Source organism: Heloderma suspectum, chromosome 1 (assembly GCF_057233095.1).
Source record: "Heloderma suspectum isolate Gila_16-S chromosome 1, 16-S_ref, whole genome shotgun sequence".
Taxonomy (NCBI): Eukaryota; Metazoa; Chordata; class Lepidosauria; order Squamata; family Helodermatidae; genus Heloderma; species Heloderma suspectum.
The window spans coordinates 276,542,707-276,686,885 of record NC_139458.1 but is presented as its reverse complement, the minus strand read 5'-3'; the positions used below and the strand labels follow the sequence as shown (position 1 = coordinate 276,686,885).

Genomic DNA, 144,179 nt, shown 5'->3' with positions numbered 1-144,179 from the left:
AGAGGTACATGGCAATTTATGTGATAATGTTGGGATCCAAAGAAGATATGAAGAGGGAAAGCATTTGAAAAGTAACCATGTAGTTGGTGGTGGCAAATTTCAGATGAAATAAGGAAAAAGAATTTGTTAGTGTGGCTGATTTAACATGTAGACAGTGATCCTAGGCACATGACAGGGAAGTGAAATTGCATTAACAGCACCGTCCTCTACATGTCTACTTGGTAAGTCCCATTGACCCCATTAATTTCAATGGGACTTACTCCCAGGTAAGTGAGTACAGAATTGCATCTTTAAATGAGCTGGTCTTACATCAGTGTCTTTATGAGTGGAATGCCAGCTGCAAATATGTGTCTGGTGGTGCTTCCAGACAGAAGTCTCCTACTGCTACCAGTCAGAAGACATCATGCATTTATTCTGCCTTTTTCTCCTTAACATGGGGGAGTTAAACCTCAGGTACGGGGGCAAAATCTGTCCTGCCTTGGATCCCAACCCAGATCACCAGGTGTTTCCCACTGCCACCATAACCACCTATCATTTGCTGGTTTCCCAGCTTTTGTGCAATTTCTTACCCATTCTAAAATGTGGAATGCCTCTCTTAAGGCTTAGTTACTGGCAGTAAAAGCAATAGAGAGCAATCCTGTGGTCCCAGGAGAGTGTCCCGATGACCACAGGATCCTTCAGAGTACCCCCTCCAAAGTTGTAGACACTGCTACGACCTCGGAAGGGGGACTCCAGAATCCAGTCTCTTTCGTCACCCTAGGGATGTCCATCGCCAGGAAATCTGGCCCTTTTTGGATTTGCTGGACTTCCATGGCACACCCAACTTGGCTTGGTTTTGCAAGCTGAGCTGTGCTGTTTCTTTGAGTTCCGGGGACTTTTAACGCTTCTTCTTCTTCTTTTTGTCTTGGCCAAAATTTGTGCAAATGATTTTTTTACGCAAAAACAAAACGTTACAGAAATTCCACTAGTTGGGCCAGCTGGTGGAAGACAAAACAGAGTCTGGGGGGCCGAGCCAACAAAAGCTCATCAAGCTCCACCCCCCAACTGGATTCCTCTGACATCCCCACCCCACCCCCTCACAGCTGCCACAGAAAGAACGACACCAGCTGCTTTCCGAGATTGCAAAAGCGACCATGGAGGACCTCAAACGGGTCTGAAAAGGGGCGTTTCAGTGGGTGGGAAGGGGAGAGGAGAGGCCAGGTCACGAGATGATGTTTCCTATGGCCTCTGCAGCCGTACTAGACTACTATAGATGGGCTCAGAGGTCCATCTAGAGGGAAAACAAAACAAGAGGAGGACAAAGAGGCATGAATCAGCAGCCCAGCAGGGCACTGAGTACTCGGAAACCTCCAAGATTGGAGACTTTCATCTACTGAGGGAGTAACACACAGGACTGTGCCTTAAAGCGACAATATGCTGATATTTGGCCACACCCCCTTTGCCTTCAGCTCTGCTCACTACTGGAATGCCACCTCCAAGAGCTTCTGCAAAATGGAATTCGCCCCTCGGGCTGAAAAGAGGTCCCGCACTGCTGCCTTCACACATTTTTTTCTGGTAAGAAAAAGTTGGAAGAAGTGGTGGGAAAACACAGGAGGGCTACAAACCAAAGATAACGTCATCTGGTCCCACCATAACATTCTGTGAATGAGGCAGTGTGGTTGCACAGTAAAAGCCTCATCTGGAAGCACTCTCAATCAGGGTTCAATTTAAAAATGAGAACTGCTCACTTTAAGGGCACTTGTTCTGACCCTTAGGGCATCTTCACAGGCCATTCTCTGGGTGCCCCTGCTGAAGAAAGTTAGGCACGTGGCTACAAGAGGGAGGGTCTTCTCAGTTGTGGCACCCTGTTTATGGAATGGCCTCCCCAGGGAGGCTCATCTGGCACCCACACTGTCATCTTTTCTTTTCTCCCAGACATTTTAGATTGTCTGGCTGTTTTTATATATAAATTATATAGGTTTTTTATTATTTACTCAGTATGTTTATTTCCTACATTTCGACTAGAGTCCCCAAAGTAGTGTACAATATTTGTAAAATACAAGAGATACAACAAGAACCACATGCTGAAAACACAAACTGAACAACACAACCAGCTCTGCTGGGGCAGGAGCCAGCATCTCCTGTTTCTTCCCACAGGGCAGCTGGTGCCAAAATGCTCTCCCCACCCGCTCCCATCTCCCCCATTCCCCCTTCCCTTTCTCAGGGCAGTTAATACTTTTTCTGTGTTGTTGTTGTTGTTTGTGTTGCATTGCATTCATTTAGCTTTATGCAATCTGCCCAGAGAGCTTTTGTTATAGGGGTGGCTTTAAAATGTAATAAATAAATGGAGAGCCAGGGGAGCCGGGAGATCTGGGTTCTAGCCCCCACTTGGCCATGGAAGCTCACTGGGTAACTTTGGGCCAGTCACAGACTCTCAGCCCAACCTACCTCACAGGCTTGTTGTTGTGAGGATAAAATGGAGAGGAGGTGAGCCGCCTTGGGTTCCTTGCAAGAGGAAAAAAGGTGGGATATAAATGCAATAAACAAATAAATGAATAATACTAAATTGTCCTGGAAGCGGCATCCTTGGATCCCTACCCTAATGTGAAGAATGAGTTATCTTGCAGAATCAGAACAAAGATACATCTAGGCCAGAACTTCACCTCATGTTCACCTCAGTATGATCCCATCATGGTGGCGCTGTATCTTTCTTGAGCATTTATACCTCATAGTGCACACAATGACATCTGTTGTGGGATTTTGGATAATACGGAATAAAAAGCAAGAAATAACACTAGAAAAGTGGTATATGGAATGCATAATGTGCCCCACCAGTTATCAGTGGACTTCAATACCAATTGAAAGCATTCGTGTAGATCTAGCAGTAGTTCAATCATTTCTCTTCAAAAGTAGCCACCCAGATGCTTCTGGAAGATTACAAGCAGGGTGTGAAGGTGTTTTTCCTCAGTATCTCTGTTAAGCGGAGGTCCAATGTACAGTGTCTCTGAACATGGAAATATTATTTTAGCTACCATTGCTAAAAAATAAACAAATAAATCAGTAGACCTCTCCTTTCTGCATTTATCTATGTCAGGGAGCTCAATGTGGTAATGTTATGCAGGGAGTGAGGAGAAGACACCCTGCTCATGCACAGCAGTATTTTCTTATTATTACTTCACATGTTCCAGGGCTGAGGCCTGGCACTGAAAATGGATTCTGAGACTTCCTGCAGGAGTTCTGGATTTTTTTAAAAAAAAATGATAAACAGAAGTTAACATTAGGGGTCCCAAACTGGGACTCCCAACATTAGTCTTACGCAGTTGTAAATACAAATAAAGTGCTGTGCCCGCTGCTCTGTATGGGCCCATATTTATTATCAGGCTCAGACTACAAACATAGTACAATTAAGTCTAGGAAAGCTACCAGCTCATAATTAAATCCAGTTTTTAATTAGAAGTCGCTTTTGGCAAAAGGGGAGGGTTTTATGGGGTCTTTGGAACGTTGTAATTGGACACAGTTTAATGTCTGTGTAACTCACAGAAGGCTGCAACAACTTGTTTCTGCATTTTGTCAGTCTAAGCAGTATAAGAAGATGCTGACAATAAAAGCTTATTTTTGACAGTTATGTGGCGGCCTCCGGAGCGGAGATAAATGGACAGAAGAGGCTGAACTACTTATGTACACACACATGCACACACAGCACACGCATGCACGCACGCACGCACAGAGCACCCCACCTCGTGCACTGGAGCCAAAAATATGTCTAGCTGCAGAAGCGTCCTTTCTTTTCTTTTTGTTATGATAATGTCCTCCAGAACTGGATTACCATCAGCTAATCCTTTCGACCAGAGGCACATATGCTCAAAATGAAAATCTTCTTTGGAATTTTGTGCTTGGTGTTCGCATCTGACTGCTGACGGAGAAGCCTATCTATTAAGATATAGAGCAAGGGTGGGCAACCGCTTCGGTCCTGAGGGCTGCATGCAGTAATGGGTGGTGGATTGGGGGCCACACACGTTTGAGCATATACATATACATGTGATCACAGATGCGCACATGCAGATGCACGTATACATACAGAGACAAACACATACCCCCCCACACACACACAACTCATTGTGGAGGAATGAGGGGATCAGGGGATAGGATTGCTGGGGGAGAGTCTAAGAGCATTTGTACACGAGGCCGTTAAACCACTGTATCTACTTTTGATTTCATTGCAGAATTGAGATCTAAGCTCTACCCAAGGAATGTTTTCTTTCCTGCTTTTCTGCTACATAACCTGTAGGTGGCACTGTGGTATACCAGAATGGCACAAAACAAGAGGGAATCACACTTTCTTTCGCTTTCACAATTAAATGTTGTATTTTCCCTGCTTTAAGAAAACTCACTGAAAGTGCTGGTTAGACACAGAAGCGAAACTGGAGGGTGATGACATTATCTAAAGCACTCATAAACAACTGTGACTAGGGGCCAATGAGTGCATGCTAAATGCCGTGTGTAAAAAACACCTGCCCAGAGATCCTGATCATTGTTTCCTTACAGCTAACAGGGAGAAGTATTATAAAGGGTGGGGTGGAACAGGAGAAGGATTGCTGCTGTACTTCCCATGTAAGGCCCTGTTTCTTCCAATAAGACTTTGTGTCTTTTCTTTCCCAGCCATCTTAAAATTGAGCTTTATGCTGAGTATGAGAATTGTGTCCCCTTCCTCAATTTACTAATTCCCACTTTGTCTCTGGACCCACCCTGGATCTATGGCACACTTGTTTATAGATGTTTATAGACCCTTAAAAGAAGGGTTGCTCTACTTTTGTTTTCAAAAATCTGGGCACCTTGACCTAAGTGCTTCTGAGCACAGGCAGTGTCTGTTTTCTTTGGCATAGGAACCATTTTCTTTGTTAAGAAATGTACCCAATGGAATTGTCTCTTCAACATATTCAGAATGATTCCACTTTCTGAAAGGGAAGTGGCTTTTAAGGAGAAGTAAGGGAGAGTGTTTCTGGGCATGTGCAAAGCGACACCAAAGACACTAAAGTCTTTCTGTGTTGCAAAAATTGCACATCATCATTATTTCATTTTATGAGATGCCCTATTGCTGAAGCTCTCAGGGCGAGATACAGAATAGAAAAACAAATACAATGACACAAAAAATATACAGGTGCAACAGAAAAGTAGGAAATATCCATTAAAAAAACAAACCCTACTGCATTCCACATTATCATAGGAGGAGCTTATAATTCTACTGTGTTTGTATTCATTATTCATTTTACAACAGCAGCCATTTGCTTCCTGGTTTACTATCTTTCAATCCGCCACTGGAGTCCTTTACTTCACCATTTATATACAGTGTTTTCCATTACAGAAGGAATGTACTACACTACCCTTTAAATGCTGGATTTCTTTTTTGCAGTGCAGGCTTTTGAGGGCAGACACAAACGCCAATTATTGTTGTACCTTATGCAGTGTTTGATCTGATCATGGCTGTAAAGCATTTCTTTCAGAGAGCATCATTCTGCCTCCAGGCCTGGGAACTCTTGGATTTCTAAAGCCCAATCTCAATGAGAGACCACGAAATCCTACAAGCAGAATTATTTCAGGAGACGTCTTGTTGGGATTAACTCAGTTTGACTTACTTCTGGGGCTCTTGGCGTTGGGGACTCATCTCTACAATTCCTCATCTAATGATCCCTGCCTGGTAAAACCTTGCTGTGGGAACCTAATCCACCCTTTGTATTTTCTACCTTTCCTGTTTTCCACCTATTAAAAAAAATCACCCTGGTGCTAAGGATCTTCACTCCTGCTCCTTTCTACATGATTTTGGACAGACCATAAGAAAGGAATGGTACAACTTTGCTCTCTCCCTATTTCTTTCATTCTCTCCCCCCACCCCCGGCCCACCCCGGGCATCTCTACATGACGCTTTCATCATGCATTTGTGATTGGCTTCTCACGGAGGTTTGCGAGTCCTTTACACAACGTTGTCAACCTCCAGGGCCTCTCCTGTACTTTACAACCTTTATCTTTTTTTTCTTTCTTTTTTTTAAGATTGGGGAAAGTCTAGCACTTTTTCTAGAAGCGCGATGAAGTACTGCAACGGCAGCATGTACTTCTGCAATTCCGCTATACCACACTGCTATCTAGTGGCTGTATAATGGCACATACGAAACTTGAAGAGAAAGACAATCACCGAAAAAAGCCTGGGTAAGCCTGGGTAAAGGAGCCAATCTTAATCCTGCAAAGAATCTGGAAGCCGAAGCCCCAGTTAAGGTGCAGGATAAAACCCTGGTGTAGAGAAGCCCCCTGCCCCCCACCAGCATTCCAACTTTCGTCACTTCAAATCTGCATACACACACCCCTCAGCTCCTTTGCCCCTGAATGCTGAAGCATCACCGCATTGCCCCCTTTCACTCACCATTCTCCCCCTTCTTTCTCTGGGACAGCCTTCAACAATTAACCCACAAATGGCCTTTTGTTTTACGTTGTCAATAAAAATTAGGGATGTGCGCATCTTCAATGCGGACCCTGATTCAGCACTTCAGAAAACATCCTGCTTCTGCTCAGACCAATTCACAAATGATATTATATGGAGACATAGGCTGGATCTACACTTACTGCCTTTTTTCACTTCCAATGAGGTTTCACTGCCTGCCTTTCAAACTATGCAGTACCCGCCTCGAATTGGAACCAGAATTTCCCACTTCCGTGCTCCCACTTTCAATACCCTAATATCCCGGTACTTCCCCTTAAAGTACTCTGATTTTCTGCCTTCGCTACCATATCCGGTCGTAGTCCCCTTCCCCGCCTGTCCATATGCGGCGGTGTTTGTATTTCCCTCCTGTCCAATCACAGCTCTCGACGGCCCCATGTCTTCTTCCGGCCACTGATCACATAGCTTCCTCAGCAGCCCCCATTTCCTCAGCAACAAGCAAAGGGCTGGATGTGCGTGCACTTGTCTGATCTCGTAAGCTAAGCGGAGTCGGCCCCAGTCAGTAGTTGGATGGGCGACCGCCTGGGAATCAGGCTTCCTGAACTGAGCAGGGGGTTGTTCTATCCCTTCAAATGAGACTAAGTTTTACCCCCTCCTATCCCCCGCTCCGGATGTTTCTTTTTTTAATTAAGGCATTATCCTCGCAGGATCAGGGCTTCTCCACAATGTTTTTTTTTCCTAATTCAGACATGATCTTTGGAGCTTCGAAGATCATGCCTGAATTAGGAGAAAAAAACATCGCAGAGAAGCCCCGATTCTGCGAGGATAACGCCTTAATTTAAAAAAAAAATTAAAATCCCACAGCCAGAGCAGGGGATAGGAGGGGGTAAAACTTAGTCTCATTTGAAGGGATAGAACAACCCCCTGCTCAGTGCAGGAAGCCTGATTCCCAGGCGGTCGCCCATCCAACTACTGACCAGGGCTGACCCCGCTTAGCATCCTAGATCAGACAAATGCGCGCAGGAAAACAGCACAGCTCTCGAGTGTGAACCGAGCTTGCGCATTTGATGAAGCACTGCAATGGGGAAAATGGGTGAGTGTGAATAATCCGTTTTAATGCGGGCGCAATGTAGATCAGCCCATAAAATCATGTCTCCAAAACATGAGGTACTGATGAAGGCATTCTGGGGCAGCTTCTGAGGGAAGCCCACGTCACTTCAGGAACCAACAGAACTGGAATGAAGCAGCTCACTTCTGCTCGGGCTTTGGACTTGGTCCAGTACACATCTCTAAAAAAAGCAAAAACCCTTTTCTGGAAAAGCTGTGATGTTGTCTCTGTTGTGCCCTCCCAAGTATCTTAGGAGGGCACTCCACTACCTAGAGTAAAGCCATGCTCCTGTGGATGTTGGCAAATGTGCTAGTTCTTGGACCAGTTCTACTGAGCTACAGCAGCCTGTCACCCTGCCATTTGAATTAAATCCTCTGCCCTGCCATCATTTGCCTTCTGGAAGAGCTTATTCCCTGGGCACAGAAAAGCACATTTCAGACATGAAACATAGGAAGCATACTCTTGGTCCATCAAGCCCAGTATAGTCAACACTGACCAGCAGCAGCTCTCCAGGGTTTTAGACAGGAGTTTTTTCCAACCCTACGTGGAGATGTCAGGGATCGAACCTGGGATCTTCTATATGCAAAGCATGTATTCTAGCACTGAGCCACAGCTCTCCTCCGCATGTGCAAAGACATGCATCCTGAGCAACTGTGGAAACACGTTTGTCACATTATCCATGTGCTAAAGAGAAATGAAGGTGGCAATCCTAGGCCCACTTACCTGGGGGTAAAATAATTGCCTGAAGTGGTACAGAACTTCCAAATAAAGATGCATAGGATCAGGCTTCATGAGATCTCAAATGGAACATTTCTGAGAAGCTTTGTGGTCCTCAGTGACGGTGTTCTCTTCAGTTAGAATGCGTACTCGCTTCTTTTTCTCCAAAGCTGGGGCTGATCATTGGCTTAGCAAAGCAAATGTAGGATTCCACTGTACACATAAATCATAGAATGCTGAATCAGCAAGAGGTGGTTTAAATTATCTCTGAAGTCTGCCTATCACCAAGAATTGTTCTGCACTGGGCAGGGCTTGGACTGTCCTTCTAGTTAGAATAATCCTGTACAATGATAATACACAGCACTTTCCCTTGACTGCTTAAAGCACGTCTCAGTGTGCCTTACAACAATGCGGCTAGGCAGGTAAAACTATTATCACCGTTTTCCAGATGGCAAAGCCTGACGCCGAGAGACCACGGCTTGACTACAACCATCCGATGAGTTGGTAGCTGAGCTGAGTTTTGAACTTGGGACATCTAGCTCATCATTCATGCTCTTAACTGCATCTTGTCAGCTTACTGATGAGCCAGTTTTTGGCAGGGACACAGAGTGATTATTTATTATTTATTTGTTACATTTATATCCTGCCATTCCTCCAAGGAAGCCAAGGCAGCTTACATGGTCCTCCTCTTTCTCTCCATTTTATCCTCACAATAACCCTGTGAGGTAGGTTAGGCTGAGACTCGGGGACTGGCCCAACATCAACCAGTGAGCTTCATTGCTGAGTGGGGACTAAAACGTGGGTCCCCCCACTCATAGACTATATTACAGAAATTTAATAAATAAATAAGGCAAGAATCCCTTAGAAGAAATGGAGTAGCACTCATAGTCAACAAAAGGGTGGGAAAAGCAGTACTGGGGTACAATCTCAAAAACAACAGAATGATCTCAGTATGAATCGAAGGCAAACCATTCAACATCACAGTAATTCAGGTCTATGCCCCAACCACTGAGGCCAAAGAAACTGAGGTCGATCGGTTCTATGAAGACCTACAACACCTTCTAGAACTAACACCAAAAAAAGATGTCCTCTTCATCATAGGGGATTGGAATGCTAAAGTAGGAAGTCAAGAAATCACCGGGATAACAGGCAAGCATGTCCTTGGTGTACAAAATGAAGCAGGACAAAAGCTAATAGAGTTTTGCCAAGAGAACACGCTGATCATAGCAAACACTCTTTTCCAACAGCACAAGAGGCGACTGTACACATGGACATCACCAGATGGTCAATATCGAAATCAGATTGATTCTGTCCTTTGCAACCAAAGATGGAGAAGCTCTATACAGTCAGTAAAAACAAGACCTGGAGCTGACTGTGGCTCAGATCATGAGCTTCTTGTTGCAAAATTTCGGCTTAAATTGAAGAACGTCGGGAAAACCACTAAACCATTCAGGTATGACCTAACTCATAACCCTCATGAATATACAGTAGATGAGGAATAGATTTAAGGGATTAGACCTGATAGACAGAGTGCCTGAGGAACTATGGATGGAGGTCCGTAACATTGTTCAGAAGGCAGCAACTCAATCCATCCCAAAGAAAAAGAAATGCAAGAAAGCCAAGTGGCTGTCCGATGAGGCTTTACAAGTAGCTGAAGAAAGAAGGGAAGCGAAAAGCAAGGGAGAAAGCAGAAGATATATCCAACTGAATGCAGAGTTCCAGAGAAGTACAAGGAGAGACAAGAAAGCCTTCTTAAATGAACAATGCAAAGAAATGGAGGAAAACAATAGAATGGGAAAGACTAGAGATCTCTTCAAGAAAATTGGAGATCTCAAGGGAACATTTTGTGCAAAGACCAGCATGATAAAGGACAAAAGAAGGCAGGGACCTAACAGAAGCAGATGAGATTAAGAAGAGGTGGCAAGAATACACAGAAGAACTATACAGGAAAGATCTGAATGTCCCTGATAGCCATGATAGTGCAGTCACTGAACTTGAGCCGGACATCCTCGAGAGTGAAGTCAAGTGGGCCTTAGGAAGCATTACTAACAGCAAAGCTAGTGGAGATGTCAGTATTCCAGCTAAGCTATTTAAAATCCTAAAAGATGATGCTGTTAAAGTGCTGCACTCAATATGCCAACAAATCTGGAACACTCAACAGTGGCCACAAGACTGGAAAAGGTCAGTTTACATTCCAGTTCCAAAGAAGGGCAACGCCAAAGAGTGTTCAAACTACCGCACAATTGCGCTCATTTCACATGCCAGCAAGGTGATGCTCAAAATCCTACAAGCTAGGCTTCAGCAGTATGCGAACCGAGAACTACTGGAAGTACAAGCTGGGTTTCTAACAGGCAGAGGAACTAGAGATCAAATCGCCAACGTTTGCTGGATCATGGAGAAAGCAAGAGAATTCCAGAAAAACGTCTATTTCTGCTTCATTGACTACGCTATAGCCTTTGATTGTGTGGATCACAACAAACTGTGGCAAATTCTTAAAGTGATGGGAGTACCAGACCACCTTACCTGTCTCCTGAGAAACCTGTACGAGGGTCAAGAAGCAACAGTAAGAACCAGACATGGAACAACCGAGTGGTTCAAAATTGGGAAAGGAGTACGACAAGGCTGCATATTGTCACCCTGCTTATTTAACTTATATGCAGAGTACATCATGAGAAACGCCGGGTTGGATGAATCACAGGTCGGAATTAAGATTGCCGGGAGAATTATCAACAACCTCCGATATGCAGACGATACCACCCTAATGGCAGAAAGCGAAGAGGATCTAAAGAGCCTCTTGTTGAGGGTGAAAGAGGAGAGTGCAAAAGCTGGTTTGAAACTCAACATTCAAAAAACGAAGATCATGGCATCTGGCCCCATCACTTCCTGGCATATAGAAGGGGAAGAAATGGAAGGAGTGACAGATTTTACTTTCTTGGGCTCCAAGATCACTGCAGACGGTGACTGTAGCCATGAAATTAAAAGACGCTTGCTCCTTGGGAGGAAAACTATGGCAAACCTAGACAGCATAGTAAGAAGCAGAGACATCACCTTGCCGACAAAGGTCCGTCTAATCAAAGCTATGGTTTTTCCAGTAGTAATGTATGGCTGTGAGAGCTTGACTATAAGGAAGGCTGAGCGCCGAAGAATTGATGCTTTCGAACTGTGGTGCTGGAGAAGACTCTTACGAGTCCCCTGGACTGCAAGGAGGTCAAATCAGTCCATCCTAAAGGAAATCAACCCTGAGTGCTCATTGGAAGGACAGATACTGAAGCTGAAGCTCAAATATTTTGGCCACCTAATGCGAAGAGAAAACTCTCTGGAAAAGACCCTGATGCTGGGAAAGACTGAAGGCAAAAGGAGAAAGGGACGGCAGAGGATGAGATGGCTAGCTAGCATCACCGATGCAATAAATATGAACTTGAGCACACTCCGGGAGAGAGCGCAGGACAGGAAGGCCTGGCGTGCTATGGTTCATGGGGTCACGAAGAGTCGGACACGACTGAACGACTGAACAACAACAAAAATAAATAAATACATAAATAAATAAATAAATAAATAGACGGAGCAACACTCTACGCCACACTGGTTCTCTGTGTCCAATATATGCATCTGTCCATTAATATGGCAATTGTGATTCATTGTGTGTGCTTATGCTGCATTGATTTAAATGGGATGTCACTCTTGACATACTAGCGAAGCTTGCATATATGAGTAGGGGCTCATAGTGCTCTGGTTCATATTAAAATCTGAGCTGAAGAATAATTCCCACCTTGCCCACCCAACTACATTTCCCATGGGCCACCAGGGCCTTTTATCCTGGCACACTCCCAGCATACCAGAGAGAAGACGAATGGGAGATCAGATCCTTCCCTCTTCCCGTGGCTTGAACATCACAGCTGTTTCTGCCCTGGCTAGGTATGTCTTGTTTAGGATTGGGGGAATTCAATGGGTGGATGGTCGGTGGGCAACTTCCAAATTTGAATTGGCTTGGAAAATTAGTTTAACTATTTACATTTCTTTCTTTTTAAGTAGCTTGGCTTATTTTCCAAGCCTGATGTGGACCAGAGGGAGGTCACCCACTGCTGTGCATAACTAAGATCAGCCTCAGGACCGATTTACACGCTCACTTAGCGTGGGGGTAAAAACCTCTGCACTTTCCACAGTCTCTGGCTGTTTCCAAATGAATGTGTCATCGCCAGTGCAGGGGTGTTGAACCTCGTTCAGTCTGAGGGCCTCACATTCCAGTGGTGGGCAGGGCCAAAGGCAAAGGGGCGGGCCAGAAAAACAGCATATTTTAGCTTAAAGCTGTTGCTGCCGGTAACTCAGCCTCAGAGGAGGGGCATTTCAGCCTCTTAGTATATGGGGTGGGGGAGGAGGGAAAAACTGCAAAAAACTTGGAGACTACCCAATGAGGAAAGGGGGTGCAGTCAGGGGACAGTTGCGGTGAGGTCATTTGGCAGCATATGATGCAGCATTTCAATCAGGTTCTGGATTCTTCTTATTGTCAATTGTTTAAAATTGTTTAGATATATGTGTGTCTGTCTGTGTGCTGTCTGTTCATATGTTTATATGTAAAAAAAAATTTATACTATGTGTAATGTATTTTTAATGTTTTTTAAGCTTTGAAAACTGCCCAAAGAGCTTCGGCTATTGGGCAGTATAGAAAAGTAATAAATGAAATGTCGTGAAATGAGTGAAGGGGGTGTGGTCATCTAGGGAACCTTGAAGGACTGGACTGGGATCGCAGGTGGGCCCATGGGCCCAAGGTTCCACACCCCTGCCCTAGTGAGTGGAGTTCACAGCTCAGTAGAGTGGCCTGCAAATGGACAAAGCCCATCAGCAAGGGGATGGCTGAAAGGCTCTGAAATGCCTTGTCCCTGTACATAGGATGGCAAACCTGCCAGAACAATTGCTGGATTTTGATCTCATAAACCTGTCCTTCCATGGCCTCTCTTTGTCCTGGCTGTTGGAAGGTCAGTGGGAAAGACAATGCATCCCAAAGACCGCTGCCTCCAGCTGACCCATAGGTTACCCATCCACAGGACAGTCATTTTTCAGGTTGGCTCCCCTGATGCCCTGTCAGGCTACAGTGAACCTTAGCTCAAGGGTGATGCTTGCTGTGCATGTGTGAGACTACCCTGATTTCTGTTCTGCGTAAGGTCCATGACAATTCAGAGACTAGAACAGGTCCATAGCCAGCCTAAACGTTCGGGGGTGGGGAGGTGTTAAAAAAGTGGGGAGGGGGCAGTTCATCTGATTTGCAGTCTGTTAAAAGACAAAACTGTAAACTTTTAAAACAGTATTTGTAAAAAAATGTTTAGGGGGCAGAGAAAATGTAGGGGGCCCAGCCCCCCCCCAGCTCCCTTCCCCCAGCCTCTCCCAGCTATGGGCCCAGACCAGAGCTCTGACAGTGCCTGATGCAGTTTTGCTGCTGAAATTAAACAAGTCTGGGGATCTCAGCTGCCTGGATGGGAAACACACACACACAGAACACTGTGTAAGTTAATTACTCTGAGCTCTTTGAAGGAAGAGTGGGGCATAAATATGATTGATAGATACATAAGTAAAAAGAGAGCCGGTATACCTTCTCCTCCAGTGGAATACGGCAACGTATTGCCACGTATGTTAGAAATCGCTGTTGAAGTTCTGAAACAAGAGACTCTGCCAAATGCAGGAGGGCTTGATTTGCCAAAGCACCATCTGCTCAGTGCTTCTGTCACCACGCGCTGATGCTGTAGGAGAGAGATAATGGATCACAGCGATGCACCAACCTGTCCCCATCCATGGAACATCTCCTTTGTCATATCTGCGTGTTTTAACTGCAGAGGCAAAATAGGGTGCTCTTTCTTTAGCTAGGCTGAGACAGCTGGACTCACGGGCAGCTTCAGAGAGTGGCACAACTGGGCATTTGCCTGGGCCTCAAGACTGACAGAGGGTCTACCGACCTCACCCAAGCACTCTCCTTATTTCACATCAGGCACCGAAGAAGGTTGGTGAGTATTTGCACACTGCATGTCCAAACTCTTTTGGGTTAAGGGGTCCACTTATCTCCTCTTCCCTGCCCCTAAATTCTGGAGCTGGCACTGGCTATACAGAACCTTAAATATACACATGCAGCCTGATCTACATCAAGAGGCAGCTTTTAAAGCATACCTCATTAGCCCATGCAGGGCAGAGTGGCTGATTGTGCAGAATTATGCAGAATTCCAAAGCTAAGATTTTGGAAGCCATTCAGATTTTGAAGCCATATCTAATCTATAGCAGGTGTGATTTTCCCTGCTGCCCCAAGCCTGCCAAAGAAACAGCCGGTGTGGTGACCCCCCCTAGAGATAGTGGTACATGAGTTAATTCCTTTCCAATGCAGAGCCTGCCAGCCAGGATGCTCAGAAGATGTTATTAATTATGATGATGCATGCATGCACACGCACGCACACACAAGATGTTGAGAGGTCCCCTCAAAGTGGAAGATTATTCACAGGGCAGTATAATCAGGGATGCCACATTTTTTCAGGCTTACAGGAAAAAGCACAGGATGTTATATTGGATGCAGAATTCAGCTTCCCAATTAGCTCTGCTTTTATTTTTAAAAGAGCAAGTTTCTAGCCCTTGTGGTGGATAGATATGCTTAAAAGTCACAAAGGCTGATGAAATCTCAGAAACCAGAGGAGTTCCTCATAAAATTTCCAGTGGTTTGGAGGGGTCATTGCCCCTCCCGTATGACTGGCAAAAACTAATAAATTATGTAAAATAATACAACAAAATATCTGAATAAATTATGCAAAATAAAAATATATGCAAAGTTTGATTGCTTGGATGGAGAATTTTAAATTCTGTAGTGCTGTGTATACACAGCCTTGACAACAATGACAAATCTCTGTTTGAAGCAAGCAGATGGTGTCTAGCTGGGGCATCTACCAAAAAAAGCATTCCCTTTTTATTAAGCATGAGAAGAAAAATTGGCCCAGTCCAAATACTCTCAGGGAATGTCTTAGAGAATTTAGTGGCAATGGAACCAACAAGATTCAATAAGCTCTTATCATGAATAGGTCCTAGAACATTAAACAAAATAAACAGGTCCACTGATCTTAAAGGACTTTGGTAGAATAAATACATTGCGTGATTCTAAATCACAGAAATGAAACACAGTGACTTAAATAATTAACCCCTGTGGTGAATTCTGTATCGCTAAGATGAATATTTTCAAACCAAATCCACATGATATAGCAGTGGTTTTAATTAAAGCAAAGGTGAGCAACTTGTGGCCCTCTGGATGTTTTGGACTACAACTTCCATCAACCCACATCATTGGCTATGCTGACTAGGGCTGATGGGAGTTGTAGGTCAACACATCTGGAGGGCCACAAGTTGCTCATCTCCGTTTTAAACCCTCCTGCCCATGCTACTATTTCCACACCAGTTTTCCCCTGAGGAACAACTGTGTATATATCTTTCCACGAAACCTGTGTTCACTGCAGAAGGCAGGATGGCCATGTGTCCTATTTACAGGGGACAGTCCCCTATTTGAAGGGCTGTCAGAGGACTGTCTTCTGTTTGAAGGCGTCCTCTGTTTGGAGGGCTGTCAAGTCCAAGTCCGGTTTAAAAATAAAGAACCACAGGAAGGGAGAACAGAGGACCTGAAGTGGTAGGGTGGCCACTTCTGAACAAAAAACAGCAAAGAGGAAATGCATCACCAAAGAAGAGGATAAAAGAGGACAGTGATATGCATAAGATTTGCAGATGCGAATGTATGTACAGATGCAGATTTAGAAATAATTGTTATAATTTAAATAGAAATACAGTACATCTCACCAGACAGTCGAAGACTGACCAGATGACCTACGTGCCTGCCTAGTCAGTCTGCTGTTCAAGTGCTAACTGGTGATGGGCAATTGTTGTTATGGCTCATTATCTTTAAACTGGAGTTGGACAGACCAGCCCTTCAAATACAGGATGGTCCTCTGCAAAAGAGGACACCTGGCCACCTATGAACCGTCAACAGTTAGCACCTGGACAGCACATTTGCTTTTGTTTTAGACTATGGGTAGACAATATGCTCCACTATTCAGCAAGCATGTTCTTTTTCTCACTGCAAACACACAGGCCTGTACACGTACACACATACAACCTATAAAGGAATTATTGTAACTGGAAGATAGAATTTTATTTAAGTCTTTATGACATTTTTAATTTAAAAGGCTTTAGTGGTTTCTCCCCACCCTCATCCCCTCCCTAGCATGGGATTTGACTGCACTTTAGATAACAGGAAAGGGTCAGCAAGCTAAATATAAGAAATATTCCTCCCAAAGAGCATTTGTCAGTTTTGCCTTGAATGAAAGACACTATTTTAGAGCAAATTTCCTCTATAGAATAAAAATACAGCCTCTGCCAAAAGTAAGACAGCTGAGGAATAACATACCACCCCACACCACTGCATACACATAACTGGCTACATTTTCACACCCTGCTCTACATTTGGTCTTATGCTCCTGTGGTATAGAACGACTGAACTTTCTGTGAACCATTTAAAAGCACTGATTGAAATTAAATGTGCTGTAAATTATGCATTTCCTGTTTGAATAACACTGGGGCTGACTTTTTCTCTTATTTAAAGTAAATTTAAGCTCAGATTTAATTTGTCACTTCATTATTGTAGCTCCTAATTTACACCAAGAACAGTTGTCCCACCCCCACCCCTTTGGGAGAAAATACATGGTTCACTACTCTTCTATTTTCTTATTTAAACCTCTCTGCTGCTTCTCTGGATGGAAACAGAGAACTGGGGAGCCACTCAGGATAACACTTAAACATTTCCCACAGGCAGCTGCAGTCAGGAGGAGGTTAGGAGCAACCTTCTGCCATATGGCATGCCCAACATTTTTATCCCCCTAAACCCATACACAGAATTTGGCATTCTGGTAAAGCAGGTGGCCTGGCAGTCCTGGCCGAAGAGGTGATGAAAGGCACCATACTGCTCTCTCCCCAGTCTCCATGTGGCTGCAAGTCATAGCGTAGAATGCTTCTAACTGGGTAACTCAGTGGTGCTGAACCTCTTTCAACCCAAGGGCCAAATTCCATTTCAGAATAGCACTCGGGGGCCATGTCCCAGTGGTGAGCAGTGCCAAAGGTGAAAGGGGCGTGGCCAAAATACAAAAAAAACCCCACCACCCTGCTGTACATTAACACCTTTTCTGCCAGTAACTGAGCCTTAGGAGAGGCATCTCCACCTTTTATAGTGAGGAAAAACTGCACAAAAGCTGGGAAACTGACAAATGATGGGTGGTTGGGGGAAAGGGGACATAGTTATCTTGGGACCCCAGACGGGCCAGATTTGGCCCCCAGGCCTGACGTTCTCCCCCCTTGGGCTAAGTGGTCTTCCACTAAAGCTAAAGATGACCCTTTGAGCACTCCGTAGGGCTAAACATGATGATTCCCCCTGCCATAAAATGGGGGGGGCTGCACTGGGGGGAGAGCTGCATGTGGTCCATGAGCCGCATGCTACCCATCCGGTTCTAAAGTTTATTCCTACTGCCCCCTTTTGTCATGTCTGCAGGTGACAGACCCTCCCTCTATGCTGGTGACAGCCTATGGGTTTTATTTTTGCTCTGTACTCCCCCATGGACAGTACGATATAACAGTATTCACGCGTTCCCCTAGGGGAGGTGGCCATTTGCAGCCTCCAGCAAAACCGCACGCCCCATGTCACTGTCTTCCCCCCACAAAGGGCTGCTCAGCCATCTGCAAAGACAGAGATTCTCCTGGTGGTCCTGCCTATGTGGCCAGAGCAGGGCTGGGCAGACTTCAGGCTTAGGGGACCTACTTTATTTTTCAGTAGAACCCCAAGGACCATTGACTGGAGTGAGGAGCAAACAGTGGCTGGAGGGGCGCTGCAGGCAGATGCAAAATGGTGGCTCATGGGGCCAATTACTTGCGTACCATGAGCCATACAGTGGGATGACCCGAATACATGGGTACGAGCTACGATGGGTCAGGGATCCCAACACAAAATTTAAGACTGGCTGGCCAGCAAAACTACACCAAGAGCTGGTCAAAGCCAACAAACACCCATTGTACAGGGGAGGGACACGGAGGCAATAAACAAGTAGCAGAAACCAGCTTTGGCATAATTTCTCTCTCTTGCTGTTTGGCCTGCTGTTGTTAAACTATTGGGAACTGGAAAAGCTTGCTGATCTACTGCAAATCACCCAGTGATCTACCAGAAGATCCTGATCTACCTTCTGTCCAGTCCACCCCTGTGCTGGACGCCCCAGCCGCCATCTCCAGTTCTCATGGGACAAAATTGTCATGACTGTTGCCATTGCATGGAGGCCGAGAGTGAGTGACTGGGATGGGAGGGGTCGTTCCGAAGGCTGAATATAATGGTATGTGAGATTTCCACTCTTCTTCTTTTTTTTCAGACACAAGCAACAGGGCTCTGTCTAAATCAGGGGTGGGCAACTTTGGGGGGCCCAGGGGCTATCTGAACTCCATCATGGGGTGCACTCTGCAGCTGAAAATCAGTGGCAAACCACTAAGGCAGCCTAAAGTGTCCAAATCTCACTTGGCTTCAAGCAAGATTTGGCCATTTAGGCTCCCATAGCGGTAGTGAATTGTTGATGGCAAACCAGAGATATTTTTGCCTCCACAAATTTTGGCAACTTGGGGTGGGGGCACACCAGTCGGTGGTGAAGGACACATATGGCCTGTGGCCTGCATATGCCCCCCCAGTCTAAAGTCTTGTAATATGATCTACCATGGATTTATAATTGAAACCAAAATTATATATGATAGGTGCCATTCAACCAAATGTAAGCACTTTTAAGTCCCATTGATTTCAACGGAAGAGGTAAGGAAGAGTCCAGCACCACCACCACCACCACCACCACCACCACATCAATAATAATAACAACAACCTCCAGTATCAGAGGCAATGTGCCTGTGTACATCAGGTGCTGGGGAACCCGGGCTGGAGTGTGCTGCTGCACTCATGTCCTGCTTGTGAGTTTCCCGTGGGCAGCTGGATGGCCACTGTGTGATCAGAATGCTGGACAAGATGGACCCTGGTCTAATCCAGCAGGGCTCTTCTTATGTTCTAACTCCATTCCACTGAAATCAACAAGCCTTAAATATAGTTAATTTGGGTGGGCTGGTGCTCAATGGGAGGCTATCATATGTGAAAGTTACTAATCTGAATAGCAAAGTGACCGATAACTATGCTGGAAATCCATGATTAGGACCTCCCACTGTTTTTTGGTGTTGAAAGCCTGTTATCAGAGTAATTTTTTTTTTTTTTTAGCAACCTCCCTTGACAGCTGCGAAGTGGTGCTCTGTGAGGGCAAAAAGGACAGGTAAGTTGCTTTTAAAGGGGTGTGTGATTTAGACTGTGGAAAGAACAAGGGAGAAAGGGGTACCCCATGCTCAGCTAGAATGCCACTTCCCTGATCTCCAAAACAGCCATGTGTGTGTGTGTGTGTGTGTGTGCACGCGCGCATGCGTGCATGGGTGTTAATTAAAACATTATAAAAGGACAGGGGAGATCCCAGTCATGGATCCCCATGTCACCTCTAATTTTGCCCTGAGAAGGCTTGAATTGAAACAGTCCTATAAAACAGTCCTATAAAATCTGACCATATTAATCAACTAAGCATACTAACTAAACCATTGTGCTTGCACAACATAAAACCAGGTTGGAGAACCTGTGCCCCTCCAGAAGTGGCTGGACTACAACTCCATTATTCTTGACCATTGGCCACACTGGCCGCAGCAGATGTGAGTTGAAGTCCAACAACATCTGGAGGGGCACAAGTTGCCTGCCCCTGACTTAGACCAGGGATTCTGCCTTGCTTAGCTTGTGGATTGGAACCAGTTCATGTCCAGGGTGGGACTGATCAGCTGAGACATAAAATATACATGAAACCTCACCTCCGCTTTAACCCACATTCCCATCACTGTCAACTGCAAAATGGGCTTTTTGTCCTTCAATGCACCCTTTCATAATAAGTTGTTGCGATTCCTTTTAAAGAACCAGTTCACATGGCTCTTGTACTTCTTTGCACCAGAACGAAATTGAAGGCAGAGTGAGTGGGGTGGGAGGGTTGGAAGGAATTCCTTGCCTAGTTGGGGGGAAAAGAAGAAACTTTCAGGGCTAACGTATTATTGAGCGCATTCCCCCTTCTTTCCCTTAATGAGCCAATTTGGTTAAAAGAATGCTTTAAGGCATCCAGAAATGCTTTAAAAGCAGCAGGCCCTCTGGTATATATCCCAAGATGCAGCCAAGAGTGAAATTTTATAGCCCATTGAAAAAAATAAGAACCTATTATGGAAAGTCTGACACACCCTTAATTATACCAGCATGAGCGAATCCATTAAAATAAAATACATCAGAGACACAGAAGGGCTCTCTGTAATGTGGTGTCAGATCAATGCAACCGGTACAGTTTCAGAGTTCCAGGAATCTTCATTTTTCCAGGCTGAATGAAGAAACGATAATGGGAATAGCAACAGCACTGGCAGAGAATGCAAACCTAGCAGAGCAGGTCAGCTCAGGGAGGCTTTAAAAATTCAAGAGTAATGCAGATAAGTGTGGAGAATCCGTGCGTGCAAACTGACAAGCCAGCTGGGCAAGGCAACCCTGTGAGATACAGCTGTGATAGCCATACAGGCCTTAAGTCATGTGCTTAGGCTGCAATCCTATTTCCTCTGTGTGTGTGTGTGTCCCCCGCCCCAGGAACCACTTCCCCAAACATGCTGACGGTGAGGGAGGCACCCGCCTTTTTTCATTGCAGGAGCAAGAGCGGGCCTAGATGATTTCCTGGGCCTTGACTAAATGTGCCATGTGGGACAGACATCTCCTCGCATTCCCTCGCTCAAGGAATCCAAGGAGAGCCCGCAGCAGCAGCAAGAATGGGACCCAGGCTTTGGAGCGAAACACACACATGCACACACACCGCTGCTGCCACCCTCTTCCAGTGTGCGGCTACTCTGGACAAGCCCAACTCATGGCACTCCAGGGCGAGCCTTTTTTTGTGTTGCCGGTGACACGGCTGGGTGAGGCAGAGCGACAGTTGCACATCCATCCATCCATCCATCCATCCAGGGCTGGCCCTACTGTTAGGCAGATTGAGGCAGTTGCCTCAGCCAGCAGGTGGTGGGAGGAGGCAGCAAGGTGTTGGAGGAGAGAGCTGTGGGCCATGCCGCCTTCCCTGTGCCACCTAAGCTAGCCTGCTGCTTTCATTTGTGGTGAATGATGCTGTCTCCTTGCCAATGTCAAAGAAAGATTCAGCTGCCTGTCCAGTCAGCTTTTGTACGTGGACCAGGAGGGGGTGCCATCTTGGCCTCTGCCTCAGGCAGCAAAATGTCTTAGGCCAGCACAGCAACTGCCCCTCCCCCACCTGTTTTCTCCTCACACACAAGTTCAGTGCAGCCTCTGCAGTCCCCACTCCTCCTGCCATTATGCCTCCTCCCTTCCACTCAGAAGGGCGCCATAGGGGGGCAGTTTTACTCAGAGGCAGTTGGTGTTCATACCCAGCATTCACGTCCAGCAGTGGAGTGGAGCAACGCCCTGGGCAACAGTGGGGGTGGGGGTAATGATGGGGTCAGGGGGGTAGGTTTTCCCCAAAACAAAAGTTGGAGCACTGCTGATCCAGGAGCAAACCTGGAGGGTTACGGGTAGAGCAGCCCTGCTCCACTCGGGGACGAAATCACACCCAAGGCAGTGGGGATACGCAAAGATGGCAGAGGCCTCGTCTCCATTAATTGGGGTGGGGACTCTATGCACCCACCAGGAAGGAGAAGACTATTATGTGGGGCCTCCTTGCACTAGGCCTTGCACACTTAAACCAGTTCTTTCAACCAATGGAGGGTGGGCAGACATGGCTCCTTTGCATTTCTGTCATAGATGTCTGCTGCCCTCTCCTCTTCCTCCTCCTGGCCAGGGCCAGGGCCAGGAGCTCCATTCCCTACCACCCCACCTCTGAAAAACACAAATCAGAGAAAAAAGAGAGCAAAATGTTCACAGCCATGCAGACTCAATCCACACACATGGGAACAATGGGAGAAAGGTAGCTGAAACCGCCTTGTAAGTTTAATGTTCTGTGCAGGCACAGCCCAGGCCTGGAGATCTGGGGCACTTAAGAAATATATTTGGGGCACATGCCCTGGTGTTTCCTCTTCCTATGCCCAAACATACAAGCCTAGTGAAGTCGGTAGTAGGAAGACATTTTTTTCAGCTACAAAAGGGGAATGAAAACACTTTGGTCATCCAATGAAGCTGAACAATGGGAGATTCATACAGACAAAAAGAAGTTATATTTTCACACAGAGCATAATTAAACTATGGAATTTGCTGCCACAGGATGTCATGATGACTACCAACTTTGATCACTTTCAAAAGGAGATTAGACAAATTTATGGAAGATAAGGCAATCAGTGGCTACTAGTTATGATGGCTAAATATTAACTCCAGTATCAGAGGAGGTATGTCTCTGAATACCAGTTGCTGGGGAACATGAGCAGGAGAGAGCTATTTCACTCATATCTTGCTTGTGGGCTTCCCATAGGCAACTGGTTGATCACTGTGGGAATAGAATGCTGGACTAGAAAGGCCTTTGGTCTGATCTAGCATGGCTCTTCTTATGATCAGTTCTGAGTATCAGATTTCTGTTTGCATAGGCATCAAAGGGACTGAATCTTCCTAAATTCACATACTCTGGACTGGATGGTGGACCAAAATACATTTTCTGAGCATTCTCTCTAGAGCTAAATATGGGCAAAGAACCTCTTCAAACGGCCTATTGTAGCTAATCACAACTTTTCACTGCAGGGGTTACACAAGTCTTTGGACTTTGCCATTCTAAACTTTATACTTCACCAGTCATGGAGGATGTCAAGGGTTCAACTGGACCAAGGCTGTTTTCAGTGTCATAGTTCAGTATTGGAATATATGATTTCTAAAGAAGATTTGGCCTTTGAGCATACGCAAAATGCATTTATTTCACAGGTAGGAAAGCACAGCAAAACTGGGATAAGAAGTGAAGGTGACCAGGTCAGGGGTCATCACTTGTCGTAGGCACATCTCAGTTTAGAAAGTAAGCGCTGAGTATGTCTAACCATTTCAGGTGGGCAGAGGCATGTTGCCTTCAAGCAGCCTTCCCCAACATGGTGGTCTCCAGATGCGTTGGACTGCAACACCCATAATTCCCAGCCAGCAAGGCTAGATGTCTTAAAGCATTTTGTCAAAGGAAGGCCTCCCACCATGTGCACAAAATCCTGCCTGACCCAGCATCACCAGCTCCACCACAGAGCTGCAGCATGGCCTGGAGCTCTAGACCAAGTGTAATACATTTTGCTGTTTCAGCATTCTTTATCTCTGTTCCCCATCCTTCCAAAGCTGGAAATGATTGCCTTGACAGAAGGTATTTGTTGTTGCCTAGATTTTTCAGATCCTGTCATGCTTAGCTCTCTTCTGCCCTCTGGTGGCTTTATCTGCTCATTTCTTTAGAAACAACCAAAGAAATGTCCTAAGGAACCATGAAAAAGACAAAGATACAACTTGAGAGACAGACTAAATTTGTTCATTGTGGAGGTCTCTTTTGTAGACAAGAACCAACACCATCAGATGCAAAGAACCATTGCAATATAACTTGGGGAGTTTAGGTAACACATAACTATATCAGTTGGCTTTAGGGTCAAGGAAAAAAATGAGATCGAGATAAACAGTGCAATCCTATACATGTCTACCCAGAAGTCAGTTCCATTGAGTTCAGTGGGGCTTTCTCCCAGATAAGTGGGTATAGGATTGCAGCCTTAGTCATACTTTTGTCCCCTTGAAATCAGTGGGAAAAGTTAGTCATGACTATTAAGTCCCAGATGGGACTAAAGTGTAAGGATGTCTGTAGCCAGGAAATCTGGCCTTTGGGAGGCTTGCTGGATTTCTATGGTGCCCTCAACTCTGCTTGCATTGAGCTGCGGGATTCTTCCTGAAAACTGGAAACCTTTTTGGGATTTTAAAAATTTGCATAATAGCAATTTGCACAAATTACAGCTGCAATTTGTGTAAGTTGAGCACATTTCAGCCTCAATTCGTGTAATTTGCTCAAATTGTGACCGCAATTCGCACAAATCATGCAAATCACAGCTGAAATTTACGCAAAGTACTCAAACTGCAGTCACAATTTCCACAAATTGCTATTTATGCAAATTAAGAAGAAAAAAAGTCCGCGAACTGGCCCAACTCGATGCAGATTGAGTTGGGCCAGCTCACAGGAAAACAAGCAAAAGTCCATGAGCCTGAGCTGATGAAAACACAGCTAGCTCCACCTCCTAGACAGATTCCTCCAACATCCCTATTAAAGTGTGGCTAACTCATCCAATCCACTGAACTATTTGGGATCTCTTTTTTGGGAAGGGTACACGTGTATCAGGCACACTCTCAGCTGAAAACTCTAAAGCGACATACAGTATCCTTGGCTATAGTCTTCTTGCTTCTTTCTGTGTGGTGTATATATTTTAAGTATTGCAATTCATACAACCAATTTTACTGGTTATCTTGTAGGCCCAATGGCATCACTGGAGTAGATAAGAACAAGCTTCTTGGAATCAGCAGAGATCAAATCATATTCCTCCTTGCAGCAGTTAAACCGTAAGGTGGCAGCTAAATAAAGAAGCATGAGAATAACAGCTATTAAAATCTGGTTTGAGAAAATCTGGGCTTTGTTTATCCCAGACAAAATGAAAGCCTTATGTGATCAGACTTGCTCTAATGACTTCCTAGTCATTTGTTTACCTTTCATTACATTTGCCAAAAGTGATGCTGTTCAGGCTGCACAAATGTAAATTGTTAAATATAAATAAACTTACAATGAGATGCTATATTCTTGGTAGGCTACCATTCTTCATTTTTCTTTCTTCAGTTATGCTCTGATCTCTCTTAACCTTCTGAAAATATGGACCTTCTTTTTGGTCTTAGACATTTGTAAATCGAGGTATATTTGCATTTAATGTAATGGTTTGTAACAACTGAACGTTTTAAAAAAGTATTTCTAAAATATCAGAATAAATTGAGCATCTTATAGAAAGGTATGATTCTGCTTGTAAAAAAATGGTTGTGTATACTTTTGAGGGAGTGGGGCACTTCTAGCACCAAGCAAGTACATCATCACTGTTGTCCATATATGATGTATTATTTATTTAATTAATTGATTGGATGTATAGTCTACTTCCTCCCAGAGGCTCAGGGCTGGTAGCAATATGCTAATCAATCTACTTTATCTTTCCCTGTTGCTGGTCACCAGAAGACAGTTTGAATAAAACATGTCTTCAGCTGCTTCCAGAAGATGCACAGACTTTGGTGTTTGCAGTATATGTGGTACTTTACAGAGAATCATAAGCAAAAAAGTCAGGTCTCTGCCCCTAGAAACTTACAATCTAAATTTAAAATTAATTTGTAATCTAAAGTTACATAGCTGTTTGAAACTTAATTTTTGATTATACAAGCTATTATTATCATCATTATTATGTTCTCCTTTTTCCTCACACCATTTAGATATAATGTGCCTTTAGGAAGTAAGGGTGTGGAGATGTGAATGGCCTATCCCTTGTCCTCCTCTTGAACATATGCTCCCATTGTTTTGTACCTCTTATTAAAACACACACATAAAGCTGATTTACATACCCTTAACTGAGGTTTGTTTATGGTGTGGGGCCTCATTACTGCATCACCCTTAAAACCCCTGATGTTTAAACTTGTTCTTGGCAGTTCTCCAGATTATACCCCAGTGCCAGCAGCCAGAGCTAGCTAGAGCACCATCCCACCCCACTCCCACAATCCCAGAGCAGGAAAGGAGAACAGGGCCACACCAGCTCCCTCAGTAAGTGTGTTTAGGATTGGTGCCTTTTTGTGCTTTACAATGGGGCGGCGGGTGGTGGTGGTGGGGAAATGTTATGGAAAAGTTTCTTTCACATCTTGATGAGGAGGTGCAGGGAATGCTTATCAAATTTGCAGTTGACACAAAATTGAGTGGGATAGCTAACACCTTGGAAGACAGAAACAAAATTCAAAGTGATCTTGATAGGAGTGCTGGGCAGAAAACAACAGAATGATATTTAATAGGGTTAAATGCCAAGTTCTGCACCTAGGAAAAAGAAACCAAATGCACAGTTACAAGATGGGCGATACTTGGCTCAAAAATACTACAAGCGAGAAGGATCTTGGAATTGTTGTAGATCACAAGCTGAATATGAGCCAACAATGTGATGTGGCTGCAAAAAAGGCGAATGCTACTTTGGACTGCATTAATAGAAGCATAGCTTCCAAATCCCCTCTACTCAGCACTGGTTAGGCCTCAACTGGAGTACTGTGTCCAGTTCTGGGCACCACATTTTAAGAAGGATGCAGACAAGTTGGAGAGGGTTCAGAGCCAGAGGAGGGCAACAAAGATGATCAGGGGACTGGAAACAAAGCCCTATGAGGGGAGACTGAAAGAACTGGGCATGTTTAGCCTTGAGTAGAGAAGACTGAGGGGAGATATGATAGTGCCCTTCAAGTACCTGAAAGGTTGTCACAGAGAGGAAGGCCAGGATCTCTTCTTGATCTCTTTTTGATCCCAGAGTGCAGGACACAGAATGTGCTCAAGTTACAGGACGCCAGATTCCGGCTGAACATCAGGAAAAACATCCTGACTGTTAGAGCAATACAGCAATGGAACCAATTACCTAGGGAGGTGGTGGGCTCTCCCACACTGGAGGCATTCAAGATGAAGGTGGACAGCCATCTGTCAGCCATCTGTCAGGGATGCTGTGACTTGGATTCCTCCATTGAGCAGCAGGTTGGACTCGATGGTCTTGTAGGCTCCTTCCAACCCTACTATTCTATGATTCTAACATGGAAAACAGTGAGGCAGATGGGTGGTGCAAATGAGAAGCAAGATGATGTCTTGTTCAGCTACTGAATTATTAATATTCATTGTAAGAGTTGATTTGTGCCAGTCTTTAGGATTTATCACACAGTCCTATGTGTGTTTACTCAGAAGTCAGTTCCACTATGTTCAGTTGCCAACTGGGCTTTCTCCCAAGTAAGTGCACCTAGGACTGCAGCCTTAGCTGCCTTCCCAGATCTCTGTAAATTTAATTTGAAATGAACACACATTGGATTGCACTGTTAATTCTTGAATATTAATTTCTACACTAAGCGGAATTGCCAAATGTGACCTGCTCTGTCAGCTACCATTTTTGGTACAAGGTTGGCATGTACCTGGGCAAACAAACCCCAGTGGAGGGAAGGGAAACAGGAAAACATCAGTTGCTGGGTGGGGAGAAAGAAGGGGTGTGTGTTTCAATCCAGCTGGGTGTGTGGACGTTTCTGTTGTGGGATGGGAGAGAGATAACAAAGGAGCTTAGGAAAGGCTAATGGGTAACAATGGGGCGCTAAGGGGGTATGCAAGGGGGCTGTTTAAATGACAAGGGATCTGTCCATGAGGGCTGAGTTGAGAGGGTGAAGCTTCCATAGAGTATCATATTTTGAAAACCTAAAATGCTTGTTTCTGAGTGGGTGAGTGGATGGGTGGGTGGGTGGGAGAAAAAGATTAACACCGTGGCATTTTTTCTCAGACATCCAACTGAAACACCACCGCCTTACTCTCAGCTGCACTGTTTTGGATCCCAGTTGAAGGCGGCATATCTTACAAGGTTGCGCCATCTTAGAGGGGGCGTGGCTGTGAGGGGCGTGGCTGTGACTGTCATGAAGGGGCCCTGTGCTTCTGAACTTGCACTACTGGGCCTCCCAATCTACCTGCTCGTCACGGCCATTCTCTCCCACGACATTCTCTTCACATCCAGTTCTTCTCTGTCCACAGTCCTCTCCAAAACCTGTTCCTTCCCAGTCCTACTAGCCAACTCAGCTCCCTCCTCACCCAATCTGCCTTAACTCTCCTCCCTCCTTCCAACTGCCTCTTGTCCCCCCCTGTCCATCCTCCTCCTTCCCAACATCCCATTATTGTAGTACTTGCCATGGTAGTAATCGGGACCTATGGTTCAGGGCTAAAGCCAAAAGGGGGCTTCTCTCTCTCCTTCCCCAGCATTTCTTTCTCTCTCTTTCTGCCATACCCCTTTTCCCCCTTTCTCTTTCTACCACCACTCTCTCTTTCTCATCTTCCTCCCTGATTAAAAGGACCCTTCACCCCAGATATTGGAGACATCAGGCAGAGAATGAGCAGGTTTAATCCACTGCAAACACCAGGGACCCATAGAACACACGAGCTCTGCCTATACACACCCACAATCCCACCCATCATAAACTATGTATGGTCAGAGGTATGGAAAACCATTCCTATGAGGAAAGGTGGAAGGAACTGGGTATGTTCAGCCTGGAGAGGAGAACACTAAGGGCTTTTCTACATGAGGCATTTATCATGGACAGAAACTGCACCAGTTGCTGGGGAACATGGATGGGAGAGTGCTGTTATACTCATGTCCTGCTTGTGGGTTTCCCATTGGCAACTGGTTGCCACTGGGTGAACAGAATGTTGGACTAGATGGACCCTTGGTCTGATCCAGCATGGCTCTTATGTTCTTAAAGGAGATCTCCAGTTGTTTTGGACTTCAATGCCCAGCATTTCTGCCCATTGGCCCTGCTGGTAGAGGCTTCTGTGAAATAAAGAACAAAACACCTGGAGATCTACTTTTTGCCCACTAAGATGGCCTACAAAGCCCCACTCTCTGATTCTAAGTAGTCATTTTGCTAGTTGCAAATAAGAACTTGATCTGTATATATGTTCAAATAGTTTTGTCATGGTCAGTTACTTATAATGCTCGTACAGTGTTCTTTTAAAAAGAAATATGGGAGGAACTATTGTGGCGAAAAGTATAAAGATTGACTGAGGGCTTCTTCACACAGAGCTTTTACCCTGCGATTGAGATTGGTTACTCACAGTTTGCGGGTCCTTTAGATGACGTCATCAACCTCCAGGGCATCTCCTGCACTAAATGACCTTTATTCCATTTTTTAAAAGATCAGAAATGAGCTATCAAACTACCCCAGTTGTGTTCCGCTTGAGTTTCCTCTCTGAAAAAGGAAAAGCCGCAAGAAGAAGAGCTAGATCAATGAAACATATGGAAGACTCAGATAAGGGGGAGAAGGAGGGGGAAAGGGGAGCGGGGAAGGGGAGGGGGGAAGGAAAGCACATGTAAAGGGTGTCCTTTGTGATCCTGCAGTTAAAATGGAAGCAGAAAGCCCCATTTTAAACGCAGGATTTTAGGCTGGTGTAGAGATTCTCTGAAAGAGAAGTTGCAAACGTAGGCTGTCCTATGTAAAAAGCAGCCTTGCTCATCAAAACCGTAATAAGTATTTTATTTATTTTATTTATCTTAGTTTAAGTAATTGAGAGAATAGTAATCCTCACAAGAAAATTAGCAGCCCACAAAGTTTTTGTTTAGCACAAGGTGGGTTGAGAACAGGATTTGGCACATTACTTGCCCTAAAGAAATTGTGGATGCAGAAAACTGACATGATCAGTGGTTTGGGGCAACTTTCCCCTGCAGGTTTTAGTTTAGAAAAAAAGGTGACTTACTTAGGAGAGATCTGATAGAAGTTTATAAAATAATCCATGGTGTAGAACAGGAGTAGGCAGACTTCAGTAGGCTTCTCAAATCTACTTTGGGTTTTTTTTCTAGAAACCCAAGATCCACTGACCAGAGCAAGGTGCAAAAGATGTACACTTACAGTGAAATCCTATACATTCCTATTCAGAGGCACGTCCCACTGATTTCAATGCTATTTACTCCAGGAATGTGGGTATAAGGTTCTGGCATTAGAATTTAAGAACATTTACAGTACAATCCTATGTGTGCCTACTCAGAAGTAAGCCCCATTGAGTTCAAAGGGACTTACTCCCAGGTAAGTGTGTTTGAGATTGCATCTTTAATGTGCTCTGAACACATTCTGAGTCTAGCTTTCAGTGCCAGAATTTTACTGACCTCACAGACGTTTTCATGTAGAAATCCATTGTTAACCCTGCTCCCAGCTTTTTTCAATTCAGCAGCATAATTCGGGGGGGGGGGGGTAGTGTTGCTACAGTTGCTGCAAATCACCCAGAGATCTATCAGTAGATCTGCCCACTTCTGGTGTAGAGAAGGTGGATAGACAACATCTCTTTCTCTCTCTCTCATATAATACTATTTATTTATTTATTACAATATTTATATACCACTCCATATCTAGAACAGATCTCAGAGCGGTGAACACAACAGATAAAACACTTAACGGATAATACTAGAACTTGGAGTCATCCCAAAAAATACGTCGGGGGCAGCTTATATACTTCTCCACAAAGTGCATATTCAGTTCATAGAATTAATGCATGGAATTTGGGTAATAGCCACTAACCTAGATACTGTTTGCAAGGGGATTAGACTAGGGATGTCGGAGAAATCTGCCACAGACTCCAATGAGGCCGGATTCTTTAGAATCTGGCCCCCCAGAGTCCATGGCAGAATGGACTACCCCCCCCCACAACATTTTCCTGGGATGGACCCTACCTGCCGCTGGCCGGTCCGGGTCCATCTGCTGCTGTCCGTTGCCCTGGTCTGCAGATGCAAATGGTGTCCAACATAGCGGACACCATTTGCGTCCTTGCTTTAGCTGTGATAGGCTACGTAAATCTTTACGTAGCCTATCACAGTAAAGAGCAGGGACGCAAATGGCATCCGCTACGCCGGACGCCATTTGCGGCCGCAGACCGGCAGTGGATGGAAGTCCGGCTGCGGATGGGCCCAGCTGGCGGCTCCACAGACTTGCCATGGAGCAGAGCTGGCCGGGGAGGATTCTGGGGGGAGGGATGAATTGCCTTCCTCCCCCCCAGCAGGCACCCCAACTGGATGGGTGAGTGTGTTTCATACACCCCTAGATTAGACAAATTCATGGAGCATAGATCTATATTGATGGCTTCTAGTCATGATGGGGCCTACTATATTCCAGATCTGGATATGTCACTGGACCTCAGCTGCCAGGGAGCAACAGCAGCCAAGGGCCATTGTCTTATGGGCTTCCCAGAATCATCTGAATTGCCACCGTGGAAAACAGGATGCTGAATTAGATGGACCTTCAGTTTGCTCCAGCAGGACTCTCTTTATCTTACTTGCCCTAAATCAGGGGTGTCGAAACTCTGAGGGCCAAATTCCATTTCAGAGTAGGTCTTGGGGTCCTCATTCCAGTGCTGGGTGGGGCCAAAGGCAAAAGAGAGGAACCAGAATTATAACAAAACTCAGCATATTTTAGCTTAATGCTCTTACTGCCAGTAACTGAGAGCTTCTCTGCACAGGGCTTATATTGTGTGATTAAGATTGGGCTGCTCATTGACGTTTGTGGGTCCTTTATGTCATCGTCAACCTCCACGGGTGATCCCACGGTTTATGACCTTTATCCCGCTTTTAAAAAGATTGAAGATAATGTGATAAGGGACGTTAATCCAATCTATCAGCTGTGGGAAATGACAGCATTGTGCTATAATCACAGCACCATCTAGTGGCTGCAAAATGAAACATATAGAACTTCCCAAGAAAGGAAGCCCTCGATTCAAAGCACGTGTCCGCCTGAGTAAAGGAGCCAAGCAAAGAATCCGGAAAGAATCCGGAAGCAGAAAGCCCCAGTAAGGATGCGGGATTTCAGCCTTATGTGATTTATTATTTACAATATTTACCCCTCCACATCAGAAGATTTCGGAGCGGTGAGCATCAACACTAAAAGAACAAAACACCAGGTTCAAACAGTTAAAACATTTTTTTTTAAGACAAATTCCAATAAGGTTGAACTTAATAAACCGCAGCTGGTTACGCAAGGAAGGCTTCTCTAAATAACAATGTCTTCAGGAGGTGCTGGAAGGAAGACGACGTTGGTGCCTGCCTGACCTCCAAAGGCAGGGAATTCTGCAGGAAGGGGGCCATCACACTGAAGGTGGAGTCCAACCATGCCATGGGTCCATGTGGAACCACCAGGAACACGCCCTCTGATGACATCAGTGACCAGGCAGGCTGGCAAAGATGGAGACGCCCCCTCAGGTATCCTGGTCTCAAGTTGTTTAGGGCTAATGAGTCTTACATGAGGCATTTTAACCTTTTGGAATGGAGGAAACAATGTACAAAAGCTAGGAAGCCACTGAACAAGCAATGGTAGGTGGAAAGGGGGTGAAGTCAGAGGAGGAGTGTGTGGCTATCTGGGAATTTAGGAGGACTGGGATCCCTATGGGGGCTGGATTTGGGCCACGGGTTTGAGGGTCAACACCCCTGCCTTAAATGCATGGCTAAGTGTCAGCCTGGTTTGTTTTATATGGATTTGCATGATAACATGCAGAACAAATGAGTCAGAGGAAAGCTAACACATTGCAAGGGAAATGACAATGACCATTTTAATTCATGCAAGGCAATTTTATTCCCAATGACTGAAATGCAAGATAGTTACAAAGTCAGGATGCAAAAACAAGAAGCAGGAGAAGAAAGTACAATATTAAGCCAATAGGCCTGCTTTAGTGAAATCTATAGATCTCAGTTCTACCCACTAAACCTATGTACAGTTTCTGCTGAAAATGTGATGAGTCTGGTACAAAAATCAAAACACTGGATTTCTTTCCTCCATATAGTTGTTTGAAGAGACCCAAACCTTTGTTGTCTGAAATGGTTTACATATCAGAAAATGTTAAATGGCAGTGGGCCAAATCTAAAATCTTGAATCTAAACCGTCTTCCACAGTAATCTAGAGCTCAAGCTGAATTCCAGTCCAGAGAGCTATGCTATTTGCTTATGCTCCTTTTTAAAGCAATGACCAGAAACTCCCCCTGCTGCCATTTCAGTGTGCTAAAATGGGAGCGGAGCAATATGAGTTACATCAGTAAGCTGTAGAAAGGTAATGGTTTGGCACAGAAAGACTCACACAGGTACCATTCTGTTTGGCCACAAGTTTACATCTCTAATTATTGGAGGCATTGGTGCTCAGGCCATTATTTATTTCACATTTTTGTGACCTATCATTAAGTAGTCACAAAGCCAAATCAGAGTGAGGACAGAAAGCAGTGCCCTCACTCCAAATGAGCAAATATTTTCACTCCATTTTACTCCTGAAAAACTGGTGAAATGGCAGAAGGCAGAATGAGGTTTTTCTTTAAAACAAGTACTCCAATTTGCCTCCATCCTACTGAGATTTCTCCAATGCAAACCTTTAGTCCTCTTTACTAAACTATAACTCATGACAAATGGAAAAAATGGAGAAATCCATGACAAAGTAGTATCAATCCAACATAAGTTTGTAGTGTAAATATATCCATGCATGGTCTGCTTTTTTGTCATAACAGACACTAGATGCAGTCAAAATAGACAGGGTTTCTTTTGTATTTTTGTTCAAACTGTCTGATCTTGATGGAAATGCAGTTCGTAACCTTACTTCAATATTTTAAAAACCAGTTGGTCCAATAAAAGCTTATTGCCTCTTTTGCTCTAGGCTTCTCACTCTGAAAAATGCTGCTACTAACACCCACATCCAACACTAATATGTTGGGGAATTTTGGATTGACTTCTTCATGCTGAAGAGCGCAGGCACTAGTGCATTCCCAACCAACTATAACAAATGACAATGCTTCTTAATCAGATGTAGAGCGGCTCTGAGAACCTCTTCTCTAGAGGAACTGGCATCAATGGGGTGACATGTAGGATTTGCCATCCTTCTGTAAGACTCTTCAACTCTATCAGATACAAAAAAGAGCAGGTAAAATTCCAAAAATTCCAAATACATAATAGCTATCAACAGCAAAACTTGCATTCTTAGTCAGAAGTAAGTCCAATTGAGATCGTAGGAAGTTCCTCCCTACTAAGTGTGTTATGCACCAGACCTGAGGACATAGTCCTGCCCTGCCCTCAACCTCAGATGACATAGCCCTCAGATGACTTGGTCACAGCTTCTCCTGTCCCTCAGCCACACAGGAGCATGAAGCTACCAAAACAACAGTGGGGCCCTCTAAAAGCTACAGCTGCATCAGGGGCCGATCTTCTGAAAGTTCTGGGCCTGCCAGCCTTCTTAAGGCCTCCGTTGCCTGTAGTCCCTTGCTAGGACGACACACGGCACTGCAATCAGCATCCCCTGCAGTATGCTGTCCAGGGCACTGACAGTTCCCGACCTTGCTGTGACCTTCGGCATCCAGTACCATCAGCCATGGTATTCTTCTGGTGCAACTGTCTGAGTTGGGAGCAGGGGATACTGCATTACAGTGGTTTCATTCTTACGTGGATGGATGGCTCCGGAAGGAGGTCCTTGGGGGATACCGCTCGCCCCCATGGATTCTCCAGTATGGGGTTTGGTCCCCTGTGCTATTTAACAAGTAAATGAGACTGTTTACCTGGAGTGTTCGAGTGCATTGTCTTCAAGATGCCAGTGGCACGCAGCTCTATTTCTCCTTTTCGTCTTCATCAGGTGATGCTATGGATGTGCTAGATTGGTGCCTTACTGCAACAATGGACTGGGCGAGGGCTAATAAACCGAAACTCACTCCAGACAAGACTGAGATACTATTAGTGGGTGATTTTTCTGACTGGATGGAGGGTGTTTATCCTGTTCTGGGTGGGGTTGCGCTCCTCCTGAAGGAGCAGGTTTGTAGCTTGGGGGTTCTAACGGAGTCATCGTAGTCACTTGAAGCTCAGGTGGCCTCAGTGGCATAGAGTTCCTTCTACCAGCTTCAGTTGGTGGCCCAGCTATGCCACTATCTGGACAGAGATAATGTGGCTTCAATAGTCTATGCTCTGGTAACCTCCAAGTTAGATTACTGCAATGTGCTCTACATGGGGCTGTCCTTGAAGACAGTTCTGAGGCTACAGCTTGTGCAAAATGCAGTAGCCAAATTGATAGCAGGGACTAGAAGGTCTGCATGTATAATACCGATTCTGGCCCACCTGCACTAGCTGCCTGTACATTTCCTACTGCAATTCAAGGTGATGGTCTTCTTGACTTATAAAACTTTACAGGGCTCAAGACTGCAATACCTGATGGCCATGAACCTACCCATACACTATGATCAGCATCTGAGTCCCTCCTCCAACGGAGGTTCAGAGGATCACAATAAGGGAGAGGGTCTTTTTGGTGGTGGCCCCCCCCAATTGTGGAATGCTGTTCCCAGGGAGGTCCACTTGGTGCCAATTTTGTCAGCTTTTCACTGCCAAGTTAAGACTTTCCTCTACTCAGGCATTTGATGGCATGTGATGGGGCTTTTTAATGTGAGTTGTTTTTACCTTCGACTATTGGGTGGTATAGAAATGAAATTAAATAAATAAATTGTCAGGTGCTAGCACTTTATTGCTACTGTTTTAGCTGTTGCATTTTTTTTTTTAATTCTGTATGTTAGAGATTTTATATTATGTTTTATTATGCTGCATTTTAGATTCTATTTTTTGTAAACCACCCAAAGAGCTTTGGCTATTGGGCAGTGTAGAAATGTAATAAATGAATGAAATGTAAATGAATGAATGACCCTGCTCTCCTGGTTTTGACTGTGCTTTACTGGATCTGACCCTGCTTTATCAAACACAATACCTCTATACCTGGCACTTCACCATCTTTGGATGCATGTGCCATAGACTCCTTCCCCTGGGCATTAAGCCAAGCCAGGACAGTCATAAGAGCCAGACTGGGATGTCCACAGTTCAGTATGGGATGTCCACAGTTCAGTGACTACCAGGCATGATTTATTTACTTTATTTAAAATTGTTTTTAGGCCACCTTTAAGGGTAGAACCCTCTCATAATTACACTTGACCATATTATAGTTTTAGTACGTACTTTTGTCGGAAAAAACTGTTTGCTTCCAGCTTGGCCTCCTCCCTTGTTTTCTCCAACCCTCGTTCCTGCAGTCTCCGTATCCTTTCCTCGGAGCTAATGGTTAGCAGCAAGACCACATCTGGCCTTAGAAGGTCTTCAGGCCAGTGGTACACTTGGTGCTGAAGTGGAGGCAGATTTTGCACTTTCCCACTTACTTCGGTGGCAATAGCATACGCAGCTGTGCTATGCCAATACCTATCAAGGTATAGGTAGCAGCGTGAGATTCATACGCAAGGCATCTCTAATTCTGTGCTTCAAGAATATCCAAAACCAGATTTCAGCACATGAAATAAGCTGTGCAGTTAGTTAACTCTACATCTATCAAAATTAGTACATAGTCTTTATGCGGATTTTGAAAGGCATTCATCATATCTGTACCCTTTCTCAAAGGACCTTAAGGCAATATACATGGGGTTACTCATTCTATCTTCACAAGATAAGCCCCATCATCCCCAGCCAGCATGGTCCATGTTCAGAGATTATGGTAGCTGGAGATCAATCTGAAGGGCACTGAGTTACCTACCCCTGATCTATCCTGTGCTGCACAAAGGCTTCACTTTAAAGTTCTGTCAGGGAGTAATGGAGACAGTGGTTGTCAGGGTTGGATCGGAGCCCATAGAGCCCCAAAGCTGTTCTGATTCTGAGGAAGAGATAGAGACTGTGGGAGAGGAACCTGCGCGCTGTTCAGAGGCGCCACCGGAAGGACAGCCCCTCCCTGATCACATTCCTGAGAGTGATAGCGACCCTGGCAGGCAGGGGGAGGGACAACTGGAGCTTCGGGGCACTAGGCACCAGCGTAGGGACAAGCAGGAGATGGAGGGTGCCGAGAGGAGGCGCTCAGCCCGCTTGGTGCGACATCAACAGCTGCGCCCCGATGCCCCATGGGAAAGGGGTGGACTTTCGCCTCCTAGCCCTTAAGTTCAGAGGCTTCCCGCCTTTACCTCCAAATGGAGATCAACTGATTCACTAAGGCTAGAAACCCCAAGTACGCAGCTCTCTTAAGTTTCCCTCATTAGGCTCCTGCAGTTAGCATCCATAAGCGTCATTAGGTTGAACGGAAATAAAGCCTTGGAAAAGAGCTCTGTCGTCTGTGTGTTGATTCTGGCTCCTTGAGGTGAGGATTTCAGAAGGCAGCATGGGTGCTCCTGGCAGTGGTGAAGGTGATCGATAATAGCCAGGTAGCGTTTTGCTTTGTTTCTACTTCAACAAGTGGCTGGAGAGAAATTCTGTATTGGACAATAGTTATGTCCAATAACTGGGGCAATGGGCCAAAGAATTTTCTTTGGTGTATGTATCTATATCTTTATATAGGCACATACATCTTGCCCTGACTGCTGGAAAAAACATCATCTTCTTTCAAAAATAATCTGGCATTCTCAGGATACTAAGGATGCCAATATAGGCGATGAGCTTAAGCACTGTTACACAAAAGCTCTTTCACCAGAAGCAATGACATTGTTTCTAAAACAATATATAAAAATTGTGAGGATTCAAAGAGCTCAACATGCCAATTAGTACTTTTCGGGGGGGCCCCCTTGAAAAACAGAGGCCCATGCCATCTCTCTCTCTACGGATATAGCTATAGAGCTATAGATAGACTTGCTTTTGGAACTCCTCAGAATTTCTTTCAATACAGGTTTTGTCATGTGGAAACTGGAGAAAAAGTTCAAAGCCCCCTTGAATTTGTGTTTCTACTCACACAGTTCTTTGGATCTAGGCCAATTATTTTGGAGTAATATTCAGTAAACGAAAACCAGCGATCAACCACACATCCATACTTTAGTTTTATAAAAGCCTCTAAATCCAAACAGTGGTAAGTAGGACAAAGGAATCTTAATGTTAACCTCATGCAGAAAATGGATAATGTAATTATAAAACAATTCATGATATCTTCCTATCTTCACTCTTTCCGGGAAATAGCAGAAACATAGAACTTTAGCTAGCATGAATGGCTATCAAGGGACTGGGACAAGGGTTCTGTGCAACAAAGAAGATAATTCATTTTTACAAACCTGTCTACAATCACTGGTGACTTCCTGGATTCTTTTGCTATTTCAGCAGCAACTATGTAGTTGGTCAGTGCATAAAACGCTCTCCGTATGAGCGTTGGTTCATCATCAAAAATCTTTCTCCACTGGCTGACACAAGGTGGAGGAGACCTCAAGAGAACGCCGTTCAAAGAGTCCTTCAAAGCATGAGTTACTGTTGTTTTGCCTACATTTGATACAGGAGTCCTTTATTCATCACAGAGCACAAGAGTTGATCAGGTTTAGAAGAAATTAGATCCGATAATAAATATCACATACATAAAAGCCCAATCTGTGCGGCTCACACTCCAGCCTGACTAAGGGCTATGATGAATAAGAAGCATGTATCTGCAGACTGGTTGGAACACAGTGGCTACTAACTTTGGAAAGCAAGGATCAGTGAGGATCCCACAGCTGTTGAGGCACTACATGGCTACAGGTGTGCTTGAGAAGAGGAAGCAGGAACTCAAGCCTACCCCTGGAATGGAGTTGAGCCTCTCCACCACCACCTTCCCCAGGGGCACTGCCTCACAGCTGCCACTAATCCTGGAGCGAGGAAGTGCAGAGAGACAGGGAAGCAGGAAGGGATGTCAAAAGTCCTCCCTCATCATTACCTTCCCCAATCGCTGCTTCATGAAGCAAGGACTGGGCCCCTCCTCCCCTGAGAGAGGCCATTCCAGCCAACTGCCCTGTGCCCAGGAGAGGAAGAGGAAGTAAACTGTCACCATCACTGTCTCTTCAAATCGGCTTCCCCCTCCTCCCACATTTTGATTATATACGTCCTCTGTCCTTCTCCTTTATTCCTTGTGTGTCACATCTTAAATTTAGACTGTAAGCCTGAGGGCAAGGACTGCCATGATTTCTCCGGGAGCCTTTTTGGCTAAAGGGTGGGGTATAAATGCTGTAAATAAATAAAGGGAAAGGCCAAGCCACGGGATGGCACAGCATAGCTCAGCCTTCCTCAACCTGGTGCCCTCCAGAAGTTTTAGACTACAATTCACATCATCCCTGTCCACTGCCATGTTGGCTGAGGCTGATGGGAGGAGGAGTCCAAAACCTCTGGAGGACACCAAGTTGGGGAAGGCTGGTGTCTTGAGCTACAAATTAGGAAGCCCTTAGTTCGAATGTTATCTTTGCCATGAACTCACTGCATGCTCTTCGGCAAGCCACGCCACCTACTCATGTGCCCCCACTCCCAATACATACCAGAAATCACTACAATAAAGTAATACTCATCTACCCCACAGTGTCATTGCATAGTTTTATGGTAAGCAATAATGTTCACCTACCTGGCAGACTTGTATGGATCACGAGATAAAGTACATGGAGCACTTTGAATGCTCTTAAGTGCTTGTTAAAAGTCAGGCATCATTATGGATGCCTAGGTTACTTGCCATAGCATAGCCTGGCCTCCCCCTGACTAGACCTTTAACTTTCTGCCATAGAAATGACTGGAGGCATTTCAGAAGCATCCCCTGAAAGCCCCTTGAATTTGGCAGCACCTGCCATATGCACATTAAAAGCCACATACTATTATGCAGCCAGAAATTCAGAGCTTAACTTCATGTCCTACAATGAATGTTGGCATTCTGAGAGAATGAGCGCTGTCACGGGTGCTCTCACAAAATGGCTGCCATTGAAACATTCATTTCAAAAGAATGCAAGCCGGTGAGACTAAAAGAAGAGTACCTAAGAACCAAGAACAAGGCAGAGGTGGACTCTGAGCTCCAAAACACAAAACTGCTCTTTTAGACCCTAAGAAAGATGGCATTGGAGGGCAGCACCTGGCTTTGCAGCATGCCAGCTTCCCAGTTAAAGAACGAAACAAAAAAACCTTAACAAAATTAAAATCAGGAGGGCCAGGGGGCATGAAGAGCACCAAGAGCGGTGTCTGCAAGCGCATGGTGCCCATGGACCCCACGTTGGAGACCCCAGGTGTAAAGGATTGCAGCCTTAGCATCAGCAGAAGAAAGAGAGTCCCAAAGCAGTCCAGATGAATTGTAGGGATGAGCTGCGTTGCTATTTAACAAGTACACTAATACTTTAGTAAGTATTTATTTAGGACTTCTTGTTTTGTCTTAAGTTCTTACCTGTTGCATCCAGTCCCTCAATAACTATCACAGGGAAATCTCCTTTCCTTGGATGCTCAGGGCACTTCTCCACAAGATCAAGGATCGCTTTGGCTTCAGGAATTAGAGAAGTGCACTGGAATGAAAACATGCATTAATTCAGAAACACCTAATGTTGAGGTTTTGCTTTTGCTTTTTCCTGCAAGCAAGTGCCTTACTAACTTCAGCAACGTCTGTTATGTACATTTAGGTGCTCAGATGAGAAAGAGGACAGGGTTCCTGTACCTTTAGTAGTGTTGATAGAGGGAAATTCAGATGGTGTAGCTTGCCAGGGAAGATTCACCTGCTGAAATCCCTCTTCTACATGCCTAAAGAGCCCTGTCTTCTTTTTTACATGGCCACCCTATGAACATTTAGGCAAATAGGAACTCAGTCACAAAAGTCTGGTTGGCCAGAAGGGAGCTCTAAGCTAGGTGAGGAGGAGGAGGAGGAGAAAACAGCACAAAGTGTGCTGGTTTTCCAGGATCCTTTGGGATGTCTGAATCAGTGTTTACCTATCCCCTCCAGCCCCTTCCCAGGGGGCCAAGATAGATGCATATTACCTTATACAGGGGCACTGTGAGATGTAGAGAGGTTCACAAGTCCAAGTTTGGACAGTAAAAGAAACAGGGAGAAAGGAAAGCAAAATACTTCTCATTCTCCACCACTGTTACCCATTTCCTACGCCCTCAAATCCATAAACTGTCTCCATAAGCTCAACTCCATAAACTCTTGCTAATGTCAAGAAACAACTCATTGAAAGAAGCACCACCAACTAGGGTCGTAATACTAGAATCCCGGGTCATCCAATGAAGCTCAACAGTGGGAAACTCAGGACAGCCAAAAGGAAGGTGTCCTTCAGACAGTACATAGTTAAACTATGGAATTCGCTGCCACAGGATGTAGCAATGGCCACCAATGTGGACGGCTTTGAAATTCATGGAGGATAAGGCTATCAATGGCTACTAGCCATGATAGCTATATATTGTCTCCAGTATCAGAGGCAGTATGCCTTGGAATAACAACTGTTGAGGGATAGGAGCAAGAAGGTATTAAATTGTGCTCACGCCCTGCCTAGGGGCTCCCCAGAGGCATATGGCTAGCCACTATGGGAAACGGGATACCGGACAAGGTAGGCCTTTGGTCTGATCCCATGGTCAACCCACACGTCTGCCAAGGGTTGGCAACAGTGGCTCATTTCTACACAGAAGAATGCCAAGGCTCAGCCTTTCCTGTAAGTCACGTTCTATGGTCTAGGTACAACTTGTTGAGACCTGCACAGCACCTAGCTGAGGCTAATCCAGTCCAGTCTGCTCTCACCTCTTCAGAGTGTGACCAAAGGCTGAGTTTGAGTGACTACAACATCAAACCAGCCGTTTTTCTCCTCCTCCTCCTCCCTCCCCGCTCCCAGTCCTGTTGAAGTGTTACAGAGAACTAAAACCTTGCTCACTGTTTTGTGACATTTTTGCTGGGTCCTACATTTTGGAAGTCTGTCACCTAGAAACCCTGGAGACGCCTCCCATCACCCCAGAAGGCTACCTCTTACTCCTGTGCTTCACACATGCTCAGAGATGCGCTTTTTCATCAGCACTTCATATATTATTATTCCGAATCCAGGGCTACGTCATGAGAGCGCTGAAAAACAGCAGCGGGACTAAGCTCTACCTCCGGGGATGCCCTGCTCGTGTGAACTGCCCGCTCGGAGAGCACTAACCTCCTCCAGGACCCCGCGGGCGGCTTCTAGAGAGCTGAACACAGCGGCGTCGAAAAGGTGAGGAGCGGCAGGATGGAGCCCCGGCCCCTCGGCGGCCACCACGCGCGCTCTGCCAAGCAGCTTTTTGCCCTCTGCTTTCCCCTTCAGGCACCACAGCGCCCGCCACACCTCGCCGTCTTCAGCCTCCTCGTACACGGACAGATGGGCCGGCGCGGGCAGCAGGAGACGCAGCAGCTCCTCCAACGAGCGCTCCGTGTCCGGCAATCCCTGCTCGTCTTGAACTAGGAAGCCTCTCTCCAGCGCAGCCGCTTGGGGGCTGTAGGAGAGCAGCGCCAGGACTGTGCTCCGACGAGCCGCGAAAGGCTCCCGGCTCAGTCTGTGCTGCAGATTTCTGTGCAGCCTGGCAGCTCGGACGCGCTCTCGGGCGCTTGGCGCGGCTGGCAGGCAGAAGGAATAGCATCTCCCCGGACGAGGCAAAAAGCACCGGGGCCGGGCATCGTGGACGAGCGGGCGCTCGCCGTAGCTGCGCAAGGTGAAATGGACCAGATCCGAGCTGGCCGATTCCACCACGAAGCAGCGCTCCGGAGAGGCGTGTTTAGGAGGCACCGCCATGGCAGGCCTCGATCTGAGCAGCAGCGAGGGCACGAGGCTGCTGCGTTGTAGCATGGCGCAGCCAAGCGAATCGAAACTCGCAGCGCTGGGAGAAGCCGCCTTCGGGAAACGAAAGCGACCGGGGCCGTGCATTGTTTGAAGCAGCGCGGCTGCTGGCGCGATCTCGTTCTTATCTCCCGGGACGGCGGGCGCTGCTGCGAGAGAGAAACGAAAGTGACTCGTTTTCAAATGACACGCCACTCATTCTTGCGAGGAAACGACACTCTGTGTTCGACTCCGAGGAGGATGCAACTCGTGCTTGAAAGGCAAGAGGTCGGGAAAGAAGCGTGTGTGTGTCCCACCCGGGGACGTTGCCAAAGTAAAGCAACAAGCAGAAAATGCAATGGAAACTGACACGGATGGAAAACGAAACTGACACACGGATGAGAATGAAAAATTCCTGGGGGACAGCCGTGTGCGCACGCACGCGCGACTCTTAATAGATCGGGACTGCAATCGCAGGCACATTTACTTGAGTAAGCCCCATTGAACTCACCGGAGCTTACTTCGGAGTACAAGGTATAGGATTGCAGTTATTGTGGCATAAACTTTCGTAGAAAGTCATTCCTTATACATGGGCACAATATAAACACTGGGGCCCAAAGGCCACAAAATGCAAAAAGTACACCGTCTGTGATGTTTTCATAAAAATATACAACAGGGGTATGTAAAAAATAATAAACAAAATTGGGCAATGAGAAACTGTCCTGAGCACCACCGCAAAACGGCTACCATGAGGGGCACAGCTAATCACAAAAGACAAGTAACCTGCCCCAGAGCTTAAGTAGTAGACAGACAGTGGTGGGAGCTCCAACACACTAAACAACTCCTTTGAACCCAGTTTTCAACACCAACAGAAACCTATTTCACAGAAGGCAAACTCCTTTCTCTCTCCACCCAGCCCCTGCCAGCCAATTCATTCCCCCCTCTTCTCTCTCTCTCTCTCTCTCTCACACACACACACACACCATCCATCCATCCATCCTCCATACACACACACACACACACAAACCCAATGTATCCATCATGCATTCCTATGCAAACATCCCTTCTCTTCCTCATTCCAGCACACACACACTTTTTCAGGACCCTTTCAAAATCCCCCCAAACCCCTTTCCTGTCCTCTCTCACACACATGCAGCCCCCATCACTTCAGACAGATATGCACACAACCCTCACTGCCAGGTTGCTTCTAGCTGGCTCCCTCAGCCTCTGCTGGCTTCCTGCTGCTTTCCCTCCTGGCTGGCTTCCCTGAACCCCCAGCAGGCTTACTGCTGCCCTTCCTAGCCCACCTCTCTGCTTGTGTAGCTGCTCTCTTTAACTCTCTCAGCTTACCCAACAAAAGTGACAGGAGCTGCTGTTCCTTCTTCTTTTTACTTGGTAGCTGAGCACACTACAGAGGAAAGCATCCGCCTGCAGCCCCTCACCATCTTCATTTCACCATCTGAGGCCCATGTATGGTCCAGAGGCATTCATGGGAAATGAAGATGGTGGCAGCTGCAGGCTCTTACTTGTTTTGACATGATCTCAGTTGCAGGTAAGAAAAATTATTTATTTATTTTTTTAAATGAGAGGGGTAGGGTACCTTGGTGGGGCACCAAGAAAGGTAAGATAAGACAAGATCATCAGTATTACCATTCACAGCATCCATAACTGATGCTGATAACATCAACAATCTTCCTAGCTCTGCTTTACCAATTTAACACTGGGATTGAGAGAGAATACTTTGGTCTTAACGGACATCCCAGCAGGCAAAGCATAACCAGGGACAAAACCCACAGATACAAGATTATAATTGGAACAAGTTAAGTGGTTTATTGACATGTAAGGCTCAATACAGGCATAGAAGAAAAAATGATCGTGTTACTCCAAATAACCACGTGGAATGAAACAAAAAGGAAAACCCATGAAAATAAGGTTGTTGGTTTATAAGAACCATGCAACTCACCACAGCAATGAGGAAATAATATCACAGAATGATACTGATGAGTAAATAAAGAAGTGGCGTAAGAACGGCATTGACAAAACCGCTGCTGAAAGCACATTTGAATAAGAATCCCAAACCTGCATCTTTCTGCTAAAACATCCCTCCAGCTCATTTAATTTAAAAGAATCCAAAGTTTGAGAACCAATTTTAGACTGTCTATAATTGTGGAGAAAGGTCATAGCTACCTATTTGCATCATTTTGCTTCAATGTCATCATCTACATCAATTTGGTGTTGGAATCCATACATGGACATATGGATGATTCCACCTTGCATGGGTGCCCATAACCTATTTGGAACCCCTGCTACCCGTTATCATCCTCACATATGTCACTTTGACACATTTCTCTTCAGAACAACCAGCATATGTTATGACTTCTCCATCAGCTGTGATGACTCTTGCTGCTCCTTTGGTATCTTATTAGGCCTGGGGTTTTCTTTATCCTTATCGCTGACTTAAACTTTGCTTCAGCAAAAATTCCAAGCTGAGGCTGCACTTCTCCATTCCGGACATCCATTTCAGTTCATTATAGCTGCTTGAATACCTGGATTTGGTGGTTTCTTGGGCCAGATTGACAACACACACACACAGCAGCAGCAGCAGCAGGATGGATGCTGCTTTCCAAGAGGCTGCAAGGTAATACATGTAAATATTCTAGCCATATGACCAGGCTGATATCATGGGTTTGCCCCATCAATAAGCAGCCCCCGCTCTGTCTGGGAAGGAAGCCTCTGTGCAAGGCTAAATGGAACAGCGTCTTAACACAGGGTGCTTCCTGGCAGAGGGCTCCTAGTGCTACCAAACAAAAGACAATTGTGGTAGGATCTACACTGGAGCCCCTATTGTTTGTGATGGTGTTTGTTTGTTTTTTTAGTGCAGTTGCTCCTCTGGAGGCACATCTTAATGTTAATGAATGCAGCACAGTATCTGCTGGGTTTATTACATGATCAAGTGCCACACACCAATGCACAGCGATGTAATTGTGGGAAAAGTTGGGGGAGCACAAAAGGTTATGTGCTTTTTATCATTTGTGTTTATAGCTTGCACACATACCACAAGCAGAAGTGGGAAGGCGACAAGCCCTCCGTCTGGAAGCACCCACTAAGTAGCATAGCTATTCCTTAACTGATTTGGGGAAGGGGGTGCTTCCAGACAAGGCTTTAAAGGTGCGATTGCTTTGTGAACTGAGCATTTGAAACATTGTGGGTGCTTCCAGACCAGGGTTTTATCATGCCATCGCCCTGTTTCATTCACAGAACTTTACAGTGGGGAGAGGGGACAGACGGCATTGTCTTCCACTCACAACTCTCCTGTACTTCCCACATCTTCTTCCAACTTCTTTCTTGCTGTGGAAAATCCACTCGGGAAAAAAAAGATGGAATAGCTACACAATGCCTTCTACTTGCTAGAGCTAGGAGCTCTCCCTCTGGAAGCACCAGGGTGGAAGGAAAAACAATTCTGGAAGAAATTCTGGGAAAACACAGGAGGGTTACAAATGGAAGACCTTGCAGGCTGGTCTGGACCCTCAAATTCCCGGCATGAGTCAAGGCCATGGCGCCGTAACAGCCTCATCTGGAAGCTCCCACGGAAAGAGAATGCCGAGGGCTGCCTATTTGAGGTAAAAGAGGAGGACAATAAAGGACGTTCACTGCCATGCCTAAATAAGTGAAGCTGGAGAAGCTTTAGGAAGGGGGACGACCCCGAGATGTTACCATTTCTTTCCCCCTTTAACACAGACCAATGGAGGTTTCCCATTACTGCATCACTATCCTGGGAAAGACCTGCACCAGTTGGATTTATGCCTGTCAAACAGCTCTTAAAACAAAGGAATCCGCCCCCGCCCCTCTTGGGGAGTGAAGTGAAAAATACAGCAACTCGGCCGTTCCCTCTCAAAGCTCGTCCAGAGTCATCTGGGCAGAACCATCACCAACCCGCATTCCTGTCGCATCTTTCAGCGTATTGTCTGTGCATCTCCCCCCCCCCCCCCCGGGTATATGGGACAGCGCCGACTGACAAAGCCGGCGAACTTTGACCGCCGGGGGAACCCAGCTGAGGCCAGCCAAGTTCTGCTGCGTGGCCCCGAAAGCGAAACTGGGCTCGCCTGGTCACACGCGCCCCGTTATCTGCTCGCTTAAAAAGCCGCGCGGCTCCCGAGCGCCGCACAGACGCGGAGAGCGAGAGCGCCGCAGCCATGCGCTCGCCACCCTGCCCGCCGCTGATCCGCCTCTTGCTCCGCGCCCTGAGCGCCCTCTGGCGCGCCCTGGCGCCCACCTGCCTCTGGCTCTGTGGGGCGCCGCCGCCGCCGCCGCCGCCGCCGCCGGTGCCGCTCAGCGTCAACTACCACTTCACCCGCCAGTGCAACTACAAGGGCGGGTTCTGCTTCCACACCGCCAAGAACTCCTTCGTGTTGCCCCTGGAGGAAGCCGAGAGGGGGCTGCGCTTGCTCAAGCAGGAGGGTGAGTGCGAGTCGGGGGCCCGTCGCCCACTCCGGGCCCAGGGCCGGTGCTGGACTGGCAGGCGTGTGGCTTGGTCTGCAGTGGCTGGGAGCGGCATTCAGCCGCTGGGGAGCGTCTCCTGGCATGGCGGTGTCTTATGAGGGCCTGGTGCGGGGTTGCCTGGCGCTCAAGGGCAGGATGAACCCCCGACGGGGCAGGGCGGGGGCAACCCTTACTCTCCAGGAATTGGTTTGTTAATGTATGGGATTTTTATACTGACCTAGATGGGTTGATTCTGGGACCGTTAAGAATAATTAAAGCTGCAATCCTATGTGCATGTTTAGACAGAAAACGGAGACAGAAATAAGATTGTGCCCTAGAACTATAAAATACGGTATGTAACAATCCCAGCAGCCGCAAGAAAAATGGCAAAAGTAAAAAGTGCTGGGTCGGGTTGATGGGAGTTGTAGTCCAACCCATCTTATTTATTTGTTTGTTACAGTTATATACTGCCCAACAGCTGAGGCCTGCTGGGCACTTCACAGCAATCGAAACCATAAAATACAACATGATAAAACATAACCTAAGACTTTAACGGTCGGTCAGTCACCTGTAAAACCAAAGTAAAACCCAACAGCAGTGGGTGCTGGGTGAGGAAGGCTGAGCTAAGGACTTAAACCAGAGTGCAGAGACCATTTGAAATACCCAGAATACACCCATTGCCCCTACATGTGTGCACATTCGCTCACGCACACCACCTCCAAGATTGTCTGCTGAAGCCTCACTGTTTTCTCACTCCTCATTTTCTGTAGAATCCAGAGGCTGGCATGGGAAAATCATACCACCTGATTTAGGGAGAATAGACCGATCCCATGAAGACAGTAGGATATGTATGTAAGAAAGGGAAGCACTGTAACTCAGTGATGGAGCAGCACAAACCTTGCATGAAAAAAGCTCTGAGGTTCAGTTCCCACCATCTGGAGGTAGGGCTGGAAAAGACTCCTGTTGGAGAGCTGCTACCAATGGTGTGATTTGGTATAAGGCAGTTTCGTATATTCATACATGAAAGAGAACAGAATATAGTGCGAGATTGTTACATGCGTCCTATCTGTCTAGCCATCCATCTTGCTGTATCTACTGATTTTCTCTTTGTGTCACATCTCAGGTATGGAGAAAATAAACTTTTCAGGAGGGGAGCCATTTCTGCAAGAGAGAGGTGAATTTGTCGGAAAGCTGGTCCAGTTTTGCAAACAGGAGCTGAAACTGCCAAGCGTTAGCATCGTGAGCAATGGCAGTATGATTAAAGAAAGATGGTTCAAACGTTATGGTAAGAGAAAGAATAGTCACATGCTTTATTCTGATAATTATATAATTTATTTATTGTGCTGGCAGACTGTTGGGGAGGGGGGAAGAAAACCTGGGGAGGTGGGAATGGAATAGGGTATACTGGAAGAGGGCATGGCTGGTTAGCTGGAACCCTGGACAGAAGTACTCCACATTACATTTTTGTTGCAGTTCTCACTTCTAGCAATGAAATGGTTAGGGTTAGGCCTGGCAGCAGAGCAGAAGTCTTGGGATAAGGGAGAAAATGGTGTCCTTTAATCCCTTGCTCACTCCTGAAACTCACCCTCCACCCCTGAGAGCCCTAAGCTGCACAATAAGGCTGCTGTTCCTGGCTGTCTGGAGCCTTGAACATGAGCACTCCACTTGGGCGAGTGAGATATGCTACAACATTTGGTACAAGTCCCACTTGTTTTTCATCTATTTTCATCCTCGGATGGGAGCTAGATATGTCACTCTTATCAGTAACGTATTTGAGACATTTCTAAGATGTCTGAATCTCTGCCCTCTTTGTTTATCAATAACCACTTGCTGTTATTTAAAATGTGTCATTTGTTCTTCATCCTGCTTGAACACTGAATCTGCCAAATGAGAGAGTTTTAGGGTCAAATGGAAGATTAAATTCCATGATTTCTCTTCTTCACATGAGTTTTCCATGTGTGGGCTTATTTGCTCCTTGTGCAGGCATACAAATCTGTAACATGCAAGAACGTGTAATGTGCAATTACACATTTCTCTTCAAGGTTAAAATAAAAGTAATTGAAAAAGTTAGTTGTAGAAGCAAAATATTACTAGTTGGATGAAGGAAGAAAATGACACTGAGACAATCGTGAGAACTCTTTTTTATTACATGGGGTAATACATGCATTGTAAACACTAATTAAAAGAATTCCAATTCCTAGTTTTTAGAGGAGCAAGTACTTATGTTCCAAACTAGGCAGTCAAGTTCAAAAGTAATGTAAGACTTATGACCCAGTGCCACACATCCTTGCGCTATGGTGATCTAGAGTTAAAACAAGCCTGAATAAGCAGGTACATCAACTTCCTTAACTTTCCACAAAAGGTAAGGAAGGAAACTTCCCACAGTTGCCCCAGTTCAGCAAGGGAGATCTGCTCATGGAAGCAGCCTTTTGTGTATGGAACTGATGCAGATACAAACACACATCCTCATCCATCTGTAATATTTCTCTGGGCACCCACTGAATTGGCTCTCTGCAACTTTCCATACAGGTGGGAATGCACATTCACTAGGTGTTTTGTGCGACTAGTTGCACGTGTGTAGCCTGGGATGAGGGCCATTATTTGTAAGTATAATATATTTAGGGTGCAATCCTATGCATGCATATACACACAAGAGTCTTACAACTGCTTGGAATTTTAGGACTTTCTTTTGTCCAAACATGCATGGGATTGTTCCGTTAGATGTGACTGCAAGAATATTCCTATATTAGTGAAGAATGAAACTGTCATTCATAACTAGCTGTCTTGTTGGTAAAAGAAAGAAACGGTATACAGAAAAAAGAGATACACTTGAGAATTATGATATGGTTTGGTCCTTTACTGAATATTTTAGAATTGATTTAAGTTAGATATTGGCCACTTGGTCTAGCCATAGAGAACATAGCTTTCACCTGCCTTTTCACTTTCATCTTTACTTTTTCTTCCTGTTGTTATTTTGTGAAAGGTCTGCTTACTTATCTACGTTCCTCATTTTTTCTCCTTCTTTCATTTGGTTTTCATAATCTCAAATATTCTTGGTTGGATTATTATAATAACTAGCTAAAATGGCATTGCCGTTGCCACATTAAGCCTTTTTTAAACTATTTTTTATTCTGCCACCTCCCCCTTGTACAAAAATCTGGTAGTCTGATATCACTTCAATGATTAGATTTTTCCCCTGCACACATTTTAAGATTGTATTACTTCCCTTCAAGTGTATTTTTGATACTAGCTTCTTTGTCTTATGTTCCAACTCTGATGTCTTTATATTCTCTTATTTAATCTCTGTGTTGTTATAGTTCTTTGTTTGTTTGTTTTAAACCACATGTCCCCTGTTTCACAGTTTTCTTCTTATTAATTGTTTTCTATGAACCATTTACTAGCCAGGATTTATTCAATTGTTTCTTTTCAATTATTTAAATACCTTAGGACTAGTTTATGACTGCATTTGCCTTATCCTTGAGTTTTAAGTTTGTTTGTTTTTTTGGCTTTATAAACTTTTTTGGGGGGGATATGGTCTGTTTTTGGTTTGTTTTTACAGCATCTAAGTTTATTAGTATTTCCATAAAGCTCACACAGCTTTGCTCATGCAGCAGCTGGCAGGAGTCATAAGGAATATGTTAGATTTGCTGAATGTTAGTACAATGGGTAGTATCCACTATTAGTTCAACTTAAGTCCCATTCATTTTCAATAGGTCTGCTCTAAGTAGGACTAACATTAGATACAACCCATTGAATTTATTCAGTGTCATTTTGAAGATTTAAAATGAGTTTATTGATAAACAGTTAATAAAAATAATAAGAATGTAAAACACTTGCTAGGCCTGTTATTCTCTAATCAAGCTTACAATTAATGGTCTGTAAATGTGAACCTGGACTTAGGACTGGATAGAACTGGATGACTTGACTGATGGTGTTGACCACCAGTGAATATTTTTCTGTTTCAGGGGAATACCTAGACATTCTGGCTGTGTCTTGTGATAGCTTCTGTGAGGAAGTCAATGTTTTAATCGGCCGTGGGCAAGGGAAAAAAAACCATGTCGATAACCTCCAAAAATTGAAGCAGTGGTGCAACAATTATGGTGTGGCTTTCAAAATAAACTCGGTGATTAACAGATTTAATGTGGAAGAGGACATGAATGAGCAAATTGAAGCTCTAAATCCTGTCCGCTGGAAGGTAAGAACCACTTCTTCTTGGCAAACTCTTATCAGATGTTTAGTGAGGTATTCCCCATAAACATTTTTCTATATGGTGTTCTAAAACATGGATGTTAGTGACTCTCTGGTGCCCTCCGCATGTTTTGGACAACAACTGCAAATATTCCTGACCATTGGCCTTGCTGGCTGGGGCTGATAGGAGTTGAATTCCAAAACATCTGGAGGGCACCAGGTTGGGGAAGGCTTGTCTGAACTATTCTGCAAAGTGGTTGTGCTTCAGTTCTGTGCCAATGTGTGGCCAAACCACAGGCTTCAGTAACTGTACTAGGACATCATTGATGCAGTCACTCTAAAAACATCTACACGAAGTTTAGAATGATATTGGTGCTCGGTCATCCTGTTCATCCTGTTCTTGCTTTGTGAAGGGTGTCTGGGTCAGATGTTGTAAGAGACACAAGGCTGCTGCTGCATCTCCATGACTCTTTCAGCTCTTTCTTCCTTGCAACATGCAATGCCCAATGTGACATCATAACATCATGTATCTCTCTACCCTCTGTCTCACATTGTTGTCTGCACAGCCTGGTGGCATCATGGCATGTATTATGTTATAGAACATTTTTACGAGGAGAAAAGTGAAGGGAAGGCCAAGAGGTTCAGAGCCCTGGCTGCTCTGCAACTCTAAAAGTCTCTGGTTCTACCCTGAGGTTCCTCCTTTATGGAGTGCTTCCTATCAATTCCTCTGGCTTCCTGCTCTCCCGGAGTAGGCACAGCATAAGACAAAGAACTTGGAATTGTTGGAAGTGTTTCCCAATGGGCTGGCCAGGGGAGTTTCAACAGTGGGATTGTTGTCAGCTGTGAATCTTGGGCCAATGCAGTGCAAGGTTCTGGGAGAAGGAGTGATGGTCACTTCTGGATGGTCACTTCTGGAAAAGATAGCCGGTCCTGAATTAAGAATAGGGATGTGTGAACGCACCCCTGTATGGGTCCTCTGGACACCCACCCAGCCCCTGCCCCCACTCCTGTTCGCCAGTCCCCGGACCACCCTCGAGCCCCTCCCATGCTCGCTGAGCAGCCTGCACTCACCCCAGTGGCCTCATTGAGCTCTACAATCACCTTTTTTTTTTAGAAATGAAATGGTGATTGCAAAAATGTGCATATTTTTGTATGCATGAAAATGTGCATTTTTATGAATGTACATATTTGCATGTGAAAATGTGCACTTTCGCAAATATGCAAATTTGTGCATTCACAAAACGCGCATTCGCAAAAACGTGCATTTACGTGCATGCAGAAATGTGTGCATTTTTGTGATCGCCATTTTATTTCTCAAAAAATGGCGACCGCAAAGCTAGATGAAGCCACCAGGGTGATTGCAACCATTCACCGAGTGTGGGCAGGGGGCAATCGTGGGCTCAGGGGTGCGGGCAGTTCCGCTGAATTCCTGGACTGAATTGGGCACCCGTGCCATCCCTATGTAAGAAAAAGGGTCCAGTGAGTAAAGTGTTTAAGAGCCAATGCTCTTAGAAACTCGTTATCATGGCTTATGCAAACCACTCTCAATATTTGGGGCAGAAATGATCCTCCACTGGAGGACCTAGATCAGGGCTGTAGAATCTCAGGCCTGTTTGGTGGTTTCTTGGGTTTTTTTGTGTGTATTTTTCTAAGAGGTTGAAATGCTTCCTAAAGCTTAGCTGCAGTCAGTAAGAGCTTTAAGCTAGAACAGGCTGGTATTTTTGTTAGCGTTGCTTGTGCCGATTTTGGCTTGTGCCGATTTTGCTTTCTGCCCTGCCCAGTGGAATACAGCCCTCTAGATAAACAGTGGCAGGGCGTTCTGAAAGCCAGTTTTCCTTGCATGCACTTCCTCATGATGCTGAATAGATAGATGCAAAGAACTAATCTTTACTTTTGGAGAAGGTTGTGGGAGGAGGGAAATGGGAACGTATTAAACCTAACAATACAGTCCTCTTGCGTGTCCATAATATATGTATCCTAGAACTTGATATTTCAGCATATCACAGTTTGGTTGACATATCCCAGAAATCTACAGTGTCCTGGAGTACAAAATCTCCAACTCCACTTTGTGTTTAAAGGAACTTGACCTCTTACTCATGGCATATTGGCAGGGGACCCTTAAAGTTTTCTTTACCTTTCATGGCTTAACAGTATCCTCTCAGCTCTCATTTGGTGGCAGTAGGTCAGTGAACATATGGTTTTGTAACTTCTGGGGGGGGGGGGGAAGAAGCTTTTTCTCCCATGCAATGAAGCATACACAACATTCATCCCAAACACAAGGCTTATAAATGGATCTGTTTCTTTTCTGATCCTTATTGTCAAAACTGTGGGGTCCTTGCATTTTTAAGTATGTTGAGTGTCTGCACTTCCATGTCTTCTTGGGTTCCATGATGGTCGCTTCAGAGCAATGCTCCGGAGCTGCTGAAAGAGCACAAGGTCACCCAAATTGGCTCCCAAAGTCTCCGAAATAATTAGGGCTGTAGCGTTTGATTAATTAGGTGAAAATGGCTAGGGAGAGGGAGAATTTTGATGACATTTCTAATGAGGAGGCAGGGTTCCCTTTACTTTGTAAGTGCAGGAAGTGTCCAAGGGGTCTTTTTTCTGTTTTTTTACTCTCAAACTTCCACATGATGTCGCGTAGTCTCCTGAACATTCAGGACCTGCTGCTGGGCTGAAAGCCTCTGTTCTAAGAGTCCTGCCCCGCTGGAAGCAAGAATGGGGCTTTTAGAGCTTTGAGGTGCAGTCTTGTGCAAGTTATCATGAACAAGAACTGCCAACCTAGCAGTACAAAAGCAAGAAATTGCAAGTAGATAAATAGGTACCGCTTCGGCGGGAAAGGTAACAGCGTTCCGTGCACCTCGGTGTTCAGTCATGCCGGCCACATGACCACGGAAGCGTCTTTGGACAGCGCTGGCTCTTCAGCTTAGAAATGGAGATGAGCACCACACCCTAGATTTGGACACGACTGGTTGGGGACACCTTTACTTGTGCAAGTTTAGATAGAAAAAAAGGCCTATGGTTCCCAGCATGCCTCAGCCAGCCATGCTTACCTGGGGCATGCTGAGAGTTGTAGGCCTGTCTAAACCTGCATAGGATTGTGCCCTTAGGAAAGCTCTTTTTCACTTTTTCTTTAGCTTTCCATGCTAAAAGTCCCATTCTTGCTTTAGAAGGGAAAGCTAAGGGGGGAAAAAAGAGAGGCTCTAAAAGCTTGCAGCAGGGTGGGGCTCTTAGAACAGAGGCTTAGCATTACTTCCTGAATGCTCAGGAGACCATGCGATGTTACGTGGTCTCTTGGGCATTCCAGGAACTGTTGCCAGGATGAAAGGCTCTGTGTGAGGAGCTTGTGAACCTCTGACAGCACATGGGGCATTTTGAGAGTAAAAAAAACAGGGAAAAGACCCCTTGACCACCTCCTACACCTACAAGGTAAAGAGAACCCTTGCCTCCCTATTCCCCATTAGAAATTCCATTGAAATGATCCCCCTCCCAAAGAAAGAGGCAGAAAAAACAGTGCCTTTTGCAGGGAGGGAAGAATTTTGTGAAAGTAGGGGGCAGTTTGGCACAGCGCTAGTTTCAAACATACAGCAAGCCACAACAATATATGGATGGTGATGAAGCGGCATTTGATTTGGTAGCTCACAAGTGATGGAGGTTTGTCAGAGGTCCTACATTTAGAAAGTACGTGAGGTACAATTAGCATCCTTCAAACAACGCAGTGATTCCATTGTTGATACAGTGGAATAATGGAGCTCTTGACTGCTATGGGGGAAACCCTGTGGGCACATACTCTCGTAGCTGATAGCTTTACACTAGTGAACCTCCAGTAACTAGAATGTGGTTACCCCTGATATATTGTATTTCTGCATGTCAGACCCTCTCCATCACATCATTGTTTGTCATGGTAGTTTTGACCAGCAAACATCCTCTCTTAAGCATACACTTTATGTTTCCTAGGTATTTCAGTGCCTGCTTATTGAAGGAGAAAATACAGGGGAAGATGCTCTGAGAGAAGCAGAAAGATTTGTCATCAGTGATGAAGATTTTGAACGATTCCTACATCGTCATAAAGATGTCTCCTGCTTAGTGCCTGAATCTAATAAAAAAGTAAAGTTTACAACTCTGACTATTCATAAATTCAGAAAGCAAGACGTTTAATTTGAGAACTAGAAATCCCAATGTGAATTGATTTGTTTCGTATTCTGGAAGGTGCTTGCTAACAAAAAAAATGCAAGTACCTAGTTTCTTGGTTTCCCTGGCTGCAGGAAAGCTTGACAATATATTTGTTAGAATGCTTGCAATGTGTGTTTATAAGTGCCTGGGATGTGCATGGTTGGACTGGTTCATCAACGCAAAATGTAAATCTATGATATTAAGATGGCATTGCAGCAGCACCTGCAACAGTCTGTTGCATCAGAGACTAACTTTGACAATTTGCTAAGCACTGGATAATTCTTCTAAATGTTAGACATACAGAGTTGCAGTAACATAACTGTTGTTGATGAATGCTCTGAATAGGGCCACGTACATCTTACAATTGCATTTTGCAAGAGCAGAAACTGGGTTTGGGTATAGACTTCAGCATCCTGAAAAATCTCAGTTTTTCTTTTAGAAAAGCCTGTTTCTTTCACTTGAAGCAGGAGTAAGCAACCTGGTGCCATACAGATGTTTTGGACTACATGTTATAAATTAATTTCTCTCTTCCCCCTTTTAATAGATGAGAAATTCATACCTAATTCTGGATGAATATGTAAGTCTTTTTCTTTCGTTATTGTATTTATCTCACAACCACACTTTGAAAATATTCCCAAATCTATGAAGCAGGAGCTTTATTTCAGCCTTTGCCCTGAGCAGATAGCAACCCTACCCGTACTTTCTTAGAAGTGAGTCGCACTGAAATCAGTGGGGTTTATTTCTAATTCAGTATTAAATATTGTTAGGATTCAGATCCAATTCTTCCTGAATCAAAACTTCCTTACAGTGCAATTGTATACCTGCCTACGCAGAAATAAGTCCCACTGACTTCAACAGAGCTTACTCCCAGATATAGGATTGCAGTCCAAACATAGTCCAAGTCTCTACAAGAGTAGGAACATAGGAAGTTGCCTTATACTGAGTCAGACCTTTGGTCCATCAAGCCCAGTACTGTTGACACTAACTGGCAGAGGCTCCCCAGGGTTTCAGGCAGGAATCTTTCCTAGCCCTACGTGGAGATGCTGGGGATTAAACCCAGGACCTTTTGCATGCAAGGCATTGCGCTACCATTGAGCTACAGCCCCTTCCTTTAACACAGAGAGACAATTCAAGTACTTAAAATTCAGTTAGTTCAGTTTATACTTGAAGATGAGCAAATTAAAGGAAAAAACGGCATTGTACTACCTGTGCAGTAACCCACTGAAGTGTGTCACGTATGAAAGATGGGGAGCATCCTGTTATTCGCAGTACAATCAGTCAATACAAAGGGATGCTGCACGGATATTTGTCCCTGTGGGTCCTCTGTTATACATCTTTATCACAACTGTTGGGTACTTGAAGCAACCTTTTGGAGGGCGAAGAATAGATTGCTGTGCAGCCATCAGTTCTTGATTGTACAATTCTGGAATATAAGTTGATTCAGTCAGTCTAGGCCTTCCTTTGCTATGAGGAAAGATGATGCGTATACTTGAGGGGATGGGTAGAAGCTCTGCCTCTGAATCACTTTCCTGTTTGTGTAATGGTCAAGATTTGAGTTGTCAACAAATCTGGCTAAGGTTTGATTCCTAGCCACAGAAATAGCCAAATGTGTAATTGGCTATTATACTTTTGTAACAGCCTTGCCCAGGGGACCTGCAGTCCAAAGGGTTGGACCATAAATTCAGTCTGAAAGGGCTTTTTGGACCATTTCACACATGTCACTAAAAGTGCATTTTTGTTTATATTCCCATGTCTGTAAATCTATATTGGCCAGAATATTCATTTCTGTTATGCGTTCTATTCCACATACATGCACAAATAGCACAAGAATGGTTCAAAGGTGATTTTACTGTTTAAGAAAATACACTTTACAATGCATTAACTTAAATGACTTTGTCCAGAACCATTAGCTTCAGCATCATTACGTACGTGTGTGTGTGTGTGTGTGTGTGTATGTATGTATGTGTATGCAATCATAAGAGTTTGCTGGGCTGGAGTTAGACACCAGGGCATCCTATCAGCACCAGCCTCAAAATGATTCAGTTGTAGATAAGGTTATCAGAGAAATCTGCAGCTGATTCAAATGAGTTTGGATTTGTCTGAATCTGACCTGCAGATAGGGATGTTAGAGAATTCCACCACGGACTCCAGTGAGGCCAGATTCTTTGGAATCTGCCCCCCCGGAGTCCGTGGCGGAACGGAGCAATCCCCCCTGCCACTCCACAGAATCCCTCTGGGACGGAGCCTACCTTTGTCGGCTGTCCACTGCCCCGCGAATGGCTGCCCTAGTCTGCAGCCGCCATTATCATTCCACTTTAGCCGTGATAGGCTACGTAAGTACTTACATAGCCTATCACGGCTAACGCAGGGATGCCATTTGCGTCCCTGTGGTAGCCGTGATAGGTTACGTAAATATATATGTAGCCTATCACGGCAAAAGGCAGGGACGCAAATGGCGTAGCGGCTGCCATCTGCATTCCTGCTTTTTGCCGTGATAGGCTACGTAAATATATATGTAGCCTATCATGGCTACCCCAGGGACGCAAATGGTGGCCGCTATGGCGGCTGCCATTTGAGGCCACAGCCCAGCTGCGGACGGAAGTCTGTGGGCTCCCCGCGGAGTGGAGCTGGCCGGGGAGGATTCTGGGGGGCGGGATGGATCGCTTCCCCCCGCCAGTGGATGGCCCCAGTGGAACAGGGTAAGTCATTCGTACCCCTACCTGCATATTCCACAGTCGATGGCTTTTGCCAAGTCCCATGGATTTGCAGACCAGTTTTTTTTTTTTAATTTGGAGGGAGATTTGTGCAATTTTGTTCAGTTGCAAATGTGCAAGAGTGCATTTGCGTGAGTTCACATTAGTGTGAGTGCACACTAGCTCAACTGTGCATTACTGTGAGTACACATTAACTAATGTGCATTAGCTCATGCATGCTTGTGCAAATGTGAATTTGCAAACAAAATTCTCGTACAAAAAATCCAGTTCCATCAATGAGTGGATGACAGAATGAAAGACGCCTGATAATCTGTGAAACACACACAGAATGGATGTAACAAAATCTGTACATCCCTAATGTAGATGATTTAGTTTGTGGAGCTGAGGGAGGCTAGTTTGGGCTATACAGTCACTTAATGCTCTGTTGTTTTTCCAGATGCGTTTTCTAAGCTGTGTAAATGGTCGGAAAGAGCCTTCCCGATCTATCCTGGATGTGGGTGTAGAAGATGCTATAAAGTTCAGTGGATTCGATGAAAAGATGTTTTTCAAGCGAGGAGGGAAATATGTCTGGAGCAAAGCAGATATGGCACTGGAATGGTGACCAAACCAACTTATTCTCTGCATGGACTGTGCACTGAAACCATGAGCAATACCCATTTTGTTCCACTCTTTAGAGAAAGACACATATGTTTTTTACACAGAATTTCCCCTGCATTTTAGCTGCTATGGGTGTATGCCAGTATTCCAGTGAGTGTTGCTTACTGCAGGCAAGATAGTAGGCATAGGTTTGCCCACAAGTGAGAATTAGCTTTCATTTACTGCATATTTAAATAATGGGTTGCAGCAGCAGCAAACAAAGCTGAGTGTATGTGGGTTTGGGGAGGGAAATACCTCATAAGAACATAAGAAGAGCCATGCTGGATCAGACCAAAGGCCTGTCCAGTGCAGCATTCTGTTCACACAGTGGCCAACCAGCTGCCAAAGAACAAACATGCTTGAATGTTGGGAGAAGACCACCCTATGTCTTAATGTTGTTACGGATGTACGAAACTCACTTACCTTTTCACGGAATTTTTCGCGGGGGGGGGAGGCGCACCATCCCCCCCCCCCGGAATCCTCGATGGGGTGGGAGGAAGCAATCCGGTCCTCCCCCTTCGAAACCTGCCCAGCCGGCTTTGCTCTGCGGTGGCTCTGCGGAGCAGCTGGCCAGGGCCGTCCGCAGCCGGATTTCCGTCCACAGACGGGCTGCTGCGGACGCAAATGGCGGCTGCCGTAGCGGCCGCCATTTGCGTCCAGCCAGGCTGCCATGATAGGCTACGTAAGTATTTACGTAGCCTATCATGGCTACCTCCCCCCCCAAAAAAACCCAGTGTATGCAAATGGCAGCGGCTACGGCGGCCGCCATTTGCGTTCCCTATTTTTCACCGTTCTAGCCTACGTAAATATTCACATAGGCTATTACAGCGAAAAAAAGGGGAACGCAAGTAGCTTAGTGGGTGCTATTTGCGTTCCTTTCCCCCCCTCTGTAATAGCTTTGTATTAGGCCTCATTGAAATCCGTGGCGGAATTCTCCGCCATCCCTAAATGTTGTACAGATGAACTTGATACTATTAACCAGTGGCACCGAATGCCAGTAAGGCTTAAATATATAAAGAGGAAAGGAGAGGACGATTGCTGACTAGGGATGGACGGAACACTTACCTTCCGTTCTGTTCTGTGTCCGTGGGGGGGGGAGGCGCTCCGTCCCTCCCCCAGAATCCTCAATGGGGGGGAGGCGATCCGGTCCTCCTCTCCCGGAATTCTGCCTGGCCGGCTCCGCTCCGCGGCCAAGCCGCAGAGTCACTGGCCAGCTCTGGCCGCCCGCAGCCAGACATCTGGCCGCTGGGCAGCCCTGCAGGTACGCAAATGGCGGCTGTCATAGCTGCCGCCATTTGTGTCCCTGTATTTAGCCATGATAGGCTACGTAAATATTTATGTAGCCTATCACGGCAGGGGGAAAAAAACCCAGCGTATGCAAATGGCACTAGCCGCCGCCATTTGCATATGCTGGGTTTTTTCCCCCTGCCCTGATAGGCTATGTAAATACTTACGTAGCCTGTCACGGCCTCCGCAGGAACGGAAATGGCGTCCCTGCATCAGCCATGATAGGCTACGTAAGTATTTACGTAGCCTATCACAGCTATGAAGAGAAGAAGAAGCGAATGGCGGCCGCAGGATGGCCGCCATTCACAAAGCAGCACGGACGGGAGCAGGTAAGTGCTCCATTTTGCGTGCCTTTTGTGGGTTGGGGGCGGCGGGGACTTCATCCTGCGTGCCTTTCGTGGGTTGGGGGGGCATAGAATTCAGTTGCTATTATTATTTTATTATTATTAACGAGAACTGCATTATAAGTGAATAATAAAAAAACTAGATAAATCATTGTTTCTATATATTTTTGAAAAAGAAAATTGGAGAATTACATGTGGATGCTTGTGTATCTGTATGTTTGTTTTTAATGCAGGTGTATATTTGTAAGGATAGAGTAATTAAAGTGCTGTTAAAAGATTCTGTTCCTTCTTTGGTAAGGCTTTTTCAATTAGAAGCCTCAGGTTTCAACATGGGTATGAATGAACCTTTAGTAACAGAAACACTCTTGCGGATTTGTGGTTATGCTTGGTACGTTTATAGGAGAGCTTATATCACTGTACCTGCTCATGCGTTCTTCCAATGGTCTTTAGGGCCTTGCACTCATTTAATCTCACAATTTTAGTTTTTCCTCCCTCATTTGTCTTCACGAGGCCCAAAGATTGATCCTGCAAGAACAAATGCAAGTGACTTCACTCAAGGTGGAACTAGAGGCTACAAGGGGCACCATGTTGCCTTTTGGCCTGCAAATGTCATGTACAGGCTATTTTTTATTGATTTTTCACTGGTTAGGGAGGAGGGAAATACCAGCCTCAGAGTGGCATTTAAAGAGGAGAATCGGCAGGCGTAGGAGCACATCTCCCATCCATCAGTGAGTCTGCCCTTAGCAGTCCTATTTATTTTGGTGGAGAAATGGAATGTTTAAAAGCCAAAGCTTCCAAATGACAACTAATTGAAACAAACAACCCCTAAAATAAAACTGTTAGCTACAATCCTTTCCTTTGGTAGTAATTCTATTTTGTCTGTTTTAACAGCAACATGGTAATATTTGGAAGATGAATTTTAAGCTGGTTATGATGACCCTTGTACATCTGCCAGGCATAAATTTAGACCAAAGCCACAGTGTCTATATAAAGATATAATACTGTCCACCACTAGGGAAAAAATAAATATGAAAACACTTCTTAAATTGCAATTATCTTAATCTCTGTTTTTATGGCTACAACCATAATCATATACAACTCCAGTGGGACCAAAGAGTGTCCAGAATTCTCCCATCCTTATATTTCCTTTATATAGACTTTTTACATTAGTTCCCCCCCCCCCCTTCAAAATACATAAAATACCACAGAAGCAATTATGGGACTTGATTCCATAGCAGTTTAGTAAAATGTGCCCTTTCTTCAGATAGAATGTTGCCTAAATAAAGCCTGCAAGCCTACACCCAAACCACATATCTTTCATTATGGATTTTTTCATGCCTTAAAACCATCAATATGCATACATGTTAGGACAGCAGCACCATAATGCTTCTTCCAACATTACAACCAGTATTACTGCAGCATTACAACTGCAGCTTGCTGTTCATCCAGAATATCTGCTACTTAGCAGCTGAATGTATTTCAGGCCTGTAGAATCGAAAGATACTAAGCTGATTGATCTCCCAATGTTCTGCAACAGCAGGTGTTCCAGGGACTAAAACTACAACTAATAAATGTGTTTCAAGCCTTTTCATAAGGCCTTTCCAGACAATGTTTATTGTACAACAAATGTGAAAGTCTTTCTCAGTGGTGTACTTCCTGGAGATTAGAGATGGCAACAAATTGCCCAAACAAGATTTTCAGTCCTAGGGAGCTTCCAGACAGAGTGCTCCGAGTGCCAACAGTCAAAAGGCATTGTGCAGGTATTACATCTTTTCTTCCTTAACGGGTGTGTGTGGTAAAGTAGGTGGAAGAAGAAGTAGGAAAACACGGGAGAGTTATAAATGGAAGACTGGACCCCCTGTAAAATCAGTAAATGAGGCAGGGCAAACAAGGCTATCAATGGCTACCGGTCCTGATGCTACTTCCAGCATCAGAGGTAGAATGCCTATGTACAGCAGTTGCTGGGGAACATGGGTGGCAGGGTGCTGTTGCGCTCATGCCCTGCTTGTGGGTTCCTTGTTGATGGTAGGCGACTGTGTCAACAGTATGCGCGACTAGGCGGACCCTTGGTCTGATCCAGCATGGCTTTCCTTATGTCCTTACGTTCTTAAATGTTTAATAAAAGCCTCATCTGGGAAGCACCCCATGTGTGTGTCTCCTCTTTTAGGAAAAAAACCATATTATTATTACTCCCCTGTGCATGTTATGATAGTTAAAAACATGAGGATTCTAGAAAACTGTTTAATAAGCAAGTAATGGCATGGATTGAAACTGAAAACGGAATCTCTCATTTCTGGAGATTTGGAGTAGCCACGTGGTCCTGAATGTGTGATTGACTAGACTGACCAACTTTGGCAGATTTCTGTTTAAAAATTCAGCTCTACCTGTTGTTCTGAAAGTCATCGGCTGCCACTCCTATATAAGTGTTCCATACATGACATCAAAAGCACCTCTTTTATTTTTGCTTTTTTCACATGCATCTGTAGTGTCGATAATGTTCATCCTACCTGTGCTGAACAGAAGGTGCTGCATTTTGATTGGTTTAAAAGAAGCCTGGCTTCTGCTTTCTGTCTTAAGAACATGAGAAGAGCCCTGCTGGATCAGACCAAGGGTCCATCTAGTCCAGCATTCTGTTCACACAGTGGCCAGCCAGCTGCCAACCAGGAACCCATGAGCAGGGCATGAGTACAACAGCACCCTCCTGCCCATTTTCCCCAGCAACTGGTGCACATAAGCTCACTGCCTCTGGTACTGGAGGTAGCACATAGCCATCAGGACTAGTAGCCATTGATAGCCTTTCCGTCCAGGAATTTGTTCAACCCCCTTTTACAGCCAACAAAACTGGTGGCCCTCACTATTTCCTGTGGCAGTGAATTCCATAGTTTAACTATGTGCTGTGTGAAGAAGTGCTTCCTTTTGTACGGCTGTCTTGAGAGTGTCCATCCAACCACACAAATGAGGAGCTTAGCAGCACTTTGGGCACATGTAAAAGCACCCCCATGCCACTCAAACTGGCTCTTGGAGGGCCACGGACTTCATTTCCATCACGTCGTATGTACCAGGACTGGCCCAAGCATTAGGGAGAGTGAAGCAGCCGATTTGGGGTGTCATGAAAGGGCAGGGAATGCTTAGTTATGCATATTGATGATTTATGATCCCAGTGTTTTTACTGACAAAGGGGAAGAGGCGCCTGTGGCATTCGCTCTTCGAATCACCTGGCGGATGGCCGTGGGCGCTATGCGTCTTGACTGTGCGCGCGCGCGGGCACCATCTGCTGCTTGCCCCAGGCAGCCAAGAGCCTCTTGAGCTGGCCCTGCTATCTACTACGCAGCTGCACCGGCCGCCTCGAGCATTCGAGCTGTGCCGACACACCCTTCGGCTTGGGTCGAGCTCGAAGGCTCAATCCCTGCAGGGCCAGCAGGCGGCGCGCCGGGCTCCGACTTTAGCGGCCGCCCGCTTCAAAGCCAAGCCGCTCCGGCTGCAAAACCACTGAAGCTTAATGGCGCCCTTGTGCTCGGCTTAGCTGGTCCCCTTCCCTCCTCCTCCCCCTCGCCCCCTCCCCTTCCCGCCCACCCCACCTTCTTCCTTCCTTCCTTCCTTCCTTAGGGAGGGGAGGGGAGAAAAGAAAAAGCGGCGGTGGCGGCAAGGGAGCGCTCAGGCGCGGCGACAAGGCTTCGTCCTCGCCGGGGGAAGGCAGGCGGCGGAGGCGCCGCGATGCGCAAGGCTCCGGCACCTTGATGCGCAAGGCTGCACGCGGGACTGAGGGGCGAGGGGCAGCGCGCGGTCCATGCAAGCGGCGGCGGGAGCAGCAGAGCGCAGGCGGCGCCCGCTTGGGCGAAGCGGCGGCAGGAGCCCTCCCTCCTCCCGGGAGCATCAGCAGCCGGAGGGTAAGGCGCCGCGCCCCGGCCTCTTCGAGCCTGTCGCAAGGCGGCACCCCGCCCCCCCGGCCCAGTCGTTGCTCTCGGCAGGCCGCCCCCAATCTCCCGCTCAGCCGCCCGGCGCGGGGTCGGACAGAGGCGAGACGGAGCGCATCCCGGGCACGCGCGCGCGCCGGCGCTCCCGCCCGCCCGCGCACACGCCGGAGCCGGGCGCTCCGTGTGTGGCACATCGCCCCCTCCGCTCCGTGGCTTATTTCTCGTGGCACCTTTCGTGTGCCTTCTCGCCCCTTGGATGCCCAGCCTGGCGCTTCGGGAGGCGTGCCGCGCATTTGTCGTCAGGATCATCGTAGAGGCGAAGGCTTGGGCGCCAAGGAGCAGCACCGAGGAGGGGGTGGGGCTTTCCTGGGAGGAGATGGAGGCCGCAGGGATGTAGGCGCCCGCGGCTTGGGCCGCCCCCGTGGCTGGGGATGTAAATGCGGGTCTCTTGCCTGAGCAGGTTTGTGCGTGTCTGCTCTGGAGCCTGGACTGTGGCTAATGGGCCTCTGCTAATGTTCTCCTAATTATGGGCAGCCAAGCAATAAACATGGCACAGTCCCATAATGGTGTGGCATTGGAGAGACAGCAGGCACGTTAAGAGTAGGACGTGTGATTGGACGACCTCTTACAGCCCTTTCTTTCCATAGATCATGCCTCCCCCTAGGGAAAACGCACCCAGAAGTTGTTAATCACAGGGACGTGTGAATTGGGTTTGCATTCTTTTCTTTCCCTTTGAAGCCTCTGATATATATATGAAAATCTTTATGTGGTGGTGAAGTTATTAACATCACAATCATATACATGTTTACTCAGAAGTAAGCCCCACTGAATTCAGTGGGACTTGCCCCCAGGTAAGTGTGTGTAGGATTGTAGCCTAAATTGATATTTGGGGTGTCAGGGATGACCCAGATGTTTATTGCCATACCGTTAATGAGAGACAGACACAGATGGGTGTGAAAGTACTTAATTGCATAACTACATGGGATGCATGTATATGTATCGCTGTGCGCGTGCGTGCACACACCCACACCCACAACTGGATACAGTTTTGGATTTCTGCCCTGCAATCCTGTGGCATAGCCACATTTGGCATCCATCCTGGCAATGCATTCCTTTTATGAAATGGTTTGTACATCTGTATTTCTGCCTTAGTGTCCACCCCGCAGCCAAGGTAAGAAGGGGAGTGGAGGTGAGCAGAAATGTACAATAAGGCTGGGGGTGGGGGCGAACGCAGCCAGCAACCACAGCCCCCTTACTTTAATAGCCAGATAGCCTTGGCATCTCTCTAGCTGAGGAAGAAGCAGTGAAAGCAATCTCTAAGCTTAATCCTTTCCACTGACAGATTTTCTGCTGGGGGAAAAGAAGCAAGAACTGACAACCCTTGGCTGTATTTGAAGGTCTGTTGAGGGTTTTGAGAGGGCTAGCAGAACAGAGGGAAAAGCGTTGGGAGAGTATTTAAGAAGCTTTCAGGGGATTTACTCTGGGGGTGGGGTGGCATAGCTGGGTCTTTATAAAGACCGGGGTTTCCCTTTGTTGGTTCTCTGATAATATTTTGTCACCCAGAAGCGTCAACCTGGTCAGGCAGCATTCCCCAGCCTGGCCACCCTCAAGGTGTCTTGTACCACAACCTCCATCATCCCCAGCCAACACACCCAGCTAAGGAGCATGCTGGCTGGGGATGACGGCTGTTGTAGTCAAACACACCTGGAAGGCAGCAGGCTAAGAAAGGCTGTTGTAAGGTCATTTCCTTCAGCCTCTTTCATTCTGATACCTGTGGCCATGCTCAGATAACTGTATCATCAGAGTACATAGCGAAGAGCAGCTGTACCTGTTGCCCTTTCAAGTCATGTGTATAGATGGAGTGGAGGTTCTGTCTTATGTTGGGGTCTGTTCAGATGTGAAAGCCAGGTGCTTTCCCCTGTCCTTCCTTCATGATCTCATGTGACTGTCCCTTTTTATGGGATCATGCAGGGAAAAAAATCATGGTGCAGGGAAAAAACTCACAATCCCCTGGTTCCGGCTGGAAAAGCACTGATGTGATTGATGAAATGGCAGCTGGCTGTTGCTGCCTGCACCCATTGTGTGTGCTGGCATTTCTTCTTGCAATCCTGTACTGGAGATGGTTGGGCTGGGCCAGTTGAAGACGGAGGGAGGGAAAAGTAGTTGGCCTGCATGTGTGAACCAGGTCTTTGTGATTGTAACGAACCAGATGGTGGGAGCTTGTCTGGATTTATTCATGGTGAGTGTGATCCGGCTGATGTAGTACCAGGTTAATAATTTGTGAACACCTTGTAACTCCTGTTCTCATGTATAAGCCTTCCAGATGGAGGGCTTCTAGTACTACACATTAGAAGGCATTGTGCAGCTATTTCATATTTTTCTCCTTAACGGTTTTTCTGTGGTAAGAGAAAAGATGGCAGAAGTAGTGGGAGAACATGGGAAGGTTATAAGTCGAAGGCGCCTATGTTGGGACCCCACCCCCTAAAATTCTCTGAATGAGGCAGGCTGATGGTGTGATAAATGCCTAATCTGGTAGCACACTAAGGGTGTGATCCTATGCATGTTTAGACAGAAAAAGGCCTACAACTCCCAGCATGCCCCAGCCAGCCTGACTGAGGCATGCATGCTGGGAGTTGTAGGATTTTTTTTGGTCTAAACATGCATAGGATCGTGCCCTTAGTTGTTCAGCGGTGGTAAGGGATGGTAGTGGTGGGAGATGTTTGTCTTTTCTTTTGCAATATGTTCTTTGCACACTTTGCAGGAGTGGCCTTCAAAATGCTGCATGTGTGGGTGTAATGGGGAAAAGGGTGAGGTTTGGGGTGGCCCCCCCCTTCCAATTTACATCATCATCAGGCTTAGGAGCTGTGATTATGTGAATGATAAGCCTCCCTGAGTTGCTGTTGGATGGGCCAGCTTCTAGGCTGCTCACGAAGTTTGTGTCTGCGAAAATGGCTGAAGGTTATGTGTATCTAAAATTAGCCTAAGAAGAAGGCAGCAGAATTCTGTACCAATAAGTGTGGGAGGAACTGTGTGTTGAATCCTGCCTCTCCAAGGCCACAAAATGCACGGCAGCCCTTTGCGTGTTCTCTCAAGGAGCTCTAGCCATCTAATTCAAATGCTGACTGTTCTCCACTCCCTCTAACTCCGCTGCATGGTTGGGCTCATATGTTATTCTTGGTATGTGTTTTAAAGTGAGCCTTACTAAAACCACTAGCAGGAAACCCACAGAAATGGACTGAGAATACCTGTCATTTGCCACAGGGAAACTGGAAGGTGATAGATTGGGTGGTGGGATGGTGAAGGCAGTAGAGAAGAGAAAAATGGTGCCCTGAAATCTGCTTTTCATGTACTGTGGTAGCAGGCCTGGGCCTTGTTTCTTAATCTTGCCTTACATAAATTGATTAATAGTGAGAATAACAGTGTAAGAAAGAGAACACACAGAGGGGGGTAGCAATAATTATCTGGCCAAATACATGTTCAGGTGGCTGTATGCAAACTTCCAAGTTACAGATTTCTTCCAGTGAAGGTGTGCCATGTAATCATCATCATCATCAAAATGGGGGCAGGAGGGGAATGGCCTAAATGCAACACAGAGTTAGGCAGCAATATGTTGGTGGGTGACTTAGGTTGTAGTCCTGTGCCCACTACTTGGGAGTAAGTCTCATTGGACTTGGCGAGAGTTACTTCTGAGTAAACCTGCAAAGGATTTACCTGTCAGCTGAATGATGTATCCTGAGGGGGACGCAAACCTTTGCGAAGCCAGGCTGTCCGAAAACACTCTGACTGGGTTTGGACGATCACGGGGGAAAAGAAGCCACCATGGCTTCTTTTCCCTGCCCTGAGCATGCTGCTCATGTGACCACCATTTGCCTAATTACCCATGATGTGGGTTATTCTGTCATGTGAACCTAGCAAGGTGCGTGGCAGGGGTGGCTTCTGAACCACCCCACAACCCCTACAACAAGTCATGGGTTGTTTAGAAGCCACCCCTGCTGCGCACCTCACCGGGTTCGGACAACATCTTAACCCACTCAGCATCACAGATAATTAGGCAAATGGCGGTCATGCAAGCAGCATGTGCTTCCTTTCCTCCCGTGATTGTCCGAACCTGGCCTCTGTGGTGCGGCTGTTTAATCTGCATTTGCCATGGACTGGTAGAGACCTCTTTTTGTCTCAAACTGTTGAAACCCTGTGTCTTTTCCATCTTTGTTTAAATTTGGGGCATATTTTGATTCAGGTCATGGGTCACCCCAAGCTCTTTCAAATCTAGTTCTATTATAAGAACCTATTTTATTCCAGTAAACCTTCAGTTCTAATTGTGTGAGCCTCAGCGACTGGCATTTGCCCTTTATGTCCTTTAAAACTCTTGATTCCCTGCCATTCATGCTTTGTAGTGGAGTTATGTAGGCCTTATGGTTTCTGTTCACTACTAAAAAATAAAGGTCTCTCCCCCATCCCCACCGCCTCCCTGCTTGCCATTTTAAAGAAGAATGTCTACCAACAGTTTCTGTCTTAATTAACTGCAGCAAAGATAGAAAGAACACGCACATAAAGAATGGTTCCAGATGGAAGGTACATTGTTGGAAATATTTACAGCACAATAGAGTTAAAAATTCAATAAGAAGGAAAGCCCTACAAAGGCTTGCTTGTGCTCTGTTGTGAAACACTATGATCCACAGCCTCTCAGAATACACAGTGCAGTACAGGTGCACTGTACAGGTGCACATCAAACAAGTGATTATAGAGAGAAAAATAAGGAGTGGAAAAGCATCCTTTCCGCCAGACTTCCCCAATGTGGTGCCCTCCAGATGTGTTGGAATACAACTCCCATCACCTCTCAGCCAGCCAGGCCAGTGGCTGGGATTTATGGGAGTTGTAGTCTGACACATCCGGAGGGCACCACGTTGGGGAAGACTGCTGTAAGCTAATTAAAAATAAACTGCTGGCCACCTTTCTACCCTGGAAGGTTTCTTTGCTTTTAACAGTTATCTGACAGGCAGAAATGTAGTAGTTGAAGTATTTCCCAGCATGGAGATGAACTGATAGCTAAAGCTGCACCGGCTAAATTTCTGCATGCGAGGTAGTTGTTAAAGGCACAGGAGCCTGCCAAGAAAAAGTTGGCAATCTTGGTTTAAAAAAATACTCGTTTTTTTCTTCATAGGACTGCTGATTCACTAATAGTTTATGCTCTTGTAGTCTCTCCCTCTTTTAAGATGGCATAAAAGGTTTGGTTAATTGTACCCTTATCTGCCTCATGTGGCACAGAGTGGTAGGTGGCAGTATTGCAACCAAAACTCTCTCATGACCTGAGTTCGATCCCAGCAGAAGCTGGGTCTCAGGTAGCCGGCTCAGGTTGACTCAGCCTTCCATCCTTCCGAGGTCGGTAAAATAAGTACCCAGCTTGCTGGGGGAAAGGTAGTCACGACTGGGGCAGGCAGTGGCAAACCACCCCGCTACAGTCTGCCATGAAAACGCCAGCGAAAGTGGCGTCCCTCTAGGGGTCAGTAATGACCCAGTGCTTGCACAGGAGGAACCTTTCCTTTCCTAATTGTACCCTTAGGCTTAGAGTATATTTGTCACCAGCCCTCAAATGCTCACTTTGTACTCCTGAATTACAAGGGGGAAATCGGCTATTTTGAGTAAGTGGGCAGACCCTCACATATTAAAGTATGCACCTCTATAACTGGAATTACTCAGCTCCATGTTGGAACCACATTTGCCCCCCAAAATACACAGCAGTGGCAATTAGAATTGTGTGAGACAGAGATGGGGACAAAAATTGGGTTGAATCATGCAGGGAGCTTACATGAGTAGAGAAGGTGCCTGCTGCAGGGGTTCAACCCCCAGCGCATGAGGGGCTGCGGTGACAGGCAAAGAGGATGTTGGTGGAGGAGTGGGGCCACTAGGCTCATCCTTGCTATCCTCTTCACATGATTCATGTGGGTATTGAACTTCCAAATAGGGCTATAATCATTTTTGACTTGCTATGTTTTAATTAACACCCATACTGGGATAGGAAACAATTGTCTATATTCAATCCAAAGGTGATAGAATTGAACTTTTTGATAAGCAGTAATTCGTCAGTTTCACACTGGAGTCTCCTCTTGGAGCGTAGGAATAAATGGACAGTTTTTGCTAGTGCCCATTCCAGGTTTTTGGGGGCCCAGGCAAGATGCTCTCAGTGGGCTCCCCTACTTGACTGCACACACCACCTCCTCACCAATATTGCCACTGGCCATTTGCTTGCTTCTCTGTTTGGCCCTAATCTACACCACCTCCTAGAGGCAGAGGACAAACAAGACTTTACTGCTTGTTGACTAAGAGGTATTTCGCATGAATATATTTTCAGGGTGAGAGAGAAGAGCTGGGGTTTCAAGGTTCTTTAGTGGGGAGGGGAACAAAACAGACTATGTGGGGAAGCAGCTCTGCACATGGAGAGGGAGAGAAACTAAACCACAGCAGCACAGGGAGCAGTAGGGTAGGCCCAGGAGGACCCCTTGCTGAATCGTGGGCCTCAGCACGTGCCCAGTGATGTCAGCCCTAGTTTTTGCAATTGAAATAAGCAAGTAGTGAGACTGATGCTATTTATCTTAATTCATAAATGATCTGGAGCAAGCAGTGGGGTAGCCAAGTTTGCGGATGACAGCAAATCTTTCAGGATCATGAAAACCCAAGCAGACTGTTAAGATAACCGAATATGCTTTGCCACGCAATTTCAGGGGTGTGCACCAACATACTGACTCTGCACGACTTCCACTGCCATGGCAGCAGCTGCTGGCAGTGTAGTCTAGCTATTGGTGTCGCTTGTGCAGACTGACACTGGCTGGGTTCACACAGCATAACAACCCAGACTCAAAGTTGAGTATGGGTTAAGAGTAGGTTGTCATTGAACTGTGGGTTGTTGTGTCAACCTACTCATGCTAACAAACCATGGTTTGTTAACCAAAAAACAACCCACAGTTCACAATCCAGCAACAAACCATTGGTTCTCTGTGAGATTTTCATGGTTGACAAACCGTGGTTTGTTAGCTGGATTCACACAACAATCCATGTTTCAACAACAACCCATGGTTCAATGGCAACCCACATTCAACCTTGAGTGTGCATTGTCGTGTTCTGTGAACCCGGTCACTGACCTGGTTCGCATAATCACTGTGGCTTAAACAAGCCACGGTGGCTTGTTTAAACCTCGGCACATGCCGGGCACCATTTGTCTACTTACCACCCAGGCAGAGTTTGTCGTGTCAGCAATGCTGCCTGGGTTTGGACAACACAACAAGCAGTGTCCGGGTGGGTAATTAGGCAAATAGTGCATGTGGCGCCATTTAAATGGTGCTTGTTTAAGCTGCAGTGGCCATGTGAACCTGGTCACCGGGTCCAGAACTCCCTGCCCATTTCATTTTTGTTTGTGGCACTGAAGTGTAGCTTGCAGAGAGCTTTTGGCTGTGTGTTAACACAGGCTATTTGTGCAGAGTTCCACACATACCATCAGCCTGCACACAGCTGCCTCTGTCTTTAATTTCGGGAAGGGAGAAAGTTGTTTCGGTCTAATTGAGTCTTTTATTTTGGCAACTGATCACTTATCTCAGGTTGTTTTATGAGCTAATCACCATCCTGTGATATAAAATAGACAACTATCTTTGTTTTGAGTATATGTGCTTCTGGATTGATGGAGTAATGCAAAGACCAGCTTTTCCAACAACAGTTTGGTTCAATAAGGAGACTGACTGATGTCTCTGACTACACCCGTGTAGCGTTTTACACATGCCGCTATGTTTTTCGTGCTGAAGTAAATTGTGTCTTATGGCTATATTTGGCCTTTTGCGTTCTAAGGGTTAGGGTCTTGTAAACTCTTGCTTTGTGATACTTTTTGGCGGAAGAGTGACCCCGCACCACCAAGTCAGGGTGGCTATTCTTGGATTGTTGTAAAATAACTGGTTTGAAAATTGCAACCATTGACAGAGTTTACAGTATAATACAATTCCCAACTTTTTATAGGAGAGGGAAAAAAAACAGGGCTCTTTTTATCTATTTTGGTATGATGGTACAGTATGTTCCGGGCACCTTTACAACAATTGTAACCATGAGTGGCTCAGTTGCTTCATCAAAAGCCGCTAGTTGACGTTTCATTCAAGATCTGCCTATGTAATCATCCTTGCTGAGTCTTCCAGAAGGATTTGAAAGAAGAAGGAGCCAATATTAGGAGCATCCTTCTGAGTTCCAGCAAAGTACAGCAGAACACTTTGCCTTTTGGGGTCCAGGCTTTTGGGAAATGGACATTCCAGGCTGGCCGGATCTCTTTAAAGATTTCATCATGTTTGGAAACCAGCCTCCAGCTAGTGCAGCTTTTGGTATGTAGAAGGTATGAGCTACAAGCAGAAAACTACACTAAAACAAATGAGCCTTTGATTTCTGCCTCTGCAACGGTTCCTAGAGAGCTTCATGTCCTCATCTCATGTAGACTGTGCTGGAGCTCTCTGAACCTGAGCTGGAAAACCTGCCTGAGGGCTGTTTCACACGTGTTTCACCTATATCCTTTTTTTTTGTTTTTGTTAACGCTTGTTGGCTAACAGCTACATGTATGAACTCATTCCACTGAAAAGCAACATATTAGTTGTGACAGAACTTTCTTATCTGTGGTGATGGCCCATTCCCACATGTAGGCCATCACTGGATGTTGTAGTCATCTAGTGATGAACATGCATGTGTGAACCAGGCCTGAGATAATACTAACCCAGCTAGATATCCCATCTCCAACTTTTATAAAAGTCTTAGCTACTTGAGCCATTGCCAGTGTCTAATAGATCACTGTTTTTTTAGTGGAGGGCACCCACTAATGGATTTTGGGGTTTTTTGTCAGGAGAAGGTGCTTCTTGTCCTATGTCTGGATCTAGAATTCATATACTTAGTCCTTTGTGCTTGATTCTTCTCAACTACTGCAGTGTCAGAAGTCATCAAGGCCAGAGCCAGGAACTTTTGGTCAGTGTGGTGATGTACCCGAACTGTGGCTTGGAGTATCTTCCCAGGCAGTTTAATGTTCTCAGGTTTTGGACTGGCCTCACCTTCCTAGGCTGGCTGTTGGGCAGTCCTAGGCAGGAAGAGCTATTATAGGTGGGACCTTGGTTGTGTGGGGAGTTTGCCTGGCAACAGTGATCTTCCTAAGTCTGGCATGCTTTGGTATGCTTTGGTTTGCTCATTGGTTCTGACTCCTGGCTTTGGTATTGGTTCCTAGCTTAACCACCCCATCACCCCCCTGCTACCACAGTTCCTGGCTCCTGGCTTCCCTGCAACAGCTGCCTGTGGCTCAGCTTACATACTCTTCATATGCTGTTCTTTTGTGCTTTGTAGTTCTGATGCCATTGTGGTTGTCTGAGAAATACCATGGGAATTTCCACCATTATTATTATTTTTTTTACTTTCTTGTATCCCCATTTCCTTTTGTGTTATCGACCTTTTCAGGGCCCCAGATCATGTAATTTCTCATCCATCTTTAGTTTGAAAAAGCAGCGTTTTGTTGTGTGTGGCCCTCTATTATCCAGTGGTGCACATTTGGTCGTTTTCTTTATCAGCCAGAAGAGATGAATGGATTCTGTTTTAATGTGACTTGGAACATTTACTCCTGAAATGTCACTGCCGGTTCCTGGCTGCAAACTGTAGTGGATGCAGACCAAAAATGTGTGTGTGTGTGCAGCAAACTGTCCAGTACAAAAATAATCAGTGTCAAACTGATTTTATATGACATTTGGTTTGAAATGTACTTTGGCTTCCGTGAAAAGATGAAAATCTCAATGAAGTTTTGAGTACCTATGTTGCTGACTTTTACATGTATGCTTGTGGCTTCTGAGGACCATGGTGATGCTGCTCATGGTGCCACCATTAGGGCCAAACTGTGTGGTTTGGCAAGTTGTGCAAGGTTTTTTAAAGCTAAATGGTGTGTGGGATGAGCTGGATTGGGATCATGGAGGAAGGGGAGCTTTAAGCTTTTACCTCTGCCATGGTCCTGATTGGAATCACCCACCCCCTACCCCTGCTATTCATATGGGGAAGAAAGCTCCTAATTTGGAATGTGCAGTTTGGCCCATAGACAACACACACCACATCTCAACACATCTCCTAGTCCAAGGCAACAAAATGTGGATTTCCAGAGTGTTAGAGCCACATCCCCTTGCTGAGTATTTTGGGTCATTGACAGGTGACTGTGTGTATTTTTAAAGCACTTCGGTCAAGCCACTTCTTCTTAACTGCCATGCTATTTGCAAAATTATTATGAAGTTATTTTTCCACGATATCTTTGCAGAGTGAATATTTCATTTAAATGTGGTTGAGAGCAGATATTTGCACCCTGAGGGATACCCACTGAAAATTAATTTGCCCTCATGTGTAAATGCCAGCTCTTGCCACAAAAGGGTACAACAAGTAAAATATTAACCAAATGTGGTAAAAATCACTATGCAGTGAGCTTTCACATTACTACAACAACAGTAGAGTCAGGCCTTATTTATGCAAGGATTGGCCCTAGATTCCGCCAGGGGTTGTTGATTCTCAACTCATTTCAATCTCTAATTCAGTTTCTAATGAATGATAGAGATCTGAAGGTGGAGAAACTTTCATTGGTTCCTTTGTCATGGTCAGATCACTACCTGGTGAGATTTATGCTGTTAACCCTGACCCTATGCAGGGGTAGAGGACCTATTAAAATGGTCTGTACCAAGAATCTGATGGATCCAAATGGTTTTCTACTGACTCTTGGGAATTCTCCTGACAATATGAAGGGTGATCCTTTCAGAACCTTAGCCAATCTGGAACAGATAAATGGTTCAGGGAGATGATGTGATTGAACCTGAGTGTCTTCAGTGGTCCAGCAGAACCTGGCATTCTCCTTCATGCTCAGGGTAATGAAACTGGAAGGTCGTCTGATGTTAGTGGGTAACCTGTGACAAGTCTGATGGAACGTAGGCTAGAGCTCATCTTAGAGCTTACTCTGTGTTGGTGAAGTTGGCAAAGAAACTGTTCTTCTCCAGCACTTTTACATTTGTGCAGAGTCATCCAGCGGAATTGTTTCAGGTGGTCAGAAGTCTCCTTGGAGGTAATTCCACAGGGATACAGGATCACCCAACAGCCTGCTGTGACCTCTTTCCAAAATGAAATTCCATGGATAAAATTGCTCATATTCATTCCGAGTTGGATGTATGCATTTCTTCTGACTTGTTGACTGGCATCTGCTTGCCCTGTTTTGATGGATTCTTTTCAGCTTGTGTTGCTCAAGCAATCAGATAGGCTTCTTGGAGTTATGAGGCCCACCACTATCCTCTGACCCTCGCCCATCATCACTAATAAAAGCTTCCAGTGGGAGACTGGCAGAGTGGGTTAGTGTTGATGCTAATGCCCTTCTTCAGCAAGGCGTGATGCCATTGGGCCTCAATTAAGATCTTTGCGCCAGCTTTGCCCCTTTGTAGAGCCTTCTGATCTGGCTACAGTGATTCATGCCTTCGGTACCTCACACTCAGTGTGGGGCTACCTTCGAAGACTGTTTGGAAACTTCGATTTATTCGGAATGCTACAGCCATGTTTCTTACAGGGGTGGGATATAGGGCTGTTATGCTCGCCTCCTTTTGAACCAATTGCATTCGCTGCCTATTCATTTCTGAGCATAATTCAAAGTCCTGGTTTTGACCTGTAAAATGGCATGGGACCAGGTTACGTGAAGGACTGCTTTCCTCCATGTAAACCTGACTGTGAAGTGAGATTTTACAGAAGACCTTCTCACTGTCCCTCCAGGTATTCATAAAGCATGAAGGCCTTTTCTATGGTGGCTTCCCACCTCTGGAACTCCCTTCCCTGCATGATCTTATGGCTCCTTCACTTCAAGAAGGCAGTTAAGATTTTTCTTTTTAATCAGGCTTTTGAGCCCTCTTGGATATTCTGGCTGCTGTGACTTTTCTGTTCTTCTTAGCGTGGAAGAGCAGGATATAGATGATTTCAAATAAAGAAAGAAAATCAGTAATTCATCCCTTGAATATTTAAATTAATTAGAAATTAAGGTAATATATGGGTCTGTTACTCCAACAGCTCCTACAAACAGGCATTTGCTCTGCTCTGCTTATTCTCTTTCTTCTGCTGTTCTTCCCTGGAATTCTCCACTAAAGAAAATAATGAACTTTAATTTCATATGTATAATTTAACACAGGAGTCCTCATCATTTTGTTTTTGCTCTCCCTTCTCCCATCATACTATTTCTCCTCCTGCAGTATGGGATGATGCATGCATGCTTGAATCATTGGGTCTGTTTCCCCAAATTAATCATACTACAACATCACAACATAATCTTGTCCTTCCTCCTTTTGGTTTATGGCAGATTTTGTATCAATTATAGAAAACTGTGAAATGCATTTTAAAGGTATTATTGGCAGAAGAATGCAGTACTTTAGGATGTGTTTTGTTTTCAATAAAGCAGAATGAAAAGTTAAGTTTATTCCCTCAGACGTATGTTCATATCTTTGCTTGAATGTATATATCTAATCGGAGTGTTTCCCACAAGGGATGGCACTTGAGAAGTCTGGTTGGGGCTGTTTTCCATCTTGCAATTCTCTCTCCCTCAAATTCAACCATTTCCCAGAATTTAGAATTGAGGCAAGCTTGCAAATATGTCCAGAAATTTACTCCCCTCCCCCTCAAATAGACCACATGTCCACAATTATATTAGTTAATTACTTCTGGTATATGGATGAACTGAAAGGAAAGAATAAAAGATCAATCCTAACCCCCTCAGACCAGCCATCTGTTCCTGCTGGCTGTAGGTCACAAAATTGCCATTATGGGGACAGATCAGGGATCATTTTGGATCTCCTGGATCCAAAGCCCCTCCGTTCCCCTGAGAAGGGCTTGGATGAGGCCTTAGCTACACCAGGCTGGAGCCAGCATAGCTAATTTCACAACATCCATTCATCTCAGTGGGACAGTTCCAAAAAGTTAAGATCCGTCGGGCTATAAGCCCAGTAAAGCTTGGCTGGTGCGAGCTGGCTTGGCTTTGGAAGTGGCAGGTAATCTGCCACCTCACTGCTCCCCCCCCTCCCCCTAGTTAGGATTGCTCTCTAAACTCCTCCGTTTTATATACACTTTGTGGCCTGGCAGAGATTCTGCTCACCACCGGCGACTAGGATAATAGCTATTTATAAGCCTGAAGTGTGAAGGGATTTTTATATGGAATACTGCTGCATGATAGAAGCAAGGATGTTTATACATTGTGATAGTTGGTGCTTGGGGGCGGGGCAGGGAGGGGTGGTTAGTTGGTTGGGGAATTTGGTATTTGTTTTTGCTGTTACTTTGTTCTCCTCATAGCCTCATTGTGCTAAGGACCACAGTGGAAGCCAAGTGAAAGTCAGTTTCTGATCCCAAGAGTTTACAATCTTAAAACAGCCAGGGCAAGCTCAGGATAGTGGCACAGCAAGGTGATGATTTGTGGCGATTAAGATCCCTGTTCTCTCACTTCAACTTGGCATCCAGTGTGGTGGCGTAGCCATTAGTCACACAAGGAAACTGTCCAGTTTCTAAGCTACTTTAAATTTGATGCTTCAGTGGTAACCTGAGTGAGTAGGAAGTACACTTCCCCTCCCAGCCCCTCAAATAAACTGGGTTCTTTTTGGCATGGGTTGCATTTTCCCTGCCCGCATAGTGGTTGATGCAGCTGTCTGGAGAAGGGACAGGGTATCCGCTAGTGCTAGAAGGTTTTTGCTCACATGGTCAGTGTTTAACTGATCACCATATTAAGAAATCAGCATGATTTTTTCTTTGCTGCAGATGTGATTTGGCAGGAGAGCCTGCATTCTTAAAATGTGGGGATATAGTTTACTTGCTTGAGTCATTGCATTTTTCTTGCCAAATTAAGACTGTCATCTCAGGGCCAAAGTACACATTCTGCTTCAACCTTGCCTCTTCAGCGGCCAGCTACCATTTCTCATCTGCAAAAGTCAGGGCTCAGGCCTCATAGAGGCAGCAGGTAGGAGGTGGGAGCTCAACCCTTCCCCCCTGCACCTGTCTCGCCTAAGCTGCTTTCCCTATAGCCTTGATTCCAGGCTCATATTTCTATTGCAAACGGAACAGCAGTTGTTGGGGGGAGCTATGGGAGAAAATTGATAGCTGGGAGAAGGGTTAAGTGCTATCTCCTACCTCTCACTTTTCCCATGCATATCAGGGGGGATTGATTTAAATCACCAGAAAAAAAGGTTAATTCAAATCACTGATTTAAATCAAGTTTCACATTGAAACGTTTTCATATATTTCCTCAACAGTGGTACAAATTGGACCACTACACAATGTTAATTTACAACTAAATAGTATTTGCGCTGTTCCATACTTCCAAGCAGGGTTTGCATCTCTTTGTATCTCTGTATATATTTTTGCATGCTTTCCCTTTTTACCTATATTTATTATTCATTTCTTTAATTTATGTCCCACTTTTCTGCCAAAAATGGCCCTCAAGGCAGCTAACAGTAATAAAATACAGATTAAATGCAAAATCATAGTTGAAACATAACATAAAAACAAAAAAACACCACTATTAAAAATGTGACAGTATAAAACTGCAGCCAACCAAGTAAAAACCTTTTCAGCAATAGACCAGCTTACATGCCAAAGAGCTGCCTGAATAAAGACGTCTTTGACTCCTGATGGCAGAACAACAGAAAAGGAGCCAACCTAACTTCAGCAGGGAGTACCAGAGCCTGGGAGCAGCCACCAAGAATGCCCTGTCTTGCATCCCGGCCAAACATGCCTCCTCATGGAGGCAGGCCCAAAAGAAGGGCCTTTCCTGAAGATCTTCAAACTCAGGCAGGCTTGTATGGGAGAAAGTGGTGTTTCAGGTAACTTGATCCCAAGTTGTAAAGGGCTTTATAGGCCATATAGGTCTTTGAACCATGCCTGAAAACAGATCAGTAGCCAGTGAAGCTACTGTAATGAGGGTATTGTGCTCTTTGTAACCAGCTCTGGTCAACAGTCTGCCACACACACTCCTGGCCACTGACAAAACCTGGGCATCGAAGTTCAGGAGTGAATCCAGGAGAACTCCCAAACTGCAAAGCTGAATCCTCAGAGGAATGAAACCCCATCTAGCACTGGTTGAATCGTTGTTCCCAGATCAAGCTTTCAACGAACAGGAGCACCTCTGTCTTTCCTGGATTAAGCTTCAGTTTGTTCATCTAATCCATTCCCAATCAGAATTTAAAACTAGAACAGCTTATTTGGGTTTAGATGGAAAGGAAAGATAAAGTTGGGTATCAAATGCATACTGGTGGCACCAGACCCCCAAACTCCAGACAACCTCTCTCAGTGGTTTCATGTATATATGTTAGATAGCATGGGAGACGAGATGGAACCCTGAGGGACACCACAGGCCAATGGCCATGACGTTGAAAAGGAATCCCCCAGCACTACCCTCTGAAATGGCTCCTCCAAGAAGGACTGGAGCCACTGTAGAACTCAGAGTATTGCTTGCTGCACTAGTGGGCGGACAGTGGGAAGGATACATGAGAGGACAAGGGAAGGCCAACTTTTTAATCTGCCTCTGCAGCTATGCCTTTAACAGCACTGTGATATGCAGGAATTCGCAGGTACAGCTTTTTCCTGCATGGAGATACATGCAAATAGCTGCAGATCACACTGTTTTTAAAGACATACTTACACAGGCTGATTGAAAAGTTGATGACCTAGACAGGCAGGACCTGGCAACTCTACAAATTTGGTTTCATAACCAGGAGGGATGATTTACCATCACTTTATAAAAACTGAAGCTGTTTACTTATCCAGGTTTATAATGGGCTTATAATTACTACCCTTTCTTGGGCTAGGTTTCTGCCATTGAGGAGCAGGATATGGAAGCTTGTAATATTTTTCCAGAAATTTAGAACGTGGATGTTGTCAAAAAAAGAACCCCACTTGAAGTGCAACTCCTGGAAAGTGGGATATGACTATGTTACATTTTCGTTTTCTCCCCTTTTTTTGTTAGTTCAGCTTGTTTGATTTAACTAATTTTAACTCTATGTCCTGGGCTGCACAAACAACATTATTTGTAATTTTTATTGGTTATTTTCATGCACTGCTAATTATTCAATAGCAGTGGTGTAGTGGAGTCAGAGCCCAGAGGGTTGAAGTGCTGGGACCTTTTGATGAGCCAGGACAATGGTATCATCTGCCAACCCCCTCAGATGTCACAGGTCCCCCTGAGCTTAGGTGTAATCATCACAGTAGCTGGGGAGAAATGGATTTTCCTAGCAACCATATATTTTTGTGAGCTATCTCTGTGCAATAATGCAAAGTATTGGGGGGTGGCTTGGTCTTGAATGAGCATTTTAGACCCATTAGCATTACAAAATACCTGTTCTTGATGGAAATAAAAAGTGCTAGAACTAGTTTGTTGACTTTGAGATCATCTGTTTCTCCTTGGTGCTGGGAAAAGAAACTCCTGGAAAATTTTGAGCTGGTGGTCTTATGCTATTTGTGGACATGATGTGCCCCTCTCTTTCCCTTTCTCATGCAGTCTCAGGTCTCTCCAGCCAAAGTCCAATGTGCTAACCACGACACTGCCCCAGCTCACTATTCTATGCCTGTCAGTTGATCCTAATGAATTGGGTATTATACTGTGTGCTGCTGCTCTTTGGGTGTGTGTGTGTGTGTATGTGCACGCACACATAATAGACACAGAGATATGGTTCAATGCAATTGCCTGAATGTTGGTACTCCTCTTGTAGACAGGGCTATGGGGACTCTCATGATGAGTCCCTGCACTTCAAACATTTACCACTACACTGCTGTTCAATAGGTTTGTTGTTGCTGCTGTTATGGTTTGCATCTCATTAAACGTCAGGCCCTGACAGTTAGGGAATTTGAGTTGTTTTACCATCACCACCCTCCTCTGCTAGAGTTGCCAGCTTTTTTCCTGACAGACACTATACACCTTTAATAGCTGCCTGACTTTTAGGGCATCTCTACACTAGCCTAAAATCCTGCATTTAAAACTGGGCTTTCTGCTTCTGTTTTAAATGCAGGATCACAACAACTCTCTTTTTCACATGCTTCCTTTCCCCCCACCCCCTTCCCCCTCCTTCTCCCCATATCTGAGTCTTCTATTACTTTTCATTGATCTCACCCCTCTTCTTGCCACTTTTACTCTTTTCACGGAGGAAACTGAAGCAGAACACAAGGTGGTAATTTGATAACTGAGATCAAATTAAAAACGGAACAAAGGGCATTTAGTGCAGGAGACGCCTTGAATGATCAGGGCATCATGTAAAGAACCCTCAAACATCCGTGAAGGAGCAATCTCAATCGCAGGCTGAAAGCTCAATGTGAAGGAGCCCTGCGAAGTTTGGCAGGGGAGGCTTTTCCCCTGACTACTTCTCCTGGCCTAGGAAAGCTTCCCTTCCTGAATGTATGCATGTCATGCAGTTGTTAAAGGAATAAGGAGCTGTGCCCCCCCCCACACACACACAAAGTGAGAATTGGCCTCCCTTCCCTTTTTCCTGCCCAGATGCATTTACTCCTACAATTGTCATCTTTTTTCTAGCAGGTGTCCTGTGCCTTTGAGAAATGCATGACAAGCAAAATTCCAGCTTGTGCAGCTTTGCAGCTTAGAAGTGCGATGATGGCAAAAAACTGGCTTCCTGAATTTGTGTCTGTAAACTGATAAAAGCAAAGGAACTCTGCCAGAAGACATGGTTGCATAGTCTCTAAAGCCCCTGGCTCCTGGTTATTTGGCACAGTCATATCCATTGCCGTTTCTTAGTCTTAGTCTTAAGATCTTAATCTTAGTCTGGCTGGTGATCTTCCCCTGCTTTTTGCCGGTTGCATTGGCGGGACTTGGAGTTCTCTTGTCTCCAAGTTCCCTTGTCTCCTGTATGTTCTTAAAGGTTTTCGCTACCTTTGATAGAACAGGTAGTGCATATCATAACCATTTCACATTCTTTTACAGTAATTTAACTATTCCACATGAATTATATTTCTATGGCAAACCTAGACAGCATAGTAAGAAGCAGAGACATCACCTTGCCGACAAAGGTCCGTCTAATCAAAGCTATGGTTTTCCCAGTAGTAATGTATGGCTGTGAGAGCTGGACTATAAGGAAGGCTGAGCGCCGAAGAATTGATGCTTTCGAACTGTGGTGCTGGAGAAGACTCTTACGAGTCCCCTGGACTGCAAGGAGGTCAAATCAGTCCATCCTAAAGGAAATCAACCCTGAGTGCTCATTGGAAGGACAGATACTGAAGCTGAAGCTCCAATATTTTGGCCACCTAATGCGAAGAGAAAACTCCCTGGAAAAGACCCTGATGCTGGGAAAGACTGAAGGCAAAAGGAGAAGGGGACGGCAGAGGATGAGATGGCTAGATAGCATCACGGATGCAATGAATATGAACTTGAGCACGCTCCGGGAGAGAGCGCAGGACAGGAAGGCCTGGCGTGCTATGGTCCATGGGGTCACGAAGAGTTGGACACGACTGAACAACAACAACAACAACAACGCACTTAAGGCCAGACCTCCTGTGTGGTTGGGAGGGGAGGCAGCCTAGCACACCCAACTCTGAGTCTTGTCAGTCAGATCAGTCTGTTTACACAGTTACTTCCCATTTAACCATCATCTTTTGTTTCAAGATGATGCTCTATGTGGAAGAGAGATTTCACAGAGATGAGAAATACATTTAACTGCCTTTCATATTAGAGGTTTAGCTTAAAATGAGGCTGTGACAAAATACCTCAAAGACCTGTAGATCAAACTGCTTGAATGTCTCTACAGTTTGTCGTCTGGTGCTAACTGTTTTCATCAGCCATTTCACATTTCAGTTAAGTCATCAAACAGCTCCAGTTCACAGTTTTGAATAAAGCTTAACACGTCTATCTTGTTTCTTACTTTTGATCATAGATTTGCCCTGTTTGTATCGTTATTCCAAGTTTTCATGCACACACACAAATACACATGTTTTGTTTAATTTTTGCTTGTATTTCTGACTACCAGACTGTTAGTTAAACTGACTGTTCTTTCAAAATGGTGCTGCTGCTGCTGCTTCTTTTTTCATCTACAGTTCTTGGCTAAGGCCAATTATGCACAAAGATTTTGTTCCATTTTACAAGATTCTAACAAATGTTAACTCCTGTTACTGCTGAGAGCCTGGCAGGCCTTTCAGGTGCTTGTTTTCCTTTTGTCAGACTGAACCAACCACATCTAGAATTTGTGGAGAGGACTGCTTGTTTCTCTGCTCTGAAAGCTAAACTTGTCAAAGAGTACAATCAGGGATCGCAACATATTTAATACATGTATTTGGACCAACTAAAAATCACAAAGTAGTAGCTAGCTTTTAAGTTTCACAGAAATCTTCGTCAGACTTGATGTTAAACAAAGGAGGGAGAGAGATTGCTAATAAAGAGTGTGATGGAAGCCCAGTCTGCAATATACTAGGCCTAAGATGGCGGCTCAGGAAACTCTTTGCCGTCTGAGGGTTAAACTAGACAAGATGAATTGCATTTCTCTTTAGACTTAAAAAAAAGAACATCACAGCCGGGAAGGGGGGGGGGGCTGTGATCAGCGGTGGGCGATTTTTGTAAGGAAAATGGCCAAAGAGGAGTGGACAAATATTCCCCCCTCCCTGGTCATGATTGTGATCCAGATTTCCCCCTCTCCTTTGGCTTTGTTTTTCCAAAATATTTAAAAGGACAGAAATTAAATCACTCATTTCTCATCTAATTTGACCTTGAGGCTGCAGTTCTAATCACATTTGCTAGTAAGTAAGCCTGTTGAACTCTGTAGGACTTGTTGAGTAACATGCTCTGTGACTCAGCTGTGATTAGATTATTGTGCCCATTGCAAAAAATCACAAGGTACGCTAGGGGATATTTATTTTATTTAAAGATTGTATTAGTTTTCTAAAACAAAATGATACAAACCAACAGAAAAAACCAAAAACTAAAAACAACAAATATATATATAAAGAAGCTGGATTTTATTCTAATTATTGACAGAGGGTAATATATTTAACATATATGTATATATTCCCCTTTACATTAAAAACCAAGATAGAGGTGGAATCCATGCTTGGAGGTTTTCTTTATAATTCTTCACCATAACAGATTATATTTAGTCTCTTCTTGATAGTCTGAGGAAGGGCTTTGACAAATACTGCTGTGCATGTCCCTGATTAGTATATAAATTAAAATCCTACTATATTTTCTATAAGTCAGATGTTTTGACTTTGCCTTTGGCTAGTTTCGGTTGGTACGTTTTGTACTTCCCATATTGTTAATAGGGCCAATGCTGATGTCGCATGTATGGTTGATGTGTAATATTTTTAATTTCTGAGAATATGATCCAAAACTGATGCTACAGGACATGCCCACCACATATGGATATATCAACCTTGCTGATGGTGGTTTCTCCAACAGTTTGTAGTATTTGTTTTGGCTGTTCTTGCCAGGCGTACTGGTGTGATAAACCATCGATGTATCAGCGCATTCTCCACTAAGGGACTTTTATGTATTTATTAAAATTAGTTTTAGAGTCCTGCCTGTCTTCTGAAGATATTGGGGCATTGTACCAGACATGAATAAAAATAATGATGCTAAAAGCATAACACACACACACACACACACACACACACACCATTATCATTAAAAAAACAAGAACAACTAAAACACACACACGAGAGTCTAAAACCATAAGCCAATTTTAAAATGCCTAGGCAAATATGTCTTGACCTAGCACTGAAATGCTAGTAATGTTAGTGCCAGCCAAATTCTTGAGAGGAGGCTATTCCAAAGCTGGGGTGTGAACAAAGAGAAGACTCTCTCCCCTGTCCCAGTATTACAAACATCCCCTGGCAAGGGTACATGGAGCAAAGCCTCCTCTGATGATCTTAAGACTATCATATCTTAAGGTATAATAGGACAAAGAAGCAATAACCTCTCAGTCTCTGGAAATGGTCAAGGTGGGTTAGCTTTTCACTTGCTGGGAAACTTCTGTGGTGGTGTGTTCCAAACAAGAAACAATAATTGCCCGCATGTGTTTTATTAAAAATATAGTCAAATGGAGGACCATAGTAGTTCCCTGTCTCTGTGTTTCAAGGGCCAAACTAGATGTGACTTGCTTGACTGAATGCAATTAATATGCATGTTGTTCGTTGTGTAAACAGGAGCATCATCTAGACTTCAGGGGGTGGGGAGGGAAAGTTTTACACACACACACACACACACACACCCCCGTCCTGGTGAAAATCACCACCAGGTGCTACTTGCACCCAAGAAATTTTACTGCTTGAGGCGGTGGAGCCAATTAATGTGTATGTATTTATGGTCACGTCTTGGCCAATGAGGAAGGAGCAAGAGTGCTGTCTTGTTGTCTAAGTCTAATTGGTCTGGGGTGCTCGTATCTGCGCTGGTCCATTAATCTGTTTAGGAACCAGAAACTTCCAAGAACTTTCCTATTATATTGTTACTGTCGTTCTCTAATGTAGGTCTCTTGCTCCTTTGCCAAGCCACAAGCCTTGTTTTTGTTCTTCAGTTAGTCTGTATTCAGCATTCTGTTTAAACTGTCACACTTTTAAAGGTGCCCTTAACTCTCCCTCCTTGTCATACTTTTTGACCAGTGCCCAATCCTCCCTCCCTCCTTTCAATTGCCTCCTCTCAGTATGTGACATACTTTACATTCCCCTGATTTAAGGTGAACTAGAAAGCATGGAAGAGATTGTTAAACTGTTGAGCAGCATCTTGAAATAAGAGAGCCTTATTTGAAAACATACGCATATACATACACCTGAATGTTGGATGTTCAAATGGATTTACTTACCCTGGATAAAGATACATAAACGCAAAGGGAATGGCTTCAGGACATTCTCTCTCAAGATCCTCAAGAATGCTGGCATCTAATGCATGCTGAAAACCCATTGGCTTTATCTACAATGCAAGGACTTGACAGACTCACAAATAGAAAGCCCCTAAGAATGACATGCAGTCAAAAATAAAAATGCTCAGTGGCAGGGCACAGGCTATGGCTCCGGTAGCATTTCTCTCTCCCAATGCTTGACACCAGAGTGTCTCTAGCTTTGTCATCGTGACAGCTGATTCCCGCTATGATTGTTTTAAAAATGACTTTCATAACCTGGCCCAGTAAATCTGGTTTGTGATGCAGATGGTAGTGGGTGAGAAGAGGAGATAACAAGCTTGGTGATCTGCAGTCCGTTACTTCCACTGGCTTGAATGGGTACTAGTGTTCCTACTGATGGCATGTATTTACTGAATTTGAACATACAGAGTACAAATTTAGAGGAAAAGACCACTGAAATGTTGACAGTATCAACTTGGTAATAGCTAAATGGTAGGACATTAAGTCTGCAACCAGGGCAAGCCCATCAGCAGGTTTGGGGGGGCAGCAGAGAGCCTCAGGGAAGGCCCCACCCTGGAAGGCCCCCTGCATTCTACAACCTTACTGTTTAAACCTGGATTTGCCCCAATTCCATATAAAGAGGAAGGGGTGGGGGTGGGGTCTGATTTTAACCACAGAAGAGCTCTCTGGGCAGAGAGCTAGTCCTGTTGCTCACCTGCCCATAGTTTGCTTCCTCCAGTAGCCACTTTTCTTTCCCACTGAGCTCTGGTATCAGTTCAGTGGGATGACAAGCACTTTGGGAGGGATACTTCAAGGAGCAGTACAAGGACAGTGTAGGCAACCAGCAGCAAGGTTTGGGGGGACGGGACACCAGTTGCTAACACCAACAACATGAGACGAATCCCAAAAGATAATACAAGCGCGGTGGGGTGGTGGGGCAGCAGTGTTTTTTTTTTTTTTTTTAAAGTTCTAAACGTGACCAGGGGATACATTCAAAGCTCCAAATCTGAGAGGTAAAGTTATATTTGGGTCTTCCCTGAAGCAGCATGCATGTCCTAATTCCAACTAACGTATGCACAGTGCCAAAGGACAGTTGTCTTTTCTTCAAATTCAAAAGCAGCTTGCTATTCAGAAAACCTGCAACAGCTTATTTAGCTCTTTGGTTACCAGCCTAATAAAGCCAAGGTATAAAGAGTAACCCTTTGAACAAAAATAACAGTAGTGTCGTGACCCAGTGCTTTCAGGTCTGTTTTTAATTTAGCAGTCTTTCTAAAGTTTGACCCTCAAGTCTTTCTTAGAATATTGACCCAAATATCTAAAGTGTTTGCTGCCTTTTTGTAGGATAGGGAGTGCAGACAAAGGAGAAATTGTTGTACTGGAGTTTGCATTAGCTGTCTTGACAACAGTTGGCTGGTACATTCTGTTTTCACTTTTTATCCTTTTATGAGGGTCTTATGCCAAGCAGAACATGAATGTTACTGTGCTTAGAAACACATTTATGTTAGATTCCTTTTAAGGTATCTGAGAGACATAGTTCAAAAGATATATCACCTTTTTTCCTCTGACACTGAAAATAATGCAGTTGCTTTTTTAAAGCTAGAAAATAGCGATAAAGTGTGCACCTCGCTAAACATTTGGTAGCAAATTCCACTGCAAATGAAGACAGATATGTCTACATTTTTGGCACTTTGCTAAACAAGCCCAGAGTAAATTATGTTTTAAACTTAAAACGTTTAAAATGAATCATTTGCTTTGCATCTGTCTTTCTAATTGGGATTTTTCTCATTTAAAATACATTGCTTGATGTGTTCTCTCAGTTTAATAATATTTCAGTGATGTAACAGAAATGCATTCTCAATTTTAAGTAACACTAAAGCTCCTGTTATCCAAAGAAGGAATTAATGAAGCAAAATGCCAAAATTTCATTTAACAGCTAAGAGTGGCTTTATCCTTGTTCCAATATTTCTGGCCTTGACTGTATATTATACGAGAACCCTATAGTACTGGTATGTTAACTTCCTGGTTTAGAGGGGCAGTTCTTAAACTCTCTTCTTTATGAATCACTACTTTTTCTGATATCTATGTCTGCCATCTGGGATGCTGCCTGAACTTCCAAATTAAACACAACCCAACTCCTTCTATATTCCTGTTCAGCTGTACTTTGTGCTCTAACTGACAGATGAACATGCAGGGTGAAATTAAGAGCTTCTTTCCTGTTGCACACAAACCTGCCCTTAGTGAAGCTACTTTCAAATATATGGAAATGTTATTTTATTTAAGAACCCAGGAAGCTGCCTTATACAGAGTCAGACCACTGGCCCATCTAGCCCAGAACTGTCGACACTGACTGGCAGCGGCTCTCTAGGGTTTCAAGCAGGACTATTTCCAGACCTACCTGCAGATGCCGGGAGTTGAACCTGGGACCTTCTGAATACGAAGCAAGTGCTCTACCACTGAGCTATGGTCCCTTGGCTGCTCTGTATTAGCCATGGTATGTTTTAAGTCTAGTAAGTGATTAAAAAATGATGTTCTCTAGATTAGGGTTTTAACTACAGGCATAAGCTCAGCCATGAACCCCAGCCCCATGTCTTGATTAATCCATGAGCAGCAGGCAGACTATCAGTTCATGCCCAACTTACCCTTCCAGCAGGTTTTTGCATTATGAATATGAGTTGAGTGGATTGCTTGAGTTCAGTACATGGTGATACTGCCTTTTGAAAGCTCACAAATTCAGCCACATGTACAAGGCCCGTTCAGGTGTTCTAAATCCCCCACACGGTGAGGGAGGGCAGGGATAAGCACACTAGCTCTGCCCCCTGGTTGTCATCCCTCTTTGCCTCCACAGGTTGGAGGGTGACTGTCTGTAGCAGGGTGCCTGTCCTCCTCGTGTTGGACCTCCACACAATTCAGAATCCTGAACTTCCATGATTCTAAACTGCAAGAGGAAAATTAACCCCTGAATGGAACTCCACTGTGTCATCACAAAATGGCTAAGAGTGGGTTGCATGCTGACATATAAACATGGGTTGAATTAAAGACTTGAGCTTGTGCTGAAACTGTCACACTTGGCTGAAATACTTTTCGACACACCAGTCTGGTCCCATGAAATGGCCATAACTCCCTCTTGTTTCACCTTTTCCTTCCTTGCATGTTGGTAGCCTCAGCCAGTGTCAGAACCAACTGTACAATGAATCCCTTTCTCCCCAAGGCTTGTGGCTTCTGTTTCTCAAGCAGCACCCTCTGGTTCCCCAAGTCCATGCCAAACTACTTTTAAAACAGAGGGACCGTCTGGGGAACCCCGGAGGGCTGGATTGGGACCCCAGGAGTGCCAAATTTGGCCTCCAGCCCTGAGGTTCCCCACCCCTGGCATATAGTCTTGCTGTTCAAAGAAAAAGGTACATTTTCTGTTATACCTTTTCTGTTAACGTTCCTGGCTCCATGCTAGTGATGAGATGCTCCATCTCATCCAGGCAAGCTGCTGTTACTTTGGTTGTAGTTACACTTTGGGAGGCTGAAGCCATTTCTTTTAACATGGGAAGAATCACTATAATACTAGTTTTCTACAAGTAAAATTAGCATAACCTTGCCTACACAGGTCACATGGTTGTTTTGTTTTCTTTAAATTGCCTCTAAAGGGAAGGAAGAACTCTATCATAGGAATGTGGTAACGGCTAAAGTACATTTTAATTGTGTTCTGTGGTTTAGAATGAACACATTTAGAACCATCTACAGCAAGTCTCTCACTGATAAAAATGGGTAGGAGGTGGGGTTCTCTGGGTGGGATCGGGATAATGCACAGTCACTTAATTTCCAGCTAGCAAACGTTAAGCATGGTTGTTTCAGAAACACCCCTGTTGTGATTTTGTTTCTATGGAAGGTAGACTGTCCTGGGTGTAAGTACCTGAACTACAGACGTTGGAGAACTTTTTTTTTTTCTGCATTTTAAAAGCTAACCACCCTCACCCACTAATATGTGGATTGTGTAATTCCCTGAATTTTAGTGCAGTTCTCAGCTCAAAAACGTACAATATAGATGGAAAATTCATATTTTAGGAGTAAATGCTTGCAGAAAATGTGCATTTTAGGGGCAAACGTGTATAATTTAAATTAGTTTTTGTGCATTTACAAAATGGCAGAACGCAGCTTGGAAAAAATCTTATGATTGAGCATATGTGAAATTGTCACAGTCAGGAAATAGACTGATTCTTCAGTCCTTTAGCCACTTTCCTGGAAGTAAGTTCCATTGAATAATGCAGACTTAATTTCAAATAATTCATTGGGTTTGGGTGTCAGGCAAACACTAACTTGGAACATATCTATGCATGGTTTTCAAAGTCTAGGCCTTAAAATCCCTGCCAAATGCATTAAGGAGAATGGATCACATTGCTGACCTATTTCTATCAGCTTTTTTCCCTGTTCTTATTTATGTTCTTTCCAATTTGGAAGCTTTCTCAGACACATGCAAGGGCTCTGAATAGTAAAAGTTTATATTTGGATTTCTTATCTGCCATTAAGAGGAATTGCCAGTAGCCATGATTTCACTGCCTGCTTTATCACCTTAGGTATTTCTTAATGCTTTAGTAGGGAGAGGCCCCTGTTCTTCAGTCACTTCTGCAGGAGTTTTGGCTAGATAGCAGAAGGAATATTCTCTTGCTCATCCTGACCCCGATGCTGCTAAAGTTTAGTCGTGACTAAATCCCAACAAAACCAATGGAACAAATAGTATGCAACTAATTTAAACTCGAATGGCTAGATTCAGACATCACATTTCTGATCTTCCAAACCATGGTTTGGAGTAACAGGAATGATCCCTGTGATTGCGTGTTCCTGTTTTGATGAAGCCATTGTTTACCATTATGTCCAGACTGGCAGGCTATAGTGTAATCCTCTCCAAGCGAAGGTTTGAACTGGTTTGCAAAGTTCGTTTGTAGGGTTCACTCAAACTGTAGCTTGCCAGTTTAAACATAGTGACAAACTGGTTTTGATCAAACCAGGAAGTTTTTTCTTTCTTTCTTTCTTTACAATATTTATATACCACTGCACATCAAAAGATTTCAGAGCGGTGAACAGCAAGGATAAAAGAATAAAACACCATGTTAAAACAAAACATCTTAAACCAAGTTCCGATAAGGCTGAATTTAATAAACCACAGCTGGTCACTCGAGGAAGGCTTCCCGAAATAACAGTGTCTTCAGGAGGCTCTGGAAGGAACACAACGTTGGTGCCTGCCTGACCTCCAAAGGCAGGGAGTTCCACAGGAAGGGGGCCACCACACTGAAGGCTCTTTTCGTGGTGGACTTCAACCGGACCATGGGTCCATGTGGAACCACCAGGAACATACCCTCTGATGACCACAGTGACTGGGCAGGTTGGTAAGGAAGGAGATGCTCTCTCAGTTTAGGGCTTTATACACTAGGACTAATACCTTAAACCTGGCCCAGTAGCCATGTAGCCAGTGCAGTTCCCTCAGCAAAGGAGTTGCACACTGAATGTACAGTGTGCGACTGTACATGTACAGTACATGTCATATACTCTACTTGTGTTATTCTTTTTGTAAACTGCTGTTGGAGTGTAACTGAAAGGTGGTATAAAACACTTTTAATAAATGTATGTGGGCAGACTTCATATATCATAAGTCATATCAAATATTGGGTTTTAAGATTCCTTGTGCAGGGAAAACAGGAAGGAAATTGGGTGATGCTTTGATAGGAAAAAGTGTATGTTTTTCTTTTCCGCATAAACAAATAAATCTCAGAACAATTACTGGCCCTTCCGGAGCATTTTTCTACATTTTTTTTTTAACAATTCAAGACTGACGTGTTTAGGGTGTTTATTCTGAGCAAGCAATTCAACCATGCCTAGCTGAATAACAGACTGGAGGATTCATGGAATCAGAGTGGAAATTCCTGTGTGGACATACACTTAAAAATATTTGCTATTTACGATTCATGCTGTCCCCCCCCCCCCCATGTGTTCTCAAATATTTCCTCAATATCTAAGGACCAAAATTTGGTTAGTACAAATGTTACTTTATTGATTTGGAAATAACCTACAGTACATTCTATTCAAGTACAGATCCTCTAGATAGACATTCCTAGCGGCACGTGAAATGAACAAAAAACCCTCGAATGGAAAGTGGGAGAAAGTTTAACTATTCAGATTTAATTTGTTACTGGAAATGTTTGGGGGAAAAAAGGGAAATGCTAACTTAAGCATTCAGATGTAATTTAGGCTGTACAATTTTTTTTAAAAAACCCTGACTTAGTGCCCTCTTGGAACTCAGGTCCTATTTTTATATTGGAGGTGGTAATTCTGGGCTATATGGTTGCCCTTAAGGAAACAGCGGTCATGAAAGTAAATGGGAAAAAGCTGTAATGAAAGAGTATGCCCCAGAAAAAGATTCACTGTTGGCACAGTGGAATTGCTTTAAATAGGAGCGCATGTCCCAAGAGCTGATTTTGCTTTACCACATGACTCAACTGGGCTACTGTGGATGGATCTTCATCTATGATCTTCCCAGAAGCTTGAATAGAGGGTAAGTCTCTGTGGGTTTTGGACTGGTTTGATCTCGGACAGCACAAGCTGAATATTGAAAGATGGCTACCATCTAAAATATTCAATGAACACTCTTCTGGCAATTTTAAAATAAGCCTCTTTTTGCTTTGTTTTAACCATAGTCTCATAATAATAACTTGATTTCCAGTGAGTATTTATTTGAAGGATGTTATTTTTATTTGCTTTTAAATTGAAATAATACCTAGCGATTGAAGGAAACGCCATTTTGTATATTGGAAAAAGGCAAATCTTATCTTAGTAAGAATGCTTTTAGAGAACAGATTGCAGAGTAAGGCCTTATTCAGTCATTGCTTTAGCGATGTGGTAGCGCCAGAAAAACAGTGGTTTTGCTTATTTTAACCATCCTAGCAAAAGGATCACAATACTGTAAGAATGCCAATATTGAGCAATATCCAGTGCTGCCCATGAGATTATGTTGCACTAGCAGGAACCAAGACCGGCACAACAGGAACCTGGTGCTTCCTAGAGCAACTCCAGAAATGAGCCAAAATGGAACAGGTCCACTGAGCTCCCTTCTGTGAGCGCTGCTGACTTGTTCCATGTCAGAAGGGAGCTTTTTGACTTGCCTGTGATTGTTGTAGGAAGTGCTACCTTCGCCTTGCACCAGAGGTGGCCCACGGGTGCACAGGCAGCATGGGATACCGTTTGTTGTGAAAATGCAGATGGCTTATGGATGTAAATCATTAAAAAAAGAAATGCCTGGCCTTTTCATAGATGAATGAGTATGCATTAGATTTGCCAAGAGCGTGGTGAATTTTGGTAAGACTGCAAAGCAGTATTATGTATTGACAAATCCACAAAAGGTGACCGAAGTCTGACTTTTGGTAAGTTTCAGCAGCTGCACTTCAAGAGCGGTGTGCTTCAGCGCTTCTCTAACTTTTGCTGCACCTCTTTTGCTTGTCAGCTTCAAGGCCAGTTCACAGGACCCTTTGTGTGTGTGTGTTTGGAGGAGCGGGTCGGTTGGTTGGTCAGGGCAGACTGATGATTTAGCTGCACCACCACATGCAAGTTGTGACAAGGCAAAAATAGGCAATGGACAGTCATGATAATACCATGTGGAGATGTCAGCACGGATACGTTTTTTGGGCACTGCCCCAATAGTGGCTTTTCAAGTGCTTGAGAAGTATGCATGCATTCATATAACCTGTGTGATGCATAGCAGCACAGGCAGAACTCAATACAAGCAGATTAAAATAATGTGAGGATGGGCCCCTTAATCCTGCTATGCAGGTAAAACTTTCCTTGTATGTTTTTACTCTATCTATTGCTGACATGATTTCAGAGGCATGAGTAGAAGGGAGGTGGGGGAAGAGAATACTTTTTCTAGTTTTTCCTTTCTAGTTTTAGTAGTCTTACTGCTTGTTTGACTTAGCTCTTAAGTCTTTATGACTTGTTAAAATAAGCCCTTTACCGTGAAAGCTAATGCTGAATTTAAGATAACAGCAACAAAGGCCCAGAAGGGACAACCGTGGAAGATAACTAAGCATCACATGTTTGTAGTGTTTTTAACCAGGACTGGGAAAACATTTCAAATTCCTAGAATTTATAGGTACTCGGTCCCAGGGGAGGGCGGATCCCAAAATTTTTAAGGCTGCCATCCCATGCACATTTATCAGGTAGTAAGCCCAATTGAACTCAGTGGGGTTTTCTTAGGACTGCAGTATAAGCGAGCAGGACATGTGACTATTTTTAAAGCAATTTGGTTATCTGTCCACAGGTGATGGAAGCCTAATGAGGTAATAGTACCAAAGCAATTCCCTTTTCTGATATCATCTGTGGATAACAACTTCTCCTAAAGTGGGGACATGTTGGATGTCACGTCAGGGCATGGATGGAGGTGGATTTTGTTTGACGTTCTACCAAAACCACTATTCTGCTTGGAATGTGAAGTTCTGAAACACACAAGCAGATGCTTTGTAACGAGTCCTAGGATTTACTCAGGAAGTCACTATGTGTGAGCCCTTCATAGAGCCCCAAATGTTATTAACATTGACATAGGTAGGCTAGCAAAGGTAAAATAGCGCAAAAGGAAAATTCCTCCCAGAATAGCTTCTTGGCAGGACAACTCGTACTCCTTCACTGAGCACGGTCAGCACAATATGGCATGTGTTGTCTACTACTTGGTGCATCCAGTTAGAGATGCCAGTGGCCACACATTCCACTGGGATGTATATGCAAATGAACGGAAGCTGTGCAAGATTCCATGATGTGCAAACTGATGGTGGATATGATTTGGGGGCTTCGTGCCTGCTTTAGGATAGTTAGATTTTCATAGCTTGTGGGCATATACCTGTAGAAAGCCTGTCAGCTCTAACACCACCAATCACTTGTTTTAATTGTGTCCCCACAAAGGGAAGTTGCTCATCCCCACCTCGTACCCCATTGTTTTCTGTGGTTACTGGAAAAAAAGGCACTTCTTCGCACAGCTTATAACAGAACCATAAGTTGGAAATTCAAATAAGTCTGCAAAACTCAGCATGCTTACTTGAAAGCTGAGTGCATCAAAATCAATAGGTCTTAGAGCCTAACTATATGTTACTTTACCTGCGTAGGTCTGAGCTTGAGTGCAGATTCTGCCCTGCCCCCATTACTGGGGGGGGGGGTCCTAAACTGGATTGGGACCCTAGCATGAGGGGTTGGGAGGATTTAATCCTGTGGCCCCTGGTGCATTCTCAATCATACAAAATTATGAATGGTGTGGAGAATATGGATAGGGAGACATTTTTCTCCCTCTCTCAAAATACTAGAACCCGGGGTCATCTTATGAAGCTGAACGGTAGGGGATTCAGGACAGATAAAAGGAAGTACTTCTTCACACAACGCATAACTAAACTATGGAATTCGCTACCACAGGATGTAATGATGGCCACCAATTTGAATAGCATTAAAAGGGGGTTGAACAAATTCCTGGAGGAAAAGGCTATGAATGGCTACTAGTCTTGATGGCTATGTGCTACCTCCAGTATCAGAGGCAGTGAGCCTATGTACACCAGTTGCTGGGGAACATGGGTGGGAAGATGCCGTTGTGCTCATGCTCTGCTTGTGGGTACCTGGTCGACAGCTAGCTGGCCACTGTGTGAACAGAATGCTAGACTAGATGGACCCTTGGTCTGATCCAGCATGTCCCTTATGTTCTTATGACCCTACACGAGCAATTTGCTTTTCCTGAAACAGGATCAATGGATTCTTTTTTGGCAATGCAAATTGGATTGGGACCACAGCAGCAGGGGGCAAAGGGTTAATATTAGAGTCCCAACCCAGGTTGGAGGCCCTGTGCTGTATGAGTTCCTTTCCTGTTTTTGTACATTGATCCAGATCCCAGCTGCACAGCACTCTAGGGTAATGCACTAATGCCATCAAGTCCGAGGCATAACTGCATTTGGGAGGCCGCTGTGTAATTAAGAGCAATACTGTGTTGTAACTTCGGAAAGCAGTCACAAGATCCCCTGGGAAAGAGCTCAAACATAATTTCTGAATTCCCTTTCTTCGTATGCATACAAAGCTAGGGTTCTCTATTCCCAGGCTTGGAACTGTTCCATCTGTTCTTGCTGGTTGCACCAGCAGACGAGCAGTTTGTTACATGGCAGCTGGGCCACTTGATCTCTCAGTCCAAGTACAGCTGGGGTTTACTGGGGACTCAGCTCCCTTAGCTAGCATGGAATCCAATGAGGGTTACTCCCAGGCAGGTGAGTATAGGACTGAAGCTTTAATTCATTTATCTCCAACTGAAACAGAAAGTTAATTTTTAAATTTGCATTCCCTTTTGGAGGGAGCAATCTTATCAAGATCAACTGGGTCGCCTCCAACCCCAGGGGCGACCGCCTATCCAGTGCAGGGTGGGAGGAATGGTGAGGAGCGGGATCTCCTCCTCACTCCTTGAGCCCTATTTTCGCAGCTAGTCCGCCGACTTCGGCTGTCTAGCTGCAGGACCTTGGAGCGTGGGAAGTGGGGGCCAGGCAACACATAGGATGTGTCGTACTGGATTTCTGACTTTCCCGCCCCTGGGAATACCCTGTTTTCGCCACCTCATGCTGCTCTTATGAGCATGGAGCGCAGGGCTGATCTGCGCTGCCTATAAGGTGGCGCGGGAGGGGGTGGGGTGGGTTCTCTAGGAACTGACCTTGGAATACGGGCTCCGAGGTCGGTTCCTGGGAATTGACCTATCCTATGGCCATCTAGCTGATGACTAACGGCCATAGGATTGCACCCTTAATTGACTTAGCTCACTAGCATTGCTAAGTCACTTTCAGAGCGTGCCTGAGAGAAGCAGTCTAAAAATGGAAGAAACAAACTCAGAAATTAATTTTGAGTTTCTGTTTGAGACAGTCATGGTAAGAATATCCATGTTCCAGTTGAAGCACTGGGGGGGGGGTGCGGGGGGGTTGTTTAGTTTAAAATAAACAGATGAAATAATAATTCCCAAAAATAAAATGTGTTTTAGTATTTTTATTTATTTATTAGTAATACTTATAAACCACTTAATATAATGAAATCTCTTATAAATATTACAAATCACATTTCAATACACTATGAAAAACAATTTCAGCTGCAGTAACAATACAGATCAATTTTAAAATACACTATTAAAAACAACTCAGCTACAACAGCAACACAAAAAAATACAAGGAATAGTAAGATGAAGCAGCATATGATTAATTGCAATGAATTACAAGCCAAGCTTTCTCTGGTATTTTAGTAATATAATTTCCCCTATTTTTTCATTTAATGCTGTCAAGGGGTTGCAGGGATGGCCTGGCCAAAACTAGGTTTTTCAGGGAAATTCTCAGCTGTGACATTAATGGTCTTTTGCCTGTGTTGGGCGTTCCTTCTTCTAGACAAAAGGATGCTAGCGTCACAGCTGGGAATATTTTTCCATGGCTGCCATTCTGTAAATATAACATCCGAAACTGTCCCCATCACATTTTATGGCTATTTGGGGTGGACTCGTATGCGTGGTGAATGGTTATTTACAGAGTAAAATAGCCATCAGGGAGCTTGTGGGTTGTAACTTAAGGTCGCTTTCATCTATTGTAAACTGTACCTCATGGCAGTCACTTAAATGTTTCAACAGGACACTGTCACTATCGCAAATATTGCATATGCACATGGCTTTGCAAGCTTACGGACTGTTCTTATGCATGTTTACTTGGTAGCAAGTCACACTTTGTTGAGTGTGACTTACTCCCACTTAAGTGGGCATAGGATTGCAGCTTCAGCATTCCACAGTATAAAGTCCTGAGATGCATCCATGAATATTGGAATTATGGGTACATTTGTTAATATCCCACTTGCTACTTTCATATTTTCAGTTCTCCCACATGGAGTTTCTGTACTGGAGTTTCTGTTAATACTTACAGTCTTGATTATGCACACAGAGAGAGACATCAGAATCTATTTAACAATATTTCCTCATCCAGCCTCCCAAATAAATAGACATACAGACCTGTATCATTCACCAGTTGTTCACATACCATAAGCAGAAAATGCTTGCAGATTCTTTACGCTGCACCACCAGTTTGCACCAGTGAAGTGTTGAACAACCCCTCATGTATAGGCAATAGTAATCCCTTGCTTATGGACCTTGGAATTTAACTTCTAAGGACTTTCAACTCTGTCTTGGCGCTCAAGACCAAACAGAACATTTCCATGCAACCACATATCATGTTAGTCCAAAAGATGCTTCTTGTGAAGCACCTGGATCAGTGGGTGGGTGAGTGAGTAGGGGGACAACTGGCAGCAGAGAGTGGGAGGGGCGGACGTAACTCCCTGTCAGCCTGCTTTCCCCAGAAACTCCCCATGCTGTTTTCTCCCTGCAGGGTTCCAGTCCCATATTTAACCAGGGGTTCTTTGTGAAGAGCTTTTGGACTTAACAACATCACATCCCATGTAATGTTCAGTTTAGTTCTCAGCTGCCTGACCCTAGGCTGCTCTGTGAGATATTTGCAGCTGAGCCAATGGCAGCCAAGACGATATTTCTGCCTGCAAAGCCTCATGATGATGTCGGAGTACATCTTCCAGTGATAGCAAACGGGCAGTTAGTTAGGACAGAGATGGAGGATGAGTCTTCAGCAGTGAGGCGATCAGAAGAGAAAGAAGAGATCTTATGAGATAAAGGAAATACAGCATGTTTATGCTGATAGGTTCTTAAATGAAATTAGCTAACAGTACAAATCCGTATCTTGATGTTTGCTTTCTCAGATGCTTGGCCTTTTCAAAGCCTCTGTCAGTCAATGTCTCTCTTTTGCATCCTGTGGGTCATCTCTAACAATAATAGAAGGGATAGCGCCTCCCTGCCCCCCAGAACAGAAACTCTGTGCCTTTAATGGTTCCATGGCGATTCACACAGTCTGGCCCTATAGCACTTCTCAACGGGAAATAACACAACCCTGGATTTCAAAATATTAAGTGTTATACTCCCACTTGGCTACTGACAAGTAAACAGGCCTCATTGTTCTCTGCTTTGCACCAACCAAGTACTTGGTTTTTTCCCTCACCAACAGACGACAGACTTCCTTTCCTTTCTATGCTTGTTGTGTTACATTTTGTACTTTGATATGGAGATATCCAAGTTGAAAACACAATGGCTGCACCAGATTAGTTGTGAGAGTTGCACGTGTGCATAAATAGCCACTTTCTCCTTTTAAGAGAGCCACACACTTGGCAAATGGAGAAGGCTCTGTTCCCCCACTTCTGTGTAACTGAAAAGGAAAGTAGCACAATAAGGCACCTTCAGAACATTAAAAGAACAAAAACAGAGCAGTGACTTGAATAGCAATAGAGGAGACACATATCTAACATTCCCACTTTCTAATAAGTGATTTTATAAAGCAGAGATAAACTGTGCTTCATGGTGCTCAAAAATGACAGGCAAATTTCCCTCTAACTCAGTGAATGCGGGTAGTTGAGTCTGGAAGTGAAATAGGGCCATCCAAAAAATGAGCCCGTGGTTTATACATATTTGGGGAACCTCTTGGAAATGCAGAAGCATATCAGTTTGTAAATTAAAAGAAAAAGACATCCAACCCCCTGCCCCAGCTAAATCCCCAACAGAGATCTATGACAGCCTTCCCCAAGCTATTGCCCTCCCAAGGGATGATGAGAGTTGTAATCCAACACATCTGGAGGGCACCAGGTTGAGGAAGGCTAATCTATGAGCTTCGCACTTAGACAGTGGTGGCAGTTGAACCTACAGAGGTAAGAAAAACAGTAATTCACTCCATTATTAAGGTAGAACTTCCTGGTTTCTTTTGACCCTTTTCTGTTCTTCCCCTGGGGCAAACATTGAAGCTGCCCATAAAAACAAAAAAGAAATCCAAGAAGCAGCAGTGAGAGGAGTTGAGGTTCTCTCTAACTTTGGTCTTATTCCACATAAAAAATGTGATTTAAAGAAAATACATTTCAAAAGCAGAATGACTGCTTACAAGTTAAGGCAGCACAAGATGTCTGAATGCAATGAAGCATTGGATTTGGCATGGGAGAGTGTATCAGATGCAAATTAAGTAGATTGACTTTTGCTATAATCTGAAGGACCGGGGGGCAGGGCTGGTGTGTGTGTCTGTGTATTTGACGGGAAACCCAAACCAGCCTCAGGCTCACCTCCTAACATGCAATATGAGGGTAATAGAGGAGGCAGCACGTGACTGGATTGGCTTATTAACCACCCTCGTGTTGTGCAAACAGCCTGCATCACCAACCTCGAGTATGGGGATGACGAACTGTATTGCCATTGGCGTTTGCAGAGCCAGTTTTAAATGTTTACAATTGGGTAGAATGTTGAGGGAGTCAGTTGGGGAGAAGAGGAAAATGGAGAACAGGGGAGAGAGGGAGCTGGTCTGCTCAAGTATCCTTGATGTGGGGGTTAGAATTGGGGTGGGGGGATGTGTGCCATGAGGTAAAGAACTCTCCTCCCTGCACTACATGGGGAAGTTTCAGAAGGGAGAAAATAAAAAAGGACATCCTTTCCAACTTCCCAGAAATTTCTTCGGGCTTCTCCACTCGGGGCTTTTATGCTGCGATTGAGATTGGTCACTCATGGAAGTTTGCGGGTCCTTTACATAACATCGTCAACCTCCAGCTCCTCTCTCTTACTTTCCACGCATTTCCATGGCTTAATTTGAAATGGAAATAATCTAGTAACAAAAAGATCCATTTTCCATTTCTCCATGAAAAGAGGAAATCCCACAATAAGAAGAACTAGACCATAGCAACATCTAGTGGCTGTATAAATGAAACACACAGAACTTGCAGGTAAAGGGGGGGAAGGGGAAGGGGAAACAGGAAATGTGTGTACAGGCCAATCTTAATCCCCCAAAGAATCCAAAAGCTGAAGCCCCGGTAAAATCGCAGGACAAAAAGCCTCTGTGTGGAGAAGCCCTTCATCCCAATATATTGCTATAAAGTGGTCAGATTTGAGACTGGCAGCCAGCTCTGAATCTGAGCTCTTTTAGCACTCACTGTATAGCACAGTGGAGGTTTCGGGTTTCAGGAGGGTGAGAAAGAAAGAAAAAAAGTCCTTAAAATCCCCCACAAAACCTTCTGCCCCATGAGCAACAAACATCTGTAGAAGCTTTCTGTTCCAGCCTGATTGGTGCCCCAAACAGGAGCACTCCTGTTAAGGGGTGGGGATACATTGCAACATTTTGTTGTGGGTCCTCGCTTGTACTACCTAATCCTGCAATTAATCCACCGGAATCCAGGCTAAACAGTTCACAGGCTCACGCAATAAGACCCCACGCTAGTGCCAAACGTACGACCTCCGCCCTTCCTCCTGAACTGGGATGGTATGTGGGCCACAGCACTAGTGAAGTTGCCATGGTACCGGATCTTCCTGCGTGGGTGCCATTTTGTGTTGATGTTTCAGGACAAGTAAGGAGGGGAAGCAAAAGAGAGTTTGATGATTCTGACCCACTCACCATGAATGAGTGGGAACCATCATAAAAAAATGCTATTTTGCTTATCAAGTGATCCTCGTAGGATCAGGCTTCCCCAACAAGAATGGGCCATTTTTCAATGTTTCTATAACGGTCATCATCCTCATTTTTGCATCTTGGTCCTTTATGCATTTGTCAGTGCTGTCTTTAAAAATGTCTATACAACTAGCAATGAAGGGTGTAGGGACCCTAATAAGCCCAAAACAAGAAGCTTTGTGATTTGATATATACACACAATAACTCTCTCTCTCTCTCTCTGTCTCTGTCTCTGTCTCTCTCTCTCTCTCTCTCTCTCTCTGTGTGTGCCTGGCTCACATATACTCACACAGCCTTAGAATGTCACATAAGGAAAAGAGTTTGTTCCACATCCACTTCTTCTCTATTATGACTTGTGATTTGGAGCTATCCTGTTGAGTGACTTTTTATTTCCTTTTTTCCTTGGAACAAAGTTCATGCTTCTGATTCTCAGAAGAAATGATCCAGAACACTCCCTGGAAATCGGATTTTTTGATTCTTTCTTTCTTTCTTTCTTTCTTTCTTTCTTTCTTTCTTTCCTTGTCCCATCCAGTTTTGCCAGCCAGTCCATGTCAGTTATAATGAAAAATAACCATTACGTGATGCTGTTTTGTGGCCAAGGATTGAAAGATTTTTCTTGTTTCCTGGCAAGCAGAAAGCCAAACAATAAAGTGATTTTGTAACCCCTGAAGGGCTTCTGTCTGCAATCAATAGGAAACCTTTTCCTATTGAATTATAAGTATAACTTTTCCTAGTTAAAGGAAAAGCCAACCGTTTGAGCTAAAATACAAAACAGGAAAAAGCTATACAATTGTAATTATAGTGCCTAATGTTGATGTATTATATAGGTGCATTATTGTTTGTTAGGTGAGTATGCATGTTGTTTGTTATTGTTAGTATTAAAGAACATGTGGATTTGCGGCATTTAAAATTAAAACAAAAGAGAAAGCTAAACCATGGATGACAAATATGTGGTTCAAGCAGTGGGTGTTTGTGGCATTCCTGGAGAGGAGCAGTTGGCCCATGCACCTGGCTATGGCATAAGTGTCAAGCCAGCACTCCTACATGCCTCTCTAGTGTTGTGCTACTTCCTGCTCCTCGGTTTAGTAGATCTTAGGTAGAAGCACACCAAGACTCAAAAAGGATGTGCTGTGTACCACTAGAGTGGAACTGTCCAATGCTTGGACTCCACTTGTAGTATACATGCTGGCAAGGTTGGCCCCTGCTGATGTAAACATTTGTTTGGCCAGAGGATATGAGTTATGTGGGGACACAACACCATCTCTTTCACAAGGTTCTGTCTAAGAATTTAGATTGTGCATGGTCAGACACTATCATCTGAAACAGGAATAGTGATTGAACCCGTTAGTGCCATGGTACACATGATGAATATTCTGGTTTGATAAAACAAGGTATAGTGCACATCCAGGGGTTGAAATGTGCATGCGGAGCACCTAGTAAATAGGGTTGCCCTTTTCCCTTCTATGAAGGTTGGAATGTTCGTACTCTCAGCGGAAATTCTCCCATCTCAACACACACATTTCCCAACACTGAAGAAAATGGGGTACCTTCTAAGAGCTGTGTGCAGCTTTGAATTGAGCCAGGCTAAAGAAAATCCACAAGGTTTCTGCTAAAACGTTTCATTGATACACTCATTCCCTCTTTTCAGATCATTCTGCAATGACTACAGCAAGATATAGACCTACTTGGGACTTGGTGCTTGATCCTCTTGTGTCATGTAAGCTCTGCCTTGGGGAGTATCCGGTGGAGCAGATGACCACGATAGCACAATGCCAATGCATCTTCTGTACTCTGGTTAGTAAGTTTCAAACAGTGTATACACCATGCTGCAGCCCACTCTATGCCCACACCCATCTTACGGCCTGATGAAGCCAAGAGGAGTTGTGTTTGCAAATTTGTGGGCTGGATTGCACATGCTATTTTATGTGAAATGTGTGATGAGTACATAGTGCATGATGTAGAGGTCCTTCTTGGTCCTGGGGCTACTATAGTGCTTCTGCACCTCCTGTTATCACCCTTGTGCTCATCTCCAGACATACACACCTGACAAGAAAATGGCCCAGTTTGCACAATCACCGTGGCTTAAACAAGTTGTTTAATCCCCAGCACTTGCCAGCGCCTGCCTGGCGCCATTCACCCACCTGAGTGCGGCTTGTCATGTCATCCGAACCTGGGCGGCATTGCTTGTTAGAGGGGGAAACAACCTTCAAATAACCCAACAACAGGCCCAATCTCCCTCACACGGTTGTTGTAAAAATAAAATTAGTGAAGGAAAAAACATGTTTGCCACCCTGAGCTCCTTGGAGGAAAGGTGGGATAAAAATATACAAATATGCAGGCATGGGCTTGCTATGTGACCTGTGCCAGTTGCTAATTTTTGGCCTAATATATCTCCCAGGGATGTTAAGAAGATATTATGGTATAATTCCCTTATGTACCACCTTGAGTTCTTTAAGTAAAGGAAGAGAAGGCTACAAAGATGATATTAATATGTGCCTATTCCAAAATTTTAAAAGAACAGGGACCTGAGGCTTATTTAGACCCAGTTATTATGATCAATGTCTTTTATTTTTGGCAGAGTGTTCGTTAAGCCACGTGCCTTTCTTTATAAAAATACATCTGGAAGAAAGAGGGAAACGGGGGTAGGGAGGGGTGGTGGGGAGGTATTTGTGCTACATCAGCAACATCTTGAACAGAAAAGCAAAAGCGCAATCTCCCAAACCACTGCATGGAGCAAGCAGCTTGCCATGGAAAAGAAAAGCCATCTGGGTCAGTTAAAAAATGTACTGAGAGCAACATAGGCGGGAAACGTGTGGGAGTCGAGCTGCAACCATCCAATTAAAAAAACGTTGCTTCAGTATGGATTCACATGGGGAAAACTTGTTCGAGGGAGGTAGTAAGTAACTGGTTTCAAGCAAACATCTCCTGCCCCTATTTATAGTAGGACTGAGCCAAAGTAATGGCCAGCCAAAAATTCAGGGTGTGTCGGGTGCACAATTCCCCCTCTTGGGAAAAAACCCCAAACCAATTCATTCTTCTGTGAATGTTTGCAGCCATGATGATCTGTGCCATTTTGCCTAGGTAATATGGGGACACTTCCTTGTCTTCAGACACTGTGTTCTGCAGTGCAGCCTGGTTGCACTGAAGGCAAGAAAGCATCCCTGTGTTGCCTAGGCAACCAGGCAGCTTTCCCAACCATCTGGTATTTGCATGTCTTTTATTCACCAAATTGATATCTGTCCCCCCCCCCCTTTATTTTGCAGTAGCTTCCAAATATTAGCATTAAAGAGAAGGGCATATTTTCTTCTTCTTTGTTCTTCTTGCAAATCTCCACAAAGAAGACTGGTGTTGCCTCCTGGCTCTAGACAACTGTAACAGTAATAAATCTGGTTATGAATAGGGTAGAGGAGAAGTTTTAAGTAAAATTAAGCACAAGAGGAACAAAATCATTATGCAAGAGGGTTTAATAAAAATGTAGCACGTAATGTGTGCTTAACACTGTACATGTTTTAAAACGTCCTGCCACAAGTCACAGCAAGAGGATTGGCCTAGATCAGGGGTGGGGAACCTCTTTCCTCCCAAGGACCACATTCAATTAAAAAGAAGCTCTTGGATGCCACATTCCAGTGGTGAGCAGGGCTGAAAACAAAAGGTGTGGGCCCAAATTACAAAATATTCTGGCATATTTTAGCTTCAAGCTCTTCCTGCCTGCAACAAAGCCTTAGAAGAGCCATTCCAACCTTTTAGAATAACTGCACAGGAGCTGGGAAACCACCAAACGATTGGTCGTTGGGGGAAATGGGGCATAACCATCTGGGTACCCCACCTCAGGCCTAGATGATCCATGCAATTTGCAAGTTACTTCCTCACTGCAAGCAAGTAGCAATTGTCCCCTGCAGATCAGATGAGTGGCAAAGTTTAACTATATTCTAGTCCTCCATCCTGTGTGTCTTTTTCCACCTACTCAGTTTCATTGCCACAGTTATTCCAGGTGACAAGCTTTTAAATCCACAATTTTCAGCCTGTGGTGTAGCACATTGGATCCATGTGTAGCTCCATCATCAGGTCTTACCATCATTCTTCTGTTAGAACAGTAGGGTTAATAGTGGCCTTTCAGGTAGGACTCTGGAGAGTGATTGAACTTAGGCACACAGCTATGCAGAAGCTTCTGTCCTTTGCACTTTTTTTTAATTGAGATCACTGGTACGTATTCCAGAGCCAGCTTTATATAGCATTGCAGCCCTGAGCCACTTACTCAACTGGGAAGAATTAAATGTAGATGTTAGAGAACAGTGACCTACTATTTATTTTAGTATCCTGGTTGGAACTGCTGGAACAACTTTTTCCATTTTGTGTGTGTATTGGGGAAGGGGGAAGATGACCTCAACGCAGAGTCATTTTTCTAAACTCCAATGCATAGAGAAAGAGCCAAGTATCTTATTTACAAAGAGATCTTTCAGAACGGCACAGTGAGAAAGAAGTCAGATGTTCTATCAGTGTTCAAGTCTGCACAGATGGAGAAATACTATAGAGCTGGGTAGCTCTTGCTCCCTTCGCAACCCCTGAAATGTTGTTGTAAAGGAGCTCATAAGGAATCCTCTTCTTGGCACATTAGAATAACGTTGTCATTTTTGGATTGAAAACAGCTTGGTTGGCTTTATTCAAAGTATCGTCTTAGAAGAATACAAGGTGCAGGCCCACGGGTCAGCAGTCAGCACGGGCAGGCAGAGCCAAGGGCCCACAGGCTCTGAAAGGCCCATCTGCCCCCCAGCCTGCTGCAGCTGCCACCATCCTCCTCCTCACCCTCCAGTTTCAGCTGGCGGGCTGGTGAGTGAGGGGCTTTGGCTGGCAGGCAGGCGAGTAGGGGGTTTTATGGGGGGGTGCAGCGGCGGGGGTCTATCAGCAGCACTATTCCAACTGCCCATTAGAGCCTGGCACCGGCCCTGTCAGTGTGCGATTTTCCATGTTTTGTGCCAGGCTTATATCCTGGCTGGGAGTGCCTGAGTCAGCGTTCAGATTACCCAGTACAATGGATGTGAGTTTGCAGGAAACAATAATTTCAGAGAGCAATGATTAGTAAACATACTTGATCAATTAGCACACTCTTGGGCAAGACATCTGAACATCCTGTTTTGATCAAAGCCCCCTTCAGGCATTCAGTTTCATGTCCTGCCCATTAGTGTCCCCCCACACACACACGCACACTGTTAGTCCCTGACACCCACACATTGGGGGGAAGGTCTGAAGAACGGATCCTGGTCTTTGTGCTTCCCACCCCAATGACTGACTGCAGAGATTTGAATCACAGTGGGAGCCTGCTCTACACGCATAGGCTCCCCTTATGATTTCCCCCCTGGGGCAACCTTTGTGCATAGAGGAGGCTCTGCTCTTCAGACCTCCCCGCCCGCCCCCAGCATGAGGATGGTGGGGCCATGGGGCCTGCAACAGCAGGGGTAGCGGCAGCATTCGTGGCCCCAATCTCCCCCTCCCAGAATTGTTGATCGCATGAAGTTGAATGTCTGAAGGGGGCTCAAACCATCCTTAAATTAAAATCCAGTTCAAAAGTTAAGAAGCATCTTTCCTAACAGAGCTATTTCCTCCTCTCCATAGTGACTTCTAAGACCAGTGCTTATTCTGGTTTCTCAGCTGTTTACTCCCTCACCTACATATGGGCAGGGTAGGTGTCCCTGGAAGTCATAGGACAGTCTTCCCCAACCTGGTGCCTTCTGGATGTGTTGGACTGCATCTCCCAGCATCCCCCCGCCACCTATGTTCCTCCCTGCCTCAGCTGTGTTGACTGGGAGATTCTGGGAGTTGTAGTCCAACATGTCTGGAAGGCAGCAGGCTGGGAAGGCTGTTGTAAGATAATCTCTTTTTGCAAAACGTGTCTCCAGCTTAAAGCAAACTTTATTAAACAGCCAACAGATCTTGTGTACCGACACAACCTTGGATCCAGCAAAGCCCTGGTGTGAGGGGAAGGGTTATCTGATTCCCACCAAACCTGCTCTGTGGCCCTCAGCACTGTAAGCAAATGGTGTTCCAAAGGGTCCCCCATCCTCAGGAGTGACTTTCCGGGGAGCACAGGGGATGGAAGCCGGAAGAAGGAGGTGGGAAGGTCCCCTTCCATAAACGCAACTCCCCTCACAATTCTTAGGATCCAGTCCATAGACTCCAGCATCCGGTAAGCCTTTCTCACCAGCTGAGCTAGAAACATCTGGCTTCAGATCAGAATCTATTCTGCCAAATCAGGAATATTATTTATATTAAAATAAATATATGACACACGGATCCACATTCCTACAGCCATTCAGGAAACAAGAACGTTTGGTGGAGACATGAGAGAAGGCTTTATCTGTGGCCAATCCAGGCTCACTGGAACTCCCTGCCAAAGAAGGTTTGGTTGGCCCCCTGCCAGTATGCAAGGTCATTTTTGTTCAGACAGACCTCTGGTGTGTGAGTCTGTTGCTGAAGGGGGTGTTAATTGGTCGGGAGCTCTTCATTTCTGTTGTTGTTGTGTTCTTAATTGTGTTTTTAATTTATTTGTTTTTTTGTTACGTTTTAATTAAGATTTTGGTTTTTATCTGTATTTTATTGTTAACTGTCATCTCAAGTGTCATTTTTTGGTGGAAAGGCAGGATATAAATTAAATACATAAGAATGGATACAGATCTCCTCACCTGAGTTCTCCATGAGAACGTTCCCCCTTCCCTTCCACATCCTCATTAGTTATCCTGAATTACTCAGATTTAAGTGCTGTTACCCTATGCAGAATAACAGCTCTTTCCTTACATTTTGTTTGTTTTGTAGGAAAAGCCAGCCAGAAAACTGAGCACATGCTCTTACTGTAGCCATGCTTATCCCAGCCTTTTTTGTTGTGCAGCGTCTTGTTGAGGGTGTCTGCCGCTTACGTTTTTCATCTTGTTCTTAGACATATGCCTAGTCTGGCACCATATTAAGGGAGCATCCCTTGTAGTTCCATCGGAGGCCATGTACAAGTCGTGGCCCTGGTTAAAAATGCAGGGATGTTTAGCAGGAAATTACTTCTGGCCAGCCAAGTAGGGTTAGCAGGCTACCAAGGTTGCTGAAATGGACCCATTTCTAAGCCTACGTTTGTCCCTGTGGGGGCAGGGAGAATATTAGAGCTTTCCAAGGTTGTCAAGCTGTTCTCTTCTGGCAGAGAGAAAATACATGGAATGTTGGCCTGGCATTGTTGCCAGCCCTGCTTGTAAAAACGAGTGGGCTTGATTCTAACCCCCTTTAATATTCATCAAACTTATCATTCAGTAATTCAGCCTTGCAAGTAGACAAGGAAGCCATCCACTCCCTGACTGATTTGCCTGGGCTTTCTCTGCCCCCCTCCCCTCCGCCGGTCACAGGGTCCTTCCCCCTTCTCAGTACTCCCCTCCCAGGGCGTGGGGAGGGAAGCTGCTAGCACAGATGCCCCATGCCTTGCACACTGCTGGAAGACCAGGAGGAGCCAGGAAGGGGTAGCTGTTGCTAACATTGCACCATTTCCCCAAATCATGGTCCTCACATTCACCGTATCCCTCCCAGACTTAGAGCTAAAGACTGAGCCCGAAAGGGTAAAGATCTTTAGCCTGCGGTCAGCCTCCACAGCATTGCTGTGTAGACTGCATGGGCTTCATTCTTCTCTCTCTCCTTTTCCGTACCCTCAGAGAGAGAGAGAAAGAGAAGAGCCGTCATCCAGTTCTGCTCTGTTTGTCTGGGGGAATGCAATGGGACTGGCTGGACAAACCTTCCCTTTCTTTTTCTGCCTCTGTTGCAGAACTGCTTTCTCCTTTTCTTTCTGTCCCTCTCCCTATGCAAGGCAGAGAGACACAGACCTGATCTGCACATGACGAGAAGCCACCGTGAGTGCATTTCCCTGTGCAGATAGTTGTTACGGCAGTGGCCACCAATTTTATTATTCAGGATGCAGCAGAGGTGTGCTGTAGCTTCTCCCTACATGGGAATCCAGCAAATGTGGGTAGTTGGGGCAGTTGACAAGCTACCCTAAACCTCTGGGCTGTTTTAGGGTTTCTGGTAGCTTGTCAACCACCTCAACAACCCACTCTAGATGGGTTTGCATTTAATGAGAAGCTACGGTGCCCCCCCACTGCGCTCTGAATATTCAAAATGGCCGTCACTGCGACAAGAAGCCATATGAGGAAATTCACCCATGGTGGTTTCTTGTTATGTGTGAACCAGGCGACAGCCCACTGTGCAATGACAGCCCACCATGGGTCAATTTACCCGTAGGGAATGTCGCATCATGCCAGGCACTTGTTGTGTTGTGCAAACACAGATGGGAGGCTTTGTTTGAGGATTAGACAACCCTTCAATAACCCTAAAACAAACCATGGGTTATTTGAGGGTTGTCTACCCCTCAAACAACCCCTGGTGCCTGGGTTTGCACAACACAACATGCCACAGCAGGTCAGGCACCTGCGGGCACCATGCAAAACTGGCGCCTACAGGCACCTTGTATGATGCAACAGGTCCTGTGGGTAAATTAAGCCATGGTGGGCTGTACTGTCGTGTGAACCAGATCAAAGAGAACACAGTGCCCACAGAAATACAGGAAGGCTGGCTGGCTAACTTCTCTCTTTTCGTCCTATTCCCCTTCTCGATGTAAGACAATAATGACGTGAACTGGCACATCTGGCTTGAAACTCTTCAGTGGCCCTAAACCTCAAAACTGTTCTATGCCCTTTACATTTGAAACATTATCACAGGCCACTGTTCCAAACTGGCAAGCCTCAGAAGCCAACATATATCTGACATCTGTAAGAAACATTAATACGGGCTGTGTGGTGCTTCTCATAAAATGAAGGATGCTTCACTGGTAGCTCCTGTTTTATGTACTAGATGCTGAAATGGGTTGAAAAGTTATAGGTTTCAAGTGGGGACGGGGAATTAGGCCTTTGTCTTATCCTATATACTAATAGTGAACTCATTCCTTGAGCACCTATCGTGTAGCCAAAATGGCACTATCCATGCAGAAGAGGAAGGTATCATTAGGCAGGACTGGGAAAGCCCCTGACAAAAAACCTTTAGGATAAAAGCACTGGGAGGTATTGGAGGACAGCTAGAACATGCTCAGTGGGGATGGAATGGTGACTGACTGTTGTGGTGGGTGGGGGGAGAAATGGAAAACTGCAGGAGGGGGATGAATACAATGGAGGGTCTTGGAAGACGATATGGCAAGCTAGTTAGAACCCTGAATAAGATCGTGCCACACTGCAACATTGTGTTGAAGGTCCAGTGTGTGCTTCTAGTATGCAGCAACTGTGTAGTTGGTGATTTGTACCTTCTGTGGACTGTGTCATTCCACTGTGGGAAGTTTCATTCTGTCCCTTTCATGAATAGCAGCATACTTCAACAGTAGGGATGAGTGTCTTCATCTTCTGCCTTAAGCAGAGCACCTCAAGAAAGCAATGGCTGTGAACATGCACAAAAATGTTTGGAAAAAATGGTATGTTTTTGTAAACATTTTCAAACACCCCCAAATGGCAACTTTTGCAGTGGATATCAAACCTCCCCCCTACCCCCCAAAAAACCTGACCGCCACATCAGAAGAGATTTTATTTGCAAGAAAGCAAAGATGTATCAGCAGTGCCTATCGGTTTTATTTCAGGATGCTTTAAAGATGAACGAAATATCAATTTATGATTGCCGTTATGAGAACTTATGTGTGGGACATTGTTTAAGTGCAAAGGAAGGTCCTCCTAATGGACAATAAATTTTCTTTACTATTTATTGCTAGCTTTGATGCATGAATCTTTAGTTTTACATGTTGCCATACAAGCATGCTACATTCTGGCTTTTTATGTGTAATGACAGCACAATATTTTATGTTTTGTGAAACGGCTTTCATAATTTCCTACTTGGCAGTTGACCAGTGAACTAAACACCCTTGTGATCGTGGACATGACTCTGGGGGATATGGTTGCATGAATAGTCCCTACCTTCATATTAATATAGCAAGGGGATCTCCTCTACTCCTTTTGCTTGAGGATGTCAGGAAAGGGAAAGAGAATTCTGGCTAACCTTCAAAAAACCGTAATCGGCGTGGGAAGAAGCCTTTTTATTTTTAATTAATCATTCATACTTGCAAAGTGCACTCAACCCTAAAGTATAGGGTTAATGTAGTTAAAAACGTATGCAGTTTCATTTTAATTCACATTCATTATTTGCAAATGGGGGAGAGAATAGTAGCAGGCTGGATCCATCTTACAGAGCCTCACCATAGATGTCTATCCTGCCTCTCCAGTTGGACCCCCATAGTGGGTAGCGTGGTTGATGAGAATTAATGGTGTTCATTTTAGATCAGGGTAGGCAACCCTTTCCCCTTCATGGATCACTGTGTTGTTGTGGCGAAGGGGCTTGCGTAACTCCGGGAAGCCATAAGCTATGCTGTGCAGGGCCACCCAAGACGGACAGGTCATGGCAGAGAGTTCTGACAAAATGTGGTCCACTGGAGAAGGAAATGGCAACCCACTCCAGTATCCTTGCCAGGAAAACCCCATGGAACTTATCACAAGGCTAAAAGATATGACGCTGGAAGATGAGACCCTCAGGTTGGAAGGTGTCCAATATACTACTGGGGAAGAGCAGAGGGTATTTCCAAGTAGCGCCAGAAAGAGTGAAGCGGCTGGGCCAAAGCCGAAAGGACACTCAGCTGTGGATGTGTCTGGTGGTGAAAAGGAAGTCTGATGCTGTAAAGAACAATATTGTTTAGGAACCTGGAATATAAGATCAATGAATCAAGGCAAGCTGGAGGTGGTCAGACATGAGATGGCAAGACTGAACATCGACATCTTGGGATTCAGCGAACTAAAATGGACAAGCATAGGCAAATTTAATTCTGGTGACCATCATATCTACTATTGTGGGCAAGAATCCCTTAGAAGAAATGGAGTAGCACTCATAGTCAACAAAAGGGTGGGAAAAGCAGTACTGGGGTACAATCTCAAAAACGATAGAATGATCTCAGTATGAATCCAAGGCAAACCATTCAACATCACAGTAATTCAAGTCTATGCCCCAACCACTGATGCCGAAGAAGCTGAGGTCGATCGGTTCTATGAAGACCTACAAGACCTAGAACTAACACCAAAAAAAGATGTCCTCTTCATCATAGGGGATTGGAATGCTAAAGTAGGAAGTCAAGAAATCACCGGGATAACAGGCAAGCATGGCTTTGGTGTACAAAATAAAGCAGGACAAAGGCTAATAGAGTTTTGCCAAGAGAATACGCTGATCATAGCAAACACTCTTTTCCAACAGCACAAGAGGCGACTCTACACATGGACATCACCAGATGGTCAATATCGAAATCAGATGGATTATGTCTTTTGCAGCCAAAGATGGAGAAGCTCTATACAGTCAGTAAAAACAAGACCTGGAGCTGACTGTGGATCAGATCATGAGCTTCTTGTTGTAAAAGTTCGGCTTAAATTGAAGAACGTAGGGAAAGCCACTAAACCATTAAGGTATGACCTAAATCATATCCCTTATGAATATACAGTGGAGATGAGGAATAGATTTCAGGGATTAGACCTGATAGACAAGAGTGCCTGAGGAACTATGGACGGAGGTCCGTAACATTGTTCAGGAGGCAGCAACTCAATCCATCCCAAAGGAAAAGAAATGCAAGAAAGCAAAGTGGCTGATGAAGCTTTACAAGTATCTGAGGAAAGAAGGGAAGCGAAAAGCAAGGGAGAAAGGGGAAGATCTATCCAACTGAATGCAGAGTTCCAGAGAATAGCAAGGAGAGACAAGAAGGCCTTCTTAAATGAACAATGCAAAGAAATCGAGGAAAACAATAGAATGGGAAAGACTAGAGATCTTGTCAAGAAAATCAGAGATCTCAAGGGAACGTTTTGTGCAAAGACGGGCATGATAAAGGACAAAGAAGGCAGGGACCTAACATTAGCAGATGAGATTAGGAAGAGGTGGAAAGAATACACAGAAGAACTATACAGGAAAGATCTTCATGTCCCTGATAGCCATGATAGTGCGGCCACTGAACTTGAGCCGGACATCCTAGAGAGTGAAGTCAAGTGGGCCTTAGGAAGCATTACTAACAACAAAGCTGGCAGAGATGACAGTATTCCAGCTGAGCTATTTAAAATCCTAAAAGATGATGCTGTTAAAGTGCTGCACTCAATATGCCAACAAATCTGGAACACTCAGCAGTGGCCACAAGACTGGAAAAGGTCAGTTTACATTCCAATTCCAAAGAAGGGCAATGCCAAAGAGTGTTCAAACTACCGTACAATTGCACTCATTTCACATGCCGGCAAGGTTATGCTCAAAATCCTACAAGCTAGGCTTCAGCAGTATGTGAACCGAGAACTACCGGAAGTACAAGCTGGGTTTCGAAGAGGCAGAGGAACTCGAGATCAAATCGCCAACATTCGCTGCATCATGGAGAAAGCAAGAGAATTCCAGAAAAACATCTATTTCTGCTTCATTGACTATGCTAAAGCCTTTGATTGTGTGGATCACAACAAACTGTGGCAAATTCTTAAAGTGATGGGAGTACCAGACCACCTTACCTGTCTCCTGAGAAACCTGTACGAGGGTCAAGAAGTAACAGTAAGAACCGGACATGGAACAACTGATTGGTTCAAAATTGGGAAAGGAGTACGACAAGGTTGTATATTGTCACCCTGCTTATTTAATTTATATGCAGAGTACATCATGAGAAACGCTGGGTTGGATGAATCACAGGTCAGAATTAAGATTGCCGGGAGAATGATCAACAACCTCAGATACGCAGACGATACCACCCTAATGGCAGAAAGCGAAGAAGATCTAAAGAGCCTCTTGTTGAGGGTGAAAGTGGAGAGTGCAAAAGCTGGTTTGAAACTCAACATTAAAAAAACGAAAATCATGGCATCTGGCCCCATCACTTCCTGGCATATAGAAGGGGAAGAAATGGAAGCAATGACAGATTTTATTTTCTTGGGCTCCAAGATCACCGCAGACGGTGACTGTAGCCATGAAATTTAAAGACGCTTGCTCCTTGGGAGGAAAGCTATGGCAAACCTAGACAGCATAGTAAGAAGCAGAGACATCACCTTGCCGATAAAGATTCGTCTAATCAAAGCTATGGTTTTCCCAGTAGCAATGTGTGGCTGTGAGAACTGGACTATAAGGAAGGCCGAAGCATTGATGCCTTCGAACTGTGGTGCTGGAGAAGACTCTTATGAGTCCCCTGGACTGCAAGGAGGTCAAATCAGTCAGTCCTAAAGGAAATCAACCCTGAGTGCTCATTGGAAGGACAGCTACTGAAGCTGAAGCTCAAATATTTTGGCCACCTAATGTGAAGAGAAAACTCCCTGGAAAAGACCCTGATGCTGGGAAAGATTGAAGGCAAAAGGAGAAGAGGACGGCAGAGGATGAGATGGCTAGATAGCATCACTGATGCAATGAATATGAATTTGAGCACACTCTGGAAAAGAGCGGAGAACAGTGCTATGGTCCATGGGGTCATGAAGAGAAAAGAAGACACGACTTAACAACTGAACAACAACAAAAGGCAACCTTTTTCAGCCCATTTGACAATTTGAGAAACTGTTGTGGACATCACCACAAAATGGGCACACTGCAGATGGAAGCATTGGTCTGCAGCCACTTGCCGCCTTCATTGCCTAAGAATGTCTCTGAGCCCCACGTGTGGCCCAGAGGCATTCATGGGGAAAGAAGATGGGAGCAGCCAGAGGTCCTCACTTTGCTGTGAAGCGATCCCAGCTGCCCGTAAGAAATATTGTTATTAAAAATTAAATAAAAATAAAATGCAGGAAGGGTAGGGCACCCCAGTGGGTGCCAAGAAAGGAGCCCAAGGGTGCACTCTAGCCTACAGGCGCCGCATTGCCAGAGTGGATGTTCTAAGAGATGCCTGCCAAATAGCAGAGTCTTAGTTGTTATGGAAATAATAAATTGAAACTCTTCAAATATATTGTGTGGGTCCTTGGAAGTCACATTATTCTCATTTATTTGTTTACTTTTAAATAATATTGATATTCTTCCTCTTAATCATGGTGATTCACAAGGCAGTTAACAATACAACAATAAAAATAGCAGCTAAACCAAACTAAGATAAAATAAAAATTAGCAGCAGCATCAAATTGTACTAAAATCTGAGGAAAAAACCCAACCTTTTCAATCTTTTTGTAAAGGATAACCAAGATGGTGCCTGGCAGACAGACAGGGAGAGGGCTTCTGGCAGCAAAGTGCCACAAGCAAAAAGGCTGTTTCTTATTGAAACCCACTTTACTGCACAAAGTAGGGGCACTCTGAGCTGGGCCTCTGAAGATAGTCTTCTGGGTTGGGCAGGTTCATGCAGGAGTAGGCAGTCCTTCAGGTCCTGTGATCCAGGGCCAGCATCAAATGTAAGGATGATCAGGCTTCTGCTGAGCACCCACACCGTCAGGCCCACTGACAAGAGCCCCCTGGAGTCGCCCTTCCTCTTAACCGTTGTAACTTGCTTGTTCACCTGCCTCTTGCTCTGCCTCAGACAATGGTGGTGGTGAAAGGGAGAAGAAGATGCCACTTCTTACTTGCTCACTGACTCTCTGCCCGTCAAGCATGCAAGTGGTACCAGTCATGAAAAAAAAGGCAGAGAAATAGCAGCTGGTGACAATGGCGGTGAGAATGTAGACTCACCCGGGGGGGGGGGCGAGGGGGGCATTCAGGGTGTTTTGCCGAAGCGCCTTCAAAACCAGTCCCTGATATGATCACATGTCATTGAGGGTTTTAAACGTTAAAACCAGCACTTTGAATTGTGCCCTGAAACAAATTGGCAGTTAATGTAATTCTAGGTCAAGAATTGGCAAGGTGTGTTCCCCAGTGTCCATACCTGCTGCATGTCGCAGCATGGCTGCTGCATGTCGCAACACTTGTAATTTCCGAGCAGTCTACAAAGGCAGCCCACATTGCAGAAGTCCAATTTGTTGAAGTTACCCAGGCACATATAACTGTGGCCTGGTCACAGTTCATTTCTCAGAGCGAAGGGAGCTTCTTACGAGAAGAATGGCAAAATAACTTGATTGGAAAATGAGGTCTCAGTTTACACAAGACGGTGCTCGGTGCGGGGCTACAGACAAATACTTACTAAATGTGGCACTTAAGGAAAATACAGGGTGAACTGAAATAAACAAGGAATGTAACGCGGCACAAAATTGGGAGAGGGTTGCCTTGTACATGTTTAATGATGTAATACATTTCAGGGAAGTGGCAAGGTGTTTTGCTGTTTTATTTTTGCTATTGAAAATAGCCACAAAGGTCTTCAAAATTTTGCTTGCAAACTTCTTCCAGTGCCAGCGTCAAGGTTTTTTTTTGGGGGGGGGGGGCTTGGGCTAGATGTCTTGAGGTGTGGGCCTCACTCCTTCACTAGGCCTTGTCCTCCCCGCCTGACAGCAGTTCATTCCCCAGGGAGAAAGCAGGTGAGCAAAGGGGGGGGGGGTAACAGCTGCTGCTGCTGCTTATGCTTGCCACTGTCACCGCTCTCTCATTCATCCCCTCTGAACCAGAGGGTAGCAAGCAAACAGGTGGTGAAAGTGAGCAGGAGGAGGAGGAACAGGAACTTGTCATTGTTGGGGTGTAGGCCTTGTAAGGTGTCCAACCTTGACAATATCCTAGGTTTGCTCTGTGGTGCTGAAAAGACATCGTAAGCTGATAATAGATTGACTCCGAAGCAGTCCAGATTATGTTATTCTCTTCGTTGACAGCAAACAAAAAGGCCAAAATAATCCTTAACAGAAATCTTTGTCACCCCAAATTAAGGAGAAAATATGTGTTCTTTAATACACAATTTAACAATAACAGATAGATTAACAAGTAATGAAAGGCCATAGCTAAAAATATCTAAAAGCTACAACAAATTTGGCATGTACCAAGGTTATACATATTTCTCCTTCAGTTTTTGGTGATCACCTTTATTGGGCCAGCTCTGTTGGGAGGTGACGTTGACAGCTTTTGATTTGCACAGAACTCTTCTTCAGGCAAGAATAAGAAAGGAAAAGCTGGACTAATGTAGGCAAGACCAAACTTGCCGCACTTATGGCAAATATGGTTTAGAAGGAAGCAGAAGAGAGGAGGAAGGGATGGTGCAGAGAAAGCAGAGAGATGCCACAGAGGACAGTATGAGAAGAAAGCTGATAGGACCTGGATTCAAGGGAGCAAACCCAGGTTCAAACACATGAAGCTCAATAGTAATTTTGGACCACAACCATCTCTCAGCCTAACATCCCTGATACAGTTGTTGTGAAGGTAACATGGCAGGGAGGGTAGAACCATGTATACCACCTTGAGCTCCTTGGAGGAAAAGCAGGATGAAATAATAAAAATGAAACGATGCAGGTAGCTACCCTAAGAGAGTGGCAATTGACAATGGCAATTCTCAGCCATTGAAATACACAGAGATTAAAGAAGTCAGGCTGTGAAGCACTTTTTTTTTTAAGGAGGCTGCTGGCCCCAGCACAATGGCAGCCAGGTATATGTACAAGTTGTTTTGTTTTGCTTTGAAGATAGCTTTTAGCATACATTCACAGAGCAGAATCTGAGCAGATGTATTTGTTTGGCCCCTTTCCTTTCTTCAAGATAACCATCAATATCCAATCTGCTTGAGTTCTCAGTTTTAAAAAATACTAATTGCCATACATGAAAGGAACACTGAGCTATGACTGCCTTGTAACTTGGGGGATTATCTGCTGATGTGAACTAAGGCTACCCGGGTATGCCACCAGCATGCCTTTTCAAAAACTTGGGTTCATTTGTGTTCTTTTGTAAAACACTGTGGGTGGAAAGAGCTACGTATGAATAAAATAATTATAGAAAAATGCTCTGGTATTGTCTCCTTGAAGTTGGGAACAGCTTAATAGTTGCTAACAGCATCTTGGAAAGGGCAATGAGAGTTTGCAGATCACATCAGAAAAAGACATACATACATACATACATATATATATATATAAAAATTGGTCTTATGAAAGGAAGCTACTGCAATGTTTTGTTTTTCTATCTGCTGTTAATAGGCCCAGAGTACTATGCTCTTGGAATAAAAGTCAAGAAGGGATCAAAGAAATACACAAATTGTTCCAAGGTGATATGGATGAGTTTACTGAACAGCAGCTGCTGCCATGCAATATGGCAAGCCCCTTTTGAAAGTGAGAGCATGCGATATGGCATGGGAGTGGTGTGCCATTGAAAGGGGGGAAAGTACACAAAACAACAACAACCCCACAACACAGTAGGTGAACTGAACTTATGTTCTTGGTAGCTCTTTCGATCCCAGGTGACTTTAATTCTACCACCCTTCACCCTCAACAGTCATGGGCCTGGTTCAGTCATTCCTGCCAAACCATAGTTTAGCTATCAGGAATACGCTTCCACTTTCAGGGGCCCTTCACATATGCTGATTCCTTCCTGCACTCTCTCGTTAGTAGTAAACTTAAGTTGCTTCCAGACATAGGGCCTCTAGTACTGTTTGTTAAAAGACATTATACAGCTGTTCTGCCTTTTCCTCCTTAGCAGATTTTGGTGGTAAGAAAAAGATGGAAGAAGGGGCTGGAAAACCTGGGAAAGTTACAAGTTGAAATGTGGTCATCAAGACTCCCCCCCCCAAAAAAAAAAATTTGAGGAATTAGACAGGCCAATGGTGCAATAAAGCCACCCATAATTTGCCATGGTTTCTGAATCAGGAAAACTGTGGTTAATGCTAACCATAGTTTGTTTTGACACTGTATTGGAAGCAAACTGTGATTAGGGATAGCCATGGTTACTTTGCCTAACTTGCAAGCTGCAAGCCACAGCAAACGGAACCAGAAGTACAGGAGGGAAATGGCATGTGCGAGGACAGAGTGCACAAGTCCCCAGCACATTCTTGACATCCAAACTATGGTTTGGCCATGACATCTGAACTTCACCATGGGTGATTCAAACTTTATTGGAGCCATCTAATGAGTGCAAATACTCACTCACTGAAGTGGCCTTCTTTTTGATCAGTGTAATATTGGGAAGGTACTCACAGAAGATTACAACATGAGAAGGTCCCAAGGGGCCAGTGTTGTGTAGTGGGACTGCCACTGTGGTGTAGTGGTTAGAGAGTTGGACTGGGTCTCAGGAGATCTGGGTTCAAGTCCCCACTTGGCCAAGTCACTGGTGACTTTGGGCCAGTCACTTTCAGCCTAGCCTACCTCACAGTGCTGTTGTGAGAATAAAATGGAGTAGGGGAGGACCATGTAAGCCACCTTGGGTTCCTTGCAAGAGGAAAAATTGTAGGATATAAAGATAATAATAAATACATATAAGGAAAACCAGAAATTACAGTGCTCTAGTGAAAAGACCCCCTCAGATTTGTCTGTGTCTGATGGCTGTAACAGCATCTGAAAAGTTTGTTAATCATATTATGTGTATATTAGTCAACGTGTAATATTTACAGCTCTTATGTCTGACTATCTTACAGTGCCTGAAGCAATATGTGGAGCTTTTGATCAAGGAAGGTCTAGAAACGGCAATTAGCTGCCCTGATGCTTCCTGCCCGAAGCGAGGTCATCTACAAGAAAATGAAGTACGTTTCCTAATACAAATTCTTCTTACATAAAAGTCCTGCCCAGTTATTATTACAGATTTTTTTGGTGTTGAGATTATGTAACTGCTGCACCAAATTCATTGTCTGTCATTGATCTGTTCCTTATTTGTATTTTTCTTTGCAACAGATTGAGTGTATGGTTGCATCAGAAATCATGCAGCAGTATAAGAAACTACAGTTTGAAAGAGGTATAGTATGGAGCAGCAGTCTTAACTCCAAAACGCACAGGTGACCCCAGACTGTGTGGAAATAATTGTATTCTGTAACTTCAGTTTTATTCCCATTTAACTGATGTTATAATATGTCCCCATGTGTTTCTACCCTATTCATACATCAGATGGGTGAGTGGATAAATGAGTGTGTTTTGAGGAGAGCTCTCTCTCTCTCTCTCTCTCTGTCTCTCTCTCTCAAACACACACATACATTTATGCCCCATACCTATACAAAGTTCTGTTTCTGTAATTTGTTCAGGAGCTTTTGAGTAAAAAAACAAAAAATGGCACAGGGAGAGAGAGAAGACATTGCTTTCTACATACATTCCTTAAACTCCTCTTGCAAACAAGGGCCAAAAACAAGCACAAAGTTAAGTGTGCTTATACACTTGAAATCTCTGGCTTTAAGTGCACCAAACACTGTGTTGGGTTGTAGCTACACTAGCCCTTTTCAGAATGTTCCAGTTGTACACGAGAGCCTGCAGACAGGATTCTACTTTCAGAAGTCCATGCTCCATGCACAAAAGTTGCGGAAGCAGGCCCAGGAAGTGCAACTGTGTGCTTGCTGTCCTCCACATATTTGCCTGCAGGTGGAGGACACTTCTGAAAAGTGCTCCTCTGAAACAAATGGCCGAGTACTTCGCTCTAAGGATGCACCTTTGTATTAGCTTATTTCCAGAAATAAACATTTAATGTGAATCAAAATGGTACTTTATATTCTGGAATCTCGACGTTAGAAAGAAATCCCATGAGACCACAAAATTATGGCCTAATATGGCCCAGTCCGACCAGAGTTAATAGAAAGGAATGGAACTTATACAGCAATCCTATACCTGTCTACATGTCATGGGATTTACTCTCAGGGATGTATGCATTGGTCAGGATGGTCTGGATTGGGATGTATATGTTCAAGATACTTCCCTAATTTCCTAGAGAAGACATTTCAGTAGCGTAAAAATGAACAACCTGCTAATTGAAACATGATCGTTAGCAAAGCAGAGCCTAAATGTTCAGATATGGGCTCTTAATTTAGGTTCATTTGTTTAAGATACTTCCTGTATCTCAAAGCATAGGTGATGTTAAAAGTGTTGTTAATTTTCCACATTTGTGCAGATGAAAGAGCTGTACTAATGACAGTGTGTGTTAGACTTAAAATGTCTCTTTTCTACTGCTTTCTGTGTCATATTATAAACATTCAGAAGTGTGGCATTAGATGAGATATAAGATTACATTGTTGTTGTTCAGTCGTTCAGTCGTGTCCGACTCTTCGTGACCCCATGGACCATAGCACATCAGGCCTTCCTGTCCTGCGCTCTCTCCCGGAGTGTGCTCAAGTTCATATTCACTGCATCGGTGATGCTATCGAGCCATCTCATCCTCTGCCGTCCCCTTCTCCTTTTGCCTTCAGTCTTTCCCAGCATCACAGTCTTTTCCAGAGAGTCTTCTCTTCGCATTAGGTGGCCAGAATATTTGAGCTTCAGCTTCAGTATCTGTCCTTCCAATGAGCACTCAGGGTTGATTTCCTTTAGGATTGACTGATCTGACCTCCTTGCAGTCCAGGGGACTCCTAAGAGACTTCTCCAGCACCACAGTTCGAAAGCATCAATTCTTCAGCGCTCAGCCTTCTTTATAGTCCAGCTCTCACAGCCATACATTACTACTGGGAAAACCATAGCTTTGATTAGATGGACCTTTGTCGGCAAGGTGATGTCTCTGCTTCTTACTATGCTGTCTAGGTTTGCCATAGCTTTCCTCCCAAGGAGCAAGCGTCTTTTAATTTCATGGCTACAGTCACCGTCTGCGGTGATCTTGGAGCCCAAGAAAGTAAAATCTGTCACTGCTTCCATTTCTTCCCCTTCTATATGCCAGGAAGTGATGGGGCCAGATGCCATGATCTTCGTTTATTTAATGTTGAGTTTCAAACCAGCTTTTGCACTCTCACACCCTCAACAAGAGGCTCTTGAGATCCTCTTCGCTTTCTGCCATTAGGGTGGTATCGTCTGCATATCGGAGGTTGTTGATAATTCTCCCGGCAATCTTAATTCCGACCTGTGATTCATCCAACCCGGCGTTTCTCGTGATGTACTCTGCATATAAGTTAAATAAGCAGGGTGACAATATGCAGCCTTGTCGTACTCCTTTCCCAATTTTGAACCACTCGGTTGTTCCATGTCTGGTTCTTACTGTTGCTTCTTGACCCTCGTACAGGTTTCTCAGGAGACAGGTAAGGTGGTCTGGTACTCCTATCACTTTAAGAATTTGCCACAGTTTGTTGTGATCCACACAATCAAAGGCTTTAGCGTAGTCAATGAAGCAGAAATAGACGTTTTTCTGGAATTCTCTTGCTTTCTCCATGATGCAGCGAATGTTGGCGATTTGATCTCTAGTTCCTCTGCCTCTTCGAAACCCAGCTTGTACTTCCGGTAGTTCTCGGTTCGCATACTGCTGAAGCTTAGCTTGTAGGATTTTGAGCATCACCTTGCTGGCATGTGAAATGAGTGCAATTGTACGGTAGTTTGAACACTCTTTGGCGTTGCCCTTCTTTGGAATTGGAATGTAAACTGACCTTTTCCAGTCTTGTGGCCATTGTTGAGTGTTCCAAATTTATTGGCATATTGAATGCAGCACTTTAACAGCATCATCTTTTAGGATTTTAAATAGCTCAGCTGGAATACTGTCATCTCCGCTAGCTTTGTTGTTAGTAATGCTTCCTAAGGCCCACTTGACTTCACTCTCGAGGATGTCTGGCTCAAGTTCAGTGGCCGCACTATCATGGCTATCAGGGACATGAAGATCTTTCCTGTATAGTTCTTCTGTGTATTCTTGCCACCTCTTCTTAATCTCATCTGCTTCTGTTAGGTCCCTGCCTTCTTTGTCCTTTATCATGCCCGTCTTTGCACAAAACGTTCCCTTGAGATCTCCAATTTTCTTGAAGAAATCTCTAGTCTTTCCCATTCTGTTGTTTTCCTCAATTTCTTTGCATTGTTCATTTAAGAAGGCCTTCTTGTCTCTCCTTGCTGTTCTCCGGAACTCTGCATTCAGTTGGATATGTCTTCCGCTTTCTCCCTTGCTTTTCGCTTCCCTTCTTTCCTCAGCTACTTGTAAAGCCTCATCAGACAGCCACTTGGCTTTCTTGCATTTCTTTTTCTTTGGGATGGATTTCATTGCTGCCTCCTGAACAATGTTACGGACCTCCGTCCATAGTTCCTCAGGCACTCTGTCTATCAGGTCTAATCCCTGAAATCTATTCCTCACCTCCACTGTATATTCTTAAGGGATATGATTTAGGTCATACCTGAATGGTTTAGTGGTTTTCCCTACGTTCTTCAATTTAAGCTGAAATTTTGCAACAAGAAGCTCATGATCTGAGCCACAGTCAGCTCCAGGTCTTGTTTTTACTGACTGTATAGAGCTTCTCCATCTTTGACTGCAAAGGACATAATCAATCTGATTTCGATATTGACCATCTGGTGATGTCCATGTGTAGAGTCGCCTCTTGTGCTGTTGGAAAAGAGTGTTTGCTATGATCAGCGTGTTCTCTTGGCAAAACTCTATTAGCTTTTGTCCTGCTTCATTTTGTGCACCAAGGCCATGCCTACCTGTTATCCCGGTGATTTCTTGACTTCCTACTTTAGCATTCCAATCCCCTATGATGAAGAGGACATCTTTTTTGGTGTTAGTTCCAGAAGGTGTTGTAGGTCTTCATAGAACTGATCAACCTCAGCTTCTTCGGCATCAGTGGTTGGGGCATAGACTTGAATTACTGTGATGTTGAATGGTTTGCCTTGGATTCGTACTGAGATCATTCTATCATTTTTAAGATTGTACCCCAGTACTGCTTTTCCCACCCTTTTGTTGACTATGAGTGCTACTCCATTTCTTCTAAGGGATTCTTGCCCACAGTAGTAGATATGATGGTCACCTGAATTAAATTTGCCCATGCCTGTCCATTTTAGTTCGCTGATTCCCAAGATGTCGATGTTCAATCTTGCCATCTCATGTTTGACCACCTCCAGCTTACCTTGATCCATTGATCTGACATTCCAGGTTCCTAAACAATATTGTTCTTTACAGCATCGGATTTTCTTTTCACCACCAGACACATCCACAGCTGAATGTCCTTTCGGCTTTGGCCCAGCCACTTCACTCTTTCTGGCGCTACTTGGAAATTCCCTCTGCTCTTCCCCAATAGTATATTGGACACCTTCCGACCTGAGGGTCTCATCTTCCGGCGTCATCTCTTTTGGCCTTGTGATACGTTCCATGGGGTTTTCTTGGCAAGGATACTGGAGTGGGTTGCCATTTCCTTCTCCAGTGGACCACATTTTGTCAGAACTCTCTGCCATGACCTGTCCGTCTTGGGTGGCCCTGCACGGCATAGCTTATGGCTTCACTGAGTTACGCAAGCCCCTTCGCCACAACAAGGCAGTGATCCATGAAGGGGTAAGATTACATACATACATATATTCCAAATGCATTTGCTGTCATCAGCAAATAATTTAATGCAGTGGAACTTACTTTTAAGGAATGATGTATAGGATTATTCTGCAAGAATGCATTTGGAATATATGTAAGATTACATACATACACACATATATTCCAAATGCATTCTTGCAGAATAATCCTATACATCATTCCTTAAATGTAAGTTCCACTGCATTAAATTATTTGCTGATGACAGCAAATTATTTAGGGTGGTTAAAACAAAAAGGGATTGGGAATGCTGCAGAATGGTCTCTCCAGTCTGGGAGAATGGGCATCAAAATGGCAAAAGCGGTTCGATGTAAGCAAGTGTAAAGCAATACACACTGGAGCAAAAACTCCCAGTTTCACATGCAAGCTGATGAGATCTGAGCTAGTGATGATTGACCAAGAAAAAGGGTTTGGGGAGTGGTGGACAGTTTAATGAAAATGTCAACCTAGTCTGAAGCTGCTGTGAAAAAGGCAGATTCCATTTTAGGCATAATTAGGAAAGGAATCGAAAATAAAACTGCCAATATCATATTGCCTTTATACAAACCTATTGTGTGACCACACTGGGAATACTGTGTACAGTTCTGGTTACTGCACCTAAAAAGGATATTGTAGAGCTGGAAAAAGTGCAAAAAGGGGCAACTAAAATTATAAAAGGGCTGGAGTAACTGTCCTATGAGGAAAGGTTACAACATCTGGGACTGTATAACTAAGAGGAAGGGCGAGTGAGAGGAGACATGATAGAGGTGTACAAAATTATGCATGGTGTGGAGAAAGTGGATAGAGAGACATTTTCCTCTCTCTCTCATAATAGTAGAACCTGGAGTCATCCCATGAAGCTGATTGGTTGGAGCTTCAGGACAGGAAGTACTTCTTCACACATTGAATGTAATTTGCTACCACAAGATGTAGCGATGGCCACCAGTTCGGACGGCTTTAAAAGGGATTGGACAAATTCATGGAGGATAAGGCTATCAATGGCTACTAGTCCTCATGGCTATGTGCTACCTCCAGTATCAGAGGCAGTATGCCTATGTACACCAGTCGCTGGGGAACACAACCATGAGGGTGCTGTTGCACTTACGTCCTACTTGTGGGTTTCATACAGGAAGCTGGTTGGCCACTGTGTGAACAGAATGCTGGACAAGATGGACCTTTGGTCTGATTCAGCAGTGCTCTTCCTATGTTCTTATGTTAAGTGGAGGTTACTCCCAGGGAAGTGTGCAGGAGATTGCAGTCTTGGTGTCATTTGTGGAATCACCCAGATGTCCCAGACTAAATCTACTGAATTGGGTTACGTCTCACAGGGAATTCTTTGGGTGTGATATTATAGAATGTGACAACGGGGGAACAGGGAAGCAGAAGTGACTCATGTTTCCTGTTCCCTGTATTTTCCATCTTGTCCAAAATAGAACTTGTGCATCTCTCCCCGGAGGCAGATGGTGCACTTACTCCTCACACATTCCTGAATGTTGAAGACCACATAGAATATCGTCTTGGACGTAATCAGGCATTGGCCGTTGCTCTGTGTGTTGCATGGTTTGAGATCAATTCTGCATCTTTTTTTGCTGGAACATAGGAAGCTGCCTTACACCGACTTAGACGTGGGTCCATCTCACTCATGTTGACCAGCAGTGCCTCTCCAGGGTTTCAGTCAGTCCTAGCTCTTTCTGGAGATGCCAGGGATTGAACCTGGGACCTTTTGTATACAAGGCATGAGCTCTACCACTGAGCGACAGCCCCTCCCAACTGTGTCTTCTTTCTATACAGAAGTGCTTCTGGATCCTTGTCGGACTTGGTGCCCTTCTTCTTCCTGCCAAGCCGTTTGTCAGCTGCAGGAATCAGGACCTCAGAATCCCCAGCTGGTACAATGCAAAGCTTGTGACATAGAATTTTGCTCGGCGTGCAAATCTAATTGGCATCCAGGACAAGGCTGTCAAGAAAATATGCCAGTCAGCTTCCTTCCAGGGGAGACAAGGTACAGGGTGATTAATCATGAAATGATGTTGGCACAGTTCTTAACATGTTAATAGCAACTCCTTCACTCAGCACAAAAAAGACTGATTTTCATTGTCATTCCCTCGGGTGTCTTACTAGTTATTTAAAACCATTTTCCCTCCCATCATTATAGTGGAGCAGAAAAAGCCAACCCTATGAAGGTAGATTGTCTTATTTCTGAAACCAGGTATATACACTCAGACAGGGTGTAGATTGTGAACTACTGGTAGATCTCTGTGTGGTTTGCAGTAGATCTCCAAGAGTTTCTGACCCCCAGCACTTTAATAGCAGCAAATAAGATTGCAAGCGTGGGGAGAGAAATCTGCCAACGCTGGCCTTGTTCTAATGGCTTCTCTTTCAGCCCCATGGATTGTCATCTGTAAAATAGAAGTATAATTGATTGCTTTTGACCAGGTCTTTATTCTACTCTGCTGGCCAGTTTTAGGGTGTTGTGTTAGAATCCCTGGTCTCTGGAAACTTCCATGTAAATTTGTATATATTCCTATATACGTTTCATAATTGATGATCGATAATTAACTTTGCCTGCCACACCCCACCACACAGCCCAGCAAGCCACCATTTTGTGTCTGGCTCTGGTTGGTAGACCTCATCATTCCAGTAAAAAAACACAAAATGGTTCCCACAAGTCTGAAGTCTGCCCACTCCTGCACTAAGAGTTTCCCAAGACTGCATCAATGCAGTTACCTTTAGCAGCATGGGTCTTTCCCATGCCGCTTGGTTAGAGTGGAGGTCCATGGTATCAGGAAGGGACTCCATACCATGGCCCCATCCTACACCTGTGTTACTCAGTTTCCAGAAGGGTCAATGATCACTTGGGAAGGGAAACCCAATGTGGACTCTTCGCATATGCCTACAAAAATCTAACATTACTGGGCATTACAGAAAAGAGCAGAACACCACTACAAGTAACTTTGGAAGAAGCTCAGAATGGTGTCCACATTTTCCCCTTCTGGGTACATATGGTATTGATTTGAGTACTGGTGAGCTTATTGCTAGTTGACCTGAATTTTTTGAGCTTAGTAGCAGCCATTTTGGTGAAGGATATGTCATCTTGGTGGAAAATGAAAATATGTCTTTGCTCATGGTTGTGTCACAAATCCATCTAGACACAGAAATAACTTCAGTTTGAAAGTGGCAGAGTGCTGAAGAAATGCAGCTTTTTAAAAAAAATACCAAGAAATATTTATCCCGTAATATTACCAAAATGTCTCTTCCAGTTCTGTTTATAAAATGGAAGAAGATGATGCTCCCATCAAACGCTGCCCAAAATGCAAAGTTTATATTGAACGGGATGAAGGCTGTGCCCAAATGATGTGTAAGAACTGTAAACATGCCTTTTGCTGGTATTGTTTGGAATCACTTGATGTAAGTATACTTTACATATTTCAGTTTGAGACTGGGAGATTATCATTAATTAAGGGTATCCCTGTATTAGATATAGTAAATGACTCACTAATTTAATTGGGATGTTCTAAATGTAAGTTTACAGAATGTTCAAAAATTGTAAAGATGACTATTCAAAGGTTAACGAGTGCTAGATATTAACCTAGATGTGTTTATATCTACAGACTATTGCATGCTTTCTAATTGTTCATTGCAATAACGTTAAATGACACCATTTCAGGAAAGTAGTATTGTTGCAAAAGGCTGCACTTAAGGTTTATATATACTTGTGACATTATTGCCATTAAAAAATAAATCAATCACCATTTTGGAGAATTAAATGGGTGAAATATTGCAAGGGCCATTTTATAGAGCCTGGTGTAATTTGTTAGTCATACTAGAACAGAAGGCTTCTCACATTAATTTTGCCCAGACTACTTTTTCCAGCAAGAAGATGACTAATTATGTCGAAAAACGTTGAGCAGCAGTGACAGAAAGGACGGTAGTGCTGAATAATGACAACACTGGCAGCGAGGACATCAGCCCAGGGAGTGGCTTTTTTCATCTTTCCTTTTGTGATGCCTTGCTGCCAGAGGGAGCAGTGGTGTGCATTGTCAGCCTCGATGAGGAGGCCCCACCCATAGGGCCAATGTCCTGCTGCCATTTCCAGAGCAGGAGGTACACCCCAAGGTCTGCTGAGCTGGTGGGTTACCACCAAAAGGGTCAACACCAAAAGAAATCACCCCTATGAGTCACCTCTTTGGGTTGGCACAAGGCTGAGGGTGCCCCCCCCCCCTTTGGGCCATTTCAGTCTAGCCCTCTAAATATATTTTCCTCACCCAAATTCTAGGATACTTCTGAAGATCTTTCTGCAGAGAGAATTACTCTTAATGCTGAGTTCATAGTAGGTGAGCAATCTGTGACTCACAAACCGTAGCCACAACCTGCTCACTGCTACTCAAGAGCTAACTGAGTGACATCACAGCATTCTGCAAAGTGGTAGAAGTCGTATCATGTGACACCATTACACGGTGCAATGTGGCTGATGCCCAAAACAGGTAGAGATAAATGGAAAATGTTGATCACAGGTATTCTTTGTGATATTTGCTGCTTAAAAAGCAAATTAAAGGGCCATTCACTACTGCCATGTACCCCTAGTCTGTGACAGAACCCTAGGACTACAATCTTTTGCACCCTTACTTGGGAGTAAGCCTCAGTGAACTCAGTGGGACTTATTTCTGAGTAAACATATAAAGGATTGGGCTCCACATGTCTGTTAAGTGACATGCGTTCTTCTGAAACATGTTGATTGTTTGGCAAAGGTTAGCTCCCACTACCACTAAAAAGTTATTTTTCCACTCTCCCTTATTGATATTTTATAGGATGACTTCCTCCTTATACATTATGACAAAGGGCCATGCCGAAACAAGCTAGGTCATTCTAGGGCATCAGTTATTTGGCACAGAACACAGGTAAGTGCCAATTGGCCTATAGTATCTTTGCTATCTTTCTAATTATCTTCATGCAGATCTAAAGTGACTTAGGGCTTCTCCACACGGGGCTCTTATCTTGCTATTGAGATTGGTTACTCACAGAAGTTTGTGGGTCCTTTACATGATGTTGTCAACTTCCAGGGTGTCTCCCACTCTAAATGACCTTTATCCCATTTTTTTTAAAGATTGGAGATAATGAGCTATCAAATTACAGTGCACTGAGTTCCCTCTTGAAAAGAGGAAATCCTGCAATAAGAGGAGCTAGGCCTCAGCACCATCTAGTGGCTGTATAATGAAACATACAGGACACACAGATAAGGGGGAAAAACGGGGGCGGGGAGGAAGTGCATGTAAAGAGAGCCCATCGTGATCCTGCATTTAAAACAGAAGCAGAAAGCCCCAGTAAAGTGGCAGGATTTTAGTATAGTGTAGAAATGCTCTTTGGAGGATTGTGGGGCAGAGAAGAAATGGCATAAAGAAAACAGGAAAGATGTAAAACAAAAAAGATGTTAACTGCTTGACTTGCTTATAAGTATTGCTGATGAAAGGTGATCTAAGATACAAGAATAATAGTATCTTACAGGGTAAACCTAAGTGGAGCAGATCAGCAAATTTCCCAGTGCACCCCCACGCCCTCCTGGCTCACGCCTGCCAGGGCAGAAGGTGTGTATGGGGAGGGGGTGGGGTTGCCAGCCTTTTCAGCCTGGAAGGTCTTTCCATTCAAAATTCCTACCTCCACGCCCAACTGACTGGGCTCTATGGCTGGCACAGCTATCAGGCCCAACTTGGGGGGGGGGGGAGCAGCTTTGAATTGAGTGGATCCAAAGCTGGTTTCTCCAGGCCAGAGAACATTGGTTATTGGATTAAATAAATTAAAGGATTAAAATAGAATAAATATAAATAAATTGTTCTCCCTGAAACACCCTGTTTGGGGGCATTCCTTCAGCTATTGCTGGTGGGATTACTAGCTGGAGAACTGCTGCTGGTAGTTTTCTGCCCATCTGGGCACAGCGGGGGCCTCTGCTGGTCCTCTCTGACATGGCCGGCCATCGTGGGTTAAATAACCCACGATGAGCCATGGTGCGTGCCAGGCGTGTGTGGCCACTGTTTTGAATATGCAATCCTGAATTGTGGGTTGCACCATGTGGTGCAAACCCAGCCACTATGGGTTATTCAAGGATTAAACAACCCTTGCGTAACCTTCAATTAGTAGTAGGGTTATGCTGGGGTTGTTTAACCCTTGAATAACCCACGGTGAATAACCCATGGGTATGCACCACATGGCACAACCCTTGATAGCCCTGATGCATATTCAGAATGGTGGTTGCATGCACCCAGCATGCACCACAGGTCATCCTGGGTTAAATAACGATGTCATGTGAACTGGCCCTCTACCTCTCAGAAGCTGGCAGAGAGCCACCAGGGCATCACCTGAACCCCGTTCCAGACTCTCTAAAAAGGGAGGAAAGGCCATAGTTTAGTGTCAGAGCACCTGCTTTGCCCGCAGAAGGCCCCAGGTTCAATCCCTGGCATCTCCAGGTAGCGCTAGGAAGGAACCCTCCCTGAAACTCTGGGGAGCTGCTGCCAGTCAGCGTCAACAATCATGGGCTAGACGGACTAATGGTTTGACTCAGTATGAGGCAGCTTCCAATGTTTCTATTAGCATTGGGGTAGGAGCTAGGATTGGGCTCTTGGTTCTTATTCGAGGTGAGCTGTAGAGAGAATACAAAATCTCTTGGATGTTCCTTGAAGTGTTCATGAGGCAAGTACCTGTAGGGATGGACGGACTCACCCACACTTGGTGGGCGCTTGTCGAGTTGCCGCTGCTGTCCACCCCCTCTCGCTGGGCCGTGCAAGCCCTCAAGGGGGAGTTGAACAGTCTGGGAGCACCCTGCAGCCACTCGATGCGAGCCACTGTTTTTACACAAGATTGCAGCTCTATAATTTCCATATTTTTAATGTTGCGCAAACTGACGGCCATACAGGGCTTTATGCAGCTCTAGCATTGGAGACATAAAGGCTTTTATGCCTGTAATGTTGCAAAGATGGCCCTGTACGGCTGCCATTTTGCATAACATTTAAAATATGTAAGTAACAGAGCCACCATCTTGCCTAAAAATGATGGCTCGCATTGAGGAGCTGGCAGCTGCGGGATGCTCCCGGACCGTGCAGTGCTCAGCGAGCACATCCGCAAGCGCCCTGCAGCCCAGTGAGCAGCGTCCAGGGGGAGGGGAGAGTCAATCAGACTCCACCCCACTCTTGGGCACTCACGACATCCCTACGTACCTGAGCCACATTGAGGTAGAAAGTGCTGTAATATGTGGCTGGTCTTGGTCCCGGCTATTCTCTTGAGCTATGTGGATAGCTAAAGAGCTGGATTTTTGCTGGGCAGAAAAAAAGAGTGAGCAGCCATGAGATTTACAGACGTCAGTCCCTAAACTCCAAAGAGCTTCAAGAAATTGAGATAGTCCAGAAAGCAGATTGCTGGCTACTGAAATCTGCATCATTTATTTTGACACTGAAGACTATTAGAAGCATGGTACTAAAAAAAGAAACTGAGCTTTAATTGTGATCAAAGTCAAGTTATTGCAGTCTTAAGCTTTGCTGGGAGTGCTAAAATTACACTTCCCAGATGATGTATGATAGGACATTTTAAAGAGGGAAGCAGACATGAAGCAGACATTAAATACCATAATAAATCCAACACTCCACAAAAAAAAAAAGAAACCGTGGGTTTTTTAAAAACTTAGAATAAAGACCTCCAAGTATGCTATTACATAACAGAGTACTGTATGCTGAAATGAATATTGTTCTACAGTGCCACCTGCTGACAAAAAACAATGTGATTGTTCAGCTCCAGTAAAGAGAGAAGGTTAGGTAATAAAAAATACATGGTGATTATAAAGTAGTTAATGTTGGATTCCACTTCCCCTATTAAACAAAATGAAAAAATGACACACACACCCCAACCCCACTTTAACTCCATAATCATATTATGCCAGAATCTAAGGACAACTCCTTAGGAAACTATCACATCTGCTCTGCTGTCCCTCAGGCAGACAATTGTTAAATCAGTACAATCATAGTTTCAGTACCTTCTGCCCAAGTAGCTCTTGACAGTCTCAGCAATTTGAAGATTTTAATCCTCCACTAAACCAAAATCTTAGATTGATATTTAATAATACTTTGCCAACTCCCATGCTTAAGGCTTAGCCCTATAGCCCTCCTCCTGTGTACTAAACCTAAGGGCCCACATTACCTCGTTTGAGCATAATAATCTCATCTATTTATTTATTTACAAAATTTGTATACCGCTCCACATCTAAACAGATTCCAGAGCATGGAACAACAAGAGATAAAATGAACAAAATAGAGCAAATTACTTAGCCAAAGGCCATCTTCTACTGAAATTTAGATGTAAGTTGGTTAGGAATGGAACTCTGCTTATGTTACTCAACCAAGTACTGTGCTCAGCACCATGTATGCAGGAGAAGGGAGGAGAGCCCCCTTTGGCCTGAGTCGGAGGGACTCTACTTAGATTTGTAATAAACAAATGACTCATTCTTGTTTGGAACAGTAATATCAGAGGGGTGTCCGTCCACAGTGAACGTGTTGATAAGACCAAGGCTTGTATCCAAAGTTTGTTTAACTTAAGACTCATTCATTTCAATAGATCTACTGTAAGTAGGACGAGCACGGGATACAACCCCAAGTAATATTTCTGCTAAAAGCGATAGATAAATGTTAAAGATGAATGGGGGTGGGGGTAGGGGGTTAAAGATGAAACAAACAGCCTGGTTCTACGAGATGTCGTATTGCTTATTCCAAAGAGTTGTGTTTATATGAATTGGAATGGTGTTCTGTTTCCTGGAATCTCTGAGACAGAAGCTCTTGCGCTGATACAGCGGTTTGCTGGAACAGATGGCGGTGTTAAAGACCGCCCCACCGCACCCCTGTGATGCGAGGAAAACAGTCTATCCCTGGTCTCAGTGCTAGAGCTGCTGCAGCAGCTGGTGCTGCTGTGCCAACACTTTCCCCACAGTTGTGCTGTGCAAGGGGTCAGCTTGTAGGTGGACAGCTTCTTGGGCCAGGATTTTAAGAACGATTGGAGCAGCCCTGCATTGATGCTGAGAACGTAGGACAGTAGGAGGCATCCAGCGATTCCCTGTGGCGAGCGGCAGAGCTGCTTAGCCTGCTCCGTGTGTCACGGGTACGTTCGACAGCGGCCCCTTAGGACTGGAGCGCCAGTGTGACTGTCAGCTGGAAAAGGATACGCAATCCCTTTTCATTGCCCATAAAAATTCGCCTCTGTTGGGGAGCCTTACAAATAAGCATTGGGCTGGGAGGGTCTTCTGCTTCCGTCACCTGCCTGGAAAGAGGAGAGAGACAGAGGTTGAGGGGGCAGATCCAGCAGCTGAAATGGTTCCCTGGGAGGGAAGAGCAGCACAGACCTTGTAACAGTCGCCTGTCCTCTCATACTTGCTCTCTCACGGAGCCTGTGCCCAGGTTTCTGAAGCAATGGCTCTTTGCCATACGAAGCCCAGTTAATGCCTAGGCCCATGGCTACATTCAGAGCCTTTCATGAGAGAACAGTTGGCATAAGTGACAGAGAGCGGTAGCGACAGAGTCACAGCTGCCAGTTTTGAAAATAGCCCTTGTTTTAATTTCTGAGTGCGTTGCTCCAAAACCCCACAAAGACAGCTCCTTGGCGCATTTAAGCAGTTAACGAAAAGGTTGATGGAGATGCACGAACTCTGCCCCAGTCCTCCTTAAAGCAGAATTTGAGAACTGTTGACACTCATCCTTTTCTATTTTCTTTTTATCATTATTATCCAGGTTGTCGGGATCTTTGCAGGATTTGGGCTGTTATTGTTAGTGGCTTCCCCTTTTCTTTTACTTGCTACCCCATTTGTTCTCTGCTGCAAGTGCAAGTGTAATAAAGGAGATGATGACCCTCTACCGACTTAGACCAAGTGAAGGTTGGACTGGCTTATCATCACCGTACATTTCCTCCCCCCTTTTTGCACTTAATATTATTATAGTCTTACTTGCCCTGATCCTGACTTCAAGCAAGAACTGAGGTGCCACGATTCCAGGAATTACAGTGACCACAGTTTCTTACCCATAAATCGGATTGCAGAGAACAAGGCACTCTGCTGTGTTTAGGAGCTGGTATGAAGCAAGTTGAACATCAGAAATGGAGCGGTCAATAACACAAGTCATTCCTTGTTCGCTCCAGGGCTATGTTGGCAGACTTGGAACTGAGATGTTACACCATCAAATCGAAAATCTTCACATATCTCTTTGCATCAAATTGAAGTGTCTTGCCTCTAAATATGTGTGTTTTTAAGAATCGTCATTTTAAATCAGTACGTTTTAGATGCGACTTTAAATACCTGTTTATTAAAACTAATTTTAATCTAGTTAATATTTGCCATGGGCTAGATCCTGCAGTCACACAAACAGAGGTCTGCTCATGCAGTGGGACTTCCAGTTGCACAATGGGACTTCTCTATCCTTTCCTCCCACCTGCAGCCCCCGTGTGCCCCCCAAATCTTCTCCAGAGGTCCCCCAACCCTCTGGAGCAGATTTGGGAGGCATGCAGTGGAGTGGGGAAGGGTTCAGGGAAGGGAGGGGAAATCCACTCTGCCAATGGCTACCCTTCTGCTGGCAGAACAACATCATTTGATACAACCCCATAGGAAAATGTCTGGCTATCCTTTCTTCCTGCACCTATCTCACACACAAAATAATAGCAGTCTAATAGGGCACAAATAGGCCATCCTATGCCTTTTGACTTTTTCAGAGACAGATGATATTTCTGCCTACTAACATTTTGGGGAATTGTGTGCGCTATTGTATGGATGTGTATTTGTTTTTAACCTTTTTTTTTTTTTTGGCAAAGATTTGAGGTTGAGTTATATGACCTAGACCTGCTACTTAATCAAGGCTCTTTAAAAATGTTGGTATTCATTACTCTTTGAAAGTATGTCTTTTCTCCCTAGATTTTGTTTTACTTGTTAATTAGCTTTCTGCTTCATAAATAGGGCTACTTCTAACCGAGGATCTTTGTATGTATGTTTAGAGAGAATTGTTTAAACCAAATGTGCAAATAGATGCTGTTCTGAATATTGTGAAGGTTCAAGGTGCCTGACTCATTTGTTTTACCGGCAAATACTAATATAAAGAAAATACGGTGGTGATCATTTCATGCTTAGGCACTGCTCTGTGAACAGGAAGGAACAGGCATAGAACTCAGCACAACTCATTTTCCTCCATCACCTTCCCTAACTGTCCCTTGGCGCATGCACTGGCCACTGCACAAAATAGGAGATCTCAAATATATGTTGGTCCTCCCCAGTACTCTTCCCCCGGGGATTGCGGGGGCAGTTGGATGAATATGTGGGGTGCAAATGGACTTCCTATCTTGTGTAATAGCTAGCATACACCAAAGATCAGCTGGGAAGAAGGAAGGAGGTAATGGAGTGCCATTCAGTCTTATGTTTATTCAACCCAATGTACTAAGCTGTGCACATATGGGGAAGTATAATGTCCCAAAGTAGGACATTTCTTTATACAGTAGTCAGCAACTCCATCCTATAAAGTATGCAAATTTCTAAACTCAAAAGAGCTGTGTGTTTTTGCTGTTTTGGTTCAATAAATAAAAATGCCTGCAATGGTAATATGTAAAGCCTGTTAAAAAATGAACGTATTTAGTCCATTTTAAAAACAATTATATTTTATGCTGAATGATATTATGACAAAGTTTGTTTTAAAAATACCCTTTTTCCCATCTTAAACTTTGGTCATTTTGCTGCTTTATTATTGTCCTGGCACTCGTGTAATTTGAAGTGCTGCCAATTCTCCCTAGGGAGTATAATGTAGATATCAACTCACTATTGATCAACTCACTATTGATACTCACTGTTTTGCATTATTTGCAGGGAGACATGTTGATTTCCAAACCAGGAAAACATAGTAGCTAAAAATGTAATATAACCATATGAAACCTGTTCCTGAAGAATGAGGGAAATGGGAAAAACTTTTAGATGCATGTTTAACCCCAGAGAAACAGGGGCTATTTCAGGGCATAAGTATGTAGCAGTTTATTTATTTATTTTATTTATCATATGGCACATTCACATCACGTTACAATAAAAACATAGAGCATAATAAATATGAAATATAAAATATAGACAAAAAGATCACAAATGTATGTCTAGGTTACAGATACAGTTTTTTGTTTCAGTTGTCACAGCCAGGAAATCAGCAAAGTCTCCATTGTAGGCTTGGTTTTGACGCTCTGTCACTATGTGTTGGATAGTTTGTTTTTCAGCCCCACAATCACAATTTGATGATGTTGTTTTGCCCCATTTATAAAGGGCATCTGCACATCTACCATGACCTGTGCGAATTCGGTTCAAGGTTGTCCATATTGCACGGGGCTGGTCAAATCCAGGTGGTTTTTCCAAGATGCAAGGCAAGCTTCAGCATTGTGGAGGGCAGTTTCCTAGCCAATGTTGTTTCCACCTGTTGTGGATATTAAAATCATCTTCTAGAATAGCGGTAGAAATGGCTGGATGTCTCGATCTTAGCCTGTTTCGCTCCAAGTAGATTATGTCATTTAATATTGGTAGCTGAAGATTGTGAATAATCTTCTGATATTCTTGAAGAAGGGCACTCTTTTGTCTTGCATCCAGAGGTGGTATGTGGCTCAAAACAGGCAGCCAGTATGTGGGAGTAGGTCACATCGTCCCACTAACGATGCACATTGACTCATGCAGTTGTGTATCGATCTTTCTCGTGTACAGACTATTAAGCCACACTGGGGCACAGTACTCTCCTGCTGAGTAAACCAGACTGAGTGTGGTCATTCATCATATCCTCTGTCGAACCCCAGCTAGTGCCACATAATTTGTGTAGAATGTTATTTCTACTTCTCAGTTTGGCAGCTGTCTTCATCAAGTGTTCTTTATAAGAAAGTGTCCTATCCAGTCTGACCCCAAGATATTTGGGATGCATATTATGATTGAGGCGGTTGAGCTCTCTGCCAGCTGATCTATTACAAAGGTTGAAGCATGTTATGCAGCAGTTTGGATTGGGGAGATGTACATGCATTTAAAGCACACCTGATCCCTGCCATCCCCACATGCCACAGAATTAATCCATTTACTGCAGTCTGCACTACAGGAGGAAAAGGAACTCACTTCATCCATTTTTGGACCTCTGGTTTTATGCTAATACGCCCAATCAGTTGCACAGTAAGTTGTTGTCAAAATGCACCTTCAGACATTATATTAACCCCATGCTGTTGGTGGCCATAGCACAATAAGCATGGTATGTCTCCTCCTAATTGTCCCGTTAGACAGCCCACCAGGTATAGTTCACATTTAGTCATCTGCCAAGTTTCCAGCATTTCTGTTATAACGACAAGTGGTAGCGAATTCACTTTGCCCAGTTCTCACCTTTCTCAACCTTTAGATGAAAATTAGCTGAGTCAACAAGCATCAGTGAGACCTGCTAATGTGGGCACTCACATTAGCAGGGCACTCACAATTTTTTTGTTCTCCTCTCTTGTGCCAATTGGAGCTTTTTTTCCCTAATCCTAATTCACAGGGCAGGGGTGATCTTTGTCAGTATTGCAGTGCAGGAGTAAAGAATTAAACCTCCCCATCTGCTGTGATCCTAATCTAAATCCCCCACCCCCTTCTTACTGTCAAGTTAAAAAAAACAACAGACAGAACTACATGCTGCGTAGTTAATGTAACATGCAGTTTGACTAGTTGATGTGGGTGTGTGTCCGTCTCGCGCGCACACACACACACACACACACAACCTCCAGAGGCATTCTGTCAATCTGATTACCACAAATGTCTAAACCTATGTCACACCCAAACAAATGCCACTAGTGTAACATTCCTTTGCCATCATATTGCTGTCTTGGTCCTGTCTTTAGAAGTGATACTCTTTCTAACATATCACATCTGAACCCTTAACAAACACTTTTAATTAGGAAAAGGTTCTTCACACTGTACCACACTTTGAAATCCGCTTCACGTCTAGGATATCAGACATATTATTCTGCATTTTAAGTCTGGGGCCTTGCCTTGAATTAGATAGTTGCCATGTGTTGGCAATGAACTGATGGTTACATATTCTAGCGGACAGAATTATCCTGCCAACAGAGGGTAATATAATATGAATGTATTTAAACTTCAGTTTCAAAGCCTCTGTATGGGAACACTAAATGTTCACATTTTTATTATAATTCTGATAGTTCTCCAATGTAAACTGAATGTCACCTCCTGATATCACTTGTATTTAATTTCTGTACTGTTGCTTACCTTAAGTACATTGCCTTAACCCCCCTTTTAATGGGTAGTTATATAACTTGCATATTCTGGACAAGACTGATGTCAGCTCATCTCATGGCCTGGGCCATTTTCTCACCCCAGCTGACACTAGGTATAATTCTGCTGCCATAAAAATTAGAGCAGGACATAGCAAAATGTTCTGCTTTGTTTAGTTTATATCAGATTGATCCATGTCCATGTGGGTTTGAGCAAGTCTCTTGACTGCATCTTAGTTTGTCCCACCTGTAAACAAAACCCACTTCGCAGCCATGTTATGACTGATCATATCAAGCTTCTCTGGAAAGCACTTGGGAGTATCACTTCAGTTGTTTTCAACTTGAACCCTTCCTGCAGAGGTAACAGTCCAGTAAAGTTTATTCTGTGTGTACCTTAAAACTGCACATAATAGGCAGGAAGTATTTGGACCAGTTCCTTTTATACAATGAATGGTTTAGTATACCTAGCACAATTATCTTTCTATCTGGAAGCAGAGCAACAGAAATTCTGGATATGAACCATCAAACAAAAGAAAAGAAAATACGTACTTGTATGTGATTTTAAAGATTTGGCAGAGGGAGAAATGAGTAGGATATTTTTAGAAGATGCTTACAAAAATCTCTGCTGAATTTTACTGTAGATTTGGGTTTCTGAATGACTTGATCTTATTTCTAGAGCAGCACCGAAAAATTAGAAAACCACCACGCCCGTTCTTCGTTTTGATTGCCAGACTCTGATCAGACTCTGAGCATTGCATGGTTTGTTGCGGTTTTCAGTTCCTGTATTTTTCCTTACTAGTTACAGGTGAGCATGAATGTGCATGCATGTTGAAAACTATGATCTTCAAGCCCTGTGATCATACCAAGATCCTTTGGTGGGGCTTGTTTAATCAATACGCAAATAAGCTCCTGCACATTGGTAAGCTGTAAAGTGTGTGTGTGTGGATGTGAACTGAAAATTGCAGCAAATTCTGCATGCAAAAATGATTGTAGGGAATTTCCAAGTTAAACAGGAAAGAAAATGGAGAAATGCAGGATAGAGCCAGGCCATGTAACAAAAGCAAAAGGGAGAACTCATCCCTCGTTATTATGTATCTATCGATGTTTCTTGACTACGGACTGACCAGTCTCAATAGGAAGCCTTGGCCATTACGTGCGGCATATATAAAAACACCATGTAGCTTAGTTTTGCAAAGAAGGTTCTCCCAGGCTGGGTCTCTACTGAAGATGAGCAATAATGGAAGTAGCGGATGTTTTCCTACAATCATGCTTACTTGCTAATATGCTTCCATAAAGTAAAAGCCTGCCATTTGTGTTTAAAACCCCGTGGTGGTTCTTGCTTTGGTATGTATGTAATTCTTTCTTAACAAGAGTCCAGGAACATTAGGTACAGGTATGCGCCGTATAACTGAACCTTCCTTGCTCATTTTACCATGGATGTATTTTTAACCTTGCATAGAGAAGCATGGAGGAGTCATGCGTATGTATAAATTATGTATTCAACTAGTCTAAAAATAATAATGATAATAATAAATTTTGTTTCTGTATTTGAAATGTAACTACATTTTGTGCCACTAACACTGTGATGTATAAAAGAGCTGTTGAATGCCTTTGAATGTTGTTTTGTACTTTGAAGCATATTGAAGAGTTTTATTTGTAATTTCAATAGATATTTTAAATGAATATGTCTCCTGTCTCGGTTTTTCCCCCATGCCCCCTACCCCCCTCTGTTAGCATACTAGCCTGTTAGTGGGCTGTTCCTAAGGGCCAGTTTACACAACCTTCTGCGATGGTGAGAAGTCAACATCTCCCTGCTGCCCTCCAGAACTATGCAAAGAGTGTTCCAGGCCAGATTCCCCTTCATACTGCAAGAAAAAGCACATGAAAACTTAGCATCCTGGCCACCAACAAGCCACAAGCATAGGTAGTTTTAGTTTATTTCCACTAGAGCTTCTCTCTCTGTCACCTGCAGCTGTCCATTCATCCAGCTTCCAGCAAGGAAAGCACCAAATGTCTGCCTCCACCACCACCTCAGCTTGATGGAACTAAGGAATAAAAGAACCTGCAAAGACTTGGATCTCTCCAGTCCATCCTGTTGCCCCCAATCAACTGATAAATGAGTAACAGGGATCTAATCTTCATGCTTCATTAAAAACATCCTACATGCTACCTATAGTCCATATAATCTAGATATCATCAGTAGATGATGATTTTAAAGTCAAGCCTGTCCCTCAAAGCTCTGGGGCTGTCAAAGGGTGCCATCACATGAGGCTTTTATCATGCACCCGTGGTGGGTCACTAACGGAAATTTGCAGGTCCTTTTCATGATGTCATCAACCTCTAGCGTACATCCAGCAGTATTTCCTGGTTATTCCATGTTAAAAAAGATCCAGAGATAATGAGGTTTTTAATTATCCCGGATTTTCCCTACTGTGTACATTCCTTGTTGTGCTATTAAACAGTCACTAGATGGCACTGTTTCATTGAGATGTATGGAACATTGAAAATTAAAACCTTCCCCTCTCGGCAATCACTTGATCACTGTCTGGGAGCCTACGGTAAATATAGAAAGGCTCTACAATGGTAGGACTGCAGGGGGTTTCTTTTATGTAGAGACATCCAAAAGGCCCAGCTCCATTTGCAGTGCTGAGCTCATTCAGATGATATTTTTGGCCCAGTCCAGCCCAGGCATAGCATGGTGAATGTACACCTGTTTTTCCTACCCAACTCTGCATGCTGTCACTGCATGTCTACACAGGGATGGCACATCCAAAGCCATCTTACATGGGTAGGCCTCAATCACAGCATTGGTATCTGAGGGACCAGCTGCATGACTGAGGCTTACACTCATTGGGTTTTATGAGCGTAGGCTGACTTTGGATATGCAGTCGCCATGGGGGCAGTGAGGGATAGGCATGCCACGCCCTCATAAACAGGCCGGATCAAGATGAAATATCTGAACTAACCTGGCCCTGTGATATTTTTCTGAAATTTTGACACAATGAAGGGCATTTGTGGACATGCATGTTTCTATATGACTCCTAATAGTGAGTTCTGTGCTCCCATGCCAGTGGAAATGGAAACACTGAGAAACGAGAGAGATCAGCATGCTCGAGGCAACCCTGAGGTTTGCAGGAGTACAATACAATATTTTTTAACACCACCCAAAGGGGGCAAAAGTGCTAGAAGAAGGAAAAAAGCCAGTGAGGACTGAGCATGTTCAGTAGAGATCAGGAATCATGAGATTTTGACTGTCACTTGGGGGGGAAAGCAGAAGTCCCAAGAATGGGGAGACAGTGGGTTGGTTTGCTTGATCCCTAACACACCTCTAGCCTATGGGCTGGATATGGCCCAGGAGTTGCCCGCCTGGCACACCAGCCTCTCCCCAGGCAGGGGAAAACTTAACTCTGATCAACAGCTGATAAGGAGCATCTCTACATCAGACAAAACCCCCTCATTTAAAATGGGGCTTTCTGCTTCTGTTTTAAATGCAGAATAACAACAGACTCCCTTTACATGTGCTTTCTCCCACACTTTCCCCTTCTTTCTCTCCTTTATCTGGGTCTGCCATACGTTTCATTGATCTCGTTCCTCTTCTTGCAGCTTTTCCTTTTTCAAGGATGTTACTCAAGCAGGATAATTTGATATTTCATTATCTCTGATCTTTTTAAAAATGGAATAAAGGTCATTCATTGCAGGAGACATCCTGGAGGTTGACGATGCCATCTACAGGGCTTGCTAACTTCCAGGAGTGAGCATTCTCATTAGCTGGATAAAAGCTCTGTGTGAAGAAGCCCAAGAGCTTTTCCCTGCTGAGCCCTGAGAAAAGGAGCCTTTAATAGAATAGTAGGGTTGGAAGGGGCCTACAAGACCGTCGAGTCCAGCCTGCTGCTCAGTGCAGGAATCCTTTCTAGACACAGAGAAGAGAAGAGCTCTCTGCAGAGCACTGCCTTTGTGCTCTTCTCAGCAGGGAAAAGCTGGAAGGCAGGGAATGGCAGTGAAGAGCCCATGGGGGGGAAGAGAGCAATTGCTCCCTCCACGGCCAGTTTGCTGCCTTTCCCTGCAGTGCATGTGTGCGAATAGGGTGAGTGTATGTATGTGAATGAGGTGAGTGTGTGTGTGTGTGTGTGTGTGTGTGTGTGTATCTAGGCAAAGGGCCACATGCCAGTAGTGGGAGAGCCCCTTGCCCACTGCTAGTGCGCAGTCCCTGACATGCTCGCCTGGAACCAATGCAGCCTTCAGGTTCCCCACACCTGCCTTAACAGTTTATCTCGGAGGAAGGCATGGCCAGCTTGCTGGGACCCTGATTTGAAGTACCTCTGTTAGGGGGTGAAAACATACTACAATATATTGTTGAAGGTCCCACTTGACAGTTTTTATTGTAGAACTCGTGAATATGAAGAGGGTTTCCCAGACGGGTTGGCTTCCTTCTCCTAGTTAGATGGACTGGTGCGTTTGGCATCAGGAGACAACTCCGCCCTGTTGTCTCCTGTTGTCTCCTGTCCCTGTTGATTGAGTGATGCCTATGTGGATTATTCTACCCCACTCATCCTTCCTGGTGTGTATGGCAGGTCATTTGCTTGTGCCCCCATCTATGTTGTTTCATGGACCTATGCCTTATCATTTGTCAACAGTACCTCCCCGGGGGCATGTCTTCCAGTCCTTGTTCTCTGCTCATGGCTTGCCATAATCAAAAAGAAGTGGGTTAATGCTAAATAGTGTGGGAATCTCAATCCAATTGTAATATAGTACACGGGTTTGGATTAGTTGGGCTCCGATGCCATCCAGGCATCCAGCCTTATCACCACCCGAACTTTTAATCTGTTGCATTAGCTGTGAAGGCAGTGGTGACAGTTGCAGATGGCCCTGCCAGGATCTCAGGGCCCCAGCATTTGCTCCACCATGCCAGGAGATAGTGCCAGGCCTGCCCACCAACAGCCACATAGTCTCACTGCCGGTTCCTCG

General features: G+C 44.5%; 3 protein-coding genes across 5 annotated transcripts; 2 read left to right on the top strand and 1 right to left on the bottom strand.

The window, feature by feature from the left end:
• Nucleotides 1-31,853: 31,853 nt before the first annotated feature.
• On the bottom strand, nt 31,854-42,674 carry CMPK2 (cytidine/uridine monophosphate kinase 2). Of its 2 annotated transcripts, XM_084826689.1 has the most exons (5): nt 41,921-42,674; nt 40,189-40,303; nt 38,084-38,285; nt 36,033-36,266; nt 31,855-33,949 (listed from the first exon to the last, which is right to left on the bottom strand). In XM_084826689.1, exons 1-5 carry the CDS (start codon nt 42,662-42,664, stop codon nt 33,826-33,828), a joined length of 1,419 nt encoding a protein of 472 aa, XP_084682815.1. In that variant the 5' UTR covers nt 42,665-42,674; the 3' UTR covers nt 31,855-33,825. The 2 variants fall into 2 exon arrangements, with proteins under 2 accessions (XP_084682816.1, XP_084682815.1); XM_084826690.1 differs by lacking the exon at nt 36,033-36,266 and having other exon boundaries at nt 31,854-33,949.
• Nucleotides 42,675-46,549: 3,875 nt separating this feature from the next.
• RSAD2 (radical S-adenosyl methionine domain containing 2) lies at nt 46,550-60,651 on the top strand. The gene is made up of 6 exons (XM_084826691.1): nt 46,550-47,014; nt 48,159-48,320; nt 51,001-51,230; nt 55,178-55,327; nt 55,938-55,970; nt 58,544-60,651. The coding sequence occupies exons 1-6, from the start codon at nt 46,750-46,752 to the stop codon at nt 58,706-58,708; spliced, it is 1,005 nt and encodes a 334-aa protein (XP_084682817.1). The 5' UTR covers nt 46,550-46,749; the 3' UTR covers nt 58,709-60,651.
• Nucleotides 60,652-61,670: 1,019 nt separating this feature from the next.
• RNF144A (ring finger protein 144A) lies at nt 61,671-140,901 on the top strand. Of its 2 annotated transcripts, none has more exons than XM_084826693.1 (8): nt 61,671-64,261; nt 103,336-103,481; nt 120,160-120,264; nt 120,413-120,473; nt 126,741-126,948; nt 128,207-128,354; nt 129,755-129,844; nt 134,702-140,901. In XM_084826693.1, the coding sequence occupies exons 1-8, from the start codon at nt 64,162-64,164 to the stop codon at nt 134,831-134,833; spliced, it is 990 nt and encodes a 329-aa protein (XP_084682819.1). In that variant the 5' UTR covers nt 61,671-64,161; the 3' UTR covers nt 134,834-140,901. The 2 variants fall into 2 exon arrangements, with proteins under 2 accessions (XP_084682819.1, XP_084682820.1); XM_084826694.1 differs by lacking the exon at nt 61,671-64,261 and adding an exon at nt 72,453-72,650 and having other exon boundaries at nt 134,702-140,895.
• The last annotated feature ends 3,278 nt before the right edge of the window (nt 140,902-144,179 follow it).

Bases quoted from the DNA above. Each gene is read 5' to 3' on its own strand.
- CMPK2 (XM_084826689.1), bottom strand. From the start codon at position 42,664: ATGCACGGCCCCGGTCGCTTTCGTTTCCCGAAGGCGGCTTCTCCCAGC. The intron at 36,267-38,083 runs GTTTGTAAAAAT...ATACCTTGATAG, and splicing joins TCACCAGTGATTGTAGACAG to GTATTGGCATAGCACAGCTG. The intron at 33,950-36,032 runs GTACGTACTAAA...TGTATCTGATAG, and splicing joins AACAGTTTTTTCCGACAAAA to AGTTGAAGAGTCTTACAGAA.
- RNF144A (XM_084826693.1), top strand. From the start codon at position 64,162: ATGCAAGCGGCGGCGGGAGCAGCAGAGCGCAGGCGGCGCCCGCTTGGG. The intron at 64,262-103,335 runs GTAAGGCGCCGC...CCCTCTTTTCAG, and splicing joins GGAGCATCAGCAGCCGGAGG to ATCATTCTGCAATGACTACA. The intron at 128,355-129,754 runs GTAAGTATACTT...GATATTTTATAG, and splicing joins ATTGTTTGGAATCACTTGAT to GATGACTTCCTCCTTATACA.
- RSAD2 (XM_084826691.1), top strand. From the start codon at position 46,750: ATGCGCTCGCCACCCTGCCCGCCGCTGATCCGCCTCTTGCTCCGCGCC. The intron at 47,015-48,158 runs GTGAGTGCGAGT...GTCACATCTCAG, and splicing joins GCGCTTGCTCAAGCAGGAGG to GTATGGAGAAAATAAACTTT. The intron at 48,321-51,000 runs GTAAGAGAAAGA...TTTCTGTTTCAG, and splicing joins AAGATGGTTCAAACGTTATG to GGGAATACCTAGACATTCTG.